The following is a 137,698-nucleotide window of genomic DNA, read 5'->3' as shown; positions in this document are numbered from 1 at the left end:
AAATATCAATCCATATACAATTTTATTTTTTCAAACATTTTATCATATTTATATTATATGTATACTCGTATATAGTTCAGTATATTACTCATATCTTTTCTCAATCATTTTAGTATCGTGACTATCAAAATAGGTCAAAAATAAAGTCAGTCACCATACGATGCCCTTATAATAAATACTAATTTTACTAGTTAAACGTATTTTACCACTTATGGGACAAATAACTAGCATACGTTTGTTACGGAAATAAACCATATACAATATACTATTTAATGATAATGTTACTGCATTTACGTACTATTGCGATAATTACCGATTACTATTTATCCTTAAAATCTGCAAGATTTTTACGTGGTTTCTAAATTGTCACCATAGTTTAATATTGTTATAGCCGTATGTCCGAATCCTCGGTATATGAATCGGACAACCGTCGTGTTGGAGTGCTTACGGGCTAGGACAGCTGTAGCGCTGATTGTTTAGTTATATAATAAAAAAAAAAAAAAACTAAAGGCTATAATTGGGCCACCGAGAATAGCGCAAACGCGCTTACATAATATAGCCATCTGTGTAGATGGTGTGATAACCTATGTGGGGCTACGTTCCCTGTACGTGTCATATATACTTGGAAGTGTATTACTTACCTACCTATTTTTGTATATTATTTTGAACATAATATAGTTAATCGAACGTCTGTCGGCACCGTGGCGTTCATTAAATCTGAGTGGTTATTTTAATAAACACAGATGAGCGGTGGCGGGCAACCTATAAATCGTATATCGTAACATTCGTCACATTCGCAACGGTTTGCGAAAGTCGCGGCGATGCACAAAGATATAAAACGTCCGTTCGGATGGTGTTCTCGCGCGTATTTTACGATCGACTAATATATTGTTATATAATGCTCACCCATTTGCACACACGACCGCCGACGACATAAACGCGATTTAAGATATTATGTGTGTGTGTGTGTGTGTGTGTATAGCTCACACATGATATAGTTATAAAATAACGCGACACAGACAACACTAGTTAGTAGTTACTCATACTTATGCGGTTATGCATATTTTACGTGCTCGCGTGTTTATGGGCAGACATTTTATTGTTCTCTATTATGGTTTTTTTTTTTTTACAAATTTGGAATATAGTTAAACTTAAAAGAACTCAAATCCGAAATCACCTATGAATCGAATTATTCGCAACACAATATAGTGAATATACCTAATAATATTATATTATTGTATCGACGGTTTTTCTTGTAGAATTTACGTAACGTACTTACGTTTAAATGCGTAAAAACTGCCGTTTATCAATCAATATCGCGGTATCGTTCTAATTATTATAATATTACACAGATACACAAGAGACAAAGTTATCGTGAATCGACTTTTTGTTTTTTTTTTCGCGCAAATAGGTTTGTTGGGTTAATAGTACACCATCACCATTCGCCACCGACTATTGTGATCGTTCGAACGAGTTTTTTATTCGTTTCGAGCGCGTTAACCCATCAAACAGTCATCAAACTTGCGGCGCTTTGTACAGTAGGTATACGCACATATCGCCCGAACATCGAGGCGAATCAACGACCCTCACGGGAATGCACTTTATTATTATGTACCGTTCGCATAACAATCGTTTTGTACGTACCTATACCCTTTGGAATCGGAAAAATATCTCAAATCGTATAAACTATGCATAACCTATAAATATAAATATTTGTTTTTTAATACCGTTTATCGTTATCCATAAAGTATAGTCATCAGTGAAAAATTAAAATTGTTTAAAAAAATATTTGATTAAACCTTATGAATATGTATATTATACAAAGTTAATCGATTTTGTAATTATTGACAAACGAGAAAGCCAGTTAAAGGTTGTAATGTACAATGAACAAATTCGAAAATTCAGGAAATTTATCATAACCATTAATAAAATCATTACGACAAGTATAATGTTTTAATTTTATTGCATTTTGTAAACGTTAGGTATTCAGGTTTTTATGGTACATTTTAATAAATTACTATATAATTACTATAATTAATATGTTTAACTATAGTATAATTAACAATGTAATTTATACATTGTGGAAATACAAAATACAAAAAAAAAAAAAAGATTTAACTTTAAAAGTGTCTAGCTGAATTGGAAACAAAACTTGCCGCTAACTAAATACATTTTATGTAAATCGTTATTAGTTTACGCTCGATTAAGCCTTAAGTTATGTTAATAGAAAATTAAAAGTTTTGACGGAAAGTCGATCGATATTTATTACGCGTAATAGTTAAATATTCAAAACATTTTTGTATTAAAAATAAAAAATAAATGTATTATTTGTGGTCGATCGATCGCGATAATACTTTAGAATATATATATAGGTACCTATACGTATTATGCGTGTATTATATTATATTGTATTCTTTATTTGTATTGCTGCTGTTACGAAACGCGGCTTAAAAAAATATTCTCGTCAACAGCTATTTACTGTCGATAACACCTAATGTGAATTCCGTATGAACTCTCTTCGGTATTGCGTGTATATATATATAATGATAATATATTGTACAGCGAAATACGCTCGAAATAAATAGATTGTTAACGAAAACGGTTCGCACGGCCGCCGCAGTACGTGTGATACTGAAAAACAATACTAATTCGTAATCTTAATATATCTATATCTATATATATATATATATATATATAGTGACTGTATAGCGAATGGCGAGTGATGTGTCTGAGACGGTTTTATATTATCACAAAGACTAAAAGACTAATAAAAAGACATCTCTATTTCAGGTTTCTATGCTTTATATAAGCGCATGTAAATTGAGATTTATTGTCTCGGGCCCTCATCGATCCAGCGTTGCACATCTCGCCTGCACCATCTGCACACGCAGCATCCTCCCTCTCCCTCCCCCAATGCTATCGTTTCGTCGACCCCGTCGAAGTTTTTAATCTAATTTTCTGATGTTCTTGCCACGGCAATTGCAACAACGGTCGTCACGATGTACGACGGGGTGCGGCCGTGAAGGTGTGTACGATGGCGGAGGTGTAAGTAGAGGTACTACCACCGCCACAGACCCTTTTTGTCGGACCGCAAAAACTCCTCTCTCGGGTTCGCGCACGCGATGACGACGACGACGATGACAAGGGGCTCGCTGTCGTGCTATGTATAGTCGCACAACTTTCATCCCGCCACCGCCACCAATTCTGCATTGTTGCACGGCACTGTTATCCATACTAATGTTATGACCATAGCGGTAGCGGATTTCGTCGCTAGCCCGCTGTGTATAATATAATAATTGAATTACGCGAATTTCTTTGCCCCGAGGTCTCCAAGCTTATATAATACATGTATATAATTATATAGTGTCTTCGTCCTCGGAACACGAAACCAGCACCGGCAGCTGCCACAGCTGCTGCCGCCGTCGGAAGTGCGATACGAGATATCCTTCGCATCGGATTCCACTGCGTGTAGCGAAATAGTATATATACTTATACATACATATATAAAAACGAGTATATTGTGTTGTACACGATATTCATTTATATTATATATAATTAATATCGGTAACTTGCGGTGGAGTAATTTCTTCCGCATTCATATATATATATATATGTATATATATACACGATATGTCATAGTCCTATTCTGCTTTTATCCGTTCGTATTCTCTCTTTTTCTGTTTTTTTTTCTCGCACGCGCGTGTATGGCTCTTTCGCCACGAGTTTTCGGCGGTAATTGTTTGCCGGCCAGCACCACATAATAAATTCGAACATTTGGCCGTTTGGCATCGAAACAATGATTACCCCCCTACCGTATAGTACCATCGTTGGTGGGAGGAGGAGTAGGCAGTAAATAGCCGCGCGTGGTTGGCACGCGTGACATATCGCAGTACACGTTGGGTACGCATTTTGTCGCGATGAGTTTCCGGTGGTGGTGGTGGTGCCAAAAAAATTGGTTGAGTTAGAAAAGTTGCCGCAATAATTTGTCGACACCGACTTTGGTGGTTGCGAAGTAGGTGTTGGTGGTCGTCGGCGTATAGCACGGCGGAGGTCCAAAATTGTTTACGGTGAAGCATCCGCATGTATTATAGTAAATTCGATAAGCTTAAGCTTAGTCGTGCCATTATTGTGTGATGGGCACAATATGTAAATTGTCACAAAGATCTGAGTATGGCGGTTTTTTTACACTATCACAAAAACGATGGTTTTGTCGTGTAGATAGTAATAAACGTGCACTATTAAATCAAATCAAGTATAACGAGAAAATTATGCTCATGTTACATATCTACGTTAAATATTAATCTAATTTTTGTATTTTTGATTATTATTACACGGTTATTATGATTGCGTTTATTATCCGTGTACTTCTACAATGTCTAATTTTAAATTTAAAGTTCTTTCATTTATCATAACACAAACATTTTGCCTTTAAAAATATTATCGAATTTATCGGTAAGAATTGATTACATTTTATATCGATTTTATTATGAACACGAACACCGATCGAACACTTCGTAGATACAATTAAATTACTTGATGATTAATTAACCCTATGTTATTAAAAGTATTTACATTTATTGTAGTTTAAATTCATAAAAATATCTCAATCTTTAATTATTTTTTTTGTTGTACAGTTAACAGTTATAACATCATAAATTTTTGTTTTTAAGTTATTAAATAATGTTAGCTAGAAAGTGAATTTAAATACTGGTAAAAAACAAAAATTAAAAAAAATCAATTTAATGCATAAAAATACTATAAAAGTTAAAAATGTTATTGAAATTAAAATAGTAAAACATGTTTATTGTTTATATATACGACTAAAGTGTTCTAACCAGACGAATATTAATTATGCAAATAAATTAAAGCGATATTCCTAAAAAACACGATAATTTATTAACTACGAATAATAGTTAATAATTTATAAAATTTTATACAATGATTTTTTTAAAAATTTTAAATTATACCTACACAAATATTTTTTTATAGATATTTGAAGATTAAATTTAGACAAAATTACATATTTTAACCATGTTATTATTTTGTCATAATTCAAAAATACTATTCGCGAAACTTTTACTTTGACATAGTATATGGATTATGAATTTTACTATACTAAATAAAATGTTCAAAATCTGTAAATTAATTTTAAGATATTACCAATTTATAATTTTGTATACCATTTTTTTATGGTATAATGGTTTTAACTTTAAAGTTAATAACAATAATACAAATTATAATATGGTATACGTATAAATATATATTTTTATAAAAATTAAATACTATAATAACATAATAAATGCAATGTTTTAGGAAAAAAATATCAATCTATCGTAATTTAAATAGTGAAATAAATTATTTTAATATCAATATGTATAAACATTAGACATATCATCATGAAATATATTTAGTGATTTAGACCGTTTCTGCTCAGAATTGTTTTTCGTATACGATAATAGGTATATATCATTGAATTCAAATTTTACACAGTCATAGTGACCCACTCAACGCCTAATGTACAGCAGAGAATCACTTACTACTTTACTTTTTTAGATTTTATTATTTATATAACTAATATTGTGCTCGTAAGTCTTGAGAATATATTTTCATTAATACAATAATAATATAATTTTTTGCTTAATATTTTTAAATTTTATTTATATTAAAATATCTTATATTATCATTAGTTAAGCGTATATAATTTTGAAGTAAATTTTACATTTAAACATCTGTATGTATCTGCAATCTGCATATATATTTATCATATTTATAATACTATGATGTGTGTCAGTATTTAGAAGGTTAAAAAAGTAGTTTTTCTGAGAAAATGTGATTAGATTTTTCATACATGTCTTGTCAATATTATACTATTTGAATAGTATGTATATGCACTGACAAGTTGACAACATGAATACTATACTATCCACAATTTTTGTACGTTTTCATATTTCCGATCAAAAATGAGATTTTTGAAAATATTTATATATATGTATATGAGTAGATCTATCATTGACATAATGGTACACAATAGATATTCCTATAAAAAAAAACCTAATTTAGTTTTAATAAATGTGAATAAGGTTATATGTATACAATTAAAAGTTACAATAAGGTTTTTATACGATGTTTAATCATAATCAGTTCTTAAGAAAATGTTTTTTTATTAATTATATCTATGATTATTTTCAGAAGTTTAAAAAAATTACAATTGTAGGTATTTTTAATAGTATAATTCATCCCAAATTGTTTTACTTTTAGAACTTATATTGTATTATAATAATCGATTTAAATGTAGCAATTGGTTTTTATAAATATAACAATTGGTGACAATAATAATTGTACAAAATATTTAAATTTTTTTAACCCGTACAAATGGCTAATTAGATTACAAATAATATATTATTGTTGTGTATTTGTGTATTATCGTGTAGTTAAATTGTGTAAGTCTTGAGTTGAGCTCACCAAGACCGTTAGTAGAAACTTTTTTTAATCAGTTTAGTCTGAAGATGGTATTAAGATGAACATATAGGTAACGTGTGTAACGAAATTTAACGTCACGTCCTATATTTCATGTAAAACACGTATATTTACAAGTTTCAAAAATAAGTTCTGACGCCTCTGTAAAGTAATAAAACAAAAAATCAAGTTCTATATTAAAAATAATGTTCGTGTTACTGTATTTTATTAATTAAGTACAAAGAAAAATTAAGTCATACTGTACAAGTATTACTATAATATATTTAATACATATTATTATACTTGTTGGTACTTGGTATGTTCCAAAATTGAGTAAATTAATATTTCAATTTGGTTTTTAATATGCTTGTAGATAAATACACAATATGTATACTAAATATATATAAACATAATATATCAAATTATTTGGTAAAATATAGTCATATTTGTGGATAAATTTAATTAGTCTATTTTTCTTGTGCAAATTGTAATCATATTTGGGTTGCGTAATAATTATAAATATATAGCTATACATTTCTCATTTATTTTTATTAGGTTTAAAATATTATATTAGAATCAAATAATAGGTCATGAGGCCCATCTTGTACATAAGTAGATATTTATATAAAATTATGCAAAATCTGAAGGATATATTGTTTTCTCGTAGAAATTAAATTATACATAATGGATCTAATATGGTTGCAAAAGGGCTGAATAAATAGAAAATCAAGAAATTAGAGTAGAATTTCATTTCAATTATTAATATTCAGTACCGTTTTCATATATTTAAGTTAGTTTAACAACATAATAGGCATATTTCATTTATTAAAAATTCAGTTAATTAATAATTAAAATTATTATTTATGTAACTCTTCATAAATACGTATTATACGTTAAATTAGACTTTGGAAATAATTTACAGAAAGCAGTTGTCAAATGTATACAACATTTATGCATTTTTATATTCTAAATAGAGTAAGCATGATATCGGTTTTAAATCAGGAATTAATTGATTTTGTTTTGAAAATTATTTTTAGAAGTAGAAATATGATTTACATATACTTTTTTATTGGTTAGAAAATAATATCGTTATGATTTTACAAAATATTACGTGGTCTTCACTGATCTATGAAAAATAAATGAAAAAAATGTAAACATATTTTAATTTTAAATATATAAAATATAAATATTACATACATATATTATTTATTGCATAATATTTCATTGCGTTTTCAGGTTTTCTACAGTAATCGATTTATAATTTTTATTAGCGCGATAATGGCATGTACCTATATACTATATAGAAACAGTATACACGAAACAGTGATTTTAATTTTGACATGTCTATTTTTCCATTATTGAACTTTCATTTACAGCTATGACAATATTATGTTCACTCTTTCGTATACCTACTTTTTGAATACACATCGCGTACATTGCAATTAAGGGTTTCATAGTAGTACGTAAAACACGTCCTAGTCCAATAATTACTAGGTGAATCCTGAGTCCGGTGTATAGTTAACAGGATTATCGTTGATTAGGAGGGGCCCCACATCCACACCCACTCCTCCGACTATAGACTATGCGATCCTCGGCATGCGATGACGACACACACACACACACACACACACACACCAAGTAGATATACAATTGATTTAGTAAGCAGTCCACGGATTCCGTCCGTCTGTTATGTAGTGGAGGGTGAATGGGAAGTGAAGAAAAGACATGACTTGATTGGTCGACTGGAACGTCTTGCCCTGCCACCCTGTCCTGTTTAGAGGTGCCCTTCTGCAGCAGCCCGCGCGTCGCTGGCCGTTTTCGTATTCAACGGAGCACCAGCACAATCAACCCCCGAGGGCGGCCAAACTTTCTTCCACCGAGGCCGGTTTAACTTCCAGAGCCACTGCTACCGTCACCAGAAAACAATCCTGGCGCACGTGTGTGTGTGTGTGTGTGTGTGTGTGTGTGTGCGCACGCGCCTATGTGGGTCTGTGTGGCTGTGTACACGCATTTATATTATCACGTGGAATCACGGGCTTCGTGTGTGTACCAGAAAAACAGAGGCAAGTCATCCGTGCATGGATATGGTGAATACGCATTATTTTACCTCACGGCTTTAAGCCCTTGTGGTAGTATAGTATCACATTTGTCATTCTGATCGCGTGTGTACACAAATCTTCGTGGATTCTGAGTTTTCGACGGCAATTCTCCCGCCACCGTCGATGGAATCAATATCGTTTCGATTTTTTTTTTTGCCAACTGATATTTGTCCAAAAGTCTGCCAGAAGTTACCTGGCAAGATTGATTTGCCAATCTCGGTGCCATGATAAATTGCCTGTCCGCGGGGAATTAACGTGGGTGCCGCTCACATATCCCCTTATACGTGTCTGTTGGCTAATGAACGACCGACAGTGCATTTTTCACTAAGGTGTTTAATGTCTACAGCAGTAACCAATCGACTTTAAGTACTACTGTTGCTAGTATTCGATTTTACACAACATCCAAGCATTTCGACAAATGAATCACGTTTTATTGCTCAGAGGGGGGTGTCTGATTGAGTGCGTATTTGTCCTTTTCTGTGCCAAAAAAAAAAAAAGGTACACGATAATGACGATATTAAATGTATTATAATTGAATTTAATTAATAATGTATATTTGCTTGTTTACCTCAATTTTAGTTATAAAATAAATTGTTGTATATAATAAACATTGGTTTTATTGGTTTATTTTAAACCAAGATTTGAAACTATTTATTACCATGGTTTATAAACAGTATTATACTCGAGTATGCGACACAAAAAATGTCAAGTTATATAGTTTTTAAACATTTTACTAAACAAGATCCACATTATGTGTACATATAAAATACTTTTTGTAATTTATTTATTGAATATTTTTTCCACTTGATTAGTTTTTTCAAGACGTTGATAACATTTAAAAAACATATATATATATATATATATTGATAAATTATATACGAGAAACATCTTTTTATTGTACACCTATCTAATTCAGCATTTTTTGATTCAGTGTATAATGATTGAGATACGTTAAACGATTTGATAAATTATATAATATATGCTGCGAAGTAATAAATTCTTCTATACGATAACGTTTATATGTCTAAGATTAATGATTTTATTTTTTTATCATTGATATAATGATGTATGAAATTTATAAAATAGTAATTTGGTAAAGTTATTTAGGTATAATGGGTATTATATTTAATTAATTAATTTTAATTTCTTGTAAATCTGTTAATGTAGATATAACTAGGTAGTATTATATTTGTATGGCTAATTTAGTGAGTTTTCACAATTTGAGGTATAAACAAGCTAGTATAGTACTTATAATATGCACTGCGTTAAACTGCGACTTCGGTTTTCCGTATAAGTATTATTATAATTTATAGTATCAATCCTTATTTTATTGCAGTGTTTATAATATAATTCTGCTATATAGAATTAATATTAAATAATATTAATTAATATTTTTTATTTATTTAATTATTGTTTAATAAACAGAACTGTACGTTACATAATATTATATCTAATATTGAATCGTATTTACTAGTTTATACTATAGATTTTTATTTTTGTTTATCTTTAATTTAAATTTATGTTTATAAAGATATTGTTTTGTTTTTGAAAAATGTCTTATTATATTAATAAATAATTTATACTTTACTGATTACTCATCAATTATTGAACTGACAATATGTTGTTTTAGTGGATTATTATAGTTGTTATACATTGAGTTCTAAAGATAAATATTTTTGTTATAATTTAATCCTAGTTTCAATTTTCTTAACTATAATAATAGCTCATTGAGTTGAATGTAGTACTGATTCCTCCAGTGTTTCGTGTTGTGTTATTAATTATTACTGCGGTTTAATCTGCAAATACTGCTATTTGAGAGAATTGTGGTATTGTATATGAATATCATGGTAATATATATGTTGAATAACGTGTGTATGCTGGATAGTATCCTTATGGGATGCCATGATAATATATGTGTGAAAAATCGATTATAATAACATACATTTTCTGGATATACAATGTACATTTAGTAATGAACGTTGCAAGTGGTAAGTAAGTAGTAATGTATTTGAAACAGTTCAAAATTGTTTGGTTTGGATTAAGGTCTTAGCAAATAACTTATAAGCCAACTGTGTCCTCTATCGTGATTTTCGTTGCCATCGGAGTTTTTATGATATTTTTATTTTGACTCGTAAAAATCATTGTGTTTAATAACCGTATTTTTTATTAAACATAAATAAATTACAGATTTTATTATTATTTTATACATTTAATAATAAGTACTAAATAAATAAATAAATATACATATGTATATATATATTATATTTATCTCGTTAGTATTTTTAGATTTATATATGTACCTCCTATTCTTATATACCAACTCAATGGCTTACGATTATAATGAAATAATATAATAAGATTAATATATACATATATAAGCCATTTTAAATTATTGCTTTTGAATCAATTCACAGTATTACACTTTAATGTAATAATGTTCTATGAGGTTTCTTTTTATCGTATTATTCGGCATTAAACATTAAACATAACTTTTAATAAATTATAAATATTAATTAAATTAAAAAATTATTTTAATAATACATATGCATATGGTGTAAATAGTATGTGTACATTTAAATATAATATTTTAAAAAAATAAAACTGAATAGTTTATTCATTTTATTTATTAAAATAATTTAAAATTTTATTATGACGTTACTTATGTTATGGTAATAAAATGTTAATTATAAAATTATTCAAAACTAATTTATAAAAAGTTAAACATTTTTAAACTGATTTGTTGAAAAACATTACACACGTAGTTTACTTATTTTTATAAATGCATATTACTATTATAACATTAAAAAAAGTCTATAATATTTCATTCAGTTTTTTTAAAATATAAGCTACGGTATCATTCTTTATCTCCATAAGGCATGAATAAAGAAAAATTGATACATTGTTCCATTTCGGTGGCGGTTTTCCTAATGATGTCACGCTTACGTCGTTACGCTGGATCAACTTTAGCACGTTTGGTCGTCAGAGACCAATGATTGTTACTGGATCATTCGCAATAATTCAAGACTCGATGTATCTTAATTTATTTTGAAAAGTAACAATTTCTTATCATCACTGAATTTTTCAATTATTCTCAATTTTCACAAAATAGATTCCAATATTGGCATAAAGTTTAATATATTTTTTAAATTATATTCGCGTGAAAAAAATTTAGGCAAAAATATTATACACAGGATAATAGTAAGTACTACTATAGAATTAGTGCTCTTACATAATTACTTATAGTAAATGTATTATTGAATGACGATTATAATATCGATCGACAAAACATAAAATAAACTACACAATTAGTTACAATAATAATAAGTAATATTTAACTGAAAATTATATTTATTTATTTAGATTATATTTTACGAAAGGTAAATTTTTTTCTAACAATATAAGTAGTATGCTCACGAAATATAAATGACATAGGAAATCATAGGCAATAGTGCAATAGTGCAATACTATAACGAACACGGTACATTTCGCCTTGAAAAGAACCTCTCATGAAATATCAATAATACTAATAATGTACTTATTATTACATATTTATAGATACGATATGATATTGTACGATCTACATTAACGGCTTAATATTATATAACAAGAATTATGAAATGATTATAATATGCTTTTCGATATCAATAAACACGTCTTTATAAAAATATGTTTCTAATTTTTAATATAAAAAAAAATTGAAAAACTTATTATTTTCTAGGTTATAAAAATCAGTGATAATAAAAATTAATATTATAAATATTTTAAAGCAATATTTAATAGGTACCATGATCATTAATTATATTTTTGAGGAATACATTTATCAGCAACATTCCCTGCGAGGCTGCGACCAATGTATACTCGCGCCTATGGTACATTGTAGCTACATTGTAGGGTTATTTCTTAGCTGGTAAAGTAGGTACCTATGATTTATTTGGTGACCTTTTGACCGTGGTTTCGTAATATACATGATTTCAATGTATGTATAATTATTTTTAACTGTTTCAACAATGGAATCAATAATCAATTAAAAAGACAAAATAATAACTGTACAAATTAGTGCCGAAATTTAAAATAATCACGTCAGACTACTATATAGGTAATATTACAGGAATCACGACAGTTATTTTTTCGACTTACCAATTATAATGTATTCTTAGTTAACTTTTTCCACTCCGTATTACTTACTATACCTATACATACCTATAAAGTTATTGTTTTGTATTAACAAAATACACTGGGTGGACATCCACTAGTGTGCATAGAGTATAATAGAACTTAGACATAATTACTGTATTAGGTAATGTGGGAAATATTTTATTCCTTTTTGACTTTTTTATTAACCATAAAAATAAATCATTATTATCTAATAGCTTACACGATAAATCATGAATTTCTTAACACGCTTAAAATAGATTAATAAATTACTAACCTTTTGTAAAAAGGTAAAAAATTTTGTTTTTTTCCTATGATTCTGATGCAAAGTAAGTTCAACAATTTTCTGTTATAACAATATTTTGTAATTTTGTTGGTTTTTTTTTTGTGATAAATATTTCTCTGCATGTATTGTTTTTTCGACGTTGTATACATATATTTAATATTTTATTATTTTATTGTATGGTTTTTAAATAAGTATACTTAAAAATATGGGCAGTTTAAATGATAAAAATGGTAATGAAACACTTACTTTTTTATTTAATTTGGACAATATGGTAACATTATTATAGTTGAAATGTAATTAACCACATAATATAATATTATTTTACCAGTACCTATATACTTCCCAATTTGTAATATAAGTTTTGTTCGTACAGTTAAAGAAAATTAAAGTGTAAAAGGATTCTTCTTTCTCAAGAAACGACACTTTTTAATTGGTATTTGGTTGATTAATATAGTTACCACGTATTATAATTTATTAAGCATAACTATATTTAATATAAATTTATATATATATATATATATATATATATATATACACATTATACTCATAAATATATTTATGTATACCTAGTAATATAATTAATTAAATAAAGTATTATAATCTGTAGAAAATAACATAGCAAAAGTTATTGACACCTTCTATAGTTATATATAATAGTAATTATATACGAGTACAAGAAAAAGTAAAGTAAATGCATATACATTATACAATATACATGAGTACTATATATGTAAGTTCTAAGTATATAATATAATATATGTGTTATTATTAAGTAAATTATCCATACAGGATACAGCTGTTGAGTATTTAAGTCTCCCCTCTCGAAAAATGTACTTCTGAAGTTAGATAATACCTATGTAATATATATATATATATATCCAAAACTTTTAAAAGTGAAGTATAATTTATTGTAAGGTAACAAAAGAGTGACAATATTTTTATAAAAACTTAAACAATGAAGTCATAATAAAAAGATCTAATCAACTTTTATTCTATAAACAAGACCTTTAGGTTTTATTAAACACCATAAACAATTATTACTATTTTTAACTTGAGGAATGATTTATTATAAATTTATAATTATTGAAATTGATATATTGGGTATTATTTCAATCAGGCAAGTTTTAATTAAATGTTAACCCCTACGTATAAGCACTTTGAATATATTGGTACCTATATTACTTATAGGTATAATTTTATGGTTGCACTCTAAAAATATTTTTGAAATAAATTCGTTAAAGTTATAGTTTTTAAATTAAATTTACTTTATTTAAAGCTATGGTTTTATGAAACTAATTATTAAAAAAATTTAATTTAGTTAAAAATAATTATGTTGTATGTTTCTTGTTCTTAAAAATTATGTGGTTTAAATTAAATTTTTTTATACTTCGAATAATTTACTAATTTTTAATTTTATAGATAGCTTTGTGATTTTTACTAATAAAGTACCCAATAAATAATACTTAAGCGTATTTGTAATTTAATTGGTTCAATATGAAGGGGAGTCATATAAACGGAATTTTTTATAAAATATTTATCGTTTTAATGTGGATTTTTTAATTTTTTTATAAGAGTATTTGATTAATTATGACACTATTGATCTTTTATGAATAAATATGAATACATATACTCGCATGTTTTTCTAAAAGAAGTTGTTAATTTTAATTTTTAGTTTATTTAGTTTATTATAATAATGTGTTAAACCGTAATTTCATTTTTTCTACATATTATAATGTCAAATGGACCACGGGATAGTAAATTTATTTTCCTTGTTTTCCTCTCGTATAATATTTTTATGATTGTCAACTGTCAAGTAGTTGTATGGTGTATCTATTATAAATTGTATAAAGTACATTTTTGAACATTTTTCTTTTGACTTTAATTTATTGTATTTGTTTTTATTTCTTAAACAAAATGCGAGTTTAAATCTTTTTAGATATTTAGATTTCTATAAGTATGCATGTAATATTTTTATGAATACATTTTTAAATTTTCTATTTTTTCTACTCGTTGAATTTATTTATTATTTTTTTACTTCATTGCCTTATCTTTATTATTTGTTACTTCTAAATCAAAACTAAACTCCAGTGTTATTTGTTGCAATCGTAAATGAGTGTATGACGTAAAAATCAGATTACATATTTATTCATAATATATGTATTAGTTATTATGCTATATACTTTTGCGTGTATTTATATATTGATAAATAGATTGACCATGGCATTGAAGTAACTTAAATAAAGTTTAAATAATTTGCAACATGGTAAAATAAAAATTAGGTGTCTTCGTGATTGCATGTATAAAAATGTATGTAGGTACATTTTTAATTTCTTATTTATGTAAATACAATAAGTTAAATTAGTTAATTTTCTCTTTGGTATATCGTTAATATAGTGTATGCCTAGGAAAAAAAAAATATTATATACCATTAATACATGTATTATAGGCTGTCCCTAATAGCATTTGTTACGTGATTTTAATTTTAACATCATTTAAAATGAATGCATCTTGATTAGACTCTGATTAAGTTGTCTTTCTTTCTTTCTTTTTTTTACGCCAAACAAGATCACGGAGGTCGACAGGATATTTTTTTTCGTCAGGTGTCGTGGCGTGGTAGAGAATGATAAAATATTATAATAATAATAATAATAATAATAAATAAACACATTAATAAGTGTTCAAAAACGAGATCCGGTTACGAAATGTCGACAAAGACTACGGGACAGGGCTTGAAACCAGTGGTGTTTTAAATTTTTTTTATGTTTGTTTATCTCGATTTTTGCATCTTTTTTTCACCCGCCGGCCACCGTACACAGTGTCAATTTGTCTTTTTGCCGCACGTCCACGAAATCGTAAACACACACACACCCACACACATACACACTTACACACCCACACACACACACCCACACACATACACACTTACACACCTACACACACACATACACACTTATACATCCACACACACACACACCTACCCACACACACACGTACACACACGCGCGCGTGGCTCGTTGTCTACCGGTATCCGTCGCGGCCTCAAGTCGTAGGCCACGCCCACGCGACGTTTGCGCACCGCGTTTGTCGCCTGTAATTGGTTTAGCCGCCGGTGGGGCGACACGCACGGCCCGCGGCGGTCTCGTCGGTGGCAATGTTGGTTAGGGGGTGGTGGGAGGGGGGGCATCGCCTCCGGACCGCCACGGTCGCGGGCCTGTTAGTCGCGTGCCGCCGCGGGGACATTGTAGACGATACGCCGTCTCGTGGCCGACCGCCCGCCGCCGACGCCGTCGACGACGACGACGACGACGATCGTCACTTTATCGCGCGAGTTGACGAGGCGCACACGTTGTTGTAACCGCTTGCAACAGACGTTATCGTTATCAATTTTATTTGTTTTTTTTTTTTTTTTTTGGTCCCGCGGACTGCGATGCGACGATGAATAGTAATAAGCCACGTGGACGTCGCGCACCGCCGATGTGGTGCAAAGCGTTCGTCACAGTCGGATTGCTCTGCGAGTTGGCACTGTCGGCCTCGCCACCAGGTCAGTGTCCGCGATGTTCTCGTAAAATCATAAATATTATTATTAAACCCCCACACGTTTACCTATGAATACTCATGCCTATATTAATATAAACTTTTGAACTGTTGTTGTTGTTGTGTATCCATCATTTCCCATTCCCGTAGTGATACATGTGAATAGTAAAAGCGCTTATTCGAACGGCCATGGGAATGCATGTGCTCCAATTGGGAATTCAAAAATAAGTTTCTATAGTCAATTTAATAAGTATAAACTGATGTTGGAAGAAAACGATCGCACGATGTCTATATAATATTTACGATTTCAAGGTGACATATATGGTATATAATATATATATATATATATATGTTAATATAATAATATGATGTATTATTGAATATAAAATAATTAAATATTTAAATTCTAGTCATTCTACCTACTTAATATCACACGTAAGTCTATTTTTGAAATATAAATATTTACGTTGTTCTTATGGTTATGCCATATATTTTGTGTTCTTTAAAAAAAATTCAAATAATTTCGTTATACATTTTATTTTTTGTGAGGATTCGATAAAACTTTTCCCTTCAATCTGTCAAAAGTAACGTAAATTTATATGGTAGAAATCTTATTGTATAACAATTGACGACTGTTATCAGGATATTCAAGATGATACATGATACCGTGATGATAATTATATTAATTAATTAATAATTAATCTAAATAATTTACAATAAATTACAATGTGTATTCGACTGTTTAAAATCTTTAGACAAAAAATTATTTTTATTTCTTGTTATAATATTGAGGATTTCTATAAAAACAAATTAATTAAAACCCAAACATAAAAATTTGAATTATTAAAAATAGTATGTAACAATATTTAAAACATTGTTTTATGTTTTTATACTATATATGATAAATTTATTATTGAGTTCTGAAAACCACTGTAACCTTTTTTGAAAAGATTATATATGACTAAGAAAAAGCATCCTTTAATATTTGTGTTAAACTTTTGAATAAGTTTAAAAAAATGTATGTTTTTGAGATTTATAAGTAGGTACAATTTAATTCTTTTTCATTAAAGCCCCTCGGTCTTATGGCTATTTTAGTTATAATAATAATAGCAAGCTCGATAAGTAAATGCTAGTTAAGTTATGAAAAATATATATTATGTTTTATTAAAATGTAAACTAATAGACTAAAAAGTATGATTTAATCCTTGTAAAACCACAAGTTATCAAATTATTTTGAATATATATATATATATATAAATATAAATATTTAGTTAATTTAATGTAAAATAATTAGTCAATAAATATAGGTTTGTAATAATCGATCAATTGTTATGTGAAAACAATAATAGTATGCGATGTATAAAATAGTTCACTTATATTTTCAAACTAATTTAACTAATTAAAAATAAGTGTTCTATTCATTCTTTTTTCATTTATTATTCATATTATTAAATATTTAGCTTATATTCATTTATTCATCAAGTAATTTCCATTTACGCATCTTTCTGAAAACTACATACTAAAAAGGGTTGTAATTACTTTGTTATAGGTATCTTTTAAAATTAAACACCGTGTATTTATACCATACGTTTTGATGTAGGCTGAAACTTATCTTTCATACTTTTATATGATAACAGAATACTTAAAATATACAATTTTTTTATTTTAAATTTTGTATTAAAATTTGTTTTTATGCAATCATAGGTAATTAAGCTATGAATAAATGCATAATAATTAACATAGGAGTGATATGATTTAGATCCTTAAGTAAAATTTGCATTATCTATAGGCTATAAGAGATAAAAAGGTAAGCCTATTATAAAAAAATTCAGTAAAAATTTCAAAATATAGTTGTATGTTCCAAAATATTATCCTAACCTAACCTATATTGTAATATGTATTGTGTAGAATTTTTTTTTTATGTTTAAAAGTTGTTTTGATAGATATTCTAACTCTTATATGTTTATTTTATTTATATAGCTAGTTGAACTAGTTACATAACAGTCTATACAATTTATCAAGCATTTTCTTTATCAATATTTTTTAAGATATTTTCTTTTAGATTCTGAGAGGAGCAATGAATGTATTGATTTTATTATTTATGATGTGTTTTTTTTTATGCCTGTTATCACTTTTTGGAACAGTAAAAATCTTCAATTTTTAACTTTAGGAGTGGTTCTGATAAAAATTTGATTTAATAGGTACTTTGGTAAAAGAAAAAAATTGTCTAATAATTTCTTTATTAATCGGGTGAAAAAAAAGTTGAGGAAAAACTGAATTTTTATCAAAACTAGTTTTTGGATAAGTTGATTTCTTTTTTTTTTTGTTATAATTCAAAAATGAATAACTATAAAAACTTAACATTTTCACCAAGTGTTATACTATAATTTTATAAACACAGTATACATTTAAAAAAATATTTTTGAGCTATTTATGAAATATACTTAGTGATATAGGTCGCTTTTGCTTAAATAATTGTAGGTAATGTACCTAACCTAACCTTTATATGTAATGATATATAATTGAATTCAAATTTAAGAACTTAACACATCCATTACAGTTACTCACTCGATAATATACAGTAGAGTGACACCCACTTACGCACCTTTTTAAAATTTGAGCAAAATTGAAACAGAAGTGAAAAAATTGACGGAGGTTGTTAAATTTATCTGCAAAATAGATAAAACTTAATTTCAATGTAATAAAAATACATTTTACTTTTTATTGTCAATCGGGATTGTCATCATTAGAAAAGTTCAATAAACAATTCACATTAATATTTTTGGTTAGACGATATCAATATTATTTTTATATTAGTGTATTGTACTTAAATTTATTTGACATAATATTACATGCGTGAATATTTATACAAAAAATGTGAACGTCTCAGGATTACTTTAACATGGGTGTTATGTGATATATGAAATAAATATAATTCCTAGTTGGGACACTACATCCTCTGCAAGGAAATTGGTAGGACTTTAAAAAAGGAATTAAGTCTGATTAGGTATGTCGAAACATCCCTTTAAGGATTAACGATAAACAACACATGTTAAACATTGTTTTAGCTCTTTTGGTCGAGTTAGTATAGTTTTATTTTACGAATAAAAATATTTATGTACATTAAATATAGTATTATGATGATGATGGTATTCACGAGCCTTAGTCAGTTGCATAGTATATACATGCATATATATATATATATAGAGAGAGAGAGCATGAATATTCATTCGCCACCCGGTGTATAAATAACGTGACCACTTTTGTGGTGGGTACTAGCTTTCCGGACGGAGCTCTTTCTAGAGGGTTGATTTTTTTTTTGTGCTTTGGATTTAATTTTTTTACCTTATCATCAAACCTTTTTACAGACTCTTAAAATAATAGTGCATGTATGTCAACTGTGTAGAGGAAAACGTTTCTCACCTTTGTATGCCTTAAAATTAAGGATCATCAGTTTTTTTTTTTATGCATAAAATTGGATGTGGTTGCATGTTTATTTATATACTATTAAAATTTGATTTATTATTTAGTAAATTATTTTAAATTATTATTACCTAATAACTATATGTTTCAATGTTATAGTTTTAAGACGTACTCGAGTAAATATTATTACAGAACGTAAATGTACCTAAATTGCCTAATCGAATCGCCGTGTATACAATTCTATATACCTATCATAAACTTTTTAAACTATTAGGAAATGGAATAAGTAAAAATAACGATTGAAATAATAAGACTTAAAATCACACACCATTTGAATATAACTTTTGCCTACCTACTTGGCCACTTAATAATAATACGATAATAACATGAATGGCCAAGGTCCGATTCATAATACATTCCCTTGTGGTCCAATTATTTATCTGTCAAATAATATGATTTCGCTTTTGTGATAATGCTGTTTAATGAAGTATGAAATAATGACGGATTATTTGGTATATACACACGAGATAATCGGCTTTAAGTGCAATACGCCAACGGCGTGTAATATAATGCCTTTCCCAGCCAACCCGTTTCCTGAAGGATTAACTATGAAATTTACTAAAATACGCCTGTTTTATCATGCACGATATGCGGTTACACGGCATATTAAAGGGTTAACAAGTAATGCGATGATTATAATTGTGCTTGAAATTATAAAAATAATAAAAATAGTAGATGACCTATTAAAAAGCGAAGCTAAAATGAACGTTTTTAAGTTTGAGAGTTTATGAACATAATCATAATAAGTTGATTAACGTATTAACATAATCAATACTGAATACAGCAACTCAACATTATGTAATCTAATTATGTAGGTAGGTTGTAAATCTATAGCATATACGTGTAAGTATGTACATTATTCAGTAATATAATTAATAAATGGCAAATTTAAATTAATATGTTTATTGTAGATATGTATTATATATATATATATTTAAATAATAAAATAATTTAAAATTTAAAATATAATATGATACCTATTGTTATATAGATTTTTTTATTCGATTAATTAGCAGTTTAAACTATAATCCGATCCTTATTTGTGTCTTAATGTCGTAAATTAAGGTAAAAAAGTAAAGATATTGGTGAATAAAAAATTGATATTAACAATATATTTATTTAAAAAAAATATCAATCAGTCAACATTCATTTAGTCATATTATTTTGAAAAAGTTTTTTGATTCATATTCATTTTGGATACATAAAATTAAATTAAATATGTTTTACCTACCTAAAAATAATTCAGCCTACGATTTTTCAAGACTGAATCATTACCTATTTACTACGATAGAAATTGATATTTTATTCCTTGTACATAAATACACTTTAAATGTTTTTAAAATATAATCTGTAGCTGTGATTAATATTATATAATATTATTAATAAAAAATAATGTTTATTCTAAAAATATTTATTTGATACTATTAATAAAGTATTATTATATATTTTATTATTATATAATTATATTATACTATTTTTTAATAAATATTTTATATAATTTCAATAAAGTAATGTATTATTATTTTATAACAAAATCGATAGTAACCTGAGTAAAATTAATGATTGTTTTTTTTTCAGTATTTATGTTTATTTGGTGCCATATTACTGTGGAAATGTGGGATTTGTGTATTTATTTATTTTTTTGTACATTATTCTTGTTATAAACATTAAATTTGGTTTTTGAATTATAACTAGAGATGTACATAAGTTAATTGCATTAGATTTATTTTTACAATTTTATATTTTTTGAACATTTAGAGTGCACAAGTCATAAAGTTTAACTCCCTCAAATGAAAAAGGTTTTTATTATTAAGGGTTCTTGTGTTTGCTATAAAATATCATACACCAAAAAAACACTGACAAGACATTTTCATAATCACGAGGGCACATGTTTTCTGATTTTATTTTTAATACAGTTTTTAAATTGTTATAATATAATGTATTGGTCTATATTATAATTTTGTATTTGCATAAAATAAATAGTTTTAAGATAGGATTATCGTAGTATACTAGTATCTAAATTGGTTGAAAAATGTACACATTTACTCTAAGATATTTAATATAGAGTATAAGGATTTTACTAATATACGAAAATATTAATCAATAATTGAGTCAATTACAAATTTAGTGTGTTCGATAATATTTTCTAATTCTCTAGTTTAGATAAATATTTCAGTTTTCGGTCTAACTAATTCTAGAGCAAATTATCGGTTCGTCAGGCATTTCATTGTTAACGAGTTTAACAGTAGTGGCTAGTAACAATATGAACTTAGCCACCCTTCCCCAGGGGTTCAAATAGGCGTTAGTAGATATTCTGCTTTTGGACAGACGAAATTTACATTTCAAAGGCACATTCGTTCATCATACGAACCAATACTATTAATCAAAAATTGTAATATTCGTTGATGGGGGGGGATCAAAAAGCTCTTTCAAACCTAGTCCCGAGGGATTTTTTTGTTTTGGTGATTTCAATTTTTTACTCTGAACTTTGTTTTACCGGTAGGTACTTACCTATATGATAATTTTTACCCATATACATTTCTATTTTGTGAACAAAATTGGAATACACTGACAACTAATGAAGTTGTAACCAGAAAATTTTTATATTTGTTTTTAAAATTATTTGAGAAAATAATTTTAACTTTCAATTTAAATATGTAAATTTAACACATATTTTAAAGTCAAATTTAATAATAAATCTAAATATATATATTTCGATTACAAAATGTAATTAAATAAATTTAATTTTGTTACTTACTACACAGGTTATATTTTTATAAAGTGTTTTATCTTACAATATTTAAAAAAAATATTTCTGTATGTTTGTATATTGTATAATTTATAGTTTTTTTTTTCTTATATTAGGTCATTATTTTACGTGGAAATTATTCGTGATAGTTCTAAGTTAATACTAAAATAATTTTAGTAGCACAAATGTTTGTATTTTGGCTTAGTGTTTTATAAATCAAAACCTGAAACTAGCCACTATTATAATAATATTATAATATTTTTCTTCTATAAAATAACACATATTTGGAGTTATTAAATGTTTGAATTATATATATAAATATATTTATAAAACATTCATAAGATTTTGATTTTTAATATGACAATACTTAATTAATCATTTTGATCATTAAGATTCGTGATTTTTAAATTTATTTCTCTGTGAAAGAAATGTTAAGTACTAATTTATTTGTCAACAATTAAGACGTTGCATCGCGTCTTTTAAATATCAAAACTATATATTATTATGCTCTATGTGCTCTATGTGCAATCATATACTATAATAGTTGAAACCTACGTAACAGGTGGTTGAAAATTTTCAATCCAAAATGATTATTACTATTGAGTTGTGCTACTCGTGTTTTACTTTAAAGCATTTGAACGAAATGTATTTTTAAACTCGTACAATATTCAGTTGCCATTTGTTGAGATCGTGTCATAAAGTAAATATTGAAAAAAATACACACACATATTTTGCTCTGTAGGAAGGGTACATTTTCGATGTATTTACTTTACAAAGAGAATGCAAGTGCCGAAAGATTAAGCGGATACGGGAAGCATAAAGTGTTTGAAAAAATATGAAACATAATATATACATGTTTAAACTTCTTATTTTTCCCAAGTTTCAGCACAGTAAGTAAACAACGTGTTTTCAAATTTGAATTTTCATAATGTAATATTTTTTCAAAGTTGTTTTTTCCTTTATTTTACATTTCATTACAAATGCTTAATATTGTTTTACGGTCAGACAACATAACAAAAAAATAGAGGGTTTTATCGTTTTTTATTTTTGTTTTTTTTGGAGAATGTGAAGAGTGGTCGGTTGATATAAAATTAAGATATAAAATAAATAATATGTATAGTAAACATTCCACGGGTTTGAAGAATTGTTATGAAAATAATTCAAATAGTTATACTCTACGGCATACATGAACTTAATTTTTTTTCTATTGTGGTATTAAAAAAATGTACCAAAATCATAAGAAAATAATCGTTTTGTTTAACATAATCTTGAATATTGTAAAAATTATTTCTAAAGAGAAATAACATAAAATGTTATAGTGTACCGTAATGTTAGAATCATGGTGATTTAACATTTTTATAGAATAATGTATCATAATAGTTTGATAAATTATATTGCCTTAATAACTATTGCCTCATTGAAGTTTGAAAATATGAGGTTTTAATCGTGTAAGTTGTTATAATATTTTAGTAAGTATTTATAATATTTTCGTTAAATTAATATTTTATTTTTTTATTTTCCAATATATTAAAAATATAGTGATTCTATGTTTAGACTTAACTGAAAATTTTAAGAAATTATTTATAATAATATTAACATATTCATATAATAAATTACCTATCACATGCCAATTCAATATTTATTTTGTCTAATTTTATTTTAGTTGAACTAATTTTGTTAACTGTTTTTTTAATTGATATCAAGCTAAATATCTGATATATTTTATTTTGGTAATTTTTATTTTGTATAATATGAATATAATATGTTGAATTATAATAACATACGATAAAGTCAAACTAAATCACATTAATTAACTTCTATAAATCCGATATTAAATACGATATTTAAGTCTAATATTGCTGTGTTACACATATTATTATCTGGCAATTTTAATTTAAATTTATTTCTCATAACAAGCAATGGGCAACAACTGTTAAAAGTACTGAAATTTATATTAATCATTTAGTACGATTTAGAAAAATATAATAACTACCTGATACACTATTTCCATGTCTACATAATACATGGAATACGAAGTACTAGCGATGTTTAATACTAGCTGCTTGATTTGTTTTTTCAAATCTTAAAATACCCCATGGTATAATACCACGTCATTGGTAAAATCACATTCGAATACTATATAGTATATTATACACTCTGCAGCACTAGCTGTCTAATAAAAGTGATCAATTCCCAAATGTCAAAATAAAAAAAAATAATATCCTTCTTTATATCTACTGGGCGCAGTACTCTAGACGTATATCGACGTTTAAACGTACAAAACCACACAGCCGAATCTCTAGTGGTAAAGGTCGTTCTCATTAGAGTGCACACGCGCGCACGCACGCATTATATACGTATATATACAGACCGGAAATAACGCGTAGGAGTGAATGGGTCGTAGCTGCCCAAAGGTGGCTGGGAGAGGCAACGGGTTCACAGGCAACAGATACATCATATTATACTCCCCGATGGTGTGTGTGTGCGCGTGTGTGTGCGCGCACGGGCACGTGTATAGGTTGTCCGGGATTGTGTTTTTCGCTTTGATGAATCGTACATTTGGGACGACTCAAACGTGGGCACACATTCTACATTATATACATCCCTTTCCCGATATAATGTGGGAACGCGAACAGGACGATTGATATGCATAATATTATTTGACTCAATAATAACGTGTGGCCATGCTATACGATACAATACCAATGATAGTCCTTTAAAAACGCTCGTAAATTTCGGTTGACGGGGTATTCAGTGAGTGTTTGTGTGTTTGTGTGTGTGTGTGCGGGGAGAATGAATTGTGCGTTGTTTTGAGGTACCGGTAGCGAGCCACAATTTCCGTTCTCCCCGAGAGTTAGGAGACAAGGACGAAAATAAATAAGCACATACCCGGACGTCTGGCAACGCGGCGTCGGAGGGGGGCTGTGTGATTTATTGGCAAGACGCATGACGCCGGGTCAACTGTTTTTCCTAACTGTATTACTGACCCTGGTTGCCGGCCGGAGTGCATCGTGAATTTCAATGCTGGTCGTGGTGTGAATTTTTTCGGATGGTGCACAGTGCACCTACGAAAAGGAATAAATAAAACCGCAAAAATGCGACACGATCACTTAGTATCCATCATCCAAAGAAATGGTTCGTTTTTATTCTCGATTCTAATAATAGTGTCATTTCACCTTTTTCGCAAGAAGTAATTTTTTTAATATGGCAGTAATAAATTAATTGTATACATTATAGGCATAAGTCTTAATTTGCAAATGTATAGATGCAATACTGAATTCTAAGATAAGTGGTCACAATTACCTTATTTTATTTAATAACGTTTATTGTTTTCAAATTTTTTTCTAACAATATATCTATACTTACATTTGTAGTTTCATTCATTTGAAAATTGTATTTTGAAAATTTACACGTGGCTTTTGATAAATGTCATATAAATATGATTAATATTAAAAAAAAAATAAGAAATATGTTCAAAAGTACCTAGAATCATAAAAGATTTACAGAATTTTAGAAGTATTTTTCTATAAATATGTTATATAATGAACATTATTCACATAAAGCCCATATCGTTCAAATTTATAACAATAACTTTTTCGATATTTGCGTAAAAATATATCAGATTTCATTCATATGTTGTATTTATTTCTGGTGTTAAATTTGAGTAAATGGAAAAAGTTTAATACAAAAATAATGATATGCCATTATTCTCATCAGTATGATTAAAGCGTATCCAAATGCTTCTTTTCCCTGCCAAACCTAGGGATTATCCGCCACATCACGATGGTTGTTGCATCGGCATGCACAACGCGCTTCCAAAAGATTGATGGTCTCTGCCACGCGTTGCCGCCAAAAAGTACCGCTTCTTTCATTCACTTCCGGTTGACGGACGTTTATTGAAGTATTTTTTTTCTTTACACTTCCGGTGTATAATTTTATTCTTTTAAATATTTCTCAGTACTGTGGCGTTTTATTTATTCATTCGTTGAAAGTTGTTCGTTTGGAAAAATATGAAAGAGCTAGGAGTATATTTCAGACTCGCCCGGAAGTCCGGCGTTGCGGCGAAATGCGTCAAAAACATTGCACTCTATGCTCTGGGCATTAATGCTACATAATATTATCGTTTTTGGAGCACGAGGTAGGGCGTTGTGGTTTTTAATCAAAACCTGTACCATTTTATTTCACATCCCTTCTACATACACAGATAATCTTGCTGTATATCTGTTTGTGTATGGCAAATAACAGTCATCGCAATAAACGTCGTCTGTTCACTGTGTAACAGTTTGCAAGACATATTATAAATTTCGTTATGCTGTTTCCGCATTGACAAATAAAAACGGTGTTAAATCGTTCAAATTAGTTTGATTTTATAGGTAAGGATTATTTTTTATCTCTTACAATGTTCAATAAAATATATAGAAACTGTTTTTTTATATAAACAGAATATAAAAATATAAGTTAAAAAACTAAAATTTTCATAATTGTAATTTAAATAGAATTAAATATGTTTTAATAATTATTAAAAGTAGTTTTTTATTTATTAAAATTAATATTTTTACAAGTAATATAAATATAAATTTTAAATCATAGTTTAAAATAAATATTTTATTTTAGTTAAACATCAGCTTATTATTCTCATTAACTCATACAAGTAGGAATATTTGAGTAATAAATGCGTATATTAAAAATAATAAATTTAAAATCAAAACAGAGAACAAGTCAGCTACTAAAATAGGTACTATTAGTAATTTGATTATTTTAATTTTAATACTTATAATATATCATTATTATATTATACTTGGGTTGTGTTAATATTTTCTAAAGTACATTAACGAGAATATTTAGTTTTTACAATGATTTTATTTTTAATATATTTTTATAGTTATTTACTATCTGTATGAACTGGTGTATGGGTTTTTCTTATATATAATATACATATGGATTGGTTTATTCAGCTTCAATGAACTTTCCTTTGAAAAAAGATTATTTAATATATTTCTTTACAAAATAAATGAGAAAACTAAACGGTATATTATAATATAATGTGAATGCATTATAAAAAAAAAAATATTTGGTGAAATTTTTGGAAGAAATTTGAATTGAGAACGAAAATACCTGTATGATTATGTTATAATGTTCATAATATTATGGTTTATATAAACCATATACCTAGATAACTTAAAATGTATATTATTTTAATATCATTCTTCATTTTTTAAATATCTTCTTTTTTTTTTATATATATAAAAAGTGTATTTTTAACCGTTACTTAATTATCTTATTTTAAATTCGCAACATGTAAACATGTATTTTTTGCATAGTCATTGTCAATGTATTTTGAAATTTTCCTGACGTATCGGCCTGGAATATAGAAGTTTGAGCAAAAATGAGAAACGACTTATAAGTGTAAATCACAACTAGCTAATAGGCAAATAGACGAATGGTAACAATATAATAATGTAAATTTGTTGATACACCTGAATACACATAATATGTCTTTATACTGGAATTGATGAAATATATTATTTTGGTATAAGGTTTCACAAGGCTACTGTGTTTCATGCCAAATTATAATTGGAAGATATTATTAACAAAACATACTTATTACACATATCCCTTCCATCAATACGCGTAGTGTTGTAGCGATAAATTAACAGAAAATATTGTTGATAGAAATAGCTTTGTGTTGGATTCAAAAAATTGTCGTCTTTTTGGTTTATTTTATTGTATAGTAGTGTATTTTATCTTTTGTTACCGGGTTATACATTGTTTAGCACTAAGTATTATAAATTATAATTGATCAAACCATAGACTTTAATAATTGAAGGTATGATATTTTACAACTAAATTGTTTAATGTATACACATTTGTTGAAACAATTTGTTTAATAAACTTTAAAAATTGCTTCAATAAAATAATTAATTGTCTCATATTTTTATAATTTTAAAGCATACTAATAAAACATACTACTATTGATTTTGTATTACATTAAATCAATGATACTACTAAAATTTCGATAGCTTCCGACAAAATATATATTTATAAACAATTTAATCATGTTTTAGTTAATATATTTACACGAATGTATATCATGTGAGTATTGAATAGTGTAAAATATCAAATAATTTTTATTCTATTTGTGTCACTATGACAATGATAAATAAATCTAACAGCATTTACATTAATTTCCTAATGAATAACGATATAATTATGCGAAAGTGAGTTTAAAAATGTTTTACAGTGTATAATCGTTTTAAAAGCTACTCAAAAACGTGCTAAGGTGATATTTTCGCTTGCTAAGTTTTTTTGGCACATCGTTTTCCTTGGCATTATTATTTTTTTTTCCCAAGGAGTTGTTGACACCATTAATTATGGTACACGACTAACACGGAGAAAGATCGTCGTATGCCGTTTATGTTTTGTCGAACAAATGACATCCTCTTCTCTTCCTGTTCACGCTCTTTTTTTATGTCTCCCTTGTCATTGCACAATTACCCCACGTAGAGGGGTAAAACTATCCATGTTTTCGTCCCCTCTTGTATATTTTCGGCCTGAGATTTAAGCAGGATTTGCCCGGTCCTGTGATTAACGAGATACCGTGGAAATTAGCGTTGTTGGCCGTCTAAGTAGAAAATGGACGTGCCTTTAAATTTTATAAGGAAACTCCTGTTTATGTTTATTTTTTTGAAATGTGTATGGTAAGGAATGATTAATTTATTTTATAACAATTTTATTTTAGAAGTTAACAGACAGGTATAATAATAGGTAAATAATATACTATGCATATTGTTTATAGACTAAATTTTAAAATATGTTTGATCCAAGTCTTTGACTGCATTTAAAATAATATAATTAATTAATATTAACTAATATACTTATTTAGTAATATTTCTTCATCCATGAATTAAAATGTTGGGATTTAACTGTCAATTATGGAATTAATAATCGTTGTAGTAATTGATTAAGTATTTTTATTAAGTATCTACAAATTATTAGAAAATAAGTGATCTCAGAAAAAATATTTACAAAACAATGAAATATTGATCATTTCTAATGTTGGCTATCAATATATTTTATGTTGATCGTTTGAACTGAATGATTATTAATTTTTTATTTTTATTTGAATAACTGTTTATTCATAAACATATTGAGAAGTATATACTTCCTCTTCAAGAGTTCGTATACCGGAGGATGTCACCGAATCTCTCGTCCCGCACCGCGATGCACCGTCAAATGTTGTGCCTCCCTAGTACCGGGAACAGAAGTTGGCCGAGGGGTAAAGAAATACATTTATTATAGAAAGCGACGGAAAGAGAGGGTTGTTGGACAAAGAGACGTGCAACGGCGAGGGTTGGAAAGATAGGGCGAGGGCATACTGCAGAGCCACGACCGTGGTGTGTCGTCATTGCCACGTGCGTTATAACACACATACATACAACAATCGCCTCCACCACCCAAAGTCGTCCCGCGCACTTTAATTTGCATAATTGAAATCGCCTTCCTCTTTTTGCGGTATCACGACGTGTCGCATCCGCTGCAACACCGACAACAGTGCGGCGTATTAGGGTCGAGGCCTTAAAATTATGTATTATAAAATGCGCTCGCAAGTCATGTATATTAATGTGCTTGAAGGGATGTCGGAGATCGCAATAGTGATTCGATATATGCGAATAATACGTCTGACCGTCCGAACGACCATTCGACCAACCAAACTTACGTTGACGACCACAACAACATTAATGCACCGTTGCCGCACACCGCCGCCGTGGTGATTATTATTGTTATTATTATGTACCGATGTCAGGGAAATCTACCTCATTGTAAGCAGTGGTGGCAGTGGCAACGGAAGTGGGGATGCATGCTAGGGGATTTCGTATCCTCAACGGCGTGTCAACAACGGAATTTATATGCGCCTCAGGGTGTGCAAACTTCCGGATTGCAGGAGCGCAGTGTGTATGTAAAGAGTACAGCTAGTGTGTGTGTGTGTGTGTAGTGACGTGTATACATCGTATACGCATAAATGGATACACAATGTACACGCATATCGGCATATTAGGTATAGTATACAATATATTGTAACAGGACTAATCGTGATATTGAAATTATACAATATGAGTATTATACTCTGCAGCCATCGTCATCGCCAGATCGATCGCGTCTACGTTGTTTTTATCATTTTTGCTTTATATAAGTTTGTATACAAAACATAAACTTTATAGTTTATATACTTACGCTTACTTATACTTTGTTCTGTAGTCGCGAGCAATGAAAAATGCTCTTCATTATTGTTATTATCTCTTCCCTTTCCGTTTGTGAATGCCGTGGTTTCGACGGTCATAAAAAAAAAAAAATAATTAGTATAATAATAAATAAACAACTATATGTATAAAATTACACTATACACGGTTATGTGTAGATAATACACATATATACATATGCATGCAAATCTACGTGGAACTCAACCGTAGTCTCACCGCACCCCGTCATCGACTCGCCTCATCACAAAACTAATATCAGCGGAGGGTGCGCACGCGCAGCTGTAGAATTTTTTTCGACTGCGCCCTTGAAAACATTCTCGCGGCTATAATACGTACGTAAACCACCATCGCTGAAGCGGTCGCGTCACGTGCACGCCACGATTCTCCTTTTCTTCTCAAAGTCGAGTATATTGAAATTGTCTGTAAAACTATATTATTTAGGTATAATGGGTATATTCATTATAATGTTAATAGCTGTTGACGATATAATTTTATTAAGTTATATCTTAGTTTTCGAAAGGTATTCGTTTCAGTTCAACGCACCGTCAAATGTCTGACAATAAATCAAATTGCAACTGGTCGATTAACCGTTCCGTGATTTTTATCCTTTAAAAGTCACAAATGTTGTTCGATTGTTAAATTGCAAATAAGTTATAATCAGATTATAGGTTATCATATTATGAGGATTACACAATATTAATTAAAATTACTTATAGTAATATTAAATGAGTTATTACTGCGATACAATTTATTCCATCGTATATAAAAGCTATTTGTAACCCGTTAACTATATTGTAATATCTTTATAAAAAAAATTCTTCATTCACTTCATAATATATAATAGTAGTATAATGTAGTTTGGAAAAGTATTATTATCAAAATTCAAAATATTCATTAGTAAAAATAAGAATTATTGTATATATATACATATATATTAGATCTTTTCTTGTACATTTTTGTTTTATTATGCAAAAAATCCAAAAATATACGAGTTGTTACACAACTAAATATAATATAAATAGGCAACAGACTCAAAATGTGTTTCATATAAAAGATAAGTAGTAGAAAATGAACCAAACACCAAGTTATTTGTTGGTAAAATAAATATCAGATTTTAATTATTTGACATTTAAAATTCTATACAAAAGTTTTCAAAATTATTTAATTACTGTATTTTATATGGTAATTAAAGTAATAATTTCTCAACATTTTATACGTTTTTAGAAATGTTTAAATTAATGCAAATATTCGTTGCAGGTTAAGATTCTAGAGTAATTTAGTAGGTTTTTGTAAAATTATAAGAATAGAAGATTATCGCTTTTAACTTTAAAATTATATTTGTTTTAAATTTTAAATTTATACTTATTGAAACATTATGCTTTTGGAGCACTTATTTTAGCTAAAAATACGGGTAAGTACATAAAAAAAAAAACTTAATACAAAATATAATGTTAATACACCCACATAATAATATATTGTAAAATGTTTACATTGTTAGTTAGTAATATCCATTCATAGGTTTTACTCGGAATCGGAAGATTTAATAAATTAAATAGAAAAAATATAATCATGTTTGTTGTATTTAAGTTGTTTTTCATTTTTTGTTAGAATTCGAACAATTAAAATTGTATTCTTGTAATCGTATTACAGTTTGAAATGTTTGAACCTATAGCTAGAGAGGGTTAATTCTAAAACGTAATACCCTTTTTTAATAATACATTCTTGTAAAATGTATATTTCCAACTATTCCAAATTATGAACGTCGAAATAACTATCTTAAGTAATGTCAACGGGGTATTTATACAATATTTTAAAGCTATAACAGATGTATATATATATATTATATAAATACAGTTTAGGTAGGTATGTGACAGTAATTAATAATATTGTACAAAACATTGTTTTGATAAAAGAAATATTATGAATTTAAATAGGTAATGTTATATAAGTAGGTATATTTGAATATATTTTAAGTAAAAATATTAAAACATTTTTTAAATTATTTTTTTGAAAAATTTGTTTAGTAATTGGAATTTTGAAATTCTAATAGAAATAACAACGCAATTGAATTACTAAACATAAATAATAATATCTTTCTTTCTTTTATTAGTATTATCCATACTTTTCTGAATAATATCATATATTAATAAGTGTATCCATCCGATATGCTGATATTATATGGCATGTGTATAATCCAACTTACTAACTGAATGCGTTCAGAATAAAGTGATTTTTTTTTTTTTTGTTTGGAATATTATATTAATTTTTTTTTTTTGTACTTTCAATTTCGTCGCAAGGGGAAAACAAGTCGTTATCCGCGTTCGTATCGAGAACCGTATACACCATATTATATGAATACAGTCCACTCGGAAACATAAATGCATGGCAATACCACTGTACACATTTACTATTACCCACCTATATAACGTATGCGGAATTTACTGACTGGATGAGTAATCGATTTTAATTTCCGGCGTTATATTGGATCTCCTAGGGCAATCGGCTGTACCATTATTTCGTAAAAACGGTAGACATATGAAATGAAACCATTTTTTTTACCGTGTTCATATAAATAAAAAGTGAATAATAATATACTTTTTTCTTTTGTATAAAATTATTTTTGCCGTACTCAGATTGTATTACATAATATACGTATAATATATTATTATGATCTTCCTTGTATCGTTATATCTAGTTAAATATCTAATCTTAAACCGAAACACCTTCCAGCTTCTGATTACACATTTCGTAATTTTTTATCAAATAAAATCAATATGGTCACTGTTTATTCAAGTATTGAGTAATTGTATGTAGTGTATTTGATATTTTAAAAATATAACTTATAAATTATAATACTAAAAGTAAAACAAATGACTTTAATAGTTATATCAAAATATATTTATATATATCATTATGCTGATGACAGTGTCCGTTCAGAATTGTTTTTCGTATAGAATGATATAGATATCAATGAATTTAAATTTAACAAGCCTATAATATTAACCCACTCCGCATTCGACATCAAATGTACTTACCGCAAAGCGGTCCCCACTTTTTATTGTTATTAATAGTATATTATAATTCAAATTTATAAAATTCAAATTTTAAAACCTTAATAATATAATATTGCGTTTATAGTAAGCATTTAAATAAAATATATTAGACACCTATACTTAATTAGTAATTTATTTTTTGCTTTAATATACAATATAATTCTCTCTTACTCAATCTTACATAGCTCATTAGATATTTCATATTTAGCCGTTCGTTGTATGAAAACATGGAGAACAGGGTCATTTTGATTACGTAGAATGCGTGAATAATCAAAACTGATTTTTTCGTTTATAATCTCTAATATTTCATTAGACATTTGGTCTAATTGATAAAATAACGTAATAGGACACTTGCAACCTATAGTATATTACCTTAAATTTTGGATTTAGGTTTAAAATTGGTACTGTAATTTTTTTATTTTAAATCAAAAACATAAGAATATAATATAATGTATATGTTTATATTATATTATTGGTCTAAATAATATTTACATTATTAAAAATAAAATTCAAATTGTATCTATAGTAATATAGGTACTTTTAGCATAAATGAATTTGTTGTTTTCTTTAAAAAATGTATAATATTTATATTTCATCGATGTTCTGGTTATAATGTTTCTCTCTTATACTATAATTATTATCTATAATACTAATATAATAAAATTGAATAGTTTGTTTGTTTGAACGATTTAATCTTTGAAACTATCGTTTAGATTTAAAAAATATTTATGTATAAACCCAATTATTGAAGAAGATTATAGGTTATTTAACATCGAGCTACGATTTTTAGGAGCTGAGTAAAAAGAAAAAATAGTATGAAACAACGCTAAGCGAAAACGAAGTAATAGCGCAGACAGGCGATGCGACGCTTTAGGTCATGGGTCGAAAATGTCTACTATGTCAGTTAATGATGAAATAAAATAAAATAAGTTTTGGAAAGTCCTATATAAGAGGTGGTATTTTTTTATGGACAAAAAATTGCACGGACACAGATATAAAGGTATAAAATAAATGCCGTGTCGTCTGCATATAGCGTGTATAAAATAACAACGTTTGAATCACATTCTAATATATAAACATATAATTACGAAACAAGTTAAAAACGGAGGAATTTAATGTGCATACATTTTTTTTTCAAATTGTCTGATATTAATGAAAGCTCATCGAATACAATATGATAAACGTTTGTTATGTATCATATCATTTACGTGTGTTGACTTAAGTCTAAATATCGAAAGTTATGATTGGCAAGTTAACATTTTAGTCACTATTTCAGAAAGAGGCCATAGAATCTTAGAATCATTTTATAAGTTGACCAGACTTTGACCAATTTTCGAATTATTTTTAAATAATACCGTATTATTCTGGGAATAGCGAGTGGAAAATACTTTTGATCTTTACTAGGAAATTTATTGTCGGCGTTTACCGATTTTAGAACCATGTATACATAATAACTGCATGTACCTAGATGGGTCGATGACTTTAATGTAGAGTTTGTAAACTATAATCACGAGAAACCATGTATATTTTGTGTTATCAGTAACGAACGCAATATAGTTCAATAGTAAACATTCGATTAATTGATGGTTAATTAATTGAATAAAAGCAATTTAAATTTGTATCTCAAGTACAGTTTTATATGTTTTATATATTTTGTGTTGTTACATATAATACATAGCTTGTTTTAGATTCTGATCGGATCGATGATGAATGTAGGAAAAAATCTTAGCTTTTTCAACTTTGAGAGTATTATTGGTGATAAACTAGATTTGGTTAGTTCATTCGAGGGTTTAAAAAAAAATTCCTAGTAAGTACCTATTTATTCTTTAAATTAATAATCGCGAAGAAATAATTGAAACTATTACACCTAGTTTTTGACTAAATTGATTTTGTTTAACTCAAAACTAAATTACTAGATACTAGAAATTTTACAGCAAATGTTTATATTAGAATTTCTTTCACATATTAATATTTTCAAAATATTTTAACTCTTATTGCTACGTATAATAGACATAACATTTTTGATTTTTATCCAATAAATGAACATTTTTCCCGTCAAAATCACCAACATTGCTAAACTATTTTGTAGTTAAACATTTTTCAAATATTAATTTTTTATAGCTTAAGGCTTGTAGATTTAATTGAAAATTCTTCATAAGTATTTCATAATGTAACCAAAAATATTTAACACAATTTTTTTTTTAATAACATTGATATCAAATACACCATTAGGTTAACTATATTTACATATTATGTACAGTATAAATTTAGCGTAGATTAAGAGGACGTAGTACACGCATGTGTTGTCTCCGTCTTACACACGTACGTCGTAGCAAATTTTCGTTCACCAGTTTATATATTGTGCTGTTAGTTTTGATATTAGAGTGAACTGACCTATTATAAACTTCAAAGGTAGGATTATTATCTAGGGCCCCCCCACGTAGTCTTTTATTGATATTATTATTTTTAAGTAAGTTATGATCTTTTTTAAAATGTAGATTTTAATTCTACCTCCTCTTGAGACGATTAAGTTATATATGTAATTCAGTTTCTTCTCAGCAATTATTAGCACATCAATGATTATATTTTATATACACAAAAATGATATTTTCAAATGCGATGTTTTTGGCAAACATGAATTCAACCTATTCTGTATTATACTTATAGTAAAATAAATGAACTTAATAACAATATAATTTATATAACATTAATTATACTGAGTAATATAAACAGATAGACCGCCTATGCTCAGAGTAGTTTTTCGTATAATATGAAATTTATTAACACATACCATACAGTGACTTAAAGTATTATACTCAATGACGATGCAAATTTGAAATTTACAATGTATTGCATTACAATTCCCAGAGCAGTTATGTGTATTTTCCTTTTTTCGTACTTTTTATTTATATGTATTATTAATTATTACTATATCATGCAATTTTATTTATACTATTCATTACTATATATTAAACAAACGTATTATTGTTGGAGAATTTTTTTTCAGTATTTTTAATTTTATTGCTTCTGGAGTCGGGTCCGCAAAATAGTTCTTTTGACCTTAAAAAATACTTTCTTGACACTTACTGGGCGTCTATAGGGGAAATCAAAAATCCATCAGTCACGTTATGTTCTTCAGTCGTCATGTCGATGTGTGTTATTACTTATTATCGGATATCCGGTGACTGTTATTTTTCAATACATACGCCACTCCACACCACGACGAGAGATATTAAACAGCGGTTTTGCTCGTAATAACTACCGGGTTAATCATACCGGGGATTGTGCTCGGTGTTAATAATTGCCGGCGCGTCCGGAAGTCCTTTTTGGGAGCCCGCTAAATCTCCTGCACGTACTGCAGCTTCCACTCGTCCTCTTCCGTTCCCTATCAGCTCTTCCCACTCGCTCTGCCGCTCTGACCAACGCAACGGTACCCGACCGCTGCAGTATAACGTCGAATTCCGGCAGTGATAATATAATATTAGTTTACTCGGACAAACTTTGAGGTGGATTGCGCACGGATAGGGTGCCTGAACTCTCCTCCGGGGCGTCTTATATTATACGTGTATAATATTGTACGTAGAGTCAAAAGACAAACGTCTCGGCCAATATTAAATCGAACCTTGGGATAAACCGCGATTAAATCATGCACCCGACCGACGATATTATGCGTGTTCGTAAACGCTATTCGCCGCCGTCGGGTAGTGGTCGGCCGCCTTATAATGTATACACACACACACACACACACATATATATATATATACACACTGTACTGATGCTGTGTACAGCGGGACGACTGCTCGTGGTCTGCAAGATGTATGCGCGGGTTATCGGCCAGATACAGTGCAACCACCGCCCAATCCCCACACATTATATTATGCAAACCGATAAATCGGATAATATGTGTATTCGGCGCATTTAGTGTCCTAAAAGGACACACCCGTTCTCGACTGTCGCCGCTCTTGTAGTGCGGGTCCGGATTTCGTTACGAAAAAACTTTCAGAAGTAAACGCAATATTATAGAGTCTATTTTACCCGACGTCTTGTGTAGCGCGTTGTGCGTATACTAATATGGAATGTGTAAATATAATATAATATGTTCCATTATGTATGCTATAAGCTCTATTTCGAGTAATCCATAATGCATTTCACGATTTATACATATATTATACCTATATATGATATGCGTGTGTGTGTGTGTGGATGACGAAAATCGGTAAATATCTAATGTAGGTAGATGATGTACAAAAATCTTTTTAAACGCAAATGTACATCTTTCGTCGGCCGTTGATGTCATTTACCAAGATTGATGATCAATGATAGTAAATTATTATTTTATTATTTGTATCATTGTTTTACTACTTATTAATTTAATGAAAAGTTAGGTTGTATAAAATATTTTTTGTTGTGGTCACTATTACGAACTGCATAATATTTCCACTGCATTGCAAGTTCACATTCTAGTGCCACAACCAGTTTTGTAGTTGCGTCGACGATGGCCCGCTATTCTCTGTTTCGTGGCTTCATTCAGTTCTATAAATTAAGTAATATAAACGACGATGTGCGTTAAAGAAATCCGCGATGTGGATTTAAATCGAAGACTGTCCGCTGTAAAGCTTGCAAGATCAACCTCGTAAAACCTCGTCGACGTTAAAGTCATTTGACGCGCACGCTTTAAGGTGTCTGCAGCAGTACTATGTACAGCGTAGAATTTTTTCGTTTTTTTTTGCAGCACTCGTGTATTGGGACAAATCGCTTTTTATGCGGACAACAATGTGCGTACAATACCCGTGCCCGAATATAAAACAATAATAATAACACAGCGAACGTAAATCGATTAAGGATTGCGCTTCTCGCTGTTCTATACATAATATATATAATATAGGTAGGTATTATATACATTATACACTGTTGACGATGTTGACGATTTATACGATTTACGTATATATTTTTATTTTTATTATTATTATTTGATGAATGCAATATTAAACCGCGGGAGGAATCAACAAGGCGCAACGGCACCGGATGACGTTCGGTGGTGGTTGTGGGGAGGGGGCGTTTGCGGGTACGTGGTTGAATAATACAACACAAATGTCGTTGTTCCGTGGCATTTTTTTTTTCTCCGCGTTCTGCTGTATAATGTGCGGCGTCTTCCTCATTTCGCGTTCGTGCGAGATTGATGCATCTGTCGCACGTGTGCTGCTGCGTGACTGACACACGCGCCCACGAGATCACCCGGTCTTGGCATTCAGCCGCCGCCTACACCTCTACACCTTCGTGGCTCGTCCACGTTTATTAAAATATGTAAAGCATTTATTTTTCCCTCCAGGTTTTTCGTTTGCGCGCTGTTTAGCGTTCGGTTTTGTATTTCCTCGGTTGTTTTTTCGTTTCCCTACACCTCTTCACCGCCTTCCCGCCGCTACGGCCGAATCATCTAATCGCTTTTTGATAGGATTAGCGTTTTACACACGTTTCGTGTCATTAGCGCGATCTTCATACGTGACGCTGTCGACTAAAGATCGCGTTGATATGGCCATACGTTTCTCTACATATACAGGCACTTACTATTCATCAACAGTCTTGCGATAAATTTATCGAATCGATAACGTTTCATATGAATATTTCGTTACGTGCAGTAACCGGTTGTTTATAACTTGTATGTAATAAATTGTATTAGGTATAGCCAGGTATACTGTATTGCGTTGTCCAAATAAAATCTGTATCTACACAGATGTATCTATGTTATTGTATAAAATGTGTTGAATTTCCGTGGTATAACTATTAAAATATAGGCATATTATTATATGTTGGCTACACACGCAATACGTAATACGCATATATTATACACAGCGTAAATGCATTTCTACTTACTGTTTTCGATGAAATTATATTCCTCTGTGATGCAAATAATATGTTATACACCGAAACAATTATATATTATAATTTATAACGCTGTGTGCCGAATGGAAAACTTTTTATTATTTTAATTTTTTTTTTTAAATTTCTAAAAATCGATTTAACTTTATGGCCTGCAAAAGTATCAGTCAAAACTAAAAACCGTAATTTTAATTACTTTAATTGTATATGTTGTTTTCTCGATCATTTAATTTGCATTTTTATAAATGGTAAGGAAAATTGTTTTGAAATATAAGTTACCTGTTGGCTTCGAACTAATTTTGATACTGGTCAAAAAATAACCAGATTATAAAGGGTAATAAAAAATATTTACGAATATTAGGACTCCAAGTTACCATAATTTTATATTTTGTTGTTATGTGATGATATTTAATTTTCGTAAATGGTAAAAAATAAGTTTTTTTTAATGGTTTATAACTTTAAAATAATATAATTTGTGATATTATTTAATTTTTTCAAGAGTTTCTGAAAGTCGGTATTAGTATCTTAATTTGGTATATTTTTATCGGCATTTTTTTATGTTTGACTATGAAGAGTGTACTGCAAGCTGAACTATATATGTATCGGTATGCAATGCGATTCATAACTTACCTGATAGTCATTTATAACCACATTTCCGACGTCTTTCCGATTATTATAATTACTTTGGTTCATGATAAGGTAAACTACTTGATCTCTTTAGTTAATTGTTTGTAAATCAAACCAGTGATTTTTTTCATTTGATACCTAATGTGATTGAATTTATCGTGTCGCTACATAATTTTGTATATCGCGGTCTTATAGATATGGGCATAATTCTATATCAGAGTTATCTGTAACTCTATTTAATTTTTCATTAGTTTCTTTAGTCCTCTTAGCAGGAATCCATGCTAGAGAAATATTTTTATTATTGTTTAGTTCATTTAATTATTTGAATGATAATTGGTTGTGATATTAATTAATGTGTACAGTGCTAATAGAGGGTTTATGAAATAGAATATTATTAAATCATTTAGTATACTCATTAAGCTGTAATTTTTTGAATAATTTTGAGTATTTCCAAGGCTCACACGGTAAAAAATACTATACACATACTCGTATACCTAGGTACTATTTGTTTGAAATATAATGTTTCTATCACATTATATCACGATTAGTCTTTTTATTTTGTCTAATTAAATAAAAAAATCAGTTTTAAAATTTAGTTCTTGTTAGTTCTAACTTCTAAACAATACCACGTATGTGTGTGTACTATATATATATATAAAATATATAATGATAATAATATATATTCTATATCGCCTTATTGGTATTATACATATTTTATTATATAAAACACAGAATTATAATAATGTTTATAATAAGAATTTTTGTTAGATTAAAAATTTGGAAACTATTATATTCTGTGAAATAGAACTTTAACTAGTTAATAATCACCGGTGTTGTGCACGACCGAAATGCAAAATGAAAGTCCTATAATATGTAGGGAAAAATCATCGATATTTAATTATTCTACTTACTTAGGTGTTTTGGTAATATTATAAATCATTACATTTATATATTATAATAATATTAGTTAAATAAATAATACATTATTTAAGTTAAAATGAAGGCTAAAGTAATACGATTTTAATTAATAGTTAATTATAAATTATAAATAATATATAAATTAATTTCTTTTTTTACGACGCAAATTTTTAAGCAAACCACCGCTTCAAGTCATATACTTTTTTTGTGTATCAATATTGAATCAAAGGATGGTAAATAATATTCAATACATAGTTATACAACACTTTGTAGGCTGTTTATATTAATTTAATTTGGGCTTACGTAATAATAGTGAGTAATACGTATGCTCGAAATTCATGTTTGAATATACCTACTCGTTATTTTTGATCTTAAAAAATAATTATTATTCTTATATTTAGCTTGGGGTCACTTTTTTAGAACTTCATACTACCTATTCTATACTTTTACCTTAATTCAATTTTTATAAAATTTGATTATTTTTATTGTCGTTGTGTGTAGTATTTTAAAATTAATATTTTTTCTTTTGTGATTATATATGTATATCATCAGATACTAAGATAACAGTGAAAAATTATTTTTGAAAAAAAAAAACTTTATTTTACTTTAAGTTTATTTATTGTAAAGTATAAATAATTAGGACGTATATATTTCTAACACGTAATTTTATTGTATTATATACGTAGGAAATGTCTATTCAGTTATATTTTTATTAATAAGTTCATAAGTTCATCAAGTTTTGTGGATGTTGTTATATATACTTAGAATTTTCTTTAAATGTGAATTATTATTTCTAGAAGTTTCATTATTTAAATTGGAGAATTAAATACGCAAAATAAAATTGAAAAAAGATAAAAGTTATTGAGGACCTAATATATTTAAATAAATTATGTATATGCCCTAAATGTTCTGTAAAAATAGTATAGAAATATTGTATTATTACGTTAGCGATCGCATTTCAAATTTCTACGCTTAAATTGTATTATAGAAATGAAATAAAAATAACTACATTGTCATGTTTCACCAGAAATGTATAGAATATTTGAATACATTTATCGTGTCTGGGAATTTGCTACACAAATTTGCTAAAAAAATACCCTAATGTTATGTTTATAACAATTTTAATAAAATATTGAAAATACTCGTAATAAGTACGTAAAATATTTTGTTGTTTCAGTGATTGCGGGTGATCCAGAGTTTACGGAACCCATAGTGAACGTGACAGTACCTGCAGGACGTAGTGTAAAGCTAGGATGCTCCGTCAGAAATCTGGGATCATACAAGGTTTGATACTTTTTTTTGCCATCGGAAATCGAATACGTGCTTAATATTACAGATATGTACATGTATATATATATATATATATGATTTTTCCTCGTTCACCAAAACCTGCAGGATCCATTATTTTGATTGAACCCTGCGAAAAAAAAACACTCTCTTCACACACTGTCACATTATCTGGATTTGGCGAATCAACTATGAGTATACCTATGTTATTTTTCGGATGGAAAGTAATATTATTTCAATCAAATTTACCACAAGGAAAATACATTTCGTCACAAAAACGAAATACGGGTTCTGACCATTTTTTTCAGTCTATTAAATATTATTTTTTATTTTTTTATTTTATTTAAGTAAAAAACGTAATTAATTTAAGTAGATTGTAATCAATGTATAATACTTTATCAAATTTTCATTTCGTTTATTTCCAACCAAAATAATATGATAAAGTAATACAATATATTATTTAATTATTTTACGTGTTTAATATTTATTGCTTTTTTACCCAAAGTTTTTTAACCCAGCGTAAGTCGCGTACCTTAATAGGACGTCGGTAGTCGCGTGGATTACAATTGTAATCCATTTTTTTTTTTGGCTTTTTTTTTTATAGGTTCTAAGTTTTTATTGAAAATTTAAATTATAGTTATATACTAAGTACATACTGACAAATATATTGAGATGAAGAAAAAATTTATATTTTTATTTTTTACTTTAAAATATGAATTTTAACTTAATGAGAATAAATAATAATTTATTAGAATTTGTTTTCTTAAATTGTAAGTTATCCAATGTAATTAAATTCTTATGATATTCCTGTACAAACATATTAATATTTAAGTATTTTACATATACCTTAGCTCTCTATAAAAAAAATTACAAAAAACAAGAGTACTTTATAACTTTTTACATTTTAAATCTTTTAATCATAAAAAAAATACATTTTTATTGAATTGAATTATTTTAAGTTGATTCCTCACTCTGTTCTTGATCACAATACCCAATGCAAATGTATTTCAAATAATCTGGACACACCCATATAAAACAATACACTCATGATTTTCACGTACTTTTGTTTTTTAATAATTATGATTAAAAAATAACCTAAAAAATAAATGTGCGTGAAAGATCGCGCGGCATACAATGGTAATCCAACAAACTTTGAACTCCGATAACACCGACAACTTCTGCGACCCTTATTTGAAAATGAACTAATTATATTAGGCAATGTGTCATTCGAAGGTACTGAAAAGATGAAATAATTCCATTGGTTTTCAAAATACGAAAAAAATTTCACATTTTTACATGGATTACAATAGTAATCCGCGCGACCTATGCAGGGTTAAAAACAAAATATTTCAATATTTGTATATTATTATTAACAGTAGCAGCTCATATGTATAATTAAATCTCTATTTTGTAGACGTTTCTTACCTAGTCCTTTATATTCCACATGATCGGCTAACTATGTTTAGATTTCTTATCGCACAATGAATACAATAAATTACATTAGTCGTTGGTTCTTCCGCGGCTTTCCCAGTTGTTAGTATTATGGTAAGTTTAAATGTTTGTTTTAACATTAAGTTTAATTAGTTTTTGTATTTTCTCTCGACGCCCATCTCGAACCAGAGAAGGCCTTATTTATTAACATTGTAGACTGTTATAGAGATGAAAAAAAAAACAAATATTTTCATTTCTTATTGTTGTGCGTTTTACGTAAATTCATTATACTTTGGTGACTTTAGTAATACTGACTTACTAGAAATCCTGAATTTATTTTAATACAACATGCGCGCAGTAATATTTTATGATTAAACATTTATCAATACTTACTTATTTAATATAATTTTAAACGAACATTAATGTAGTTTAAATACGAAACTGTGATGTATCACTTACGGTAGCTGTGTTGAAGGTTTAACCAACCCGGCACCCGCAATGGTAAAATTCAATACCTACGTAAGCAAATTAATACAATGTTTATTATATTATACAAGATATAATTTGTATAATTTATAAATAAAGGAAATATTTTTGGCGAACATATTATACGTTTATATTATATCTTACAAATAAACATACTTTATTTATAATTTCTATTGCATTTGATATTTTGATAAATCATATCTATTCCAAGGTTAAATTATATTTTCAAACATAAATCATTATTATTATTATTTGATTAGTGATAGGTTGCATCAGGTACGTTCGTTTAAATACACTATTGATAAAAAAAATATGCTAAAATTAAGTATTTACATATACAAGCATTACGTCGTACTTTATAGTACTTAAAATCAACTTTTCTATGTTTGGTAAAAGTATAAACGATACAATGTATCAACAATAAATCATATTTGTATTTGTATTTTCTGATTGCATTGTATATTTGTATGATTATAACCTGTATAATGTGTATCTTTGTAAGTATAAAATATATTTATTTATATATGTACTTTTTTTTAATATTTATAAACGGGGTAGGTAATCATAAATGTGTTTTTTTTTTTTTTTAGTTTTGATTCTGAATAATCATAAATAATTACAGGTGATCTACATTAAATTTATAAAAACTACTTCTTAAATTAATATTTTGAACCTCTATTTTCAAAGTATTGAAGTGTACTATTTTTTAATAATTGTTTGGTTTTTTGAAATTTGTAGTACTTCAGAACTTTGTCCCACGTTATAATATTACACTTCAACATTTAACCTTCTTGAGGCCTTTGATCCCCAAAATAAACATACTCATATTTATGTATGTATGAACATTTTTCTCGAGTGTCACGTTACGGATGTTTGCATTTGAAAAACCAAAGTCGGTATTATGCACAGACATGGTGAACATTTGAGGCGTGTGCCAGAAAAAGGGCAATTGGAGCTGTATAAGGGTGAAAAAATCCGTTCAAAAATGCCAGAGATATTCATTCTGTTTTGCACAGCTGTATAATTCTCGTCTAGCATAACGCACGTGTGTCGAATTTAAAGTTTACGAATACACCCTTTTTTTTTATAGGTAATCTCTTTACCACACGACTCAAATAACTAAGCGAACTCATACTGTGGCCATCAATTTTGATTTGAAATTATTTTTATTTTCTTGTACATTGATAAAACTCACCTTATGTGATTTGTGTTATAAAATGCAGGTTAGTCTATTTAGGTTTAAGTCTGTATTCAGAAGCATACTGAACATCAAAATGATTGTTGAACCCAAATTATAGGAAGTATACAATTTATGAATATGTTTAAATATATTTACAACACTTGATTTTTAATAAAATTCAGTATTTATTATTGGAATGTTTGTATTTAACATTTTTTTCTTAACTATTACTTGCCTACTAACTAATGTAATCCATACCAATGTTTGTATATCATACTTTATAACTTTTTATTTACTTGTTTTAAGTACGGAGATTTTATATCGGTAAAAAATTTACTTACCGATATATTTTCTGTTTATTTCAATTGTTTCAATTATTATTTTAATCAGAATCTTATATTAATTTATTAATATAATTTTTAAATATTTATAAACAAAGAATGTGAACTAATAGAACTAAAAATGTACATAGATGATACATGTAAGAAATTCGAATATTAGTGGTATAAGAGTATTTGTATCCAGTTCAAAGTATCTCTCTGAAGCTTATTTTTCATATTTACGTTTTATCAGAATATTTGTGTAATATTCTGACGGTTAACTGAAGTATTGTTGACAAGTAACATACTTTATTTATCTAACTTATTTAACTATACTTTTCTTATGTTTGAAATGTTTAAGTTTTTGACTAGCGTAGGAAAACTAACCGATTCAATATCATAAAGGTTATGCAAAAGTTGCGATATTAAGATATAAGGTAGAGAAGGGCACCACCTGAGAGTAATTGGCCAATTTGGCCGGTGTTGCCCCTCGTTTTTGATTATTATTTTTGGTAGCTGCAGGGCCGCGGGCGCTGTACATTAGTTTAACCAACCAATTTCTACCCTCTTTCACTTATTTTTATCTTAAGTACTACTCCTTTTACTCCATTGCAATAATGATAAGAGTCATAATAATAATAATAATTTATAGCAATAATAATTATAATAATGAGAAAATAATAATACTACAAACCAAATGTTTTTATCTTTATTTTTTCAGAATTCTTAAAGTTAAATCAACTTACTGAGTCTTTTACTTCTGGTATGCAATGATTTATTAAAATACTATACGGACTTAAAATAAAAAAGTATCTGGAATACAATGGAAAAATACTAAATTTGACATCATGTGTATACTGTACAATCATGGTTTATATTTGTCAAAAAATAAAATATTTCCCAACCAATTTTTGTATTTTGTTTAGGTTTTTTATAATATTATTTCCATTTAGATTGATTTATTTTTGTCAATATGTGTCGTTAATTTGTTTCGTGAACATCTCCTTTAGGGTTGCCTCAATAAATAATACATATGTGTCGGAAAAAAATCTTTCGCAATTCTCAAGTCATATATTTAAATATTATCGTTTTTCTTATAAAATTACAATAATATGATATAACTACTATAAATACTTAGTTAAGAAAGAAAAATTAGAAAAGTAAAAAAAAAATAGACAATATGGTGTAGTTAATCAACTTTTCTGATTGAGAAGTTAATGTTTTAAAAAAATATAATTTATTAATGTAAAATAAAAAATCATTACTATTATTTTTTTAAATATTTAACTGCATTAAAGTATTTTAAGACACTTTTAGGTAATTTTTGTATATAATATGATTATTTATTACTAAATATTAACTTCTTGATCAAAAAAAGTACTGGCTTACTATTCTTTATGAATATATACTTTTATATTTTAGTTATAAACTCTAAGTAAAACCACATTAGTTGTTATAGTGTTATATAATAATTATAATCGTTAATTTTATTAATACAAAGTAAGGATCGATATAATATAGTAAAATAAAAATACAAAATATATACTCGTCGATGTTAAAAAAAAAAGGAAATATAAATCATTTTTTATTATTATTTTTTTTAATTTTCATCAATATTTTTATTTGCCTATTATACTTAAGAAGAATTCAATCATATAGTATCTACTTATATTATGATGATTTTCATTTTTTATGTTATCGTGCTTTGTGTTGTATTAATGTTATTATTCGTTTGTCGTTTTTTTTTTTTTTTTTTTTTGGTAAATTTTATCTATTTTTGGAAAGAACTTTGTAGAAAAGTAAAAGTGTTCAGAATAGTTTTTGAGAAATTATTTTAATATTACAATAAAGTAATGTATAAGCAACACCTTTTTTTTTTTATCGAAACACGCTTATCTTCTAATTTTAGTTTAACATTAGTCGTTTTAAAAATTTTATCATGAAAATATTTTTATCATAAATATGGAAAAAAATCTAATTTCAATCTAAATTTAATCAGTTTCATTTTATATATTATGTATCAGGCTATTCTTTTTGTTCTATATAATATTTCTTAGAATGATAATATTTGATATTTAATTTCATGTTGGTATTTCTTCTTTATTAATAATAATGTGTACAGTGTATTAAGTATAGAAACATTGGCCAATGCAATTTTTGTATCTAAATTACGATAAAAAAAAACAATGGAATCTACTGAATAAAGTATGGAGTTTAACGAGACTTTATATCTTTCATGTAAATTATTTAATAACTACCTACAATTATATTATATTTAAGTTATTACTATAAAATAATTTATTAAATTGCCGATGATGATATAAAAATATGGATATAATATTAAGTTTGATGTTTTTTTTTATTACTTTAAGTAATACAATATATCACACTTTATCTGCTTAACCAAACCACAAAAGATGATTGGCACAACAAATCGTGCTTCATCGTATAATACATAGATAATATTATGTCTTAATGATACGAAATTATTATTATTATTATTATTTTTGAACGACACCTTCAAACTTTTGATTATAGTTTTTGATGGACAATTATTTATCAGAAAAATGTCATAACCTTATAAGTTAAATGATATATCTCTAAAGGATAAGAAACAACTTTTTTTGTATTAAAAGTGTCGCCAAAACGTTCTTGTCAGAAAAAAAAAACACCAATTACTAGCCCTAAAACGTCTACTTTTCAAAATCAAATTTCGATTAGTATCATTCTGTCATGTTACATTCTCCTAAAAGTAAAAAGGTGCTATATCATTCTTTTTTAAGAATTCTTTGTTTATAAACTCACTGAGCCAAAAAATAATTATTATTTATTGTTGATGGTTTTGGAGCATATATTGTATAGCACAAATATTTTAAATATGTCACAAACTATTTTTATACCTTTATTATTATTGTTTACATAAATATTTTGGTTCACAGGTAGCTTGGATGCACTTTGAACAGTCTGCCATATTGACCGTAAATAGTCATGTAATTACTAGAAACCCAAGAATTACCGTGTCTCACGATAAGCACCGTACATGGTTTTTGCATATTAACAATGTGCAGCAAGAAGATCGGGGCCGTTACATGTGTCAAATCAATACGATCACTGCTAAAACTCAAATCGGATATCTGAATGTTGTCGGTAAGTGATCAATATAATGTATTATACCTTATATTTATATTTTAAATGTATGAAAATAACATTATTTATAGTTTTTAAAATAATAGTTTATTATAATGTTACGCTCGATATAGAATTTTAAATCTTAATTTCCAATACTGCTATTCTGTACCTACACTGTATTATGAAGTTGGTTCCAATAGTTTTTGTGTTTAAGTACCACCACATAGTCATACATTCTGTATGCCTATTTTATAACACGTATTTGTTACGTGACTGATCTGTATAACAATAAAAATATTAAGAAAATATTATCTATTTATGTATTTAAATTGGTAACCCGATGAATGGATACCAAATAAGCACTCTAAATCTCAAATACTAATTTTGTACGGGCACGCGGAGAAAAGGTTTACGAGAGAAACTGTATTTTGTTGAAAATAATTTTCTAAGTTAGAAACTTCGTGATTGTATTATAATTAAATAGTTATTGACATTGGTTGATTTATAGATCTATTAATAAAGAAAAATATCATTATAAAAATGTGTTGGTGGTGATTACGATTATTTTTCTTTAATTATATGACGTAATTTAGATTTTAATTGAAATCCTCTTACATTAATGCAATTTTATAAAATCTTCTTGTCTAATTTAAAATAAATATTATATTAATAACCTATAACTAAATATAAAATATAATAATATATTATACACTGTTACTTGATTTTGTTCAGGTTTAAAATATTTTAAATACGTGTATGTATTACGGATGTAACTTCCTATAGTCTATATACGTTTATTCGTTCATTATGTTTTGAATTGTGGTTCAATTGATGATGTCTCTATTAAATTTGTCATTTGTACCGTAAACACAACGTACATAAATGTTGATATGTAGGCATATCACCTCGATTATTTGGTTAACCACAAAATTATAATAGTACCATTGGTAATGAGTATGTGATTTATGATCGGGAATCCGAATATAGTTTTAATATCATTAATTTATCCTTTAAACACGGTGAGCAGTGCAAATGAGTATTATAATAGATATGGCGCTAACAAACTTAATCAATTAACATGATTAAAACGTAGCTTAAAGGCGTATAAGAAACCACAGTTAAGTAAATTTATTTTATCGTTACAAAAACGACCCTTAAAACTTTAGCGTCATAAAAATGATAAAAAAATAGAAAATCTAACTGTTTAAGGTATAAATTATAGTTCATTTCAGTTAATTTTTGTTTGTAATTTTTGCCATACTATTATCCTGTGATAGGTGTATTGGTATGAATTGTGGAAATACCTGTACCGCACATCTCATCATAATATTGTCAGATGTCATACACGACGATCTATGACAAAATAATAATGTAAACTATACAAGTGTAATACGTTGTATTTATAACACGAGTATTATATAATTTTGCTATAAATTCTCGTTGATTTAAGCTATAAAAATAGCTTAAAAAAACATTTCATTAGAAAAACATATACCCATCGTTAACATGAATTATTATGATATTTATCATAGAAAAATCATCAATAATATGTGTCATATTCCTTGCAGCTCGCGTATGTATAACGATTACAACGTGTGCGATATACTCCGCGAGCTTATATACGTGTACGGACCACGCGGACAGTCGGTGAGCGTTTTGCGAGCGTAAAAAACACTACGTTATAGGTAAAACAATAATAATATTATTATTGTCTATGCCGATGATATTGTTATTATCATTGTTGTCGGCGGACGAAAAACCGGAACAAATGTATACGACACCGTCACCGGTCACGGGTATAATTATGTGGGCCCCGTTCGTGACCGAAAATAAAGACCGTCGGTCACGTTGTCCCATAAATAACTCACCGCCCCCCCTTAATTGGCGTTGATATATTATATTGTTTTCGATGTACGGCGTATAACGTTATATATATATATGACGTAATATATATAAAAGTTCCGTTTAAACTTGTAAATCCCCCGTGCGCCTATTAATTCATAATTCGCTTTCGGCCGCCACCGACCGTCGCCCCCGCCGGTAGTCCGCGGCACGGCGAATAGGATTCGGGGGGACGGGGGCCGGCGAAGATGTGACGGCGGCGTTCCTGCGGGGCAGGCGGCAAAAAAGACTGGCGCACGTGCGGAGGGTGGGGTGGGGGGGGGTGGCGACGGGATTCTATAACTTTGAATTGATTGCTTGTCACCGTCCGCGTGATATATCATTTTGGCTCGCGTTGACAACCGTATAGGGTACCACCTGGGAACCGCCGCCTCCGCCTCCTCTCGCCGCGATCGTTTTCGGTCCGATCCATTGCTCATTTATACATCTCCTCCGTACACTACACGCGCGCACCGGCAATAAATATACATTATAATGACGTATTACGGCGCGCGCGCGCACGTGTGTGATCGTTTTTTTTTATTTTTTTTTTTTCATTTTTTTTACCCGCGACACCGGTACGCGCCGCCACGAATCGTGAAATCGAGAGTCTTTCCGGACGAGTGACGTGTAAACGGTTGCCGCCGATTAATTCCGGCCGCGAGTTCGATTCGGCACGACATACGGCAATAATAATACGACAGGCACACCACGCCATCGCCTGCGCCGTCTCTCGTGAACACGTTTTCGGGCGACGCGGTCCGTACACAACATACTAATAATACGCGGTCCGCGGGCGTCGCGACTGCGATTGATTTGCAAACGCCGTTTTCGACGTTCGTCTCGGCTGTAAAAATGACACGGCGGGCGATTTATCGGACGTGGTAGATACCTACGCCGTAGTACTGACCGCGCAATGACCGCTCCGAGTGGATGTCGAATCTATTCGCGTCATCGTGATGTATTGTTGGTACGGTCGTTTGTGAACATTTAAAACTTTATCGACGATCGGAGCCGTTTAATATCGTAACGTTACAAAAACTAACAATCCGATCCAAATAAATAACTGCACACTGTGTAGCGGTTAAATTGTTTTATCCGTTTTTGGGATCGATACAGCGTAAAATATTGTGTATATTTAATAGGTTCGCCGCGTATCTTTTAAATGGAAATTTATTTTGATTGCTTAAACGAAGTTTATTAGTAATTTGATTTCCATACCAGAGTGAACTGTAAAATAAGATTTTATTTTTAAAATCGTAATTTTATTTTTCTATCGAATAGTAAATATCACTAATATAGGTAATATAATATTGTGTTTACTTGTAATCGTAATTGAAATATATACCTATACAAATATAAAATACATATTTAAACAAAACCAATTCTAAATACGATTCACAGATTACCATATTAGATGTTAAAAATTCGCGCTATTAATTCTTCATAATATCGTAATTTTACTAGTTACCTATTATTTACTATTTTATTTGTTAAAGCATTTTCGTTCAAGTGACATCATATAATAGAGAAAATAGTTTTTCAAGCAAAACTTAAAAAAATAAAAACATTTTACATTTTGAAATAAACTATTTATCATATTTATTATATTAATAATTATTTTAATAGAATATAATATTATATATCATATTATATTATTGACTAGTTTTATTAAATTTTGAATCAATACCGCTTTAGGAAGTTCTATTAATTGTAGAACGGTTTGAACTGTTTCGTGTTATACATGTATAGTTAAATGTAATAGTTTAAAATTAATTTAATATTATAAAAATATCATTGTTTATACTTAAGTAAACGTAACTGTTACACTTACAAGTCCTCACAAATAATATTTATAAATATTAATAATTTTTTTATAAATTTCAAAATTATTCGTAAATTGTTGTGAACTTTGTTAAAATTTGCACTTGAAATTTGAAACTTTTATTACAAAGTAGACTTATTATCTCGAATACATTATTATGGTTATAAAAATAACTTATGTGGGATCTTGCATTCAATTTTCAAACTTTATGACCGAATCTTAATAACATTTTGAACAGAAAATTTTTTTAATTTATAGCTTAAATTTAATCTAAATATTTTGAGGTGATTCTAATTCTATTGAGTTTTGACTATGATAATTTAAGTAGCAATGGAATGTTTCAAGTTTCTACGATTAATCCTTTTTTGAATTATAATAAAAAACTAAAATCGTTTCATGCGAGAAATCGTTATTTATTATGCATGAATATCCAATTTCCTCGAAATTTAAACTTTAAACACTTATAAAAAATATTTATGGAAATGCAGTCCAGTTTTTTTATAAAAGTATTGTATACTAAATTTATATATAATCATGCATTATATTTTTAAGCTATAAGTGGGTTGCATATTGAAAAATGTATGCATTTTTTGTTACAAAATAATTAGTGAATTTCGACAAATTTGTCCGTGATTACTGATTTTTATATAAAACTTCCTGTTTTTCACACATGATTTTCTCTAAGCTATGTTTTAATGAACATAAGGAAACATGCAAACTCTTATACGTCTCTAACCCTATTGATAACATAACGTTATTATTTGAAGTTGGTATAATGGATGTGGTTAAAAATGTTTTAACCGGAAAACCTTAACGAAGTAAAATGTCCGTCAAAGGGGTTAGGTGTGATTATATAACTACTAGACGGCACGATAGAACGTCTGTGTCACAAATCATTGTGGACAACTGAAATATATCTCTAATTAAGAAAATCATAATTAAATTTTAATGATTAATGTATATTCTCAAATGTCAACTGTGTATTGAAGTATTTCCTACAGCGTTTATATTTTAATTTAATTATTTACTTACATCATAAAAAACATTGGTTGGTAGTTAGTTTTTTGTTTATTTAATGGATAAATTATTGTTAATATTATTATAACTTATTCAAAGTATTTATACATTTTATAAATTACAATAACAATTTATATACGCATAATAAGTATAATCATTTAATGATGAACATAATCAGTATCTCCCTGTTCTACGGGATGTGAATGTAATCCACATCAATATAATATGTGACACGAATTAGTTATCATCATGAATTTTATATATTTAAGCTTTTAACACATATTTTAAAAATATAATAATAAAACGATTTTATACTCATAAGCTGATAGGCAGATTTAATCATCCATTGAACATAAAAATGTAACTTAAAATCATCTTATATGTATGCACTATGCGCATATTTGTCAATGCTTTAAAATTAAAGGACATTAATGTTAACGGGTTACGAATTAAACCCTATTCATATAAAATTCTTGTATTATCAGCAATAACTATGAATATAAAATAAAACATTTTATTGAAAAAGCAATAGCTCGTTCTTTGTTCTGTTAAGAGTTTATAATTCGCTATTAACTTAAATTATACTTTACATAATTATTGAATAATATGAATAAAAATAATAATAATAAAAATAACAATTTTACTCGGTACTGAATACTGATATACTACATTGTAGATTTTAAAATTAAAATATATAGCACGGCTAAGGTATGTGTCAAATCAGTTCTCGAAAGCAATATAATATAATCTAACTTCTACGAAATATATTTTATAAATCGTTTCTCTTTTTAAACGCTGAAGATGTTGATTTTACAACAATGTGTTTTTTTTTTTTGTAATCACATTTCCGAGCAGTAAAATTGCTTAAATTTATAAATTTAATGTGATGGTAGTTTTTAATAGAGCATTTTATTTAGTACTTTAGAGGTTTAAAAGCAAAATTTTTTAGTTAAAAAAACCTATGGGGAAACATTATGAAAAACAGAATTTGTACACAAAACCAGTATTTGACAAAATCAATTTTGTTTTTTTTTTTTGTGTAACTTAAAAAACGAATAACCATAAAATATGACATTTTTACCATATGTTTATATTAGCATTTTCTGTACATGATAAAGTTTTCCAAATATTATAATATTACTATATTTTGACAAAATTTGATATTCACTTGAAAAATAATGATTTTCTTATTATTTTTATTTTTTTTTTTTTGTAATTCAAAAGTACAAGGTATACTTGAAACTTTTAACATATAAAAATCACTATATTTTAAACATACCATGATATTTTAAAATACAATGTTTTTGTTGAAAATTAATTTAAACATTTCAACTTTACCGTATTACTAATAGTAAAATAAATTACTTTAATAGCAATAAAAATATATCAAAATATAATATTATAGTAATATAGGCTGACAGATTGTTTCTGCTCAGAACTGTTTTTCGTGTTCAATGATTTATCATTGAATTCATATTTAATACATTCATTACACTTATTACAGTGACTTTCACAATGATAAGGTACACTCAACACCTACTGTACAACAAAGTGGTTACTTGCATTCGTCCTTTTTAAGTTTCGTGATCTTATAAATTATTTAAAAAACTGAAAATAATTTTAATTTAATTTATAACTTAATATTTTAGTTAAATTAAAGAGTCGCGTCTTAATATAATTAAATTTAATAACGATTCAGATAACTAAAAAACCATTGTAATTAACAATGATAATTTTTCTACTGTTATACCTTTCCAGGATTTTATAAAAAAGCACGCACAAATTTCAAGAATTATATTTTCTAAAATACCGTAATCTGATGTCTAGAAACAGTAATATATAAATATTAAATAATAAAATTAATATAATTTTTATAATAAAATTAACTCTAGATGGTTTTTAATAACAGAAATATGTATTTAAAAATATTATGCACATAATATATATATATATTATTGTTTATAAACCTAAACATATGATATGATAGTCTTATAACTACATTAAAAGTTATGTTTATTAAGTATTCCTGAATACGAATTATGAAAATTATTATGGGTTGGTTGCTGGTTATTCCCATTATTATGGCAATGGAAGCATTTTATGCGAGAATTGGTCTGTCTAAACGGGAAGATAATAAAATCTCGATGTCTAAAATGACTAGGAACACGGATGCTGAGACGTTTAGCAAACAGAGTTCATCGATTTGTCAATTAATTTCCAAATATAACTCTAGGTGGGTGTCTTATGACGTTTGGATGATAACGATTTAAATTTGAATAGTTAAATAAAATAGTTCATGGATAATTAATAAGCATATAATGATGTGGACTATACTTTCACGGTAAGCTCAAACACTTAAGAATCAGATTTTACAATTCTATAAACTTCTAGATAACGTTAAACTCATATGTATTTTATTAAGAATCTATTTCAATTTAATACTAAAAATATAATATATTGATACGTATTGATAAAAGCATTAAATTAATTAAAAAATAGTCCATTTTACAAACATAAAACAATATTTTTTGTTCAACTATCTATTTTTTGTATTAAAACATGGACCGCCTAAAATAATTAAGTAATAACTAAAATGGATCGTGAGTCAAAAAATGAGTATGTAGATTTTTGACCACTGCTGAAAATTATTATAGAGTTGGTATTCATAGAATATTAGACTATATTATTTATAGTGCACATTTTCGTTCACCATTATTATGCAAAACGTATTTATTTTATGTTTTTCTTTTAACCCATAAAAGTGACCAGTCGGTAATGTATTTATCTGAAATATCATTATTAATCCAGAACTCTTTTCCTATGGTAGCTTAGTGTAACGAATATTATTGGCGAATATTTTTTAGACCTCATGACATGTACGCTATACATGGAACGGCTTTTAAACGAATGTGTGTTATGTGTTACGTGCGTGGGTGTGTGTGCACGCGTATGATGTACCAAAAGTCCTTTGATGCGATTCATAAATAAATTGGGTATCGTTATCCCGGTATCCGGAGTAAAGGTAAAAATACAAACCGACCCGGTCAGTATATTACATTACCGATAAGGGGAGACAAAAGTCACATTTCTCGAGAGACACTTAGATTTTCTGGCCAGTGTGTCGTATAAGTGCACTTGTACGTCTCTGGTTCGTGGTCTGTGATAATGGAATACGGTAAGGTGGACGATCGTAACGGAATTCAAAGATAGGTATAGTTATACATTATACCTTTACGTATGTATATATATATATATATATATATATAAATTATTTCAATACGGAAAGCGCATATGCGCATATACTGAACACGAATTCAAACAATTTTTTATTTTGTTTGTTTATTTTTTATTTTTTGCTTCCAAATTATATTTTATACCCTTAATATAATGTGACGTTAACAATTACGACGACGATCGACATGCGTTTCGAATATTTTTGAGAGTAATATTTTAATTTAAAATTATATAAAATAAATTATATTACGGTATTATATCTACTTCTAATATAATATGGATTTTCAATACGAGTGATAAAGCCGCATCATGCTAATTAATATTTTATTTTTTAAATACATGGAAACTTAATACAAAACTTTTGATGCACCCCGTAACGTATACTGAAAGACATATTTTATGCAAAATGTAATATTTCTGCATAACGAAGGTTTCCACGCGTTATATAATAAAAATGCAATTATAATATGAATAAAACCTCCGTTATTTTCCGTATTGGCCAATGTAATAATAAATATATAACCGCACTGGTCTGCGTTTTCATCATGGGTTTCCATCTATAATAATAATATTCACTATAACGATACATCTAAAATGTATACCACTGGCAACTTAATTTTGGATTTTTTTTCTAAGGCTTGACAGAACGTCACATTAATTAAAAAGTCTTTGTAGTCGTAAAATAATGTTATTTTAGAATTCAATATTATAAAAAATATAAAAATACTAGTATCATATTAAACAGCAATATCTGTATACTTACATTGATGATAGTAGGCGCTGTATTACAAAATATGTCAGTATATTATTATTACGAGTATTATAATAATAAGATTTAAATATAAATCTGTATCATGAAATCGTTTTTATTCTGCATTACGTGGTATATAAAAAAATTGAAAAATGAATTGGCATTATAAACATAGAAATCATAAAAGTTTATTGAGTTCGATTAATTTGTCTCTTCAAGATGTGATTCGTAACTTGAAGTTTTTATCTGATAAAAAAAAAAATAATAATAATAAAAATTAAAAGATGGATATAAAAGTTTTAAAAGTTTTAATATTTATTTCATAAAACCTTTGCACGTTTATAAAAAGTAAAATTCTAGAAAAATGAATGTTTCATCTATATTGTTAGAGTTTTAATATTCAGAGTAATTCAATAAGATAAGATAAATAGTACTATTATTGTTCAAATAATAATCATTTAATTTATTATTAATTATTTAATTAATCAGTGAACCCTACAACTATAATAGTTGTAATGAATTTCTCTTTAATTTCGTTGATTTGTTTATGGTCTGAACGAATTATATAATAATTTAAAAACCGATGAATGATGTTAATAACTCAGTGGAGTGTCTTACAGTAATAATGGTGTACGTTTCGTTTTAAAGCAGTTTGAAAAATATTCCGTTCTAACACAGTAAATTAGGTAAAAGTGAATAAAATAAAAGTTTAGGTAATACATACAATTTTAATACTAAATCTGTAAAATTAATTTTAAAATGTATAAGATAAAATGATCAATATTATAATATTTTCTATCAAAATTTTGTTAATAATCATGCAATAATAATATGTTGAATTCGTGTTAAGCTACACAAATTATTTAATGTAAATGATTTTCGAAAACATTATTTATGAAATAAAATTGCTGATTGATATTTTTAGCGTTATTCATAAAAAAATATTTAAGCGAATTACGCTCTAGCGAACTATTAATGGTATTTTTTTATATTATCAAAAGCAAGTAAAGTTTGTTAATTTTAAATAATGAACCTGCTAATGTTTAGATTAAAATATATAGTAAACCGAATAGTTTTTAAGCTGGCAGTATGAGCTTCTATAAAAAAAACCTTCTTATAGGAATTTGTAGAGCCGTTTTTATGTTATAAATATAAATATGTAGTCTTTGGTGAGTTTTATGCGTAAAGTAAGGAGTTTTTAGGAAGGTAAATAATGAATGTTTACTAAATGGATAATTTGGTTTGCATATATTATAGTTCATTTGTACATCACCAGTCGCGGATATTATACACTTTGAAGTTATTATAACAAAGAAATGTAGTAATTGTTTCTAAGTAAATATTGTCTCGTACCGTTATGGTTTGGGGCATATTGCATTATACGCACATTTACATATCCAAATCCTAATTATAGTGTAGGTACCTAAATACGATTGTTCGTTACATAATTTTATACCTAGTGTTAAAATGTATTCTTGTTTTGCATATGTTATTTTTTTATCCGGCCAATGCTTCTATTAATTACCATGTTTCAAATTAAAATAGATAGCCACATAAAATATTTTATATAAATATATTTGTGTATGAATTCATAGAAAATTGGATTATTATTGTTATATTATACCACAAAATTAATTAGTAAATTATTATATCATAATAATTGTAATACGGTTGCAGCAAATATTATTATATTTTTTTGGTAGTATAATAAGGCTTTAAAATAATACGGTGTTAATTAGCTTACAATAGTTTTAAGTTTTAGATAATTATTAACATTTTTAAGGTAATATTATAATACATAATAAAATAATCAATTAAATTAATATTAGTATCTTTGTTCTATATAGTATATACTTCTTGCGAGCTCAAGGAAATCTATATTGTTTCATTCTTGTCCATGATCGAATGTTTCTTTGGATGATATTGCGTTTATATTTTATTTTGTTGAGCATGTTGGTGGGTAAAAATATTATTAATTATTATCAAAGTATGATTCTTAGATTTTCTTACTAATACAATTTAATTATTAAGCACTTATTTACAGATTTCATTTTTATTTTAATTTTCTTAATCACATTTCTATTATTATATTTTTAGTGAAATAATTTGTTATATTAAATAATATTAATAATATTTTTCAATGACTAGTAAACATTAATATTATTATCAAATAATAACATTATCAATTGAAATGATTTTAATATGTATTTTTGTAAATTATTAATACTTTTTTTTAAAATATTATTTAAAATATTAACATTTACAATCTATATAAATATACAATACATATTAGCAATTTGAGAGAAGGAATCAGGAAGTGAGAGTCGAAAGTGGACAACTTGTCCAGTGATGGCGGCACTCCAAGGTAAATTCATTTACGATTTAATATTGTTAATAATTAACTATGGTATGACACCGAGGAAGTACGTATAAATGAAACTAGGAATAATTAGGTTATATTTTTGGATTAAACCTTTTCAACTTCTTAAATTTGTAATTTTTATGACCTCTTTCAGTTATTATTATTTACCGAATAGAGTGAATTTTTTTAAGTATTATTATAAAATGTGACTAACACATCATTATTTGTATTGTACATGGCATATCACATCTTTGTTTCATATTTTTATTATTTTTTATATCCTTGTGTTTTTGAATTATCGACGATTATTAAATTTATAGTTTTGGATACAATAAATAAGTATTACAAATTACTTATAATATAATGATTAATATTTCATCGTTATTTTGATTATTATACAAATGATCTTCAGATGTATGCTCTATAAAGCACTGGATAAAATCCACTTCCGATTCAATGTAGGACTTATAGATATTTTTCATGATTTCTTACGCATCGGTTGGTCGAATGAATATTGAACGAAATTCTTTACAAACAGGGAAGTACATCGGGTACGAACAACATTTCAATAAGTCTCGTCATTCCGAATGGACCCTTCAGACTACAGATACCGTCTGTTCGTTATCGTCTACACTTTCATAATATTATATACAACAAATAAAAATAAAGGACACTCAAACAGGAAAATGCGTCATTATCATTCAAATGTCGAGTTTGGGGAAGGCACTTGTTATGCTCCGATGGTGTATTTATAACCATATATGTTCACCCCGTTATTATATTATATATGCCCAGAAGAAAACCTGTGGTTGTGGTCTTTGTTTTTCAAAATAAAAATAAAATTGCTTACATTATACATTATTGATGAATATAATAAACGAGTATACTTGAATTAGGCATAATTGTTATTATACATAAATAAAACAAATATAAACAGATATAACTGGTATAAAATACAATACTAAAAAAAAAAAAAAAACAATTATATCGAAGAACTTTCAATAGTATTTTTTTAAGATTTGAAAAAAATATATATAATATCGGTTTTCTAATTGAAATCATGCATTATATTGATTACATAGGTATTCATTTTTAGAGTGAAAGTACAGCATCAAATTAAGATTAATGGCATGCTTAATAAATTTTAATTTCGTTATTTTCTTAAATTTGATATTGATTCGTCTCTATTACTTATAGTAAGTACTTATTTATAACTAGTATCTATGTATCTTAAATTGTCTGACCCCCGTGGCCAAAACACAGTCATAAATTAAATATGAATATACATATATTTTTTTACTCTCCCGTATTTTGACGAAAATTGTATTGTATAAAAATTAAAACTATTAGAGAAAAACAAGAGAAAGTATTATAAAAGTCAGAAAAAATATATAATTTAATAAAAGTTTAGTCTTGTACAACATTATTGCGTATGTTTAGATACATTTCATATACATTTTGTGATCTTCCAAATTTTCAAAAGACTATTGTCGTCAAAAGAAAACTCCGAGGTAAAAGTAATACGATTTTTGACCATTACGCAGTTCATCTGTGTCCGAGACTATTATAGTGCTTTTCTTCTCCTCTCTCTGCTCTCACTGTCACTCTATCTCTCTCTCGCACATAATATTTTTCTCGCAAAGCTCTCCGGTAGATTTAGGCCGTGGGAAAACACATACAAGATATCAAAACACGGCTATATTACGAAACGATTTTTTGGCCTTTTTTTCATTTTATTTCATACACATTTAGAGGAAAGGAGCAGCGTAGGTCGGCGGTCGACGTGTAAAAGTCCAGAGGCCAGTAATAAAGAACGATAAAGGGGGAATAAAAAATAGATTAGTAAGTGAGGCACGTTTTGCATTAAGGCTGGCAGTGTATGTGGAGAGAGGTAACCGCCGTCGCCGACGCCGTCACTGCCGCTGCCCCCTAAGCTACTTCTCGCCATCTGGCATATATGTGTATAGGTGTATGTGTGTGTGTGTGTGTTTGTGTGTGTGTGTAAGGGTATGTGTATGTATACACACGTCTTATCGGAATGCCGTGCACACGTCTCTCTATACGGTTTCTGACCTTTGGAAAGGGGGGAAAAGAAAGAGAATATATATGACACATCGCTAATCTTTATTGCCAACGGTGCTTACACTGCCGATATGTAATATTAATTATTTTCCTAACGACGTATTTTGTCTCAATACTAGTTCTATAATATATATAATATTTACGAGTACCACCTGCCCGTGCGCGGTGTACTGCTGCAGCGTAGTAATATCAGTGCACTCACTATTATTATAGAAAAAAAACTTATTCAACAGAAGAAATCTGTATCTATATTATAATAATTAATACTATATTTTTTTTTTTTTAAACCGGTGACTTTTTACAAATTACCGATGGTCAATGCATTTTTATTCGGTACCGATTAAATAAACATAGTTTTCTTTTCGCATTAATTTAATTTTTAATTTCATTATATATGACATTTAAAGTGTACTATTTTTTCAACGTGTCGAAAGGAAATTTGTTCGTCACTATAACGCGTATATATGTATATACATATTGTACACAGTCACTAACATTAGTGAGCAAGACCTTATTCGAAGTCAAGAGTAAATTAAATTAAAACATTACTAATTTTTCGAATTAAATCATTTTTATGATACAGTTCACAATAATGTTTTCATAAAGGACACGAGATGTGCGCGTTTATTAAATTGCTTAAAATGCGTTAACCAAAAAAAAAAGAAACCTTTTTAATTGAATAGCTAAAAGGCTTATTATATATAATGTGTGACTTTGTTATTATCACGTGTATACAGTTACTCACATTGTGGTAAACACTAATTCTGTATACATTTTATTAAATTTGTACTAGCTTCAGGATGTAGACTATCCGTAATATATAGGTAGTATGATAGTGGTTATAGTTATTGTAGTGAATATTGTGTACGATTTACGATGATGCGATATGTATGTTAAATTGTTAATACAATATTGTATTATATAATATACTCTATCTATACATAATATTATGTATAAACTAATGACGTCTGTACTGGTTTTATAGAATTTGAAAATATTGAAATAATTAGCATCAAATTTTGCATACATATTTCTTGACACTCGGTAAGTGTTCATATGGCTTCGTTTTTCAATTTGTATAGGTCGCGACACTTGTTTAAACCACGTTCAAAAATATACTAAGCGGAATAGGTATTTAATCCGTCACATGCGAATTGTCCATTTCGGTTGAATTAAATAGCAAAGAAGGTAGTATATTGACACTGAAATACGCCAATGTAGCGCTGTATTTTATATTTATTCATTCTTTCACGGATGGAGTTGAGTTATAAAATATGTATTATATAATGAATGATAATATACATATTCGCTATACACAATTAATTATAAAACAGAAAATATCATATTATATATTATACATTCATCGTTTTTAAAAATATAATTGGATTTGTCTTACTTTTAATCGCTTGTAATTGTACATACTGTAATCAAAAGTTAATTACATGTGCTGCCTATACAAGAGTACTTTTTTATATATATATTTTGACGGTTTGCCCAAAATACATAATATTATTGTCAAACAAAGTATTTGAGCTCTGTTTGTTCTAGAGCAAATTGAATATTCATAAATTAGGGTTTATCTAGGTATACGGATTACACTGAACTATATAATTTGAATTTAATATATGTCAATGAAACCTACATTATGTAATTGGTTTTGGGGAGTATAATAGGGACATCAAGAATGTTTCTAAGTAAAATGTTTATTTTCATTTTTTGATGTTAACAATTACACACTTTTTGCTTATATCACTTATCAAATTTGACAAGATGAGAATCGTTGTCTCGAAGTTAGTTGCACAATCATAAAAAAACACATATGAAATATATCCAGAAAATTTGTTTATAACTTATTAGTCAGCGTTAAATTACCTAACTTTATACTTGCGAATTTTTTTCTGGGTAAAAAGTGTGTCCAGTTTGTTTTGTTGAACACTGTTTGATCATATTTTATTTTCATCTATGAGCTTTTTAATTATTTTTTGTACTGCTGACATCGCAATATTATGTTACCAGACTTATCTAGGATATAAAAAATATATAGATAGATCTGATAAAAATTGCGATTTGTAGTAAAGGCATAAGTTTATATCCATCAAATTTGGAAATTTTAAAATAAATCTTTTGGAAATAACCTTGAGAGTTGGGAATTATTTACACGTGCCAGTATATAATAATCATAGTTTTGAATATCTATATTTTTAATTCGACCAAATTGATATTGTAAATTGTAGTTATAATACAAATAATTCAACATACGATAAAATCAAAGATAGTAAATAAATTTATCTTATGTTGGATTATTTGTAATGTAACCACAATTTATTTACTATTTTTGATTTTATCCTATGTTTTGGATTAAAAATATTTTAATAGGCATAATATTAATAATAATTAATTAACTTATAGTACCTTTGAGGACCATGCCATGTATGTGAATTACATTAATAAATATTGCTTCATATTTTTAAACAAAGATTAAAAACTAGGATAAGGTGAAATATGAACGAAGAACAGTTGGTTTACTGAATATTGCTTCGTATTCATTGGTATAAAAATAGCAAATATTAATGTACAAAAATTAATTTTAGGTGAGGCTCAAACCATTCAAATTCAAATGTATATTTACGCTCATTCTTACTCAGTTATATACGTATATTATAGGCATACCTATGATAACTATCATGATATAATAGTTGTAATGATACCGATAATCGCGTTTAACTGTCATTGTGTGGACTCTGTTTAAAAAGTTGTTGTAAAATCAGTTATTAGATGATTTATTGTTCATATTATCTTAAATATAATTTTATCATACTATATTATATAGACAAGAGCATAGTTATATTAAATTCGTATATTGCCGCTGCGTGTATACACAATTATAAAGGATTAATTACATTTTTTTTTTTTTATAAATAATAAAAACAATAATATAGTTATATTTTCAAGCTATTTCTAAAAATACATTGCTTAATAACTTTAAAAAAAAGTTTTTAGAGAAACCCCAATTATCCCAATTGTATTCGCCGCCGTTTTATATCTACCAGTAATAATAATAATAATAATATATAATATAAATATATATTTATACATATATAATTATTATTACCTATCGTAACGTTACTATAATGGTATTTTTTCGTAAAACAAAAAAATTGTTGATAAAATTATGATTAAGGACATGTGTTTGTTTACAATATTTTAATAATTGTGTTATTATTTTATTAACAGTACCTCCGTCGATTTCCGACTCGCTGAGTAGTTCAGACGCAATAGTTCGAGAAGGAGCAAACGTGTCGTTGACGTGTCACGTAGATGGTTATCCGAAACCAGATATCAAATGGAAACGCGATGACGGTTTGCAAATCAACATCAACAAAACCTTGAACGGTAAGGATTCCTATAAAATGTCCACAATGGCCATCTGCAGATTTAATCTTAGAACTATTGAATTCACATTCGCTCACATACGAACAAAATGTTATTACGTTTACCTGTACAGCATAAAATATGTATAAACAAACTACAAAATATCTATTCTTAAAAATACTATTATATATATACATTCGACAATGGCACTACTAGCCACTGTGGGAATAGTCCCATCGGCGGCGGCGGCGGCGGTCAAAAGTTTTAGGCGCACGTCTTCATCCGCGTTCATCCCACCTCACCCCACCACATCACCCCGCTCATCGTCACCCACGAGCTCACAATACCTACGGAAACAAATGGAAATATTAAACGTTAACAACAATAATTATCGCTCTCCTGCAGGTTGTATTATGTATATATATATATATATACGTATAATAATAATGTTTTTGCGGGGAGGGCTGCCGATCGGGACTACAAGGCGGAATATTTTCAGTCTTATTCGCTTCCCGGGCCCCATTTAATTGGAACAACAATAATAACACGCGGACGGATCCGGGGTGGTGTGGTAGGACATTTTAATAGCGACAATCCTTATTGGTAGCAATGAATCATTGACAATGTATATATACAGCGGTCCTGTTGTACACAAAGGAATCCGAAAACTTTTCAAACGCGCGGGCCGGCAAAAGTTCGGCTCACGCGTAAACCCACCGCCGCCGTCGCAATCACCGCTACACCTATACACCTATATATCCATCCTGCGACATTTATATTATATCAGTAACAGTACTCGCGCGTGTACAAGATTTGTCGCGACAACGTTATCTATAAATAATATACACAGTTTAACTTCACACACACACACATACTATCCCCTATCGGTCGACTCGCCCGCGTTTTTGCTTCAACTGCCTCGTCCGCGAAATAAGTTTTGCAGTACGATAATTATTATTATTATTATTGGATGCTTTATTACGCCGAGACCGCGGTTTTGTTTTCATTTGTTTATCGGTCGTCGTGCTTATTATAAAATGTATTTTATGTATTTAAGTGAGCGAATGGGAGGAACCCACTTTGGAACTGCATCGGATCAGTCGACTGGACATGGGCGCCTACCTATGCATAGCCACAAATTCTGTGCCTCCGTCGGTCAGCAAACGGATAAAAGTCAGCGTGGACTGTGAGTATACGGTATATGCATATATTATAATATACCAGTTAATATACTATTATAATAACATAATTACACTGTTGTCATTAATATCTGTACTCCGTCATCATCGTAACTACGAAATATATATTGTAACGTAGGTATTAGGTGGTGTACACCATCGTCAATACTTAAATACGTATGAAAATATTTGAATACCTGCCTGGACTGCATGTATTTACTATATAACTACGTACATCTATGTGTAATACACGATATAAGAAAGTCACGGGAACGTTACTTAGATCGCGTTTACAGTATTTACGGAAGTCATGATATGTTTTTATATTATGTAGTATTATACTATATACTATGTACGTTTTATACGGTTTATTCCAAGTAATAAGAATTATGAAAATCAAAACTATTGCGTTTGAATGCAACGATATTATAATACTTAATTACTTTAAGGTTCGTTTAGCATCATAATTTAGCCGTTGGCTTTCCAGTATATTGAAAAAATCAGTTTTTTAAGTTTTTCACGGTCGTAAACTTTCAACGGCCGGTCGTGATAAAACATTTCACATCTTCACCATGATTGTACGAATTCCCGCTGGAAACTTTTTTATAGGAAATGTTTTCACTCGATTCACTGGTCTCTGTAGAGTCCAATCGTGATTTTTTATTTAACGCTTGATAAAAATGTTATAGACACTATAGTTACTTTTAAAAGAGACCGTCGCACAGATATAATTAGATAGTATCAATTAAATCATCTTATATTAAAATAATTAACATTTTCTTCTATTTACGGTAAACATTTACTTTTACGTCTTCGAGTATACGTGTGAATATATTATTGATAACTTATTGTAATTGTATAGTAATTTGTTATTTATTTATTTATTATATCAAAATATTAAAAAATAAAAAAAGCTTTAAAATATTTTATTGAAATAAACAATACTTATGATTCATAAGTTATGGGTTTATGACCATGCTGTGAATTTCATGCATTTGCATGTTTTTTTTTTTTTTGCCACACTGTATAATAAAATGGATTTGGCCAAAATTTGTTTTGGCCTATTGATGGTTCAAATACCAAATCTTGTTTTGCTGCATATTTCATGAGTTAGGACATATAAATGCATGTTTTAATGATTTTTTTGTATAAATGCTTTTTTTCGTACTATTCTCGTTAAGTCAGGTATTTAACGTATATTAATGACTATTGTACTATTGAAGTCGAGATTAAATTAATTTACTGATATTAACTCGTACATAATGGATGACAAAAATCGTTTTTAGTTTGGTGCGATCCATTGACTAACGTGCCTCGTGCCATGTGTTCGATTATTATTCTTATTCGTGTTGACTTCTTTGTTTAACTGTAAAATTTGTAAAAAATTATAATGAAAAACTATAGAAGTTACATTTTAATAGCATTTTGCATATTTTTGAAAATGAGAGCATATTTTAATTTTTTTAGAGTATATTTTGTCAGTTTTTAATGCATATATAATAGTTTTGAAGTACAATAAATTCACAGCTTTGCTTATGATGACCATTTATTAATTATAAATTAGTAAACCAAAATAAATTGTTTTATATAATAAAATCTACATTGTCATACAAATCCACAACATAAATCATAGTTGTTTTGATATTTTAAATTAATAATTTCACATCCAAACAAAAATACCTTAACAAAATCAATTCACAAAACTTCAAAACTGATAAGTTAATAATAAATAGTATTTGCAGAATTCGGTGAAGTGTGTAAAATGAATCAATTCATTTTCGGAAAATTGTATCAGTTACGAAGATAATATTATAGTATCGTAATAACTTTTAAATTTACATTTAAAATGAAATAGAAGGATTCTTGAAAACAGCTTATACCTATGAGTTATTATGATTTATTTAAGTGCGTAATTATCCGTATTTCATACTAAATATCACATGACTATCGATCGAGTGTGATATCATAATATAGATGTGATATACCACCTTCAGACACCCAAGTAATATTTCGAATATATCTAAATCTGCAATAAAACAAATCAAATAAATATATATATATATATATTTAATTATATACATGGTGTTTTATTTCGAGATAAAAGGAAAACCAGATCGAATGTCTTAAGCGAGTACATTCTCTTCCAAAATCTAATTTAATTGCATCAAATGTTCTACATTCTGTTGTACGAGATATTTTTTTTCGTTTTGAAGGCGATTGTTGCTCATAATTAAACGTAGGTAATAATATATACGACATCCGTATAGGTACAGCACGAGACACGCTGCGCGCACGATTAATTATCATCATTATATTATTATTATTAAATTATTACTGTTTACTAACCCAACGCGTATGTCGTCAGTGGCGCGGGATATTATTAGTCATAGGCCTTGTAACGACGACATTGTGTTCTTTACACTGCGCGATTTTGTATGCGCTCCCCTTCGCGTATAATATAATGTTTGCACACGTCGTGGCCGGGGTTGTTTAAATTCGGGTTTTCGGCATTTTTTAATATTATTTTAAACAAAGTTTTAATCGCCCGTCTGGAACAAAACGTTTTAAAACGCACACGCCCGCGGCCGAAAACCGCACGATTAATAAAACGAACGATCACTCACCAGTCGTGATCGATATTTCTCGTGCTTACGCCGCCGCAGCGTGTTATCATTATACGCGCGTAGGCTGCAGTTGGAACACACACGCAATCCCTATTACACGTCTTTAACTGATTGCGCAGGTCGTCCGGAGTACGGGACAAACGAAACACACGATAAACTCACGGTACAACGACAATACGTACTGAATTATGCACGACATACACGCGCGTATTACTTTGCGATGTTATTAAAAAATCTGTTTCGTTTTCAATACGCCCGTTTAGTCTCTCGCGATAAAATATTAATGACGTTATTCGTAATGTTTTTCGATTATTATTGAATGATGTTTGGTTAACGTGAAATAATTAATTAGAAAAAAAAAAAAAAAGGAAAAAAAAAGAGATCGTGTAATTGCGAATTTCGTGTGTGTACCACGCCACCGACCACTTTTTTCACACACACACACACACACACAACACCGCTTCGTCGACGTCGGGGCGATTGACGTGCGTTCGCCGTGTAATTGTATTTTGTTCCATTAGCCTGGTGTGGATTAGCCGCAAAATGTCTACCGCACATGAATAATTCTGTCAACCACCGTTTATTCTGAATGTTAATTTTGCTGTAACAATAATACACACACACGCACACACACACTACACCGCATGAAAAAGAATATTGTAGAAAAAAAATTGACCAAAGCCTCTTTTCTCCAATATCGGCATCCGACGCAATTTTTCCCGGTCTATACCTATTTGGTATTATTTTATCCGTTCCCGTTATTTTGTATACAGTATACATATAATGTATATTTTACGATGTCATTTGATCTAAAATTCTCGGTATTTCATTAAAATGTTAATGCGCTTCCATTATTTATAAATTACTGCGTGAAAGACCTCGCCAGAAGTATAAAAATAACATTAAACATAATAATGCCATTTGTTTTTTTTTTTTTTATTTATTTACTTATAGCATTAGAGTAGTCGCATGTTTATATCGTTTCGACCATATTATTAATTGTATTATCATACCTTTTTCTGTCCATTGTACACTGTCAATGTTTTTTCGAAAGTCCGACGAATGATAGATACTCTGTTTCATAGTTGATAATAAATTAACATACAACGAAATACAATTTATTATAATATGTATAATGCACAACAACCATTAATTATTTTAATAGTTATTGTGTCTTCGTTTATATTTGATTATAATTATCATACGTTGTCGATCAGTAATTAAAACGTTCGTTTATTATAATCATGGCACATTGAAATGGCACACTCGCTCATTGTGTACGTACATCGGGGTGTCGTCATAATAAATGTATAAAATAAATTATTATTTCGATGTACAACCAATATCATAGATACACTTATCGCCTATATTGTATTATAAATAAGTACGTCGTGTGCCTGCGTTATATGCGATATTATGTTAATTCTGTTTGTATTTTCTAATGAACTTGTTTCAACATTTCAAACTGGAACTCGATCATACTCAACATTCAACAGGTTTCAAAACGCTCTCTGGCATGTTGATGATGCATATAATAATATGATCACTTATAGGTGCACACGATTGTAATTTCACAACGCTGATAAAAAATTAATTAATGTGTAAAACAAATTTGCTACGCTTATCGATATTGTTTAAGAAATGATTCAAAATCATTCGAATACGACGTCGACGGATGACACGTATCAAATAATAAAACTAATAATAATAGTAATATGGACGGTGGGCGTTGCATTATTACTATATTGCAAGGGAAAAAAACGAAAAAAACGAGGTTATTAAAGCGATCTTTACTTTTTACTTCCGTTTCGGTGAACTGTTGGGGTGACGGACGACGGTCCCCGACAGACATACAATTTATTATACGCGCGAATATATAGCGCGGTTGTCGATCGTGACGGAATTTAGCTTTAGTGGTATAATATAGTTGCACTGGGAAACGGCGGCGAGATCGCGGCGCCGGGAATATAATAATAATAATATATCAGTATTCGTCGAATGTCATCCACGCGCAAACGACCGACGACCGACAGACCGACCTCACAGGTACCAGAAACGGTATTATAATAATATGTATATATTATAGAGCTGTCGCGTCGTGAGGGGATGCTGCTGCTGCTGCCGCTGATGCTTCGGCAGCGGGCGCGTGCGGAACACTGAAAGACAATAGCGTCCATTAATAATCATTAAAAGGCGTTAGCGCTCGGTTCGCTTATAATATAATATTTATAATAGGAATCATAATAATAATAGTAATAATAATACTACACGAGCTCGCGCGAGTGTTATATAATAATATAATATTATATTATAAAAGACGCGACGTTATATGAATATCTTTGGGATCGTCAGGTATTACCGGCGCGGCGGCGTCACGTAAAACTGCGACCCGTCGACAACAAAGGGATAATTAATCATCGGTTAAATAGCTGGTCGTCAACCACGGTCGACCCCATCCCAGAGATTGTACATTTTTTTTTTACATTTTTTATTACTATTATTTTTTGTATACATACATATTATTATACACGATATACATTATATATATATATATATATATATTCGTATATATACATTATACACCAAAACAGCCCTCCGATGATGCCATTTAGTCATTCCTCCCTCGGCCATTGTCTCCGTATTGTTGTGAAAAAAATAATTATCACGGCCATTACAGTGCAATTGTTTTGATAACGGAAAAATGTAAAAAATATAATAGTAATATTTTATTAAATGCCTCGAGTCGCGGTGGACGGATGACTTTCGAACGTTCGGTGAACATTTTTCACAACGTATACGAATATAAAACGCGCCAGACCCGCTCATACGTCACGAGAGCTGTCGGGTTTATATATATTACGTTTAGGGAATGTTTAGGATCGCCGCGTGACATTAAAGAAAAAGTGTATATTATGTAAGTTATATACATATATATATATTGTGTCATGAAATATTATGTTCTAGAAGCTAAATTAAATTTCAACCGCAGTTTTCTTGATTATTATTGTCATCACATTTAATGTCCTTTTAATTTTAAACGATATAAACGCTGCCGATTTTAGTGAAATTATAAAAAGTACCTTAGGCGATATCACTGATATCATATTAAATCAATATATTGTATCAATGGATTGTATGTGCACAATAAGTATATATTATTAATGATAATAATAATAACAATGATGATGACATTGTCTTATTATTTGTAAATATATTAGTATAAAATATGAATAGTATTTATAATACAGTACTACAGTAAAGTATTTAATGGTTTCACTACATCCTCATCACTGCAGTGTATTTGAACACAAACCGCGAAATATTATCCTCAAATACATTTTGCTCAAGTACCTACTTTGCAAAACGCAGAATTTTTTTTTAAAACATAATAACTTTTTATTATATTAACAACATTTTTCATTAATAATAATTAGATATCGTTTTTAGGTTACTTAAAAACTAATCAATATTGATTTTAACAAATCAAACAATAAATATAAAGTATATTTATTATTAATTTGTTTGGATTTATTAAATGCAAATAATATCATAAACTGCTTTTTGGGATATTTTCGATTATTAGATTTTCAGTCATTATGAGGAGTAATAAAAATTGTTTGGACAGTTTACGAACTATACACAAACTTCAACATGGTTGTTTGTAATGTGATAACATGATATACGTCCATGAAACGTAACTTATAACAGCAAACTATAAGTTTATACATGATTAAACTTAATTACTTTGTGGAAACTTGGATCGGTCAAATCGATCAGTATCTAAAACGAAAGAGTCCATAATAATTATTTCGGTCGTGTACATAGAGTATACATTGCATATTATACTTCATACGCCGCGAATATAATTAATATATAATATTACAGTGCACTATACAATATGAAATGCGTAATAAAAGCATCGTGTACCGATTCATATAGCGCTTATGTACCTACTCGGAAGTTCAATAATTTTTGGCCAGAATTACGACGACTAATAACCTTTTAATGTAGAACGCGCGTTTAAAAATCATCAAAGAAGTCATTATAATGGATACTTGCACGGATGAGTGCGTAATGTTGTGCGTGTGAGCGCAATGCTCGCGCAATAGATATACTATTTATATATATTAAAAAATGATAAATTTTTATGTTATTATTATCAGCACGGCGAATCAAAATATCCCGAGCGCTTTTGCCCACGCGCGCGCATCATATAGCGCAATGTATACACGACGGTCTAACACAGCGATGGGATGTAAAAATAAAAACAGATGTTCCGAGAGAGTTATAATATAATAGTATACAGCTTTAATAGTGTATAATATGTAAATAGTCGCTTCGGATAAACATAGCGTAATATATTAATTTAATATCTTTATAATATATATATATGTATACACAGCAAAACGAAAAAAAACACGCCCCGGCGCCGTCGCTCCGAGAGCCCGCGGAACAGATCAGCCGGATCCGTTTACACGGATAGGTAATTTCGTTCCGAATGGTTCGTTAACCGTAATACGCTTTTAAAAACTTGTTTCTTATCTCCTAATTGGTCTGGTTGGCAATCGTCCGCGAAACGGATGTTTTTGAGAAACTAGTCAAAGTTTTCGTGCTTCGACACGCCGCCAGGAAATTAGATAACATCAATAGTTTTAATTAACTGGTATATGTAATACGCCTTATTATTATATACAGAGATATTAAATCGTTTTTTTGTGTTGGTCTAGTCCGGCGCGCTTGAAAGTTTTAATCGCATTTTTCATGATTCGGATGAAAATTGAACATTTTGTAATTTTAAAACTCTCGTTTTGATTTAGATTTATTTTATATAAATATTTATGTGTCAATGGCTTATGTAGTTGATGTATATACCTATAATAAATTAAAACCGTAGAATGTACATAATGAAATTTTGTCCACTGATATTATCGTCATTCGGTAAATTTGTGTTCAGACGTTTTTAATAAGTATATGTATATGTTTTCTTTTGTTTTAATATAATTTATCATCGACCTTTTGTCTAAAGCTCTGTCGCTGAGAATATGATATTTTTGTTTTGTACATTATATAATATTTATGTATATGCACTGCAATATCAGAATTAATTTTTCTCTCTGTGTTTAAGCTTGCTTCTATATACCTAATCAAATAAGAATAACTTAAGAGTAACTTAGTACCTAACTTATTTATCTTTACTTTAATCTATAATTGAACAGAAAATACAATTAAAACTAATTCTATAAATATTTTCTTTGTTATGGACTATATAAAAACGTTATAGTTATAATAACGCTACAGTTTACTTGTCAACAGTTAATAGTTATGTATGTGAATATTCTATAATGTCTGTTGGTCGATATAATACGAATAAAATCTTATTGAAAGGCCTAAAAAATAATTTCAATTTTGAAGTTAGTTTTCCTTGATAAATATATTGTTTTTTCCTTGTAAAATATCTCAGTTAACCTAAAAAGAAAATTGAAAAACAGTGGCATCACGATTTAATTGTTTAAATATATAATAATAATAAAAAAAAAGTGTTATATAATATTATCTATACGTATCTGACTACTGTATTACTAGAAAATATTTCATTGTAACCTTTCGATTTTATTGCAAATCGTGAATTTGGTTTTAGTAATCGATGTATAATATTAAATCTCACTAATTTTATGACATTCATTGTAGACACATTAAATGCACATTTCTATCACAAGTAAAACATGTAAATAAGTTGTTTTACTGAATAATTGAGTTTAAATGTTTTTACATAAATTGCGCATATACGAGTAGTAAGATATTATAAGATATTAGATTATACACAAGTTATTAAATATGTCATGTAATTAATTATAATTATAATAAACGCTAAAAAAAAATGTTCAATCGGTTATTAAAAAGTATTAAGTGATTATGATCTATAATACAATTAAAAAAAAAATATTTTTATTTTAGAATTTTAACGACGCATTGTACTGAATTTTAAAATATATTATAATAACCGTATAATATATAATATGACGTATTGATTGTAATTTATATACTCTCGTCATTATTTAAACTTGATATCATATTTTCGATCGATTATGATTTATATACACCCTCCATAATTTATGGTTGATAAGTTGTATTATATTTTTGTTTTGAATGTATTTTGCTTAAGACTTTTCAAGCAACATATTTATTTAATGGTGAATAGTTTTTCTTACTTTTTTAAAATCGTTACTGTTGCAGTTATTCATTTTACTTTTTAGATTTACTGGATAGGATACTCAATGAATATCAAATAGCTAGTTTTATCTATGTGCCATTGAGTTGTGATAAAATTATGCGAACATTTAACTGCAAGACGTTTTGTTATCGCGTTTCGCACACGAGACGCATCAACTATATAATATTCGTCTCAAATTAGTTTAGGATATTTTAATATGCTATAATAATTCTAGTAAACTGCAGTATTATAACGGTATATAACGTCATATTTATGTGCGCAGCCTGGTTTAAACCTATATACAGATGCATATATTATATATTATTATCGTATGGGTTGCTTAATATTATGTAGACAACAACTATGCATTATGTTCTAAGAAAAAGTGCCCGTCGTACTATCTTACAATATTCGCAGTTGATTAAAAATGTTATTAAAAATACTTGAGAAACAAAACAAAAAAAAATTTATATACTCACCTACAGAATGTGAGAGTATATTGATTGTTGATATTTTATATACAAATATTATAATAATATCATAATAGTCCGTGTACAGAATGTAACGGAAATACTTAACTGACAAATGTAATCAACTAACCTAATTATATTACATTTTTGCTTGTAAATATTATTTTTTTTCTTGTATCATTTATGATTGACAATATAACCAATATAATATCTTTATTTAAAGAAAGATAAAACAAAAGTTCTTATATAGTTAGTTAATTACATCTGTATATTCTGTATGTTACATTCTGTATTGGTACTATGCAATTAATTGTTATGATAATGTAAACGCGTGGAATATTTATTTTCTTTTATATCATAAACGATAAATTTTAATCATGAATGCAATACTTACGTCGTTATAAAATTTAACTTAGTTCGATTTCTATCGTCTATTTAACGACGGAGAAATTCAAAAATTGTAATACTTCATTCTTTATTATTTGTAGGTCAATAACCTATATATTATATATAATATATATGGCCGAATGGGTGACAATATTGTTGAGCTGTTGAGTTACATTGTGTTCGTTATTGTTAACCGATTTTCGGGTAAGCTCGACAGCATGTTTCCCAGCATTAACGTCATTGTTTTCCTTCTTTGATCGAAGACCGTAACATACACGTTTTTCATTTTGATTTTTTTTTTTTTTTTTGTAAAGTTAAAGTTTGCGTTTTATCGTAATAAATTAACTGGTTTGTTTTTTCAATAAATAATAAAAATCATAAAATCATAAATACTCTTATTTATCTAAAAAAAAAAATTATAAAGACTTTTATTGTAACAATTTATAATATTATTATTAATCATCAATTTTTACACATCATTGTGATTTCGTATATTATTTTGTTTTCCCTGATCATAAATTCCAACTTCTCCCCTAAATCAATATAGGCCTCCACAGTCATCACACCTAACTACTATACAAGTGAATGCTTCTGCAATATTCACGAACGTCGTTTATCCGTTATATAATTTTGTCCATTTTTCATAACAAGACATATATTTTCTAGTCAAAAATTAACTACCTGTAAAATTCGTGGCCACCATTATATAGCTGTAGTCGTCTAGACTTGCAGATTTTTGTCTCGTCCGGCACGACGACGGTGTATATTGTACAATATTTTAACTGTAATGTAATGTTATATATGATTTGTGTTTTACGACAGTCCCGCCGATGCTGTGGATACCACATCAGCTGGTCGGCGTGCCGCTGGGCTACAACGTGACGCTGGAGTGTAACACCGAGGCGCACCCCACGTCGTTGCACTACTGGACACGGGACACCGGGCAGATGTTGCACGACAGCAGCAAGTACAAGGCGATGTCCATACAGGGTGTGCCGTCGTACAAAGTGCAAATGAAGCTGACCATCGTAGACGTGTCGCAGACCGACTACGGCGTGTACAAGTGCGTGGCGAAAAACTCGCGTGGCGAGACCGACGGCACGATTCGGTTGTACAGTGAGTGGTCGCACTTGATTATTACGCACACCACGTACTTTATGTTCTTATTATGCGTGTATAGATCAACACGAAAAAAAAAGTTTTCCCCCTCCGCTAACCTCCCCGCCGCCGCCGGCGCCCAATTATAGTCGTCAAGCTCGGTGTGTCGTTATGTACACTGCGGGGAGATTCACCGAACACCCACGTTTTTACACTGAATAATGCTTTATTATTTATTCTAATATTATGATTTTGGAATTTTTAAATACTATTACCTACACGAAGACCGTATTTTCAAATTCTTGAGATATGTAGTTGTACTACTTCGAAATATCTCGTCGCAGTAACTTCGGGTTTTGACAGAATGAAAACTCACCTTATTTACTCTAAATTATTTAATGTATATATATATTTTTTTAAATGTTTATACACGTGCTAACAATTTGAACGAGTAAATTTTCAGATATAAAAACTTTTATACTAAGAATGCTATAGTCTTCAAACATTTCCTAAAAACGGTGTAAAGTATTTGCATATTATAATAAATAACGGCTTTACTAATGAATAAACAAATTATAAATATTGATGGATTAGTATTAATTACTAAAATTTTCAAATCAACGTATAGACCTTATATTTTCCAAACCCATTATCATGGACGTGATATCCTTAGGATATTAAAATAAATTAACTCAAACACTTCATGTTCAAATTTTGATTTCGATATGTGAACATTTTCAGAAAAATTATTCGCTAAAAAATTTATAGTAGAAAAGGGTGGTTCTCATTTTAAAAACGGAAGCTTGTGTCCGTATCTACTCGGGTTACTCCTCAAGGAGATAGTTTAAAAATATCGACAATTTTAGGATATGGGTTTTAAGTATACAAGTATTTAAAAATTTTGAAAATTAGATTTCGAGTAGCTATAGTAATAATAAATGTATACATTATTTAATAAAATATAAAGGGTGAGCATGATTGGTGAATTATCCTGTATTACTATACTGTATATATATAGTAAGGCGCTTGTAAGATGTGTATAGTATTATTGCACAATATGTTATGTGAAGACTAACGTGAATCGGAAAATCTTTTCAAAAACATCCTCATAAACAATATTAATTGCATGGGCTTGTTGGACGATTATTTTTAAAATCTAGCTTTGTTGTACATTGTTATAGGAACATGACGAATAAAAATGGCCAATGTCGAATATGTATATTTAAAAATATAATAAAGTGTACTGCTTGAACTCATAATTTTTTTTTTCAATATTTTTGTGTTAAACCTATCGACAACATTCGAAAATGGTTCAATAAACCCATTACAACTCTTCCAATAAAAAAATTACGTCCGATGGTATGTTTTCATTTCTTATATTGATATTTTTTTACCACAGTGTTGATATTCCCATTGCAGACAATAATGTAAAAACCAATTACAATTATAACTAGCACTATTACTTCTCAATATATTTTGGATTTCAAAAGACCTCCAAAAATATTTCTATTCATAAATAAGAAAACTTATAAGTTTGGTTTAAAAGAAAACAATTACACTAACCATTATTAATATATTCTGTTCCAAAATACCTATTGATTTTTTTTAATTACGTCTCTGTATATTTGTATATGTTATTACACATTGTGCAACGACTGCTTTTACTACCCCTGCACCAATACTATACCAGTTTCAATAGCTTAGCGTATTTATTGCACTTGTTTTTCTATTATAGTCTAGATCTATAAGAACAAAAAAAAAATTAAAAAACCGTGTATCATTCCACTTCAGAACATATGCAATTTAGTATGACTGAATTTCGAAAATATAAAATAATTTGAAAAATGTCGACGTTTAACTATAGTAAAATGTATACGTTAAATGTCGTTCATATTTCGTGTAAACAGATTTTTAAATACACAATAAAATTGGTGGCACTAACAAGAGCATCCGACACTGACATTAAAAAATATAATTTAGTTAATATATTATATACATAGATAAGTACAGTACTTATATACATTAGAGATCCATGAGTGGTTAGTGGTCCGTGTTTCTGTTGAATATAGTCGCGTTATATGTATCATTGCCCCTCATTCGTGTGACGTCTGTTTCCAAAAATTATACTGTATTCCTGAATTCCTACGTTGATTTAATTTCGTTTATTTTTTATCTTCAGGGTTATGACAGTTACAAATTAATAAAGAAAATGCGAAATAATTTCTTTATTGCTTCCATTTCAGTTTCACGCGCTAGTGTATTATACTGTTCTGCGTATACGATTTATAATTACTTTAGAATTCTCCGGATTTCATCTTTGTTTCGTTTGTTTCCGGTATTCGGGTTTTTAACCGTCATCTGTTTTATTTCTAAATCCTCCGTATTATTTTTTTAAAAAAAATTCCAAGATCATAACTTGGGGTTAGAATTACTTTGTGATTCAAAGAATATAAAGTAAACATTTTCAGCAGGAATTAACGTACCAAATACTGAAATATTTCCCGAGAAACTTACGGTGTGCGGATTGAAAACGAAAATCGTTCCGAATAATTTCTTTTATGATTTGTGTGTAAAAACCATAGATGGTACATTTACGAGTATAATATTTTTGAAAGTGGTAAATGTTTCAATCAATTTTTAACTTTTTTTTTTATATAATACATGTTCTATGGTATTACATTTTAATTAAAAAATGTATTCTCCTTCACATTTTAACGCGTGAAAACTAAATATTTTAATATTAAAAACATAACACAAATGTCATCCACCGTTCTGTTACATTATATAAGTTATTTTCCAATGTAGAAACCTTCTTTTAAGTATGTTTCATATCATAGTTTAAACCAAACACTTTATCATCACATAATTATTTTTAGTTTATGAAAATACTTCAACACCACAGCTAGTAAAGGATTACATCTGAGTACTTAATATGAATGGGGTCGGGTGTATGAATAGATGTCAAGTGTTCTTAGTTTGTAATTCACTACTCCTTGTCCATTAATGCTGTTTAACGTGTGCCTCGATTTACGCTTATATAAAAAATACAAATTGATGATTTTTCTAGCATAAAATCTATTCCAATTTGCATGTCAAGTTTTTTCTTCTCGATATATTCGCTTGCATTTAATTCACTTTGATTTTGAATATCGTAAGAGTTACATTTTAGTTTTTTATTCAACTAACAATATTCGTAAAGTAAACACTGATATCTCTATGATGCAATTTAAATTAATTAAATTAAATTTTGAAATATCTGTTAGCATTTACTAGATATATTTCTTCGAGAAATATTGCTTTTAAATTGATGTATAAATTATAAGTTAATGAATTTGAATGATAATTTTAATTGATTAATACATTTTTTTCATCGAAATTATATACAAAAAAAGTTATCTTAACTATTGTATTTATAACTATAATATTATTAATTATAATGCTATAATATTAAAAAGATATTTCGATAACGTCCAGCTTTCATATGTACAAAAATTTAGGGCCGGATATAGGTGGAACTGGGGCACTTGTACAGAAAGTCATGGTCTGTAAAGGGCGCTAAATTACCAAATAACACTGGCACAAAAGAGGGGGCTGAATTATGAGAGTGCGCTAATTTTATACTTTTTCCCGGGTAACAAATATGCTAGTTCAGGCATTGTGCATATTATTTCTGGTACGATCCATCTGTATAGGTGAATTACACTCGAGAATTTAAACGATACTATTATGAATACAATTTTACCACAAATCGATATTGCTTCAGTTATCGGGCGGTGTGTAACGGACACTTCCCGTGTTAATAATTAATTTCGTTCTGTGACGTACACCGCACGTCCGTTGTCACATATCGAATCGCAATCGAATCGTTTCCCGCAATTGCTGCAGACCAATGTAATAAGGATATGCCTATACTGCACATTAATAATACAATAAAGCCTATATATATATATATATGTATACATACCCGATCGCCGCGATCCGAAACAGACCGACGACCACACAGACCGCGATGATACGTACGTCTTTCGCGATCGAAATCACCGGAATCCCGTGTTTGCGGTGCTATCATATCAGTTCGCCCATAATATGTGGACGTGTAATTATACACAATATGTGCGCGCGTGTATAAGTATGTCGCATAACCGATGCGGTCGCGTTCGCGCTTTATATAATATCCACTCGCCGTGGTAGCGGGCAAAGGGTTTTAAATAATTGCTCTCGGAGAAAATGAATATTATCCGAGAGCGCGTAGCGGTGGCACCGTTCGGTCCCGTGCTATATCGTGCGTGTGCTTCGTACATTTGACGTATTTTAAAACCACCGGTCTAGTCGGTATAGTGGTACCTCTATACGTGTATTATAACACACACACACACACATATATATATATATATACGTATATACGTAGGTACATGCATATACATTCATGATATACATGTATATCTACCGTGACCGTGTACATATGTATATATATATATATTATATATTTATATTATGCATATCGTCGTGGAAAACGCGGTGGTCTTCGGATATACGCCTGCGGTCCGAATTGTAATTAACACATGATGCTCGCGGGCCGTACATGTGGCTGACCGCCGGTTGATATCCATCCGAAAACGGATGTTAAAATAATTAGTTTCCACGACCACCGGTAATGAGCAATTTCGCAAAAGGACTTCTGTCCTCCGGGCTCATCGGTCGCGACCGCGTTGTAAGGCTACCGACGGTAATAGTTTCGACAAGAAATCGTTTTACGCCGGTAAACGAGCACCGCACAAACCGTATACGCACTATACATATTATTGTCCTACCGCAAACCCGCCTCCATCTCGTTTAACCGTAAACTTTCCAACACGCGAAATGATGTAGCGGGCGACGGGATGGCAGTAGACACTTATATAATACCGACCGTTTGAAAATAATTTTACCAACCGTTTGATGACGATGGTCGGAAGATAGCCCACAAAAGTCAGAAATACTTTCATAAGGAAAAAACAATCGGAGTTTTTGTGACTGTCATTTTCAGACACACACTATCGTATGGGGGACAAAAGAGCTAAAAACATAGAAATATAATGTTTTCTCAAACAGTGATTGTATGTGGTAATATTTAATAAGCGTACCAAATCGTTAAACTTTAGAACCAAATAACATATTTTAATATCTCGCAAATCTCAGAATAAATATTTAGGATTTTTAGATTAGGTTATATTAAGGAAAAAAATATCTAATGCGTAACATAAGAAGACGAGGACCAATATTTCTGATGGTGATATCCGTTTATTGATATAATACTATATCGACTGTTTCTACCGAAAATAATAAAAGTTAGATGTCCACAACCGCTGAAAAGTTTGAAAACCAATGATTTTATTTTAAAGCTGAGTAATAATGCTTTGAGATTTGTACGAGTAAATAAACCGAAAACACCGTATAATAAATATACAATTTTCGATAATGACAATAATACAATAATTAAATTATTTGTATGACTTATATTTTTACGAAAATAATATATCTATACTTACCAACTAACTAAATAATAAATAGTTTTACTTAATTCTAATACTTTTCTGCTCAATAAAAACAACATATGGAATTGTTACACAAAACCAACGACAGAATATGGAATTGTAAAAATATATATATATATTTTTTTTTTTTTTTTAAAAAAAGGCTGTTCTATTTATGGCGTAAACAAGCTATGTGTAAATCTGGGAAATGCAGAAAAAGGATCTATGTTCTAGGTGAGAGACAGATGAATAAGGTTCATGGGGTATTGAAGTTCATATGCTTATTATTTACACTTCCGTGAACGCGTTTGTTACTAACTATTTTCTAAAGTAAGACGTTTAATGCAAAATAAAAATATCCGTGCAAGATTGACAAGAAATCAAACGTTACAATCATATTATTATTATATCTGTGAAAAAGAATGAAATTATTTACTGCCGTGTATGGGACATTATAATTCGATGTATTTACGATAAAATAATAAATTAATTGCATTGCATAAGGTGTTATTACTATGTTTTTCGGTTTTAAATTATTTTATACTGCTTTTGTATTTGAAAACTCTGCGATAAATAAAATATTACAACTTTCAAAACTTTCTACGTTAAAAGAAGGTCAGAGGGTGCCACGAGAACACAGTTGAACGACAATAAAACATGTTTCAGATTTATATTTAATAATTTGAAAATGCACTTACTTTCAAAATCAAATGTTTGTTTGCTAATGTAGTTTAATATAAAAAAAAATCAATTACATTTTTTAATATTTGCATGGAATATGTATGTAGTATATTTTGTATGCGAAATCTTCATCATATTTTCGTGAATACAAAAATAGATAATATTTTGTATCTTAAAATTGATAATTCTATTTGCTTTTGTAATATTAAGCGTAATAATGCACAGGTATATAGTACAACACGCTTTTTTCGTGGTAGATTCCATTAAGTAATTACTCCGAAAAAAAAAAATCTCGTCCATAAATTTTAATGTATTGTGACACATCGTCTTTAACCACATATAACTTCTATGTACATAAACTTTGACATAGACTGAACGCATGTTTCGTTTAGATATTATCGTAACATACTATAATTATATTACAATGTGCATGGAAATAATAATAAAACAAACATTAAACGTTTCTAGCACTGTTATTCTTGTCTAACACTATATATTCTTGTCTATCTGTTGCAAAGCTTCACACCCACCCACTCTGGCACCAGAACTTCAGAGCACGGAGAATCCCTCCCCTTCTGGCATCCCAGCTTTAGGTAAGACGGATAATATCGTTTTACCCGCTTACAATATTATACGATATTAGATGACATATAATAAATAACATAAATGTATTATAATATATATTGTTATATAAACTAATAACTTTGACATATGAGTTCCCTATTTGAGTAATAAAGAAGTAAAAAAAATCTAATACATATTTAATTCGACTAAAATTCGATATTTTAATTAAAATATAATTTAATTAAAAATAAACTTATTCAGTACCTATCATATTATATCTTAATACAACGAACACTTTATCGTCTTTACTATTAAATTAAATTCCAGCAATGTGATTTGGTTAAAAAATGTCTTCATTTTTTCGATATGAGAAAATTATTATTATTAATATAGAAGCTGCATATTTTATTGTGAAACATTTAAAAAATTTAAATTAAATCATTGAGACTTTTTATATTTCAACCCTCCGTATTTTACCGACATACTTACGTTGTTTATTTTTCATTCCAACTGATAAATACCTTAACAAGGGAAATCACTGTTAAATTTCAAATTACATATAATACAATGATAATTTCAAATTAAACAAATACAAGTATATAATTAGTTTACAAAAGTATAGATGTAATAGTTTAAGCTATTTAAAATTGTAAAATGTGGATATAAATTTTATTAAGTTGGAAAACTATATAAATAATTTTATTTTAATAAATATATATAGAGTTATAATTACGTGTTTTTTACAATACCTTAAAATATATTTATATAATATTAAGTTGTCCAAGGCATATTTTTAAAAAATATTCTGTCAATTTATTAATAATAAAGGCTTCTAACTATATCAGTTGAACATGCTATTTTTATATTTAAAAATTTGAAATAAATATTTTTTTATTTTATGAATAATATTACTTTTTAAACTTTCTAAAAAGATTAAGAACTTTCATCAATTAATCACTTTTTGTAGGTACATATTTATTTTTTTTTATTTATTTAATTTCTAATCAAGACAACTTTTCGATTAATTTAAATGTCAAAAAAAAATAAAATGAAAATGTATGCCGTTATTCAACAGGTTTCAATCGAGTGCAGGTAAAAAAAATAAAAATATAAGGGTTAAAAAAAAACTGTAATACACCACATCCCTCACCTATAAAGTCAAATAGTAGTCATTTTCGATGTCTTAATCCACTTATTTTTTTTTATCTTGTGCCTTTTTTTATTATTACCAATTTTGCCTCAATAACATTTTGATATCAATGTTGGTTGTGTGTTTTTGAATGTTTCAGGTCCACAATGGACGACCGATGGGAGTAACGATTTAGAAAACGGTACGTCGAACAACACGAACGGAAAAGGAAGGAAAAAAGGTAATAATAAATGAAAGGACTCGGAGGAGCTTTAGCGTCCGCGAGGGATGGGAATTCGAGGTGTATGTATAAATATATACACACACACATATAATATACATATTATACATATATATATATACGCGGGACAACGCTTGTGGTGTATAGACATACTATCGGCGGCGGTCGCACAGTTATATCGGCCGACGACGGTTCGCTCGCGGTACACACTCTCGTGCTTACAAAGATATATATATACACACGGCGATATTATATTATTATAATATATACGAGCAATATAAATATAATATATATATGTGTATATATGCGTGTTACGAGGGACGCACGCCGACAGATGTTGCGTTCATTATAATAGCGGAGCGGGAGAGAAGGAGAACAACCCTTCGGGTAAACCTTCGACATTCGATTATGGAAACACAACCCCTCCAACTAACCTCCCCTATATACGTGTGTATATACACATACACATACATACCTTCTTCCCTCTCTCGCCACCGCCGTCCGCTCGTGTCCGCGGCCGTCTTCTTGCCCTCGCCCTCGAGGGACCGATCGTGAAGTTTTCAGCCGTGTCTGTGTTGGCGGTGGATCGACATCATAGCGCGCCCGCCGAACCACGTGCGTTTAAACGCTTGCTTTTATTGACCGCAGACCGCGGGAAAATAATATATGAAATCGCTCTCTTTGAATCGGCCGTGAAACTCGTCCGATGGGAAAAATCGAGCGCCCCGGCATCGCCGTATAATAGTATGAGGTGCTAGGTACAATAATATATTATTATATAATGGTCAGTCCCGACGGGACAGTCGTGTTAACGAAACGACAGCGCTTTCGCATCTAATAATATCTATTCATATACACATTATGTACGAATGAATGTACCTGAATGTCCCGGTAATGTGTGTTTTATTTGTTTTCGCAGACGATGATTCCATTTTGAACGAGATCACTCGGTCTGGGCAGACGTACAACAAACCCAACAGGCCAGGCATTATCAAAAGTAAGTCTTGAACATTATTATATGCACGCCGTCTGTTTTGTAATTTGTGATAACGCTAGGCGATTATAATTAATAATAGTATATTGATGGAAACAGGTATATACCAGGTAAGCACCGATAACTGTCGATACACGCCTGTCGTATTTTCGTGATCAAATGAGGGAGCTTACAACCACGTAACGATTACCAAATACCTCCTCTTCCCTATAGGTTTTCACTTGACGAGTATTATTATTTTGTAGTTACCGTGAACGAAATGTTGTTGTTTTAAAATTGGTTCTATTTTTACCTTTTATTGGAGTCAATTGTTTTCAATAATTAATCTATTTGAAATAAAATTTTTATAAAAAAATATTTTTGGGGTATGGCTCGGGCCGTTTCAAAAAAATGTTATTGTGTTAAAGGAATTCAATAAATATGAAAATATTTTTATGAATTCATATCTTAGATTTTGAGCGTAGCGATGAATGTATTGATTTTACAATGATGGGTTTTTTTTTTTGTGTTTGTATAAACGATAAATAGTAAGCAAAATGCTTTGATTTTATACATTGAGGTTGGTTTTCGATAGAAATTTGAACTAGTTTGTAATTAAAAGGGTAAGATTAAAAATTCCTAGAATTGATCAAAATACGATATTACATATTTAAATAATGATAGAATAATAATATGTTGTTTGACTTTCTCCGCTTAAAATCGTTTATCGTGCGTAATGATATATCATTGAATTCAAATAAATTTAGCACATGAATTTCAGTGACCCATTACACACCAACCGTCAGAGTAGAATAAACTTGTCTGCCTTTTATTAATTTTACATTGGTGAAAACAATTTCTGCTTGGTTATTACTAACTGTAATTAAATATGGCTTAATTTTATTGTTCGTTATGCTAATATATTATTTATTGATAATGGATATTATTCAAAGTAAATGAAAGATAACTTTATGTTGATTTTTAGATGTTTAAACGTAAGCCTTGATAAGAAATTAAAACTACCGTTTATACCAAAACGACGTCATAATATACCTACCTACGTATTATATTATTTATAAATTATTATAATATAAGTAATATATCAACCTATATTTAATCATTCTATGAAAATATGCAAAGTCTTCGGTAAAAGGATAATTGTATCTTTGAGACGACACATCCCAAATTTCAGCGGATAATTGTATTATTTTCCACGTTTTCTCATTGTACCCAAATTACGACAATGTTCATAATATATATTAATATGCAAAGTCGAAATGTAATTAATGTTTTTTGCCTTTTGTTCGTATTTTGCAATGATAAAAATTCATGATTTACTCTGCGAGTTCGCTATATGTCTTTACAATATGCTATTATGTATATGAGTCTGTGAGAGAGTATTATAAACGACTATACAATAAATATATTTCGTTATGCCTATAATAATATGAAATACTTAATAGTTATAATACTTTTCACCAACAATTATTTAAAACTTTAAAATTATTCAAGTTTTCTTCATGTTAAACGTTACGTTATACGTGTATACAGCTGATAAATATTCTGTTTATAAATTGTAACAAAATTAAAATACTTTAAATATTATATTCGAATACATCAATAATAATTTAAATTCAAAAAATAAAAATATAATTAAATAAATACAGATGTTTAGTAGTGCTTGGATTGTTTAAATCGTTATACTCTATGTATGCTAATAAGTTCACATTTCATGATTTGATTAAATGGACAAAAATTGCTTAATTAATTGAAATTTGAATTAAAGTTTTACTTATCCAAATACAAAATTTTATTCTGTATATATTTCTAGGTTTTATTTTTATTTTTTCATATTAGAGTTAAAAATTATATAATAGTTAAAATAAATTACTTCTAAAAGGATTATTGATAAATAAAATATCATATCTATCAATAAATGTGTTTGATAATAATATATACTATTTTATAATGTTTATATTTTACTATTAAAATAGGATTTTTAATTTAAATTTATTAATTATATTATTTGAATTATTTGAATTCAAATAAATTAATTTAAAAAAAATTAAGGGCATATTTCAGCATATATATCAGTGTTTTTAAGCACATAAATGCATGCATATTTTGGTAATTTTTAGTGCATAAACTTCCGGGCCCTACTTAATACACCTTTATAAATTAAAATACAAAATAATTTATATTGTTTCATGTCATTTTTTACCCAAAACTGTTATGCATTATATATCACAAATCACTCGTATTGTTATGAGGTAATGAATTAATAAATATCACTGTGGCTCTCGTGGGACAAGATAATAAAATAAAAATGTGAAATTGTCAAATAATATAATTAAGGATTATTTATTATAATTATTACATCAAAATACATTAACAAGATGAATGTAATTCATAAGATTATCAGTATTTAATTTATGAACAATAATATAAAAAAACCAGGGAAGTCACTCTGCAGTGTAGCAGATGTCGTGTGTTCACTACCATTAAGTATATTACTGTGATGAATGTTATAATTTCAATTCAATATTTTAAAGATAAATCGTTGTATATACGAAAAACGATTCTTAGCGGAAAGATAGTACCTATGTCAGCTCTTATATCGGAATATATTTTATAATAAATTTCTATTTCTATTAGAAATTCATTTTTCTATAAGTAATACCGCTTTGTGGATGCCGTAGGTTTATGGTATTAAAATTAGTCTAAATATTTTGAAAATTTTATTGCGTATCGTGTACAACAATATTACATAGTGACGAAAAGTATCATCATGGTAAACACAATATAGGTACGCATTGTTTTGCTCAGAATCAAGAAACATATTTAATGGTGATGATAATATAAAAACAATCCATAATATTGAAAATTAATGTATTACTACTAGTTACAAATATTTTTATACATAAATAATCACAACTTTGGGTTTATACTAAAAAAACAAAAATAATCAATTTTGAAATATTAATTTGCTTAATAGCCGCTAAAATGTCTTTCCGGGATAATTTGTCGAAAATTATTTGAGTAGATTAGGGTTTCCGGGAGATTGATGATTCCCCCGTCTTTCAAGATTTAGCCGAAAACCCACAGATAATAGTATTTTGATTTCTGTCAACTACGCACACCACCCAGCTTGCTAGGTGACATATTACATCCATAAACCACTCAGAATAATAATAGTGTTGGCTTTGCCCGCCCAAATTACTTAATATACACATTTTAAAATCAAATGTTAAAGACTTTCAATAGATACGTTTATTGCATTTTTTTAGCGCGAGAAACTTAATGACTAAAATCTAGTGAATAATATAACGTGTATAATCGGCTGAATTAATTTTATAATCCATAAATTTCAGGTACATTTCTCCAGCATCACAAGTTCACAATTCACAGTTCTGAATTTTGGTGCGAACATTTCACAAGATTATAAAACCAACCATTTTGTAATAAAATATAAAAACAATACATTATTTGTAACTTGCGAAAACATTCAGAATTCCAACACTTAATTTCGGGTGCTGATGTGCCAGTACCTAGTACTGTTTGAAATCATTCTTATGATTTGAAATATTTTCAAAATGTTGTAACCAAATGTGACAGAAATTCGAGATTCCTAACATAACTCATATCCCGTAAAAAAACCATTGTAAGTTCACTAGTAATGTCACGTTACATTTTTATTTTAATTTTTAAATTTATATTTCCAAATTACAATCTGTAAAATAAAACATTAAGCAAATTTGAAAATGATAGAAAAAGGAAAGATCAAATGAATTTCTTACGGAGATAGTAGCACCTCAGAATTGAACTAATATTTTATATTTATCTTTATTATGAAATTGTTATTTAATTTTTATTTAAAATATATCTCTAGGGCTTAAGCTATGGCCAGTGCAATTTAGACAATGTTGAAAATATTTTTATATTTGACTAAATACAATGATATTTTTAAAATATTTAGATTAATTTTAAGCAATTGTCTCTTTATACTATAAAAATATTCACACCGTTTTTATACAGTAAGTTCTTATTTATTTTTAGTAAATGTTTATTGTTATTATTTTTTTTTTTTTTTTTGAAGAGGAGGAGGAGGAAAGTTATTAAATAAATCTTCAATAGTCTCTCAATATTCAGGTCAGGGAGAACTTTAACAAGTGAGGTCATTTACAGGTTTCCTCTGTAATTTCCTCCAATATTTTATATATATAATAAGTGTATTAGCTATTTCTCATAATATTTCAATTTATTTTAAGGATTTTATTCTATGAATTAAAAAATTAGTTAGCTAACTTAATTAATAGAACTAAAAATCAGTTAACTATACATAACAGATTACAGAGTATTATTTAATTGTAAAATTTAAATTAATATTGTGTTATGTTTTAGGATTTTATATTTGTATATTTATTATTTATAATAATATATAATAGATTATATAACTATTATATGTATGTAGTATCAAAAAAAAAAAATATATTAGGGTAAAAATTGAAACAGTTTTTAATACTGAAATTCAACTTGAAAGTTATTTTATATCAAAGAAAAAAAGACGTATCTAAATTTTAAGAATTCGTGCGTTTATAAACGTTTTTAATTCAATAAAATGACCTTCCTAGTAACTTTAATATGTTTTTTGATATTGGATTACCTTTTTTAATATTGCATACATAACATATTTTAGTTTAAAATACCATGGAGTAATATACAACGATTAGGGTTATTTAATTTGTTTCTAACAAATAACGATTTACTTCCCAGAAAAATAAAAAATAATTAATTAAATATACTACATGTTTATAGTATTATAAGTAGATCATTATGCTTCGAAAATTACCTAATTTACAGTTATAAGCAGTTTATAAGGAAACCCGTAGCGATCCAATAACATGGTTACACAAATTGTAGGTATAATATTATTAGACTATTTTATTAAGAAGATTTTTTTTTTATTATTCTTCAAGCAGTTTTAAATATCAAAGTGATAATTGTAAAAAAAAAAAAAAATAGTTCCTGTTCTTATACCGCTTAATACTAAAATCATTTTTTTTTTTAATTCATAAATTAATAATAGCATCTAGAAACTTTAAATTGTACTAATTTTAATATTTTGTGGACCATTCCGATCATATTATTATAAATATTTACGTGAATGGTGTCATTTTTAATTATTGAGACTGTATTAGGTTATATTATATTATTTGGAAATTTAAAAAAATGATTATTACATTCCAAATACCTATAGGTAATTGTCCTGTATAAATTCAAGTGAAGATTATTTAATACCTATATTTTGCCTAAAAAAACTGACTCACTATAAAAATATTTCATGTCGTAATTTTTATTATTATTTAAAATAATATGTTTAAAGCTAAATGTTCTTACTTCAACTTGTACTATAATGTAAATTAATATTTTACTTAAAATAAAATGTATTATTTGTATTGATGGTTTTGTCTTAAATTAATATGTGTATATTTAAACATATTATACTGATAACTAAAATCTACATACATATTGTTAAATTTAAATTTTACGATGCAATATAAATTATGCACCTATATAATTATATAAAATTAATTTATTACATTATTTTTTTATTCAAATCAAATTAATAAAATACTTGTAGGTCAAGTATACAATATTGATTTATTTATGTTTTATTTTTAATAGAAAATTAATTTATTCAATTTATATTTAATTTATCACTTCTACTGTTAATTAAATTATGTACACCATAATATAATATATTGACAACTAATAAGAGATTGTATTATATAATGTCAACACAAAATTTTACTCGTGTGTCTGAAATATAATTTAAATAAACACTTATATTATTATAATTATACTATATTTGGTCTAAGAAAGAACTAATAAAGTAATTAATTAATTCAGAATATAATTTACCTAATGAAAGAAGAAAAATACTTCTCTTAGTTCTATTTGAAAAAAAAAATGACATAACTACATTATAAATTATAATCGTCCAAATAAAATAAAACTCGAGTGGAAAACAATTTTCGTCAAACCTGTTGAATATACGCCGTTATCGCGACTCCAATAACTCAAAGGTAGAATTCGAACCGCTTTTATTTATAAATATGTACATAAAATATTGTATATATATTGTATATATATATATATATATACAAAAGATATACTACCTAAGGATAATTCTACCTGTCTCTAAATTTTTTTTTTTAAACTAAAAACATAATTATATACTTTTATAATATCTCAAATATAATTCCGAAACGATTACGCCGGGGAATAAGCTGAATAATTTGTAAAAATCCCGTGGAAATCCGTACGGCTAATATAGCAGCGACGGGAGTGTAAAAACGAAGGAGGGGACGACCTCTAGAAAACGAATTACATCCGCTGAGACGCACGCCGCGAATTCGTATCAATTTTGCCCGCAAGTCAACCGCGGACTACCAGTTTCCGGTCGCGCGTATATCCGATATAATGGATCACTACGCACACGCCGTGATATGTACGTATAGAGGTGTAAAACAAAATGTCGACGGCTTTCGACCCTCGTAGAACATGCGTTAATCTGTTGCAAAAAGCTTACGCTTCATCGTCAGTTGTCAGGTGTGGTGCCGCGCTATCGTTACCGTGTATCGAGGTGGAAATAAATCTGCGTAGGTAGGTTTTGTAATCATAATTTTTAACGCTATAAATACGCGTTTTGTGTATAAAACTCCAAATTTACGATACATAATATAATCTTCCACAAAAAAAAAAAAAAAAGTGAAATCTTTAAAATTTATAATAATATCAGTATATTACCTTTAAATCAAACAACGATAAATAATACTTACTTGAAATTGACCTGAAATCTGGCAAAATGTAGGACTTTGTTCTATTCACTATACATAACTATATACAAATATTTTTCAACTATTTTGTAAATATTGGCAACATACATTTTGAAATAATTCTTGAAAAGTAGTTTTATAATGTATTTACATAATATAAAAGTTTAACGACGTAGGTCAGGTGTGAACCTTAAATCGATTGATAAGATTTAAAATATTGCTTGTTTACTAACAACTATGAAGATTATAAATGTAGTTCAAAAAAGTTCATCAAATTTAAATAATCATCGTCTTATTACAGTAATGTTAGTTTATTCCTTTTTACTCTCTAGATTCCGAAATGTAGATAAATTTATGTAATGAGAGTATATTATACAACTTAATTACATCAAAAAAGTTGGATTAAATAAGATAATATGACACGTAGTGGAAAATTGAGATGTTGAGACAAAATTAATTTTAATGACAACCATATGAAAGTTGAAAATTTATTTATTTAAAATTAAAAAAATATTGCATCATAATAATATAATATCAATATAGCATAGAATTTCCGCCTCCCAACTCTTACATAAATATAAATAATTCGCGATAAATCGTATCGATACGCTGTACTGCGAGACAGAGAATCGAAAAAATAAAATATTACACTTTTGCGTACGTATATTATACGATTTTACGATGCAGTCGAGGACACCAGCCGCACACGATCCTATATGCGAAGAACGCGTCGAATTATCTATTTGATGTCAGGACAAAGGGTTTGAGGGCCAGTTCGCGCCGACAGATGTGAAAGGCAAGACAACTAGGGGACTTGCTATTGTAAATCTTCTCCCTAACGAATCAATCGCACTGTCGCACCGACGAGATTAATCTCGAAAAGAAAACCCCGGCAATGATATCGTGCAGCGAAAGGTCTCATCGAGGAATATCAATTATAACGATATGCTAATGCGATAATATGTATGCAGGCATTTATTCTATATTGTAGACGTTGTAATTAGCAATAATATATTAATAATAATTGTCGAATCTAGCGGAATCACTCATATAATGAACTAACCAATCGATCGCTGTATATACGTCGCGTATTATACTAATATCGGTATTATAAATAATACCTGTTTCAAATGCCGAATTCCCAGAAAATGTATAAAAGCCTGCAAGTTCTCGTTGATTAAATATGTTCTTACGTCGTCTGGATGGATATATAAATATAGGAGCTCCGTTAAACGACATTCGCTGAAATACGGATCAGGTCGCGTAAACTGAGACTCGGAACGTACGTTTATGTTGACATGAAGTGCAAAATAAATACTGTTTCAATCTGCATAAATAATAATCATTAACGTATTGATTTTGAAAATATCGGTTTATAATCCACTCGAATCAATATAAAGCTGATGTATAAGTATATCTAATATATACACAGTGCGGACGCGTCGAAACAACATGTTCTCTACGAACGTTTCATTCGTCTATTCCGTTTATTTATATTATTAATCATAAATCGACATGCAAACATATTATGTTTCACTAATGAGGTGGACGTGATGTTTGGAGTACATATATAGGTGCGTAAACGTAATACACGTGTTTCGTGTGTGTAGAATATAAATTGTTATTATTTAGACCCATCGCCTGGTCGTGGAATAATGTTCGATCATACTCTATAAAATAGATAACAAAAACGTTTTGCATTTTCCTTTCAATATATACCTATATAATATTATATTATATATTATGTATATTAGTTATAATGTGCATACCATTTTAATGATTAATAAATATTTATCTCATATAATATCATTATAAAGTAATATGTTCATTTATACGCGGCGTCTAGGGATTAATCAAAAATTATATATATGCGTGTGTGTGTGTGTGTGTGTGTGTGTGCACCACATATACACAATAATTTATAATTCCAATCAAAACATTAAGCTTAATCCGTAATAACAATGGCTACGAAAGACCCTAGCTATACTAGTCTAACTTTCCTCTCCGATTTTCCAATCCCTAGTATCAAACAAACAGCCATCTATTTCTCTACCCGATGACTCTATTCAAATCCACTACAATCCCTTTATTGTAAAACCCACTGAAAGTCTTCTGGAAACTTCTATAGACGTCTTAAGACAAACACAAATAAAAACATATACTATTTATCCTTAAAGCTACAATAATAAATGACATATTTGCAACGATTAACTAAGTAAACAACTTGCACCTATTTTAAATGTAATATTATGATTTATTTTTACGAGATAAACGAACTTTACTTTTAAATGTTCATCTAAAAACATAATAATTTCAAGTTATATTATACGCACATCCATAAGCGCTCGCGATAATATCAAATTTATGATACTCTTTCGTTTACGTAGATATCTATATATTATACTCACTAAGAATTGCATAATATATTAAATAAATATCTTTATTTCATATTTGATTAAATATTTCTAATTTAAAAATAATAAACACAAGAAACCTAATTTACATTACTAGTGCCTATTGTTTTAATATTTTTTTGTTGAAAAACTTTAAAAATCTGTTTGTATATTTACATAATATCATAACTTTAATAAGTTTTTTAATGGAATGTTATGTGCAATAGTCTGGAAGTAAACCACAATATTAATTGTTTACATTTTAAATTGAAGAAATACAGATAAGTAAATTAAAAACAAGAAAAATCTCTCTGCTATAAAGTAGGTTTCGATTTTACATCATCCTTAAGTACAATAGATCTATAAAGACTATAGTACTATAAAATATAAATCAATGTATATTTGTAATGTGTACTTATACAAAAGTAACATTACCAAATTTAATAGTTGGTGATTTATTCCGTGTTTATGAATAGTTTACCAATCTTATATTATCTTTCAATTATTATTTATATAATGTTCAACATTTTCTTAACCCGATGGGATGAACAAAATATGTTTTGCAAGAACATCGCATACAACTAATAAATCAATATCTAAGTGGTATTATAGTATGTGTTGTTCTAAATATTTTGAAATTTTAATTATATATAGAAAATTATAAATACAAATTGTACAGGTTAACATTTTTTTTGAATAACAACAAAATAACTAAAATCATTATTTTATATTTGAATATCTCATTCGCAGAAATTTGAATTTCAAACGATTAAAAAATTTTTTTTATGTATTTTCATATGTTTAAAAACAACTTTGTATACAAACTCTTTATCTGAGGAACAAAATTACAATGAGTATCAACATAAATATAACAAAACTTCAAAAAAAAAAAAATAAAAAAAAAATATTTATAAATTGCTGAAATAGTGCCAAAATATTTAAAAAATCATATATCTCATGTAAAAATATTAATATACATAATATATAGAGATTATTTGGTGTTTCCACGATTTATTTCTAAATTATAATAAAATAAATAAAATATATTGAGAACTGTCTTGCATAAATATTTCAGTTTCTCACTGTTTTTTTTAAAATTTTTTTTTTTTAATAATTATTAAAAATATTTCCTAGAATTTCTTACTTTTGATTCCTCCAAGTACAAACCAGTTCAAGACTTAATTTGCTACCATATTACCACCTTTCACATTGTAAATTTAGATATGTTTTCTGTTCCACTCTGCTTATTGCTTATTCACAATATAATATAAAATTAAATTAAATGTAACTTAAATGTAGCTGTATAACTTTAAATTTAAAATAATTTAATAATTAATAAAGTAAATTTTAAAATAAAATGCAGTTTGCACATTTAAAAAATTATTATTTTTCAAAGTTAAGATTTTATGCTGTTGATAATTTGATACTTTTCTAACGAAATATCAGAGAAGAAGGTGCAACGACCAACGATGCTTATCATATAATAAAAATGTGAAATAAAATTAAAAAAAAAAAATATATATACTTCGCTGTGCTCAAAATTTGAAAATAAAAACATTATTATTACCCTCAATGCACAACTTTGATATTAAATTAAAATATTTTTGAATTGAAATTTTTACTATTAAATATTATACAAAATTTTATCTTTAAAACAGTACAATATCGGTATTCATAAGACCAAATAATAAATTTTTATATGGAAGTTCATAACATAACATTTTTGTTTCGTGCCCTTATAAAATATAATAATAATAACTTGCAGTAATTTTTAATTTAATCTCTACTATAAACATGATTTTACGTTCAAATAAATTTCCCTGAATATTTGAACATTTGTATACACATGTTGAGTAATGTTTATATTAATTTTGTTAATAATTATTGATTAATATAAAATAACTTTATTTTTATTTTTTATTGAGAATGAAAATGGATCTATATTAATTTTGAATACTATAATAATTGTTTTGTATGTAAGTCAAAACTATTGTTAATCAAGAAAATTGAAAGATAAAGAAACAAATCACAGTCAATTAAAGTGCCATTTTGTTATGAACACAAACCAAATAAAAATAAAACTTCATTGTTTTACCTGTCAAAAAGTGTTACGATTAAATCTACTATATATGTATATGTATCTACTTCACATCATTCGCGTTGCACATCTATCAAATTTACCAATAAAAATAAGACCATTTATGGACGGTTTGAAAAAATAGTAATAATAATAATATAGTTTCCAAATAATATAATCTTTGAGGGGACACTTGGACACATTGATATATACGCCGAAGTGACCCAGAACTTTGTACTTCGAAGAGTTTATAAACCCTCTAAATCCGTCTGACATTTTCGTATAATAGACAGTCTCTTGACGAGATTTATAAAGTGAAATACTTCATAAAAAGTTGAGTTCCTTATAAGAGTTTGCAGCGTGTTACCGGACTTTTATTCGTTTATTACTATTCCGACTGACCAGCTTAAGAAAATAATCACATTTCCACCGTTAAAGTATAATATCTAGTTAATTATACCACCTCGCGATTGGTTCTGCTCGTGTTTTGATATTTAATTTTGTCCACAATTATTTAGTGATAAAATTAAGTATCTAGTTTAATTGCTTAGGTAATGTTAAATCCATACATCAACCAATAATCACGTATGTACAATTCTAAGTCTATTAAGTATTAATTGAATAACTTCATAACTTATGTAGTATAAATAGTATAATGGTCGGTCGCAGAAGAATAGACGAGTCATTATTATTATTGCATTGCTCTTACTGAATACCTATCATCTCTGTCGTCAAACAAACACTTCTACTTCTAAGTATTAAGATATATATTTGAAAACATGAATTAATTTTAAATACTTCACGGTAAACGATTCAACAAAGGCCACACGAAACCACAATATATAATTAATATTATGTTATGTACACGTTTATCATTCGAAATACGTGTTTGATCATAACACTGCAGTTTGTTAGAAACACACACACACACACACACACACCTATATATATATACGCATGCAATATAATATTATTATGTCATCGTCATTATAAATGTTTGTTTTGTTCTCGTTATTTAAATATATTCATTAAAAACGGTAAAAAATGTTATGTAAGTTATTATGCATAGTATACTTAATATATTTCAGTACAATAATAATAATATAATATTATTTTAAATTTAATAAAGGTGGGCAAGACAAGTGGATATCGCTCTGATGTATAGTAGACACGGAGATGTGTAGGTCACTATAATGGATGTGTTACATTTGAATGCTATGACAGGTACCATTGTATACGAAAAACGAATTCTGAACAGAGATGATTTATCAGTCTGGGATAATTAGTAGGATATATTATATTATTACCTATATTTAAATTTTAATATATCGTTATTTTACTCGATTTCGTAAAAAAATTAATTTATATCATACTCTTATAATTTTTTTTCTTTATTGACGCTAGAGTTTTCTTTTAGTGTTATTTGAAGAAAAAGTTACGGAGAACCTTGTGTTGCGGTTATTAACCTTTTTGACATATTTTGTAAACATTTGAATTTTTAATACTTATAAACAAAAATTGTGACTAACGATTTTTGATTGTTTTTTACTACAAAAAGAACAACTAATAATAAACCTTGTATTAAATTTTGAAGATTTTTTGAAAAGCAAAATTTTGATATTCGCATTTCAAGAAAAAAAAATTTAGAAAAATCTAAAAGTTCAATTGTCTATAAATAGTTTAAAAAAAATTCTAAATATTTTAAAAATTTAATCGTAAATAGATAACGCTGAAATAAACATTTGGTGAAAATTTTAAATATTTACAATGATTCGTTTTTGAGTTACAGCAAAATAAAAAAAATCGAGTTTGTCGAAAAGTGGTTATATGCGTAAAAATTCCCGTTTTCCGTTACTTTTTTAGAGTTTTTCTTGACTACTGAAAATTGGAGCCTCTAAAGTACCGACTAGATTCAATGTGTTTTTCAAAAAGGGGCTGAAGTCAAAAATAAAAGCACTATTAATACTCCTAAACATGATGACAGACATAAAAAAAAAAAAAAAACACACATCATTGTAGAATCAATACATTCATCACTCCGTTAAGATTCTAAAAATATTTATGAATACAAATATAAAATTTCTATGTTATTTATAAAGTAGTAATAAATACTTCGTATATAAATATTACAATATATATACGTGTGCGTTTTATAAAAAGTATATTATACAAACCACCTCACGCAAATACGTTTATTCCGCGTCGACGACGATAAAATAACAATATGATCTATATTTCGAATACTACTACAGTGTAATATTATATTTTATACATTCAAAAATCTTTATGTGTTTATAATATAATATTTGTTTACCTTATACGTGGCCGTAAGGAATACGACGAATTTTATAATCGTCGCGGAATAAATCGATATCATTTATATCTTAGTGTTGTGAATCGTATAATATTATATATAATACCGGAAATATAATAATATTGAAAAAAACGTGATCGGAGTGCTAATTCGTTGTGATGTTTTTATTTTCAGATTCGACGCCAAGACTGATTCCGACCATAACTGTTCTGGTCTTGACGGCCGCTGTCCGACTGTTGTCCAAGTGACAAGAACGGTTGATATAAATGGTATTCACACTTTTTTTGAAATACCAAAATGATTAACGTAAAAAAATTAAATTATCCAAACCATATAATTAATAAGCTCAACTTCCTCGCCCACTTTATCCTTATCCACCACGTATTATAATTATTATATTATAACATGTAATACCTTCCCCCGCGTGGACAACCCTTCACAATCGTTCCAAACTGTTTACCAGCCACCGCTATATATCCAATATGATGGAGTGAACAAGGATTACCCTCTTCTCCATCACACCCTAAAATGAACTTTGTCTCATGAGGATCGACACCACTGACGATCCACAGTCACAACCCTCGGACACTTATAGAAGGAATCTGCGGTCACCCATCATGGATTCACGGATCATGTATTTTTACATAATTATTGCTATTATTACATAATATTATAATAACTATTATTATTATTATTATTTATTATTATATGATCATCACAATGTTGTATATTTGACGATTTATAAGCCATGTGTATGTAGGTCCACAGGTAGGATAAGATCGATTGAATCGAAACTGCAATAATACCGTTGTCAGTATTGTCACGTATATATATTATATTGTAATATCATAATATAGTGCCTCGCACGCAACCTTTAATTGTTATGTATGTAGAGAATTAAAAGAAATATAGACAGCAAGAAAGAGTGAAAATAAGTGAGAGGGAGGGTTGTTGAAAAATATGAGAAACGATATTAAAGTAATATGTCTGATATAGGTGTATGTACGGTAGTTGATTTAGACGATTTTTGTTGTTTTGTACATACGCATTTAATTTAACGACGCGCTGAGTAAATAAAAATAAAAAATAAAATTTTCAATGAATCTGATATGTCATGATATTATATTCATCTTTAAAAATGTCGAGGGTTATAATTTGTATTGTTTTTTTTTTCTTTATGTAATCTATATAATAGTATATTATAGTATCTCGAATGTACCTCGAGAAAATTTTTCCCAATACAATTATCTTTATCATAATAATTATTGTTCCCATTTTTTTAGAGACCATTTTTATTTGTTTTTAGTATTTTCCTGGTTCTGTTAAGTTTTTTATATTATTGTAAAATGTATTATTATTATTATTATTATTAAAAAATGTGTTGATTATTTTGTAATTCGTTTCTCCTTTATAATTCTTTATAGTCAAAGCACAATTTGCAACTATTTTATATTAGACATTATGGTACTGTTACATTTTAGGTTTTAAATATTTTATTACTTGAATAATAAAACATATTTGGGTATATATATAATAAATGACAAGTATTTATACTTTTCACGGATAAAAAAATGTTTACAAATAGTATCAAAGTAATTCAAATTTTAATTAAATTTCTAAAACTTTAATCCATAACTGATAATGATAAATTACTATTAGTGTTTATCCAATTGTCAAATTGTTTAAAGCTCAATATCTCAAATCAAAAATAAATACGAAAGGATAACATAAATATTTTTATTCAAAACTACCTATTATTGTTCTGTTATTGAAATATTTCAATTTATAGGTCAAACTGAGAAAACTCCAATGTTTTGTTTTGTTGTTTTTGTTGGAGAAGTTTATTTGCTGTTTTTGAAATTAAATTAGTAAGTTTGATATTACCATATTGGTTACATAAATAAATATTTTTTTAAATTCAATAAGCATACATATATATATATATATTAATATAATTTTGTGTAGACTGTAGAATGTTTAAATTATAAATTTCGATTGGAATAAAACTATATTTTCATAAATGAATATATCTAGATAAAATAAAATATACGAAATATCTTATTATAGTAAAAACGTATCAAATTCATTGGACATAAAAATATTATTATGTTTCATTAATTGTAATATTACTTTTAAAATATTTACCGATTTATTATCAAAGCAACTAGAACGTCTTTGGAAATCAATAACACACGAATGACTTATTTGATGATATTGAAAAATTCTACATATAGACCGTATATGTCTGACCCATATGTCAGTAAAATAATAAAATCCTAAAAGAACGATTTTTATTTGTATATTGTTTATGCAACGTTTGTCGTAGATGGATAGGTAAACCTTTTACAGCAAATTTTATATAAATAAAATTGTTCTTTAAAAACGTACACAGTTTGTACACACTTCAGTTATTTATGATTCAGTGGTTAAGATGCTGTCCTAGAGTGTATTTTATATTATATATGCGCACGCGTGCGCGCACGGGTGTGTGTGTGTGTGTATGTATGAGTGCGTAACAGCATATTCTTCCAACAGAATATACATAATTATTTACAGAAATATTGATAATTAATAATAATGACTATTATTTATCATTGAAAGTCAAAAAGAAAATACGAAACCAGATATTAATAAGGTATATATTGAATTAATTTATCTGTATTTTGCTAGGTTAAATTTGCATTTAATTATGTATTGTAAATTTGTAAGCCACAATTACAATGAATCACACTTTAAACTAATTTATATTCTATGATTTAATTAAATTAATTACTTTTTAATTTGTATATATACAAAAATTGATAATTTATACTTAGTATACCTATCTAATGTTAATTTGATTTTTAAATTATTAGTACATTTTTATAAATTTATTTATATTTATTATTTATACCAATATTAGTGTTTTTTATTACATGACGTATGAATAATTTTCCAAATTATGTCGTATAAATAATATAAAAATTTAATGATGTCTTATGTGTAGGTAGTTACTATTTAATAATTAATACTATGCCTATATAATAATTATAAATGCAAATGTCTATAAAAGCTAAATTTACAACAAAACCATTAATTTGGTTTTTACATATTGGTAAAAAGTGGAGTTAGGCAAATCTAAGATTTAAATAAATTATTTTTTTTAGTTTTTTACAGTAAAAGTTATGTTTTAGATAGTGAATAAATTGGAGACATCCGCGTATACCTTGTATAAACAAATAATTTCAAATAAAATACACGAGTATAATAATACCGTCCTTTGGTGTGTTTAACAAAACATTGGATATTGTATTATTGTATATGTAGTTAGAGTTTTCATGAATTTCCATTACTAAATTAACTATTATTTAATATCATTAAACAATAAAAACTAATAATTTCCAAATTAACTTTAACAGTATCTAACTTAATTTTGTAAAATTATTAATATTTTTTTGTTTTATTTCGTCTATAATAATTAATAATTCATGACTGTTTAGACTTAAAATAGTTGTATACTATTCAACCATTCTTCACACTATGTACCTATATTATATATTATATAATCCTGAAATCAGTCTAAATAAGTTTAGAAATATTATGATTATTAAAATACAACATACTCTGCAATATTATTATTTGTGTAGTTTGTTTAAAAAAAAACAAAAAAACACTTTACATTTATCAATAAACTATTAACTCACAAATCTAATACATTCGCAGCACGGATTAGTTAAAGCTTGAACGATTTATATTGTTCAAATAAGCGGTAGAACGGTACAATTAACCTTGGATATTTAATAATTCTTCTGAAATTTTTAAAACTGAAATCGTTTTAGAGAATCATTAAAAATAAAAACTACAGAATACATCACTTGATAATATTTCACACTATTATATCTTTCTCGAGCCACTCGGTTAAGAAATAATATTTAAAGAAAAGCATCGGGCTGTGGTTGGAAATGCTGTACGATCGTTACAGGAAATAATTAAATTATATCGGTCAACGACGTAACACGCGTTGTCTTTCGCCGTCACGTCCGTATACCAATGACAACCGATATAACCGCGGATCCCCAGAGCAGATGTTAACGACTATTCATTCGCGTGTTTTTACGACGGTATTTTCGGGTGCAGTGTTTTCGGACGAATACAGCAAAAATGTTGTACCGATGTCCTCGGGAACATTGACGAGGTAAGAACTTTTATTACATTATATAAGTTTTAAACGATTTTTGACGGACTTGTTATGACTTCTTTTGTCACGTTTCGAATGTCGTCTCGTTGCGCAGTTTTCACTAAATCTCTTCAAACGTGCACAATGACTATGCTTATACACAACAGATATATACAATCTCAATATTGTATTCGCTCGTCATTTTCACAGGGGTGTACGCTAAATGTTGTTCTACCTTTTGATCGTGTCGAGTTAAAATAAGTTATTTGTTGACGCTTTCGTCGACTATTCTCGTTATGTATTTGAGTACACACACAAAGCAATTAAACGAATCTGTACGTGCGCCACCTATGGTGTACTATACAATGTTAATATGCTGCAGTTTTACCGGTGTTGCCCGTAACCTCGTGAAATGAATATTTCACTTTCGATAACCCTTGATGTTACTGATTACATAACCAGTTATCGGCGAAAAGCGTTGAAATTAATCTCACGGTTCGGAACACGCGCGTATACCACGCGGTATAATATCTATTCGTTGGATATGTATTACTACCGCGGTAGCACGGCCGGATATACGAAACAATAATAGTAATAATTTGGTGATTTGTTTTCGGTTTTCGCCATGCAATATTCCGTATTTTCTCATTTCTGTTACTTTTTGTTTCGCGTTACTTCTATTGCGCTTTAAAAATAAAAATAAAACTCACGGTCGGTCGGACCGGTGCGAGGAGGAGGAGGAGTACAAGGGGGTGGTCGGCGGTGGTTTGTTAAATCGGAACTCGCCGTGGCCAAGGGCGACAAGTGGGTCCGCGGGTGGTGGGCGACGGCGTGGCTGGCCGTATATATTATATAGTCCCAGCGATGAGACGCGACGAACTCACCGCTTCAAACACGTGCGCGCCTGTATATTACTGTACGTGGGTAATACATAACACGAGCGAACGAATGCTCGTTTACGTTTTTGTTGCGTTTGAAATTGAGTGACGTTTTACGGGCGAATTTGTCGGGCCCGCGGCGTTAAGTTTCCCTCGTCACACATACGCACGCACACACTTGTAGGAGCTGCACCGGAACTAAATTGTTCGTGTATATATACATTACACGAACACCAGACTACGAAGTGTACACGAATACAAGGCATGTATTATATATATATATATATATTTTTCTGGTGTGTATTCAGTGCGTATACAGGATGGCAACGTCGTTTCCTCGTTTTCGGGTGACAGCTTTACGAGCAAACGCGGAGAGCTGACACCCTGTATGCGCGTAACGCGTATATTATACATATATAGATTAGTGTACTACTACTGCTGCCACTATTACCAAGATTGCTAGCTCTGTACTATACCGTGTAGCAATAAAGTGATGAGCGTACAATGCACACAAAAACGATTTCGAGGCGACGGTTGGTGGGTGCAGTGGTGGTGAAGTAAAAGAGCTGCGTAGATGGGAATCAGAGACTACATTCTTAATGAAAAGCACAACCGTAGGTACAATAATTATACGAATTGGTTTTCTGTGGCACTACCCCCACCCGACCCCACCACCACCACCACCACCGCCGCCGTCGCCTGTCTTATGATGGCGATGCCGCCGCGACGTCTGAGGGGTGGCAGAAAGCAAGAGCGTTGCGCGATTGTCGGCGGAACGATGAGCGTTGCATCTTCACCGAGACCGACGGCTGCGGCCCGTTTGCGAATTAATAAAGGTCGTGGGCATTAATAATTCGTCTCGAGAAATTAATTTTTAGTGTCAAATATTGACTCGTAATCCGGCGTAATGATAATGGCGCACGTTACACGCGTCCCGACGGCATAGCACGACAAGTATACCTACGGTGGTGCGCGTGTTTAATAATATTATATACTAAACGCGAGCAGCGCACGTCGTACCGTAGTGTACGGGGTATACGGTATGTATGTATATATACGTATATACATAAAAGTGGAGATCGGCGGTGGTTGTGAAAGGGCGAGGGGTGGTGTAAGCGCGCGTATACAGACAATGGGTTCGGTTTACATCCCGCCAAAATGAATTATTCAACTTTGGACGACTGTGGGCGGGCGGACGGCCGTCCGTGTCGCGGTGGAACACTTAAAACGCCGGAAGCGGGATAATAATTTAAACAGTTCGCGTATTCAGACCACCTCCAAGGTATTACAAGAACAATAATAATAATAATAAACCGAGTTCAATGGGACGGCAGCGGCGGCGGCTGTGTTTAGAGAAAACTATATAATATATGTTGTATAATGTATATATATATAAATATGTGTGTTTATTATTATAATATTCTATATTTGCTCGAGCGGGGTTGAATGCGTAGGCGATTTCTCGGTGATACACTCCAAAAACGGTCTTTCGAGATTTCTGAAGTCATCGCGCACCGCCACCAATAATATATAATATACATATATACTCTGTATATATGTATATACCTATTACATACGTACGAGTATACGCACGACAGTGTTATACTTTTTAATCGGATCAGACGAGTTGAGGTCTGATTAAGCGAATTGGAGTAGACTCACTAGCGGTCAAAACCAGGCGAGTCAGAAACTCGTGTTATTATGACTTTTTGACGTAAGCTACCGCATACCGTACAGACTTATATTCATACATATATATTGTGTACAATGGCAAGTGAATACAATTATTATTATCGTTTTTAATACTTTTTTGGTGATTTAAAAACCCGCATTTTGGAATGATTTAAATCCTTTAAATGTTATATTATTATATAATTATTATGTGTTTTGTTCTTATGTTTTCGCCAATAACTTTTATACGAAATGCGACAACAGTTTAAAACAAAATGTAATAATAATATGTAATGTGTATAATATTCATCATATACTGACTTAAGTTATTTAGTGTGAATATAATATAAATACACAACGTGTCGATATTTGAGAGTACAATATGAGAAAAAAAGAACTAATTAGGCGTATTCCACAATAATGTTTTATGGAATTTTAAACGATTCAAATAAGTATGTGCTTTTATCATACAACCTTTCGTGCGTTTGAGACTCGAGAATGGATGGAATCGATTTAATACACTGATAATTTCAAGGTTAATGATAGTAATAAATTATTACTATAATAATAATATACTATATTTGTATTATACATACGTAAATTACTATTGGTCGAGTATTACAATAAATACATTTTTAATTTATCGTTAATTATTTATATATAACCAATTAAATTTGTAATAGTTTTGTCCAATAAAAATTATTGCGAACTTAATATTTTAAAAAAATAATTAAACCTCAAAGTGATTTTTTTTTTAAGTTGTGTTAATACCTACATTCTGAAATATGTATAATCCAATTTATTCTTTGTATTCTTAAATTGTATTATGAAGTGGGTTACAGAAAAGTGTATTAAGTTTTTAATATTTTCATAAATGATTTTATTATATAAATTAATAAGAACTTGCATCATGAATACTAAAATAATAATCATTATGGTACCTTTTAAAGAAATGAGATGTTATATTGTATAATATCAAGAATCAAAAACTAATCTAAAAAGTGGTAAATTTTCTTTTGTAGTCAAATAAAGAAAATTTTGAACTTGGTGTACACTTTCAGTTCCACCTGGATGTAAAAAGATCTAATTTAGGTTTCCAATAAATCTATTGTAACTTAGGTAAGATTTGATTGGGTTTTGTTGAAAACATTTTGTCCATAAAATACAATAAATGTATATCTTATGTTAGTGTCACACATATTATTTTGACAATTTTAACAAAAATATTGCCTTTTGTATACATTATATTGTGTAAAATATAATATGTGTATATTTTTTCTCCATTAAATAATTTTCACAGTTAAAATTTTAAAACTGAAAATAGTTATAAAATATATATTTAACTTTTTTAAATTCTGAGTAAAGCGATGCGTGTATTGATTATACAACTTTTTTTTTTGTGTACATACATACACTTTTTATAAATAGAAAAATGGTTCGATATTCAACTTTAAGTGTGGTTTCTGGTAGAAAATTTGACCTTATTGATACGTTTTATAGATATTTTAAATTTTCATTTGTTTTTTCAGTTCATTTTTAATTTATATATGATTTGGTTTTTATGAAAAATAACATTTAATACAAAATTCTTTATAAAATAATACTATAGCAATTTTAAAAAATATAAAAATACATAACTACAGTTTTTTTTTCCTTTTTTAAGCATTCGAAGCTAAAATCTTTACGAAATCCATCTAATTTCTAATGCAAATATATAATATAACATTGACCCACTCAATGACAACGTACATTTAATAGCTACTATAAAGCAAAGCAAGTTAAATTATTTGCATGTGTATATATATATATACTATATGAATTCGTCGTGATTTTTAAAAAAATTGGTATACCCGACAACTCACATTATTAACTATAGTGACAAGAGGGGAATATGACGATTATGTGATCTTTGCTGGCGCCTTTGATACTTATTATCACACTGTCAAAAATCTAATAATAATAATAAAAAGTTTATAGTTTAAAATATTAAATATATCTATATTTAAAATACAGAGATAAAATATATATTTTTTTATTACAAAATTGAATTATATTTATTTCTAAATAGGTCTATTTTTTCGGCGGTGGTGATCTCAAGACGAACAATACATGTATTTATGTATTTTATGTCGATTTCGCGTATAGTGACATGAATCGTGAATCGTATTAATAATAAATTATCATTTATAAGACTATATCCATGTATCCATAACAACAATGTATGATTTGTGTGCTCACATCGTAATTAACAATATCTGTCGTACTCCATCTGTGATTAAATAATAATAGTATTGTTATGTGGCTAACGTTCAAGCGTACAGCGCAATACGCTTACATAATTTTATGAAATAATATGCACATGTACCGTACCTAACGATATGTTTTTTACGCCAAAATAACGCCCGTGGAAACGATCTACGACTTAATATTATCGTATGTGCGTGTGCGCGCGCGCGCGTGTGCTTCCCCCCCCCCTCTCCCTGTGCGTTATGTAATACGTGGTATAACTTCCACGCCGGTATCTCCGTTATATTATTATTATTATTATTATTATTACGGCAATTGACATGTCCCCCCTACCACCACAACACAAATACCACGGCCCGCCCCGCACCGCTCTTATCTGCTTGCCTGCAGGGGTATATCATGTATATATATATATATATATGCGTATATACGTATACGAGAACAGTCACGACATCGACTCCGGCGCGTATCTTGACTTTTGTTACGTACGCACATTTGTCACTCTGCGCGCTACCCGAACAGAATAGTTATGTTTATACAAACGCGCGTATGCATACTCTCTACGTCTCTATATAATAAAATATGTTATATATATATGTATATTTTTATGTTACATTTCAAACAATCGAAAAAACGATTGTGTGTCCGTTCCACGTCGTTATAGTACGTGCGTAAACGTATTTATTATGCGGCCGCGGACATTTTTACAATTTTATCAGAAAACGAAAACGTATATAGGCGCATGTAGAGTGCTACTGCCAGTGGGATACCGACACTTTTCCCGGCTGGTAGTGGACGACGGCCCGTCTAAATAATAATTATTATATAATCAGAGGAATACCTGTTCATTGTTGTAGAGAAAAATATATTGAATAATATATATATATATATATATCGTTTTTGAACACATCATTAATATAATTCTTGAAAATAAAATTAATTTAATTTATAAAAAAAAAAACTAAGTACATTTTTTTTTTTTTTGATTTAGTTTTATATTCCGTTATTATTAGGGATGAAATATGAGTTACTTTATTTAGTAGCTATTCACTGATTTGAGAACAACGTGTTCTACATAACTTCAAAATAATCCTTAAATTATACTTTAAAAAAAAACCATTAATAGATCAATCAGGTGCAAAATACATATTAGTACTGGTCAAATAGTTTTCCAGGACAGATTTTTTCATATCCTGCTACCGAATGTGCGTTACATAAATGCATATACTTACGGGTACACACTATCGAATTCATATTGCTCTAAGCTTCACCGCCAACAAAATAAGCACGGTAGGTGCCTTGAGATTGTGGTGTACTATTCGTTCGGATATCATAAATCGAATTATAAAAAAAAATCATCATCGTTTCATATGGAAAAAAATTAGAAATGTATACGTTTTGACCGTTGAATACGCAAAGCTATTCTTATAGCCTATAAAGAGATATTCGAGTATATTATTTAGACGGATAAAGCATACAATACGGAAAAAGTAAAAAGAAAAGGGCTGTTTCTACTGGTTTGATATTTATTGAAATCGGAAAGAAAATAAATATTCGAAATATCACAAATTACATTTAAACCTTAACAAAGGACATAATGAACGATAACCTGTACTATACGTGTAGTTAAAATAGTTAAACCTGATATATGGATATTTTCTTAATTCAATTCATGAGGAAATTACAATAAGTAAATAGTAAATACTATATTATTTTATTTGTAAGGTCTACGGAGATCAACTAGTGGTAGTAAGTAGTATAATAATCATACTTAAGATATTTCGTCTGAGTGTTCTAATTTAAATAATTTTATGAACTCTACAGACGAAGTGCTTACAACTAATTTGTATTAATCCGAACTCTAGATTATAGCTTAAACGACTTTAATTTCGATCAACGCACTATATATATATACACAGAGTTGTAGGTTTTTAAATATTAGTATAATGTACAACGGCAATAAATGGTTTCTAGTATTTAATTTAAATAAATGTAAAAGTTATTCGTCTCCTACGAAAATATACCTACAATTTTAAGTCGCATACCTGTGCATTAAATATTATATGAGCTTTACAATCGCTAATTAAAATTCCCCCCTTCCTTCCTGAATTTTAGGTAAATTAATTTAACGAAATACGGTAGTATAATATAATGTTATTCACAGTATATAGCTACTATCGCTAGTAGTATTTAGTACACAAGTGTATATAGGTAACAGGTATATTCTTATTAATATTGGTATGTGCATATCGATCACCAAAACCTAGTTTGAAACTTTTTCGTACCTATATTTGAAACTAATGTGCGACCATTATACCTATTTGTAATGAAACCGCTTGTTCTTTTTTATCGAGTGCATTTTATAATAAACTTCGGGACGTGCTCTCCACCCGATATATTACTCTGAAGAATGAAATGACGTGAGTTATAATGATTTATCTAAACTCCTAACTGCATTTCGACGTCTATAAATGGCAATAAAATAAGTATTTTATTACATAGCGCACATCAAAAAATATATGTAAGCTACTGCAGAGATTATTTCACAAGCAGCGTGCTTGTATAATTAATCGAAAAATTTATCCATACTGTGATGTAGTATTCAGCGCATTATTAACTGTCAGTCTATCACAGAAAGAAAAATGTAAATGTTTATCGAATGAAAAACGTTGCACTTTTCATTACCAATTCCGTTGTCTGTTTTGTACAAATTTTACGTTAAATCCGTCATATTTTTTTTTTACAAACGAAATAAAAAACAATGTTGAGATTTTCATCTGAATAGTTATATTTTTTTTTTAATATAAAACATATTATAAATCTGTAATTTATTCATCATAATATTTGTTAATATTTTATAACGAGAAGCAGACTACAAACTAAAAACACTTTTTTAGATTCTAAGCGAAGCTATGTATATATTAATTTTACAATACATTTTTTCTCTGTGTCATTGCCTTTTAGGCCGGTTGACCATACGTCTCGTATTCCAACGTTGTGTCCCATTGTCCCAACAAGAGTTATACGGGACGCATTTCGTCTCGTATTAACCCAGTTTTTCTCATTTTATAATTTTTGAAATTTACTTTATAAAAAATTGTTTTTTGTATGACAATATTCAATAGGATATTCGAATTTAACTTCTCAATGGTATTTTAGGGTTTTTGTTTTGACTATAATATTGCTGTGAGTAGAAAATATAAAACTAATAATGTCATATCGTTGTTGGAAACGTAAAACATACATATTATTATTATTATTATTATTAAACCAGTCATTGTCTAAACAATACAATCCCAAATTCCCGCTAACCGCAGTGAGTTTGTTATCAAATGTGAGCTTGTTACAAACTATAATATTTATTTATATTTTATAATATCCAAAATAGTATATTTATGTAAAGTTATAAATATTACTTGTTGTTAATATTTGTACACGAGTGCCAGGTCTCCAGTATACGACGGGCAATCAGTGAAGTCGTGGTGACGTAGTGGATTAATTTAAAATTAACTGCATAATTTGGTAATAATTTTTTCTCGAAATGCAAAGAAATACGTTTTGTTTCACTTCGAGTTTATAATTGGAATTTCCTTTTTTAAATGATGTTGGAAAAATATTTTGTTCAATATGTGGATCGGTATTTTCTATAAAACAGGTAAACGTGGACATTTAGATAACGTTACTGAAAAAAGATTTACTAATATTATCATTTATCAGCTGCATCAAAACATTTTTTCATCATTGAATACTTTTTAATTATTATATTTAGATGGGTAACTAAAGTGTCCCGTAATTTAATTTAATTTTTATGTTCACTCTATTTTAGGGTAGTAAAAAGCTGAAGGTTATTTCCGCTAAAAAATTGGATCTAATTGGTAATTGGTAATTTAAGGGGTCAATCGTAATAAATTCACAGTAGTTTTCTTGATAATTGTTAAAAGAGAAACAAAATAAGAAAAAACGGAAATTTTTACGCTAAACCAGTTTTCGACAAAATACATTTCTTTATTTTATAATAATTCAAAACAAATAATATATTATATCAGAATATTTTACAATATTTTTCATAAGAATTGCATACTGGAACTGAAAATTCTTATAAATATACAAACAAAATATTTTTATACATAATTATAATTCAAATTAGGACGAAATTACGTATTTTAAAAATGATTGATGATCAATGATGTGAATTATTTTGTAATAAATCAAAAACATTATTCTGGGGAATTTAAAACTTTTATGTATATTGTATTATTATGAATTTTAGTATATATACTATGATATTATTGATTTATTTTAAGATATTATTTTACATTTATACTATGAATCTATTTTTACTATTTTACGGTATTTCACAGAAAGTTGTTATTAGATTTGAGTTTTGTAAGTTACCATAACTATAGTATAAACATAATCACATATTACTATAATAATTAATTACTAATAATAGAATAAATGCAATATTTCCGAAAAAATGTTTATCAACCAACTATAATACTAAAATAAAATAAATGACTTTAAATGATTTTTAGCTATATCAAAAAACATATCACGAAATAGACTTATTGATATTGGCTGACAGACCGTCTCCGATAATAATTGTTTTTCGTGTACAATAATATATCGCTGAATTCCAAACTAACACACCCTGCAATATAGTGTTCTACTCGGCACCTGATCTAATGCAGAATGCAATGTCCCCTTACACACATTTAAAAAAAACACTCATTGTAAGGCGGCGTTGTGTATAGGCAAATTAGGTACACGAGTGTGTAGGACATTTTTAAATTATTCGATATTTTTTGATTTGTTGTTGTAACTTTGTTCGATAAAAAATAATAGATCAAATTCGTTAATGAAATGAATGAGTTTGCAATTTTAGCCAAAAAATAGATAATGAAAATAAACTTTTTTAAAAAAAAAATTGATTCGTGCAAGTATTGTAAATAAAACGACGACAAATGATTAGACAACGGTTTAAAAAAATCAACGCGTGTATTATAATATTTCTAGACTCGCATCGATGTCCTAACGCGTTCTTCGCCCCGTAATTAAAACCACCACACAGAGTTCAACGATAACTCGTTATAATAACACTATAATGTATGCACCCTATAATACACTTAGTGCGTGTATAGGTATATATATATATATATATATATTATTATGTTTTGTCATACTGGTGTGTACACGTAATACGATCAGTAAAACGTCCAATTATTATATAATATATCATATCACACGATAATATACGCATATATATATATATACACATGTATATGTATATGTGCGTGTAGGAAATTTCCATTTTCCGGCAGAATATAACGCAATACGCGTATATATATATGCACGCCGTTTGAACGGTTTATAGGTTTTCGCACGATAGCGCGATGGGCGGTGTGGACGAAAGACGACAGACACAGATTGTCCGCCGCATGTTCGCGCTTCCCTGCCGCGGATAATGATTTACAAACGGCGTACGAGTTACCGTGCCCGATAACGGTGCTCCGGGATCACGTCACTCTGACAACCGATTAAATTGGCCCGCCTGCCCGAGTCATCCGACAGCGCAGTTAAACCTCTCCGGCTCGACGACTTTTCCAAAACGACTAGGTCATAATCCTTCTTTCGATTTCCCCCCCCCTCATCCCCCCCCATATCCGCCGACGGTCGCGTTATAATATTTATAGAATAATTTATATATTATGATGTGCACAATACGTTTTCGATTTAATTGAAACGAGTGCGAGCCACGGTGTCGTCTCCCCGGCATAATATCCTAATGTACGTGTAACGCAAGACCGTTTAAAATCGAAAAAAAAAACATTTTACCACCAGAAACATGTCGAGATATATTATTATATAATTTATACTATTATAAGATCGGACGCGTGCCCGCTCACATAATAATATTACGTCTAATATGACATCCGTACAAATATTATTACATAATTATGACACGGTTTACTCCGTGAAACAACGTGAATCTGAAACTGAAATATCGTGTTTCTCATTAGTATCTCGGGCAAGCAGCGTATAAAAAAATGAAAAAAAAAAAATAAAATAATAATTCCCTATCTCGCCGAATATTTCGGTATAAAGAATATAATACGAAGCGATTCGAAAATGTTTTATTTTCTTATTGTGTTTCGGCTTTTATTACGCGGTCAGTAGTAAATTTTCAATTTCAAACTCTTATGATATTCGTTCGATTCAATGAAACCTTCTGAATATACTTTTTTCAAGATAACAATACTTTTCAAATAATAATACACATTGAAAATAAAATAGTGCATCCACCGCTAATATTTGATTTCTTTGATTTCAAACGTACGATTATACACAGACGCATTTTTTAGTTTTGAATGTGAAATATATATTCTATGTTACCGTTGCAGCTATTAACACGTCCAAAGACATTCATTATCATACATTAGTCTTCAGTACAACGTAAGTAAAAGACACGTAGTGATTCGAAAAGGTTATGATCATCGCTCCAAATCATATCCTATATGGCTATATTAAAATAAACATTTCTTAAAATTATAATTTATGAAATTTAAAAAGTATTTCGTTTCGATACAATTTTTTTTCTTTTATGATTGAGAACTTCTCATTTTTTTAAATTTAATTGAGTTTACTTAAAGATATTATTTATATTTCATATATTATGACTATGGATTTAATATCTTATTTTAAACCTATTAGCATTACAAATATTGATAGTTAGTCATAATGCATTCAGTGGATGAACTTTTGGTTCAATTTTCGAATTTGATTCAACGATATTTTCAAAAAACTAAGTAAAAATGATCAGTTAAAGGGGTGATTCTCTAAACTGATAGAACTTGGGTGAATATGTTTGATCATCTTGTATATTATAATATAATACTTTACCATAATGATTATTTCTATATTCTTTGGTCGAATATCATACATTTTTATTAAATCTCGGTTTCTTAGTGTTGAAATTACACGTTTTGTTTTATTTAATTTTTTATCCTGGATCTTTTAACCAGAAAGTTGTTCGGCTATTAATTCAGTGTTGTGTATAATGCGCTTAAAAGATTATTGCGGTGAGCGACTCGTGTTTTCTCGATGCGAACGAAAATATTACAAAAGACAGTATCATACACACACACACACACACACACACACACACACACACACACATATGCATATATATATATTTACATAAATAAAACTAAACAACTATGGGTTTGTTATTATTATTATAATATGTACACGTTTTTGCATTAACGGTCTATGCGAGGGAATCGTATACCTAGCACGTGTATAAGGCGCGGCAGGTTCATAACTAAAGCTCCGTAATCTCGTCAAATCGAATGCAGAAGTTTATTTGTACAAAGTTCATGCAAGTATAATTTTAAGAGGTGTTTTACGAGTGTGAGTAATAATAATAATAATAATAATAATAATACGACACGACTACGTAAAATTTCGTTTCTTTCAAACATTTACATATTACATACGATATTATTCGCACCCGATACGTATACATATAATATATATTTAGTCAGCAAAGACGATGCCGTTTGCTAGATATATTACTTATTATAACGATACATTCGGTTGCGATATATGTATATGCATATATACAACATACACTCGTTCGAAAAGCGCGCGAGTCTGTGGGTACACAGCACGGGGGTTTATGACTGGCAGCAGATATGATACCAACTTTTTCGCGCTCTTACTTTGTCCACCGCCGCGACCCGCGCCCGCCGCCCGACTGTACCGCCGCCGCCGCCGACGCGGTCGTACACGATTCTACGACCGCGCCGTCCGTCCCCCAGCGCGGCGAAACAAAAGTTGCCAAAGTTATAAATCACCAGAGAAATACTCTCACCAACACACAAAAGGTATATAATAATATAAACGCGCGGGGTGGGAGAGACATTTCTCGGCGTGCAGTAACACGCGCGTGCACGCACATATACCCCCACACACACACGCACACACATAATCGCGAGTTTAAATTGTTTCGCACATTAATTATTGGGGCGATTCTAATATGAAGAACTTCCCCTAAAACAATTGCATTTCGTGTCTCCGAGCGGCGCCTCCGCCGCCCCCGACCCCTAACTCGCCGCCGCCGCCGACGGCGAGGAATCGATCTCGAGAAAAACATTTGAATCCGCGAATACGCTGCTAATATCGAACACAATACAAAACTATTATCGCGGTATTTATGTACAATAATGGGAGATTAATGCGCGTTGTAGGGAAAGTTTTCTTATAAACGTATACATGTATAATAATTATATGACGGAATGACGCGCGCGCGTGTATAGATACGCGAGCATAAAACCAAACGCACCTAACCATTATTGCGCACGAGGTTTTATTATCAATACACGTAACACAATATAATGTCTTATAATACATCTGTATACGGTTGCTGCGCCGAAAGGATCCCGTCGGCCGTTTACCGGCAATTGCTTTTGACTATAACTACAGTAAATAATATCGAAATACCGATTGAATCGGCGAATAATGTAAGATATTATTATTATAAGTTGCAGTAGCTGCAGAAAACGCCGCGTTATATCGCATAATACGGCGTTCAAGTCGTAACCGATATCGTTTTCGAACAAATTCCACGCATAATGCGTAATGATATATGTATACATGTAATTCGAAGAAAACCACGACACGAACGTTTCAGTTTTGTTTGGGTCAGTTTTACCGTTTTTGTACAACAGCCAAAACTATCCATAAAATATCGCCCGACTCTGATAAGTAAAATTTAAAACAGTGCACACATGATATTACTATGTGTTTTTGGGCATGGCCAATGATTTAAACAACGGTTTGTGTTCGATGTTGATTTATGTCCCATAAAAGTTTAATGCGGACGTTTACGAGGGAATTACCCGAAACGATGTCTCCGGCAACGTTGATGTATATATATGTATGTGTGTGTATGCGTTAATTGCGTTAAAGTTTCCATAAACCGGACAAATGTACACCACACGGCTCCGTCGAGCTGTTAAATGTTGAAACGATAAATCCGTTTGGAATGATATCAGCCGAACTTAATAGATATGTTTTGTGTCGATAATTATTATCAATTAGTGTCTGAAGTTCAGATATTTAAACTCCGTTTTATCACTATTAAAATACACTTGAAAATTCGCGCACACTATAACGGGGGTTTTACTAGACCGTTAACTGTTTAGTGTTTAAACGATACGTGTGATACTGAACGATTTTAGATTTTTGTGATTTATCGTCTATTTCTAATAATAACTAAAAAATTATACACAAAGACGTCTTTTAAAAACAACCAGTTGCAGCAAATATAAACTTTTAAAGTATCTATCTTTTTTAATTTATTTAGGTACGTTGCATTATGGTATATAGTAAAACAGCATCAACTGCAGTATTAAAAGAATATAGAAAAATGTAGCACAGACACCGGATAAAGACTACAATAATAAACATTATTTAATTGTCTCGATGATGATTTATTTATAAATGTTTGAAGATCTATCATAACACCCGGTTCTTCTAAAAAATAACTCTGCCTCCCCCACCCACGAAAAAAAAAATACTGAATACGGAACTGGATGAAAACAATAAACTTGTTTTTAATGATCGTAAAAAAAAAATATTTCTGCAGTTTTCTTAGCCTTTGGGTAGATAGCATATTTCTATTGTTCCACGAACGCTTACGTTCACACGCTAATAATGAAAATTAAACCGTAGTAGATACTTATTCATACGGCACAATACAATCGAGCATACTATACGCATCGTACATAATGTTTTTTTTTTTTTGTTCGATTAATCTCCCAATTTAAATCATAATAATAAGACATTACGGTTGATCAATATTTTCCATTTATTTATCAATCGAACCCTGTAATCAATAAACAACTGAAATACCGTATAGATCAAGTAATAATATACGAGTACATAAATAATATAATGTATAATATATTATATTCAGCATAATAGTTTTATAGAATCTCGTACGCTATTATGGCCGTGTAAAAGTCTTTTACACGATTACAGTGACAAGCAAACAAGATTTATTTACTAGTTATTAATGTATCTTTAAATTTGTATTACTATTATTATTTTATTTTGTTATTATTATTATTATTATTATTATTATTTTTTTTTTTACATCGTTTATAATGACATCCAACTCATTTCTTTCGGCGTAGTTTTATGATAAATGAGCGAAACAAAAGCGCGCGTTTGCTGGTGGTGGAGAAATTCTCTTCGGCAATAATTATAATCTTTGGCGTGTATAAATCATTTGGAAAACGAACTTTCCGTTTAAATTGCTCACCCGTTTCGCCTTCTGCTGTTGTGCCACTGACGTCGTCGAGGCCGAGTAATTGCTTCACAAGTGTGTACCAGCACAACGGACGGATTTAATATTAAAACATTTAAATATCCCCTACCCTATACCCTCCTACCACAAACACCACTGCTTTTAACCGTCTGCTCGATTTTCTTCTGTAACCCTTTTGCGGTTAAATGCTTATAAATCATTTAGAGATACCACGTGTAGAATAAAGAGAAAAAAAAATCAAAGATTTGCCACCTCGTCTTAACTAGCAGCGACGTAACAATACCAATAAATAGATATAATATAATATTATGATTGAAATGTCGTCGTACGATAAATTACTCTAAACAGTCTAAACATAATACTACGTATGTACAATATTAAAACGCGTTTCCTCGTCTATATTTTTTATAATATTTATTTTGAAATAATATTTAACAACAAAAATTTAAAAATAAATATTATTACACACAGGTTTTATGGCTAAAAACCTTCGACTTTAACAAACGATTAATCACTTGCGTATGTAACGTCTATTAATCCAAAACTGGACACAATTTTACTGAAATTTAAATCAACGCCTAACATATTTCTTTCATTATTTTACTCGATTTTCGATTAATTTTAAGCTAATAATCAATTTGAAAATTACATTTGAACTTAGTATATTTATTATGTATGACATGAATCCTTTCGCCCACGTCCTGTTTTGAACAAATATAATAACGTAGTTCCCTCTTTTAACCAAAACATAATTACATTATTTTCGCCCACGGTTTTTCAAGTTCAACTATAAATTACATTGGTTCCGTACGTTGTTAAATACCTAGTCAATGTATTTAACTCTATGTTTTACTCATATTAATACATTCATTTACTATTTTGCTGAGTTATATACTGACGAAATTAGTAAATTGGCAGTTAAAATATTAAATAATATGTTGAAAACTAACGAATAACTATTAAGAAGTAATTGTATTATATTTTTTGATAATTTTAGCATCGTTTTATAATGAATTGTACGTAGCTCATTTATTATAAGTTTCGTCTCCGATGCACATTTTCAAAAGTACATTTTAAACTATATTTTGAATTCATACACTATTTATCTAACCTTTTTAATTTAGTTTATTTCGTAAGTAAAAACACGGCATAACTTTTACACTATTAGTGTGAATGTTGTTTGTATACAACAATAAACACATTTATTTTGACTTTTGGAGAGTTAAAATTAGGTTACAAATATATATTTGTTTGTTATAAATTATTACTAATAATAAAGTTCTAATCGATACATTTGATTAAAGGGTACTAAGTTGCTTTTTACTATTAGCACTCACGTATGCGTTATATTTCTTTTCAATATCTATGACTCGATTGATAAAAACAACGACTTAAGTTAAAATAATCACCATTATTATTATTATTGTTATCATTATTGTTTTATGTATTCATCCGTAGATAGCCAACAACTTGTTTTTCATAATTTATCCATGATCCCGTGTGCGTTTTTCTTAAATATTGTTATTTATTATTGTGTACATTATACATGATACTTATAAACGAGCGTACAAATCTAAAGTTTTATTGTTTCGTGTGCGTGAAATGGAAAAATATTTAAAAGCAAAAAAAAATTATCTTTACTGTACATTCGCATGTGTGTGTGTGTGTCTGTGTATATATAACTTCTTCTAAAATAAGAGAACGATGACAACAGGGGGTTGAAAAGGGGGACTTACCGTATAAAATCTCGGCGGCAAAAGGGCAATTCCGGCTAATGGAGAATTACTCCGTTTGCCAACTTTGCTCTTTCCGGTAGTCGTCGTTGTCGTCGTCGTGTTCGCACAGCGGCGGCGTGGCGGGAAAAACCACACCACCACAACCGTTTCGGCGACGACGCCTGTACTCTCTGGTTGTTTATCGTCTCGCCGTCACGCACACCCCGCTCATCCAACGCATTCGTTTTCGACACTCGCACAGACGCCTGAACGAGACAGTGGCGTCGACAGTTGCAGCGGTAAAACATAAACGAACGCAATTTACCACATCGTATCTGACGAGACATTAGGAATTGGGCTGAAAATTTGTTCGTTTGGGTGTTTATAAATTTCACTGCCATTATTCCACACGCGCCCACTATAGTCCTGACCCTCACGAATCCCATTTTAGTAGCCAGATGAAGTTCTTTGTCGAGATTTGATCGGTTTTCGGCACACTTGATTCGTGTGTTGTTATTTTTCTTCACGTGGTGCGATGTTTTTACGATGTGGTTTCCTTGAATTTAATTGACTTCGAGAATCTGTTGATATAGAACATTCGATCGCAGATACCCTAAGAGCAACTTACTTGACATGATTAAAAACATTTAATCCTAGTGTTTGTCGAGTTTAAATGCAAATGCATTGATTTAGAGATTATAACTAGACCAAATGTTAATATAGTATTACAAAATCATAACCTTTTTTTTTTTTAACAAAACGATAAAAAACTAGAAACGAATTGACATTACAATTCATTATAAATACTAACACTACCGTTAAATCATACGTTTTTAAAATTTAGAAATTACAATAACACCACCTATATTTTTGTTATAATATTATACGACTTACACCGTGCATGTTGCATAAAGGTACATATATTGCCTATACATTGCGCCGTCTGACACTTGAAAAAATAAGCAAGATTTTACAATGATATCGAATCAACTCATCATTGACGAATAACGACGATGTGTAATTTTTCATAATAGATTATTGAAATTCATTATTAAAATCAATATTGTATTCTAACATTATGTTTGAATGTATATATATTATTTTTTAATCAATAATATTTTGTTTTCAAATATCAAACAATTGAAAAATCACGGTACACCAATATATTATTATTTACTTTAAGTGCATTAACACTGAAATACGAATACTTAAAATTCTTAAATTTTTCCTAAATACTATAAACTTAACTGTTTAAATAAAATTAAGCGTTATTTAATAGTTCATTTCAAAATAATTGACATTGTGGTGTGTGTAAGATCATCATCGTTCACATAAAATTATTCAAAATTGTCCTTATTGAATGATTGTGTTCAAACGCTTGAAAATGTTAACATAATTATATTATGATGAAGGCATTTGTGGCATCTCTGATTAGCTCAATAATATATTGTTCTAGTCTCTGTAACGATGATGACCCGCCTGGATTTCGTGGTATCATTGTTTATTGTATGTGAATGTTTCAATGTTTGTATATTATGTACTATGAATAAATTTAGACTAGCAATAATAATAATAATAATAATAACTACACAAGAGTGGTATAATACAATTATAACGAACAATGGGAAAAACTCAAGATGTGGTTATAAGGAATAATTGTGGAGGGTCGAAAAGAAAATATGAATATAAAAAGGACCCAATAATAGTTATTATTCAATGCAATATACAAATAATAATAATAAATAAATAAATTGTTAGCTGCGTTTGTTTTCTTACTCGATTTTATTGCATTTATATAAATAAATCTAAATAAACATGCATTTTTCTGAATATAATATTATATTATTCTAAATATACTTTTTTAATTTTATTAACAATTATTCTGTTTTTTTATCATAAAATTTATAAATACAATTTCAATCATTTAACAATTTTAATTATCTGAAATATGTTTTTTAATATTATGTTTTATTTGTACGTTTTTATTATTTTAACTTTAATATAAGCATGAAAATGAAACAAATAAACCAAATTTTGGGAAAACCCATTCTGTTATGAATTTATAACATTACCTGATTGTCTATATTATGTTGTGTAATAAATAATTATGTATCGATAAATTTAGTATTAAAATTCATCCAATATTACTACTTAATACGATCAACAGACTCAATACCATAATATGGTTGCGACCTTATTAATACGTAAATTATATTTATTCAAACTTTAAATCAAATCATAATGATATTCGTATCGTTATGTTGGTACGTGACTGTCTCACGTTGAATTGTTCTCGGAAATATAGATAAAATAAACCTACAGGCTACATTCAAAACGAAGGTTTTTTTTTTTTCAAATCCGATCATAATATTTGAATAGCATACAACAATAGCCCCAATGCCATACTATGACTTATATTATATTATAACGAGGTCTAATTAAATGAAACTTTTTTTAATTAACTATTTCGTTTGAATCCGTACTTTATTTTTTAAGTATTGTATAATATATTATAGGCATTAGATAGGTATATAGTTTGTCATATAATACAATATCGTAATATCATAATTTAAAACAAACAGTTTATATTTTTTGATGCATTCAGTGCAGTCACATCTATATTCCACACTAATAAACTTATTAAAGACCACTCAGTCAATTAATATACTATAACGAATCACTCTTCATTAAGTAGAATATTATACACCGCAGCCGTGCGAGATGGACGTCAATTTGTGCTCACGTTATACGTAAGAGTAATGCGTTTTTAATTTGTTTTAACTTTTACAAAAATAAAAAACCACTCTAGAACACTATTAATTATTAGAAAAGCAAAATAATAACATTCAAACTGCATTATTTGTTACTTTCGTGCATCAGATCGAATAAATTCATACGCAAAAGGTTAACATTTTTCTAACGACATCATGTATTCGCGTATTTCTCCAATTTTAAAAACATGAAAACGTACGACGCGTCATATTATAAAATTTGGTTTTTACACACAATCCACGTAATCCATTTAAATTATTTATATTATTTGAAAACATAAAAAATTTTTTTGTTAAGCTTTAGAATAATAATTACAAGCATATTATTTAGTATTTACCTATGTGTTTTGTATCTATTTTTTAAACAATAGTTAAAAATTACACAAAAAAAATCAAAAATTACTTAAGAACTATAGTTCATCATATTGTTTTTTAATAAAACATAAAAAATTATATTTTATAAAAAATATTACACTTCACATAGATTAGGAAAACATCTTTAACCATTACGTTAGACTACTTTTAACATTTTTACAATATGTAAATCATAGAGCTATATTGTCATAATATATAATTATAGTGACATCCATAACAAACATAATTAAGATTAACAAATATATAAGTATTGGTGAAGTGCCAAAATACTTAAAACAGATAAATTTGTTATTTTTAAATAAAAAACTTAATATCATAAAAAATTAATAAATATTAGAATGTAGACTATTTTTTAGTTTTTAAAGTTACAGATAAATATTTATTAAAAATACATGAGACTTTAGACAGGGCAAAAAAAATAATATACCTAAATATTTCTATATTTTTTAATTAAATAAATACGAATAAAATAACTATTGCAAATATTTTTGTAATATATTCTACAAATCAATTGTCTTCACTTGGATTTATGTAATCATATTTCTTTGTATAAAATCATTTAGGTAAATAAAATCGATTTGAATGAAAAAATAAAATTCAAATTCATGTGTGCAAAGAATAATGGTCAATAGGAATAATTTATATAGTCGTAGTAAAAATAAGTACTACTACGAGTCTCCGTTAAATTAAACCTTTGTATAAATAATAAAAAAATATCGTACTAAATTAGTACTTCCAAAATGTTGGTAATATATATTATTATATACGCGTATACCTTTTTACGTATACATAAAATATCGTCTTAATGCAGAATTTCTAAGAGTATATACATAATAAGATATGCGTTTTTATTTTGTTCATTAAGAATAAAAAAAAAAACTGTTTGCCCAACTTCAGAAAACATGCAGCATTTCGCTCTAAATAAACGAAACACGAGAGAAACATATAATAATATATACAATTATATAAACACACACACGTGGTATATATATCATTCCTATCGTGACTGTATATTATACACTCGCGCTGCGGAGTGTGCAGTGCATAATATCATATTTAAATCGACTGACTTTGTAATAATTATTATTTTTATACGGTGTGTGCGAGGAGTGTAGAGGATATAGTGAAAAGTAAAAAATAATAATAACTATAAAAAGAAATAAAAAAAAAAAACAGGAGCTGAATATATTTGCAACGGTGGCAGCGGCCGAGGTAATGATAATGCGACGACGACGACGACGACGACGACGATACAGGGTTGGTTGGGGAGGGGGGTGCATAAAAGTCACGGGCTATGTGTGGAGTACAATGTTGGAAAGTCCATTGTGAACTGCGGTAGTGGCGATGGCGGTGGAGGAGTAGTAGGATTTTCAAACGATCGCGAGAGCAGAAAACTTGTAACGCGTTGATTTAAAAGCGCCGTCGTCGTTTAACGGCCTGATAATGACCCGAGTCTTTCCCTCTCTTTTGTTTTTGGTTAGTTAACTTTCTGATTATGCACAGTGCCGTGCGTCGTCACCACAGTCGCTATAATGTATAAATATATATGTTTATTGTTGTGTATATAATGTGTATATATATATAATGTACTATCATATTGTGCTTAAATGCCATTGCGGCCGTCTTCTTCGTCGTCGCCGGACCGATTAAATAAGCGTACGCAAACATCGTAAACCACTAACCCGGTTACCAGCGCCGCCGCCAAGCATTGGTTTTATTGTTCATGTTTAATAAACACGCGTACTGTACCTAGAATAGGTGGTATTATAGTAAGAGGTACGATTAACGCGTTAAACGCTTTGGGGTTTTGTGCGTGTAACATTAGCGATAGTAATTGAAATGTTAAAAAGTCGGGTCAAAAATTATTATTTTTTTTTTGCTTATTATCTTTATAAATAATGTAATCTTTGTTGTGGCGATAATAATGTGATTTATTATAATATAATGTCGATTTAAACATATATTTTGTGAATAGTCATTATACATCTATTTTCAACAAAACATTGTATAATAAAAAATATAAAATTGAATTAAAAATATTTACCTACATTTAAAATTTGCCAATAGTGGATTACCCATTTTTTCGCAATTTCGCCAAAGAAATATATAGCCGTAGTATATAGGAACGTATTGCGTGTTAATTTACGCTACTCACTACGAGTGTCTATGATAATATTAATGGTTTACGATCTGTCTATTGACGTGGCTTTCATTAGCGATTACGTGTACCTATAATACAAACAATAGGTTATTTTTTCATCGATATAATATATTACAGCGTATAATAATAATTACCCGTTTGCAATCACCTAGTTTTTATTTTTGTATACATTATTTATTTTCATGTATTAGTTGAAATATTTCAATTTATTTTTAGGTTTGTTAACATAGGGGCGGACTTCTATAAATAAACCATTCTATCTAAAAAAATACAAAGTGATTTTTATAGTTACAAACATCAAACCACAAAAATCCCCCTACGAATGTGAGTTAACCATAATGAAACCGATGGACCATAAATTAAAACATATTTGATAACTTTTTTTTTTTTTTTAGAGTTCCTTTCTAAATATTCATAGAAGGATTAAAAGTTAAATGTTCACCTCAAATCCCTAAAGCCGGTTTATACATTGATCAGCTATAGTTAGCTAAGTGCCATTATAAACAGTATATTATTAAATTTAACAAAACATTGTGTATTTTGGTTTTATTATAATATTAATGATTTTACATGAATAGAATATTTAACCGTCCACTTGATACATCAGATACTTTTATTGACTTCAGTAATATTATGAACCGCCGTAATTCGGATCTTAAACTTGGTATATCACACAAATAGTAATAATAAAAAAATGTTACATACTAGGTAAAATAATTTTGCTAAGTAGGGTAGATATAAAGTTAAAAGTGCATACCTATTTACTTACAAGAAGACAATTTATTATTACTCTCAAAGTTTTCAATGGTAAAAAATTATATATTTTCATAAATGATGATATGTTTTCATTTTTATTGTCTACCATTGAAAACGGTTTTTTTTCTTTTGTTTTTAAATAACATACGTTTTTATTATTTAAAATAGTTTCCTCGACTTTAATGTTTATTATTTATTATATAATCCTACATGCTACACGTAACTATTTTTTGATTGTTGTTGAAACGTATTCTTGTTTAACCCATTTATCGTTTATTGTAATATCAAAAGTATACACATTTTTTTTTTATGTTACTCGGAAATCATTTGGTTTTTTATATTTTATACTATAGATGCATACAACATCGACTGTATCACGTTTAATACGAGTAAACATCGAATTTTATTTAATAGCAAACAAGTATAATAACGATATTATAAGAATACAATATAATTTATTACACCAAAATTGATGAAAGAGATAATAATATTATATTGTAAATAATAATAAATATTTAATGATTTCCATACTACCTGTACGGGTATTTAGAAAAATACGAATATGTACACAAATATGGAATACATTTTTTTACAACTCGACGAGTAGGGCGCATACTTTGATTTCTTTATATAATTAGTATGTACGTCAAAAGCGAATTTTGTTAATTGGCACATGTCAGCTGTAGGAAAATCAAATTAATTAAATGTAGCCATCACTGTTGTACGAATACGTATGCGAACAAATTAAGCACGTTTATTTAAAATACGTTCAAGTGCATAAATATTATATACATAATACATTTATTGCGTGTCGCACAGATATTTACTGTATGTATAACTATCTGGTTTTATAATATTGTCCAAAGCTGAAATTTCAATAAAGTATAGATACTATTACAGTGGAATCCGTTTGAAGTTTTAACACATTATTCGGAGAAGTGTGTGAAATTCTCTAAAAGGTAATAATACTCGATGATTGTCATATAAATGTGTAGTAAAATGTTAAATAGCGACGAAACAAAAAAAAACACGATTTTTGTTTAGAAGACCTTTAAACGCAAACACATTACGTCGAGGCCTAATGCATTTCGAAGTAGATTATTTCTATGCCGGTCCATTGGTGCATGAAATAGAAAAAAATCCGACGAAGTTTGATGCAAAGCGTTTATTTTTTTTACATTGAGTAGTACCATCACAACAAAAATCAAAACTTATTACTATACGCAATGCTTGGTAGTACTCGTTATAAAAATAAATAAAAAATAATAAAATAATAATCTTTGTTCGCGTGGAGTTAAAAACAGATAATAATATTGGAAAAATGCATATACGGTGTTTAGTGCGCATGTTGTACATGCAATAGTGGTAATTCCACACGTAGAAAAAGACCAAAATTAATTCAATACAAAATTAAGACGAGGAAAGGAAATCGTAGATAAACATATATATATGTTATGTATATGAACGAAATCTTATTAGATCCGTGGCCGCGAGTACCTTACTATATAATATCTAAAACCGAACGATCAATACGATGTTATCATAACACAGGTATACGTTTATAGAAAACGAAAGATACGAGCATATAGGTATTAGGTATACACGAAATGTTGATTCAATAAAGTTCTCAAAGTCAACAAACATGAAAATGATTTCTATCCGGTTTGTATATGAACAAAAATATTGAATATACGTGAAACATTACATTTATTTAATGGTCATATTTACATAATAATCCCTTATACCTTAAATATACCAACATGATACAAGTATATGCGTTTATGCATGTGTAATAATATCATACCGGTCCTTTAGATTAGTAAAATTATTATTATTTTTTTATTTTTTTATTTTTGGTTTGTTTTAGAAAGCATTATTATCATACTTCTATTATTTGGAAAAGGTTATGCTAATTCAGTTGTATTTTATTTTTAAAATGGGGACAACAAGCATTGTATATAAACGTGAATAAAAAAAAAAATGGTAATAATTCAAAGAAAATAAGAGTTATTATATAGGTACATACTTTAAACGAAAAAAAAAAATCGGCTCAAAGTTATAAACGTTTTTATTTATATACATAGTGTTGGATGGTAGAACATAATTGTTTTATGTTTATTCAGGGCTAAGAAATTAATTTAAATTGGAATCTATATTTATGAAAGTTTCAAAGTACTTATTTAATTAACCACTCTACAATACAAACAGATGTACAATAACAATCAATCATTGAAAACTTTACAAATTATACAAATATGACATGTCTTTTACAATAAATTTCAATAGTGTTGATGAAAACGTATATTGAAAACATTAAATAGACAAATCTAATTTGTATTTTATAGTTTCACGTTCGATTAATAAAATTGTAAGATTATTAAAGAATAGAACAGAAATTATTTTCCGATATTGTTTTAATCTATATAATCCATAAAATATATTTAACGATAAGTTATCACTTTTGAGTTTATTTAGGATTTATTATTATTTTTATTTCAATCATAATATTGAACGCTGTATATATATATTATATATATATTATACTTAGTCGATGTATTAATTATAAAATTATCATATTATAATCCGTATTATAAATATTTTATAAACAAAAACAAATTATGAAACTAAAATCTTTGTTTATAGAATACATATTGCATATTTTTTAGCTGTAAAAATATATTGAGAAAATCGACTATAATAGAAAAACGCAACACATCGATGATATTGTGTTAAAAGCTGTTACAATATAATTAGATTAAACTCGAGATTCGACGACGTAAATAATTAAAAAAGTACAATTTTTACTTATACTTTTCGAAAATAGATTTATAATTGGTACATTATTTAAATTTTCTGTTCAAAACCATTTTTTGCCACCACTCATGATAAATTATTTGAAACTTTTGAGTTTAGGAAATGAAATAATGCGAAGATACAAACGTTTTATACATAACAAAAAAAAATTATAAAATACGATGTTTCTCTGGGAAACGGAAAAAAGGCCATTTGACCACTAAACAGTGCAGTACACTACAAAAATATTATACATATGCATTGCACAGTGACATCGCCAAAAATGTAAAAAGAACCAAATTCAATTAAAAAAAAAAAAGCTTTTCGCAAAAAGGCGAGTTTATGAAGACTCTTATAACAATAATATATCGCCATCACCGGAAAAAGGATGCATTTTTGTGTATATTGTGTATATTATGTGCTGCGTTATAATACTATTATAATATAAAACAAATAATAAACAAATTTCACGTTGAAATATTCGACTCGTATTAGTTTAACGACATCTCGGCGTGTGGGTTACGCGTAACATAATATTATTAAAAAGTCTCGTATGATATTTCAAGTGCTAACTACTGTCAGGAGTCGGTACTATTTTACTATAGGAACCTTTAATATATGATATAATATAATATACTCATAATTAATTTATATATTGACGTATGAACGTAGCACCGCGCGTGTATTACATATCAGCATATTATTTTATTCATTGGTCATCTTTTACTAGTGTTTAAATACAAGGGATTGTAAAACCATGTAACTTTAAAGAGCGGTTTTTTTTAGTAGCAAAAATTTGCTATGTAAACGGAATCCTAATTTTTAAACCAACATAATATGAATATTTATTCAATTAGGTTCAACTTTTTATTTTAAAAATCATTTGGTATTATACAAAACACATCAAGTAGACAATCACGTTCATTTCTAAAAATATTTTGTAATATTTTTCTACTACCAATAATATTACTCTTTGTAAATATTTACATTCTATAATACTGTATTATTTAAATTACACAAATAATACAAAACAGAATGTTATATTCACTCTGTTTAAATACAATTTTTGATGATCAAAATAAATTATTAAACTCGTGTAATTCTTAAAAACCATCATTGTGTTTTGATTTTCATAATAATTTTTAATTAAAATGGATAAAATAATGATAATAAAAAGCAAAATATTGTTTTTAAATTTTTGACATACTAAATGAACTAATAAAATGTGATTAAATTTAACCAAGAGTTGATATTACATCATCGATGTAGTTGTGACAATTGTGTGTATTATAATATTATTGTCAATTTGATGTACGACTGAAATATAATAATAACAATTATATTAATGACTGTAATAACACGTCTGTCGTTTTACGTTCATGCGATCGAATTAAAAAAAAAATTAATCCATTTACCTACTTAATGCAAGCCTTTTAATTGAATATTAATTTGAGACGTTTTCGGTTGATGGGCGTAACTACATTGTTTTCATTGTTATTATGCACGGACATACATACGCTTCAAGTGATTGAGGTTAACTATTTACAAGTATTAATTTTTCTTGTTTCTATACTATTATTCGATATGAATTATTTAGCTTGATGAAACGATTTCTTGGTATTTCATTATGTAATATACAGACTTGCTTTGCTCCTTTTGATGTAATATTACTTTTCCAAGCATTGATATAATATTACTTTATCACTATTTGAATTAAATTAAAAATATTAATAATCAGATAATGTTATTTGTACATTTACTATTATGTTAATTAATAGTTATTTATCTCAATATATTACGAAAATATAATATGCATTGATAAAATAGTTACTAGTATTCATAACTAATACTCTGTGGTTACAAGATAATATCAAATTACTCATGGAAATTATTCAAAAACACGCACTATATCTTTTAAGTCATCGAAACGTTTATGAAAATTAAAAAAGTATTCATAAACATTATACACTCTTATCTTAAAAACGCGTTAGAAAATATAAACATATTTTTTAAACTCATTATTGTTATTCACATTGTCGACTTCAATTATTATTATTGTGTATATTTTTGATTATAATCAGGTAATAGAATTTAATAAAAAAAAAAAATGTAATTTCATAATAAGCTGCTATAAATATAATTTCTAATATAATTATTATTAAATATTTACTATAAGTATTAATGTTTTTCCAAGTTATTGTATTCAAAATGAAAATATAATAATAATAAAAATCCGAAATTAAAAAAGAGAGTGAGAAATTATATATATCATTGTACCATACATCAGTTGTTCAATTGCTAAAACCTATGTTATGTTTGTTGTTGTTTTTTTTTATTATTGTATAAAATTTGTTGATATCAGTGATGAGGTAATTATCTCCGACAAAATCATATTATTTACATTATTTAGGATTATTTATTATTGAAATTTGGCGGGATCAGATTCATTCATAAACTTGATATCTATAATAAGTGTTGACTGGTTTTATTGAAAAAACGAGATTTTCTAAAAGTTAGCGTTTATGTTTTTATTTGGTCTATTTTTGACGTTAGAGAAACATATGTTTTGACTGTGATTATGATCAAATAGTGTACCGCAAACTCAGCGTAAAGGTTGATCTCACTTTGCTATAAAATAATAAGGTTAGATATATTTATAGTTTTTTATAAGTCTAGACAACTTAAAATCATACCCATTGTTCAGTGCTGTTTAACATTTTATAAAATGCTGTAACATGATATGTTTATATATCTAACCTAATGGATTACAATATACTTAGAATGTAACATACATATATATATATATATATACATAAACACATGCTTTGCCAACGACATTGTAGTAAATTTTTACATGCTAAAATAAACACATGTAGAAATTGTATTACAAAATCAGTAAACCTAAGTAAATAGTAAATACTCCACAAAAGTTCACAAAGGTTACCTATATATATGATATACAAATTAAATATGTACAATGTAAATACGTTTATGTGGAATATACATAAATATATATTTCTATATATAAATAGGTATAAAAGGATATAATATGCAGATGAGTAATAAAATAATATAATATATTATAAAGTGAATGTTATATTATTTCATTGCAGTCTCTTCTGCATAATAAACGTTTGTTTACAATTAAAAACAAGTATACTGATCTGGCGAGGACATAATATTTAAGGAAAAAAAAATAAACTTAATTCAACATAATATTATTTTACCCATTAGTTAGGTGCTATATTAAACCCTAGTATTTATTTTACATCCATTTTATACACTACAATTATTTTAGTATGGTATACTTAAACCTTTCGGTTTTAAATTACAAGTGCTTGCCGTATGAGTGAAATTGTTGGTTATTTACAAACAGTTTTCAGAAAACACGTTTTAATTGTATAACATGTTTTTAAAACGTTATGTTTCCGATTATAGTAAAAAATTTAGACTCAACAAGTATTTCAAAATTAAAAATAGCTACCAACATCAAAATAATAGAACAGATTTCATATTACATATATATAAATTTCAATATAAATAAACAAACGAAACAATCTGTACTATAAATTATTTTATTAAAAATGGGGTAAGTAGGCAACCATTTAGTAATAATTGATTGTACCATATCAAGAAAAAGGTCATTATAATGGATGTGTTATATTTGAATTCAATAATAAATTATGGCACACGAAAAATGATTATGAGTGGAGACGGTCTCTCAGTTTATTATCATGTAAATAAATTGCTACTAATTAATATAGTAATTTATTTGACTATTCACAGTAATGTGGTATAAACTATATTATAAATATGCAAAAGCATAAAATTAAACTAAATGTTTAGAAAATACATATAAAAAAAAATATGAAAAAATACATAAACATTTTAAAACCCATGAAAATATATTTTTGAATTACAACAAAATTACTAAAATTAATTATTTTATCTTCGTTAAAATATCGAATTTTATCCAAATTTGAGCTTAAATGATTTTAAATAAAATCAAGTTTATACATTTTTAGAGTTTTTGGTTGCAGAGTAAACTATTTATAAGAAACTTTAAACATTACATTTTCAAACCAAAACTAAATAAATAAAAACTATGTATAAAAAATACAACTTATTGAACTCTTTTGGTTCATTGTGTTTAAAATGGCACTACTATAATGTGTGTTTTGAGTAAAATATTATAACTATAGTATTATGTTACCATTTAATGTAGTATTACAACACGTTTTCTCTCTATACAGTTATTATTCACAATAATTAACACACGTATTATAATTTACATTCAATTCAACGTATATTGTATTGGTGGGAATCACGGGTAACAATACATTTAGAACGGAATCGGTCTTAAACACGATACCAAGTTTTATGATGAAGTCTAAGACTTATCACAAGAAAAGTGATAACAACTCTTTAGCTGTTTTAATTTAAATATATAGGTAAAAGCGCAGAATAACGACGTGATAACAAGTTTGATGACTGATTAAAATTTAATGAGCCGAAACCAGGCCATTATAGTTTAATTAACCTATAACTAATAATTTAATGACTCGATAATGCTATTGAACGTTTAATTAACGTTTAGTAGATGAATAACTTTTTATTCATTTAATAACGTACTATTTATTAATAAAATATTTGATGATCGTTCGTGCAACTCGATTTAAGTGTATTTATTTAATCTAAAAAATAATATAATTATAGATATATTATCAACCACTTACGATTCTGTATTAATTTTACACCGTGATAACATTATGATATAAAAATATAAATTTAAATCAAATGAGTTTTGTTTTTGTATGGGTAATAATAAAAATATAACAATAATACCAACGAATTTCTGTAGCTGCTTGAGATATAAGAAATTATAAAATTTTAATTTTACAAACGAATTTTTATATCATCATATCCTCAACGCATTTATTGTTCAGCTCGCCGTGCTGTTCAGTCGTTTTGCAAACAAGTAATTCATTATTGTAATACTGAAAAATTGCACACGTAAAACTACATTAAATAATTTATTCTCATCAAACGTTATAAGAGAATGTCATCACATACGTTGTCGAACATCAACGACCAGACAGCATTAAATACATAGAAGCTCATATTATGATGATCGATTGTTAACGAGATGAAAGCTAAATATGTACATTAAATCCAGTTTTTATATATTTTGTTTTCGTCGGGGGTGAGAGTAAAAAACTATAAGCTTTAATTTAACTATGTAAAAATTAGCTTTTATTTTTATTCAATACCTGTAAAATACATAGGATGACTATTTGTAGTTTACGACACAACACACACATACAATTATAGATACGTCGTATTTTATTTCTATCGTATCTTTACATAGTATAGCATTTACGATATGTATTCAAATAACATGCTTATTGCATACAACTGACATCAATCACGAAGCGTTAAGAGGCTAAAATAATGTTATTCGATAACACTCTAAGTAGTTATATAGAACGACTTGTCAACAAGTAAAACTACACATTTATTTGAAAAATATACTAAAACTGATATAATATAATAAAACAAAAAATATGTAAAATACATACCTTTCGTGATGTTTGGAAGGTTGAGCTTTAGTTCCCAGAGCTATCATCCCATAAATACGATTTTGATTTGATCCGACAATCAGAAACTTGTGACAAGTGCCAAGAGAATTACGTATGAGAAGAAAAAAAAATGTAATTTGTTTCCAACCTAGAGGAAAAATCCAATAAAAAATAATCACTTGAAAAGAAACGCAAATGACAAAAATAAAATGAATTCATATTATACAAAAGTATTTTTTTTTTTTTCATTCAACTCATCACTACTCAGTTACTATACTCAAATCATAATTTAAGGAGTACATTTTTAAAAAGATAGTGACCGATAATCAAAGCGTCTAAGGCTATATTAGCTATATAACATACAGCACATCAAACGAAGTATGGACCTCCCTCCGTTGAAAAAAGTATAGTTGCACCTCTTGCCCATTTACCGCGCAATTGACTATTTTCATCTGATAGTCGAATACAAAATGATTTTTTAGCAATTTATGAATAACAATAATGTTTAGAAGCAGAGCTTAACATAAATATATTATTTTTTGATTTTATTTTCAATTTTGATTATTAATATAAGTGTTTCTGGTAGTATTATATACTTCCCAGGTTATCGATGGACAACCAACTCTAAGCCCGAAGACATATATTATAAAGTAAGGTTGGATTGTTCTATGATTCTTTCTTTCATTAGATTCTGAGTAGTTATTTGTTAATAGTACCTACAGCTAACAGCTGTAACGTCTATGAAAACTACTAAAAATTGATAAAATGTGTCATAAATTACAATCAATTAAAATTAATTTAAATAAAGAATAAAATCAAATTTACAGTAATTTTTTAGCGCTCTCATCTCTAAATAACGTCTTTTTGCTATGAATTAAAATCATGCAAAATTTAAATATTTTATAAGATAATAAGTGTTAACTATTAATATAATAAATCTGAATTATAAATAATTAATTGTTAAATAAAATTGTAATGTAAGATAATTTAAATTTTTATTTTGTTTAACACTATTAGTTGTAGTTTATAATATATAATACATATTATGTACATTTTAGATTCTGAACAAAATGATGAATGATGAATGTATTGATTTTACAATGATATATGATATTTTTTCTTTATGTACACGATAAGCAGTCGATAAAAAGCTTTAATTTTCGAAAATGGGAATAGTTTAAAATAGAAAATTTGATCTAGTTTGTTTTTTAAAAGGTTGAAAATAAAAATTCTCAGTAAAATATATTTTTACAGTTGAGAAAAAAATAAAATTTTTACGCAAGTCCAAATGTTAACGAAACCGATTTTGTTTTATTGATGTAGCTCAAAAACGAATAACCATAGTTACTTGAAATTTTCAATAAAAGTTAACATTATCATTTTTTATTAACGATAAAATTGTATTTTTATTTTTATAAATGTCAAATAAAAATTATTCGCTGTGTAGAAATTATTGAAAATGTAATACAAGATTCCTCATAATTTGTTCATACAATCTAAAAAATATGAATAGGCAATTATTTTTTACAGACATTTAAAGTTCAAATTTGGACGAAATAACTTATAAATAAATAACTATAATAAATAACTATCTTTATTACCTCTCCTAACCTTTTGTTATGATTTAAAAACATTAATTCTGAGAATTGAAAACCTTTACGTGTATTATATGACTATGAATTTTACTATATACAATGACATTTTTATTTATTTTAAGGTATT

General features: G+C 28.5%; 1 protein-coding gene across 2 annotated transcripts; it reads left to right on the top strand.

Moving 5' to 3' along the window:
- Positions 1 to 16,245: 16,245 nt before the first annotated feature.
- Positions 16,246 to 101,820, top strand: LOC113551370 (neurotrimin-like). 2 transcript variants are annotated; one of them, XM_026953576.1, is made up of 10 exons: positions 16,246 to 16,534; positions 42,670 to 42,776; positions 49,136 to 49,343; positions 65,712 to 65,870; positions 66,907 to 67,035; positions 77,542 to 77,835; positions 84,530 to 84,604; positions 85,865 to 85,945; positions 86,865 to 86,942; positions 100,716 to 101,820. In XM_026953576.1, exons 1-10 carry the CDS (start codon positions 16,429 to 16,431, stop codon positions 100,787 to 100,789), a joined length of 1,311 nt encoding a protein of 436 aa, XP_026809377.1. In that variant the 5' UTR covers positions 16,246 to 16,428; the 3' UTR covers positions 100,790 to 101,820. The 2 variants fall into 2 exon arrangements, with proteins under 2 accessions (XP_026809377.1, XP_026809379.1); XM_026953578.1 differs by lacking the exon at positions 84,530 to 84,604.
- The last annotated feature ends 35,878 nt before the right edge of the window (positions 101,821 to 137,698 follow it).

Source organism: Rhopalosiphum maidis, chromosome 2, assembly GCF_003676215.2.
Source record: "Rhopalosiphum maidis isolate BTI-1 chromosome 2, ASM367621v3, whole genome shotgun sequence".
Lineage (NCBI taxonomy): Eukaryota > Metazoa > Arthropoda > Insecta > Hemiptera > Aphididae > Rhopalosiphum > Rhopalosiphum maidis.
Note: the sequence above shows the minus strand (reverse complement) of the source record. Positions and strands in the feature narration are given on the sequence as shown.

What these genes read in the sequence shown, in the direction of transcription:
- LOC113551370 (XM_026953576.1), top strand. Translation starts at nt 16,429, where the DNA reads ATGAATAGTAATAAGCCACGTGGACGTCGCGCACCGCCGATGTGGTGC. An exon ending in CGGATATCTGAATGTTGTCG is followed by an intron (nt 49,344 to 65,711) that starts GTAAGTGATCAA and finishes TTTTATTAACAG; the next exon opens with TACCTCCGTCGATTTCCGAC. An exon ending in GATAAAAGTCAGCGTGGACT is followed by an intron (nt 67,036 to 77,541) that starts GTGAGTATACGG and finishes GTTTTACGACAG; the next exon opens with TCCCGCCGATGCTGTGGATA.